A 144,179-nucleotide genomic window follows, 5' to 3' on the forward strand; every position below is an offset into this window, starting at 1 on the left:
TCCGTTCGTCCAAACATCTCCTAAGTAAGTTGTCATGGGTTTCTCTGTTGATGATTTCCAATGACTTTTCAGAATTGATAAATCATTTTGTTGAACTTTAAATTGTGTTCAAAACTTAAAATTTCTTAAGAAAAAAGTTAAATTCAGATTCTTTAACTTATAAAGATTCTTCACAGGTATGGTTTTATTAAAATCTATATGACTTTGTTAAATTTGTCCAACAATCCTAATTGTAAAAATTAATTATAACTTGATTTCTCAAATATATGTTCTTAGGCTAGCTCTTTTTTTCTAAATTTTCTAAGCCCAACATGTAATAATTACATGAACAAATAAATTACAGATATTTTAAAATTCAGAACATGCATGTTTCTCAATAGTGTGTTAAGTGTTTGTTAAATACATGCTCTCAATTTAAAGCTACATCACTTAATGAACATGTTTATTCAAAGTGAAACTATGCAATTCCTATTGATCATAACATTACACAGATTTTAATAGAAATTTATATAATAAATCCTTGGATCTCATACCATATAATCATGTTTTATATAAATAAGTACTTTTATTTCATTCTGTCCTATATGTAAGGTTTCTATTTCTTTTACTAGCCATTTGCAATGTTTACAACCTATACATTCTCGCTGTGTCCTGACTCTTAGGGTGGACTGTGTTTCTCTATCTCTCTCTACTAACTATAATTGCATTAGTTCTCTACTTTTGTGCAACAAATTACTAAAAAGTCATCAGGCTAAGTGAATATACTTCTATTACCTCATAGTTTCTGTTGATCAGATAAATCTGGGCATGGGTAAATCAGTGTTCTGTACAGGGTCAGCCTGAACTCAAGTTGCCAGGACCACTGTATTCCCATCTGGAGGCACCACTGAGGAAGACTCTACTTCCAAGTTAATTCAAGTAGTTGACAGAATTCATTTCCTTGTGAATACGTGAATGAGAGCTCCAGAGTCATGTTGGCTGTTGGCTGGAGGTCATCTTCACGTCCTAGAAGCAACTGTAGTTTCAAGCCAAGTAGATTTCTTTATTATCTTCGTATCACTTCAAACATGCAAGGACATTCTTTGACTCCTAAATTATAAGATAGGGTACATTATTTAACCTACTAAGAGTGACATTACATCACCTTTGCCTTATTTTATTGGTTATAAGAAAGACTCATGTCCAACTCACACTCTGTGGGAGAGGATTGTACGTCATACACATCAGCAAGTAAGGAGCAATGGGGATCATTGTATGGTTTGTCTGCCACAATATTGCTAGCATTAGGGGTGTTTTTGTAAATTCATTTTATCTGTTTGAGAAAGTTTCTTTCTATTCCTAGTCTATAGAAAGTTTTTAATCATGAATGGATGTTGAATATATTGAGTTTTTCTACATCTTATTAATAAGCATATAAGCTTTAGCCTTTAATGAATAAAGGAAGTGGACTGCATTAATTTATTTTTGGATATTAAACCCAAGTTGCATTTTGGGGATACATTTAATATTATAATTCTATATGGTACCAGATTTTACTTGCTAATATTTTTGTTGAAGATTTTGAGGTGAGTGTTTATGATTTGTATGAGTCCTTAATTTTATTTCTTGTAATATCATGATAATCTCATATAATTACAATGTTATTCTCATAAAACAATTTTAAAGGTATTCTCTCATGTTAACAGAATGTTGTGGAAATACTAATATTGTTTACTTCTTAAACGTTGGATAGGATTTATTGGTAAATGCTCATTTTTTCATGGTAATGTTAATTTTTGCTAAGTATACTTATGTAATATAAATATAATCTTTCCAATTTTATTCTGATGAGCATTTTTATGGTATGCAATTTTTTATTCATTCATTTTTAGCTACCCTTTTTCTTTTTATTTAAAATGGGTTTCTGTTGGACAGTGTAGGGTATGGTCTTGTTTGTTTTTTTAATTTTATTATGATAATCTCCTTTTTTATGGGAGTCATGAGACCACTTACTTTTAATACAATTTGTTGCTTTGTTTGGACTTAAGCCTATCTTATTTTTGTTATTTTGTTATCTTATATATTCATGAGTCTTTCTCCTTAACGTTTTGCCTGCCTTCATTTAGAATAGTTTTTTTTTTATGATTCCATTTTATCTTCAACCTTGTCTTAGTAGTTTACCTACATTATATATATTTTTGGTACTTGTATTAGGATTTAAAATATACATGTTTAATTATAACAATTTGCAGTCTAATAATATTATAGCATTTAATTGCAACTCTATGCTCCCATTTTCTCTTCCCAATTCTGTGCAATGATAGTTACACAATTTTCATTCTGCATATGTTATAAACCCCAACATATATTTTTTAACTTTATATAGACTCATATTTTAAAATAATAAAAAGTGGGGAAAACGCTTGTATATACATCCAATATTCTCCGTGTCCTTGGGTAAACCCAAATATCTGTCTACCAATATGTTTCATAAACTGGAAAACTGTTATTTTAAAGTATTTTTCATAGGGCAAGTCAACTGACAATGAATTCTCTCATCATTTCTCTGTATTTGAAAAGTTATTTTACCTAGATTTTTAAAAATAATTTTCTAGGCTCTAAGATTTTGTGATGACAGGTTTTTGATTTTTTATACCAAATAAATAATTTTTTTATAATTTTTTCTCTACAATATTCTATTATTGTTATTACAACAATTTTAGTATGATTATTTTTTCTTAATTTCAAGGTATTTTTCTCTTTTCTTCTAGGTTTTTAGCAGTAGGAATTTGATGGGCCTAGATATATTTTTTCTTTGTGTTCATTGTTTTCTGTTTTCTGAGTTTTACACATCTGTGATTTGGAATCATTCAGTAATTTGGGAAAATAATGAGCCATTCTTTTTTCAAATACTCCTTCTACTCCATCCTTCCCCCTTTGCCTTCTGAGATTCTAATTACATGTATAGCAATTATTACTTCTCAAGACCTTTGGGTCCTTTATTATGTATCTTTAACTTATTTTCTCTTTTTCATTTTCATTTTGACCATTTCTAGTAACTTATAATTAAGTTTGCTAATTTTTTCATCTTCTGTGTCTGCTCTTGTCATAAACCCATTGAAGAAATTCTTCACTTCTGATATAACGTGTTATTTTAACATTTGCCTTTCACTGTGTTCTGGTTTCCAGCTCTCTTTTCAGGGTCCTGTGACTATTTGGAATTTAGTTTACCTAGTTACCTTGCAACCTCAGCACTATGAAGAGGTCAAAAATAGTTTTCATTTCATAGATTAACAATTTATTTTCCCATTAGAGATTGAATGATGTTTTCTTGCAACTTTCTACATTTTAATGAGAAACAACATCTTCAAGGTTTGGCTTTAATCTTTGCAAAACCAGATCCAGAATATCAGTAAAGGGTTGGAGTTCACCTTTATAAGGTTTCAGCTGAATATCAGAAAGGTCATTAATTTCACTCCACGCTGGCTCTTGGGAAACCAAAGAACTCCCAGCATTTCGCAATTTCTATAATGTCTGTTCACCTCAAAGCTCCCTGATACCATTTGTCACTCAAAACTTGAAGAATCTTTTCCTGTGTATGCATAGACTATTATTGGGATAAACAATGAAAGAATTGCTTATTTCAATTTCCGGACCTCTTCTTCTCTAGTACTCTGCATACGAAGTCTAGCAACTTTAGCCTCCTCAACTCTGACCTCGGTTTCTTCATCTCAGTGGGACCATCATGATATTCTTGGACTTTCAATTTCCTGCTTTGCAGCATTGTAAGTGTGTATAGGCAGAAAGCTGAGGAATTTTTGTGTGTTTCATTTTATGTTTTTCCTTCCACAGGATTCATAGTTCTATGCTATCAATTGTCTAATATTGACAAAGTTGTTTTTTATATACTTTTATCAGTTTTCTAATTGTTTATGAGTGGAAGGATAGTCCAAAATGGTTAGTCCATTAGGACCTCAAGCTGACTCTAACTTTTATTTATCTTCATCATATTATAAACAACTTTAATAGTGAAACAGAATCTGGCACAGATATATGAAAACATTGCATATATATTTTTTCATTTTTTTATTTTGCATTACTTGCCTCTAGAAACCCTATTTTAAATAAAGCAAATGTGTTTCAGTTTGAAATGAGAACAAACACCCTCTGTATCTATCAAATGTTTTCTTCCATTCATTAATTCTGGGCAACTTATTAAAACAAAATTAAAAATGAACACAAATGCAAAACCATGGAAGCCAATTATCCACTGCAGAATCCAAATAGAGCTCAGAACTTAGTGATAATGTTGCAAAAACTCTTATTTTACAGATATTTAAACCTGATAAAATATTCAGGTCCTTAAAATAAAAATATTAATGATTTTTGCTGTCAGATATGGGATTTAACTTAATAGAATTTAGTTGTGGATCCTGTTGAGTTTTTTCCCATTCCTTTCCTTTTTTTTTTTTTTTTTTGAGACGGAGTCTCGCTCTGTGGCCCACCCATTCCTTTTCTGAAACAAAAATGTCATTAAACATAAGTCAGAAAAAGAAAAAAAAACTAAAGTAACTAAGAAGGAAATATCATAAAAAATTATTTTGAACTAAAAATAGCTTTAACTTGGATTTACAGAATAAACATAAAAAAATTTCATTGAGTAAATACTTCAAAATTATATTTGTATTATTTTCATACTCTGAAAGTAACAAGGTTAGGGTAGATCAAATCAAAATTATATCCATAAATATTCATTTACTATATCATATCACAGATTTCTTAAGCTTGTGTTTTTGTATTTGTGTCAAAATTTCAAGCCATAAACATAATTTACAACCTATTATGTTGCATAAAGTAGGAGGAGAATAGTACATTTAAAAAGTGACAATGTTTGGTTAAAGAAAGTTAGGACTGAGAGCATGCAGATAATTGTTACAGCCTCTTCAACGAAATTTGCAATTACTGGCTACCTCTTCAATCCAAATCACTCTTCCCACAAATATTTATTGAGTCCTCACTGTATGCATGGCTTTGGATCCCCAGAAAGAGAGAAACAGATCCCGTGATGCTTATACTTAATTATAAAACAAACGAAGTGACAATTTCTTACCCCAACTTGTACTGAGTGTTATAAAATACATATTGGTACAAAATTAGCATTGGAGGAATACAGCTATTCATAGGCCAAGAAATAATTTCTTGATAAAATGATGCCTGCAAACTGAAGAGTATGCATGAATGACTTCCAAAAAGAAATTTTATCCTAGAGAGGTAAAAGCATTTTCTACAAAAATGAATAGAATGTGTGAAGACCAAGACTTGAAAAGGTAATTCTTTTTGACAAATGGTTATCAAGAAAATGCCAGGCATTATATCAGGCTGTGGGAGTTGGCTCATTTTAGTTAATATTAATGAAGGCTGAAATCATAAAGAGCTCAACTCCCTCATATGTTCCTTATGTATAGAACAACCATGTGCTTTAAGGGTGGAGCAGGAGGGGGCGGTAAGTCTCTGCATTTAGACAAGTGATTATGGGAAGATCAGGCATCCTTTTAGATCTAATGTTCATCAAAACAGTGAGGCTCTGTTCAATTACATTTCTTTTCAATGAGGTGAATGTAAATCTTTCTCTGGGAGATAACTTTATGTGTGCCAGGAAATCAGTATTTGGATTCTGTCAGAATGAGTTTGGAGTTCATAGACTGTGGCATGTTTACCACGTTGATGGTGTCCTAGGAATCCTCTTGAGAGAACCAGCTGGATTTTGAGAATATCCCGATATTTTGTCGTTTACATGACATTTGCTGCCACAACCTACATAATGTCTTTATTCATGACAAAGCATCCTGTGGAAATATCCAAAGAAAGATTGTATTTGACAATTGGAAGTTAATCAATTAAAGATAAGCAGTGTTATTATACATGCTGACAAGTCATAATACTGCCTTAAGAATTTGTCAAAAAAATTCCAAGTGATATTAAATTTTTACCATTATTATTAATGTTACACATTTTATTGTTAAGTGTGATTTTCATTGAGGGAAATAGGTTATTAATTATTTTTACCACCAATAATGTTTTCCCAGCATTGCATACATTCAATTTAACTACAATAAAATCTAATTCTTACAAGTCTCTTTCATATATTATCCTCTGAATAGCAAAACCATTAATCATGTGTTCTTACTGCCATAATTTCCTAGTGTTCTCCAAATTATACAGAATTCATGATTATAGGTTTTAAAGGAACTACTGTGCAGAGATATGAGGTTATATATACAGAATTCAGAAACTCCCCATTTGACTTTGAAATTTTTGATCCTTTATTTGAGAAATGAAAGCTTGAGAAGCAAAAAGAGGAGAAAGATTTATACTTCTGACTAAGAAAATTCTTTTCTCCATCAGTCTTCAATTTAGAATGACTAACTTTTAAAATGACCACATTCACTAATTGCATATTTTCTCATCAATATGGTGCCTGGTTATAACACTCTATTTCCTACCTCCTACAAAACTTTATACTTCAGCTATTAAAACAGAGAACTGAAAAAAATATTACATAACTCTCCCCATCTTGGACCTTCCATTTGTAAAACTGTAAATGCACTATCATTGATAAACAAAAAATAATCTAACATCAAATAGAATGCTTTATATATTTGACTATTTGGATGACAATGAAATTTACAAGCTCTATAGATTATATCATTTATTATATGTCATGTAAGGAAGGTCAGAAATAATGAGTAAGATATTTTAAAAGAGTCAAAGTCTCCAGAGATTCAATTTACATAAAAGAATCCACAGGGAATAAGTTCAATTTTGTGAGACTTTGGAGTCTATAAAAATCATTAGATTCTGAATTCTTTGTACAACATCATCTAAGTCTGCTGGACTAAAAAAGTATAAAGCTTATAAAAGCTCATAAAACTAATTAAACAGTCTAAAATTAGCAAGTAAAACTACCTGTTCAGCATTAAACAGTTGTAATATAATTTAAAATGAATAAAGGAATTGCATTGATCTATTCGGGCAAAAAAAAAAATATTGCGGCACTATTCACAATAGCAAGGACTTGGAATCAACCCAAATGTCCATCTGTGACAGACTGGATTAAGAAAATGTGGCACATATACACCATGGAATACTATGCAGCCATAAAAAAAGATGAGTTTGCGTCCTTTGTAGGGACATGGATGCAGCTGGAAACCATCATTCTTAGCAAACTATCACAAGAACAGAAAACCAAACACCGCATGTTCTCACTCCTAGGTGGGAACTGAACAATGAGATCACTTGGACTCGGGAAGGGGAACATCACACATCGGGGTCTATCATGGGAAGGGGGGAGGGATTGCATTGGGAGTTATATCTGATATAAATGACGAATTGATGGGTGCTGACTAGTTGATGGGTGCAGCACACCAACATGGCACAAGTATACATGTGTAACAAACCTGCATGTTATGCACATGTACCCTAGAACTTAAAGTATACTAAAAAAATAAATAAAAAAAAAAACAAATATAGTGTGCTCTAATCAAATACTTTTCAAAATTCTTCTTTGGATTCACTGTTCAAAATTATATTTGCTTAAGCAAGGATTTGTCTATTTCATTCATGTCTGTACTCCTAGTATGTACAACAATGACTGGAAAAGAAGGTGCTAAGTATACATTCATTGAGTCAATTAATAATTAAATGTATGAATATTATCTTTCCAATTTCTAAGTTACTATGCTATTAGAGGGGAAAATGTACAAAACTAGCTTTTCATCGTTAAAAACAAGCACATTGTAATTAATCAGTTGTCCCTTTTTAAGAGACCCCTTCCAGCATTATACTCAGTGGGAAAGGGTAAGACAGCATTGTCTCATCAGTTTTTGAGACCACTGTCAAGCTAGCATTTGCTCCTCTGAATAGTGATTGTACTTGATTCTGTCAGTTCATGTTTAATTATTTGGTCATTTCATCAATCTCTGGTTGGGTTCCATTAGTGTTATAACATTTTTTAGCATCTACCCCCATACTATCCTCAAGAGAGGAGAAGAGTTAATTGATTACTGTTTCATTAATTATACAAAGTACAACAAATATAAAATTATTAATATAGCCTTTTTATTTTATGAGAAATATGTGTAGATTTGGCATAACTTCTATGCTATCTGATAGCATTCATCAGTGGTAGAAAAAATTCTCTGTCTAAAAGTTTAGTTGATTATTAAATTTATTTCTTTAATAGGTATAGTATAATTTTTATTTTCATTCATTTAAATACTTTAAATTTTTTTTCTTTTGAATTTATGTGCTTTAGGGGTTATTTAAAAGTATTCTTTCCAGTGGTAGTGGTATTAGCAAGACAACAGAACAGGAAGTCTTGAACCCTCCTTTACTCTGACTAACTCATTGTTTCAGCAGTAATTGGTGGCCATTTTCTCTGTGAGAAATTCAGAAACTAATTAAGAAGCTACTGCACTACTGCTGAAGATGAAATAAGTCACACTGAAGCTAGTAAGACAATGTGAAATACCTTTTCCCAGCTTTTCCCTGGGAATAAGAAGAATACACCATGTATCCTACATCCCAGCATTTTCAGAGGTTAACAGAGGACTGGATTTTTTCCATCCTATTTTGAAGAGAATACAGAATATGGAACATGGCATACTCTAGCCACCTGGAGCTAGTAAAAACAGAAGCAGTGGTTCAGGTTGAGGGTCAACATAGCCACACGCCCTGGCTCAGCACAGAAATAGCAGTGGTAAAACCCTAACTCCCAGATTTTTCCTGAGAAGGAAAACTGGTGCACTAAATGTCCAATGTCCCAACTTTTCAGAGAGCCACCCAAAAGACTAGCTTCTGTCTACTCTGTCTCAGAACTCTGATCAAACTGGGACACAGCATTTTATGCCACCTAAAGCCTCCCTTGAGATCAGAGATAGACACTTGGCCTGGTGGTCCCCATAGCCACTCCCTGGCTCAACAACATGCAAGTGGACAAAAAGCCTCAGCTCCTAGGTTCACTTTGAGGCGAGGAAGGGAAAAGAGATGCACTGAGTGTTCAATATCCTAACTTTTCCAAGGGTTACTCAGAAGACTGGTTTCAGTCTAGCCTGTCACCATAGTCAGTGACACTAGCTCAGGATAGCACAGGCAGAGCTATTCTGATCCCAACTTTTATCTAGAAAATGAATGAAGTACATTTTGCACCCAACAACCAAACTTGAAGGAGGGGTTGCCTGATAAAGTGGCTCTCTGAGTACTGATAGGTTTCATCACACTCCAGATACCATGGACTACTAAAAATAAAAAAAGTGAATTGGACCAGCATGAATATTTGAGAGGCCTCCAGAATCTCTGGCCCAGGCTGATTTGTGAGGGTCTTGTTCAGTACAGGGCTAGTCTGCAAAGACTAGGAGAAGTGGCTGTTGTCTGTAATATGCAGATATGAACACAAAGAATCAGGAAAAATAGAGAAGGAGAGAATAGAGAAGGAGAAAAATACTTTTGAAACAAAGCAACAAGATAAATCTCCATAAACTGACTAATAAAATGGAGGTGTGTTATTCGCCTGACAGAAAATTCAAATAACCATCATAAAGATGCTCACCAAGGTCAAAAGAACAATATGTGAACAAAATGAGAATTTCAACAAGAAGAAGTTTTGTAAAGTACCAGAGAGAATTAATGGAGCTGAAGAATACAATAACTGAGCTAAAAAATTTACTAGAGGCATTAAACAGTTGACTAGATCAAACAGTGGAAAGGATCAAGAAACTCAAAGACAAATCATTGCAAATTATTCAGCCAGAGGAACAGAAAGAAACAAAAGAATGTAAAAGAGTAAAGAAAACTTAAGGAACTAATGGAACACCATCAAGCTTTTAAATATAAACATTACGGAAGTCCCAGAGTAAAAACAGAGAAAAGACTAAAAGACTTATTTAAAGAAATAATAATAGCTAAGAATTTCCCAAATGTGGGAAAGAAAATAGATATCCCAATTCAAGAATCCCAAAGTTCCTCAAAAATGTTTCCTATAATGGAGAGATACAAATTTTCTGAGACAAATAAAAGCTGAGGGAGTACATCACCACTCGCACACATTGTTAAAACGCTAAAGAGAGTTGTTAAAGGTAAAAAAAAGGAAGCTAAGCAGCAATACAATAGCTTAGGAAAGACTAAAATAACTTATAGACAAATACAGAAATCTGCATCACTGTAAAAGTGGTGAATAAATCATTTGAATTCTTATATAAAATTTAAAAAACAAATGTATTAAAAACCTATAATAACAATGTTAATGAGTACACAATACAAATAGACATAAATTGTGACATCAGTAACATAATATTTGTATGTAGCGGGGAAGAAGTAAAAGCATCCTTTTTTAGTATGTTACTGAACGTAAGTTATCAGTTTAAAAGAGATTGTTATATTTTACATAGGGCCCATGTTGAACATGAATAAAATACTACAGATGTTACATACACACACAAACACAAACAGAAAAGTATCAAAGCATAGCAATATAAAGTATCTATGATACCCAAAGGAAAACAAGAGGAAAAAAATGACAAAAGCCTCTAAGACAAAGAGAAAACAACACAATAGCAATAGAAAATCATTCCCTATCAATATTTACTTCAAATGTAAACACATTAAAATTCCTAATCAAAGGATGTGGAGTGGTTAAACAAAAGCAAGATTCAGCTGTTTGCTGATTAAGATATTCACTTTAGATTTAAAGACACATACAATCTGTAAGTGAAGGGAGGAAAAAGTTATTCTATGAGCAACAGTAGCTATATTTATATTAGACAAAATAAACTTTTAGCAAAAACCTGTTACAAAAGACAAAGAAGGACATTAAAATAATCAACAAATAATCAATGGGAACATACAAAAATTATAATATATGCATCCAACGTCAGAAAATTTAAGCATATAAAGCAAACACTGACAAAATTTAAGGGAGAGTAAGCAAAACAATAGTAGGGTATTCAACTCTCCACTTTAAAAAATGGCAGGTCGACCAAAATGCGGGGGGGCGGAGCTAGATGGCCGAATATGAACAGCTCCAGTCTCCAACTCCCAGCACGAGCGACACAGAAGATCGGTGATTTCTGCATTTTCAACTGAGGTACTGGGGTCATCTTACTAGGGAGTGCCGGACAATCGGTACTGGTCAGCTGCTGCAGCCCGACCAGCGAGAGCTGAGCAGGGCAAGGCAAAGCCTCACCTGGGAAGTGCAAGGGGGAAGGGAATCCCTTTTCCTAGCCAGGGGACCTGAGACACACAACACCTGGAAAATCGGGTAACTCCCACCCCAATATTGCGCTTTAAGCAAATGGGCACACCAGGAGATTATATCCCACACCTGGCGGGAGGGTCCCATGCCCACGGAGCCTCCCTCATTGCTAACACAGCAGTCTGCAATCTAACCGCAAGGCAGCAGCGAGGCTAGGGGAAGGGCGCCCACCATTGCTGAGGCTTAAGTAGGTAAACAAAGCCACTGGGAAGCTCAAACTGGGTGGAGCTCACAGCAGCTCAAGGAAACCTGCCTGTCTCTGTAGACTCCACCTCTAGGGACAGGGCACAGTTAACAACAACAACAACAAAAGCAGCAGAAATCTGTTCAGATGCAAACAACTCTGTCTGACAGCTTTGAAGAGAGCAGTGGATCTCCCAACATGGAGGTTGAGATCTGAGAAGGGACAGACTGCCTGTTCAAGTGGGTCCCTGACCCCTGAGTAGCCTAACTGGGAGACATCCCCCACTAGGGGCAGTCTGACACCCCACACCTCACAGGGTGGAGTACACCCCTGAGAGGAAGTTTCCAAAGGAAGAATCAGACAGGTACACTCGCTGTTCAACAATATTCTATCTTCTGCAACCTCTGCTGCTGATACCCAGGCAAACAGGGTCTGGAGTGGACCTCAAGCAATCTCCAACAGACCTACAGCTGAGGGTCCTGACTGCTAGAAGGAAAACTATCAAACAGGAAGGACACCTACACCAAAACCCCATCAGTACGTCACCATCATCAAAGACCAGAGGCAGCTGAAACCACAAAGATGGGAAAAAAGCAGGGCAGAAAAGCTGGAAATTCAAAAAATAAGAGCGCATCTCCTCCTGCAAAGGAGAGCAGCCCATTGCCAGCAACGGATCAAAGCTGGTCAGACAATGACTTTGACGAGATGAGAGAAGAAGGCTTCAATCCATGAAACTTCTCAGAGCTAAAGGAGGAATTACGAACCCAGCACAAAGAAACTAAAAATCTTGAAAAAAGAGTGGAAGAATTGACAGCTAGACTAATTAATGCAGAGAAGGTCATAAACGAAATGACAGAGATGAAAACCATGACACAAGAAATACGTGACAAATGCACAAGCTTCAGTAACCGACTCGATCAACTGCAAGAAAGAGTAACAGCGATTGAGAATCAAATGAATGAAATGAAGCAAGAAGAGAAACCAAAAGGAAAAAGAAGAAAAAGAAATGAACAAAGCCTGCAAGAAGTATGGGATTATGTAAAAAGACCAAATCTATGTATGATCGGGGTGCCTGAAAGTAAGGGGGAAAATGGAACCAAGTTGGAAAACACTCTTCAGGATATCATCCAGGAGAACTTCCCCAACCTTATAGGGCAGGCCAACATTCAAATTCAGGAAATACAGAGAACGCCACAAAGATACTCCTCGAGAAGAGCAACTCCAAGACACATAATTGCCAGATTCACCAAAGTTACCCACAAAGGGAAGCCCATCAGACTAACAGGAGATCTCTTGGCAGAAACTCTACAAGATAGAAGAGAGTGGGGGCATGTATTCAACATTCTTAAAGAAAAGACTTTTAAACTCAGAATTTCATATCCAGCCAAACTAAGTTTCATCAGTGAAGGAGAAATAAAATCCTTTACAGATAAGCAAATGCTTAGAGATTTTGTCACCACCAGGCCTGCCTTACAAGAGACCCTGAAGGAAGCCCTAAACATGGAAAGGAACAACCGGTACCAGCCATTGCAAAAACATGCCAAAATGTAAAGACCATCGAGGCTAGGAAGAAACTGCATCAACTAATGAGCAAAATAACCAGTTAATATCATAATGGCAGGATCAAGTTCACACATAACAATATTAACCTTAAATGTAAATGGACTAAATGCTCCAATTAAAAGACACAGACTGGCAAACTGGATCAAGAGTCAAGACCCATCAGTCTGCTGTATTCAGGAGACCCATGTCACATGGAGAGACATACATAGGCTCAAAATAAAGGGATGGAGGAAGATCTACCAAGCAAATGGAGAACAAAAAAAAGCAGGGGTTGCAATCCTAGTCTCTGATAAAACAGACTTTAAACCATCAAAGATCAAAAGAGACAAAGAAGGCCATTACATAATGGTAAAGGGATCAATTCAACAGGAAGAGTTAACTATCCTAAATATATATGCACCCAATACAGGAGCACCCAGATTCATAAATCAAGTCCTTATAGACTTAAAAGAGACTTAGACTCCCATACAATAATAATGGGAGACTTCAACACTCCACTGTCAACATTAGACAGATCAACGAGACAGAAAGTTAACAAGGATATCCAGGAATTGAACTCATCTCTGCACCAAGCGGACCTAATAGACATCTATAGAACTCTCCACCCCAAATCAACAGAATATACATTCTTCTCAGCACCACATCGCACTTATTCCAAAATTGATCACATAATTGGAAGTAAAACACTCCTTAGCAAATGTAAAAGAACAGAAATTATAACAAACTGTCTCTCAGACCACAGTGCAATCAAACTAGACCTCAGGACTAAGAAACTCAATCAAAACTGCTCAACTACATGGAAACTGAACAACCTGCTCCTAGGTACATAACGAAATGAAGGCAGAAATAAAGATGTTCTTTGAAAGCAATGAGAACAAAGATACAACATACCAGAATCTCTGGGACACATTTAAAGCAGTGTGTAGAGGGAAATTTATAGCACTAAATGCCCACAAGAGAAAGCTGGAAAGATCTAAAATGGACACTCTAACATCACAATTAAAAGAACTAGAGAGGCAAGAGCAAACACATTCAAAAGCTAGCAGAAGGCAAGAAATAACTAAGATCAGAGCAGAACTGAAGGAGCTAGAGACACAAAAAAAAAAACCCTCCAAAAAATCAATGAATCCAGGAGTTGGTTTTTTGAAAAGTTCAACAAAATTGACAGAGCGCTAGCAAGACTAATAAAGAAGAAAAGAGAGAAGAATCAAAGAGATGCAATAAAAAATGATAAAGGGGATATCACCACCAACCCCACAGAAATACAAACTACCATCAGAGAATACTATAAACTACTCTACGCAAATCAACTAGAAAATCTAGAAGAAATGGATAATTTCCTGGACACTTACACTCTTCCAAGACTAAACCAGGAAGAAGTTGAATCCCTAAATAGACCAATAGCAGGCTCTGAAATTGAGGCAATAATTAATAGCCTACCAACCAAAAAAAGTCCAGGACCAGATGGATTCACAGCTGAATTCTACCAGAGGTACAAGGAGGAGCTGGTACCATTCCTTCTGAAACTATTCCAATCAATAGAGAAAGAGGGAATCCTCCCTAACTCTTTTTATGAGGCCAACATCATCCTGATACCAAAGCCTGGCAGAGACACAACAGAAAAAGAGAATTTTTGACCAATATCCCTGATGAACATCAATGCAAAAATCCTCAATAAAATACTGGCAAACTGGATTCAGCAGCACATCAAAAACCTTATCCACCATGATCAAGTAGGCTTCATCCCTGGGATGCAAGGCTGGTTCAACATTCTCAAATCAATAAACGTATTCCAGCATATAAACAGTACCAAAGACAAGAACCACATGATTATCTCAATAGATGCAGAAAAGGCTTTTGACAAAATTGAACAGCCCTTCATGCTAAAAAGGCTCAATAAATTCGGTATTGATGGAACGTACCTCAAAATAATAAGAGCTATTTATGACAAACCCACAGCTAATATTATACTGAATGGGCAAAAACTGGAAAAATTCCCTTTGAAAACTGGCACAAGACGGGGACGCCCTCTCTCACCACTCCTATTCAACATAGTGTTGGAAGTTCTGGCTAGGGCAATCAGGCAAGAGAAAGAAATCAAGGGTATTCAGTTAGGAAAAGAAGAAGTCAAATTGTCCCTGTTTGCAGATGACATGATTGTATATTTAGAAAACCCCATTGTCTCAGCCCAAAATCTCCTTAAGCTGATAAGCAACTTCAGCAAAGTCTCAGGATACAAAATTAATGTGCAAAAATCCCAAGCATTCTTATACACCAGTAACAGACAAACAGAGAGCCAAATCAGGAATGAACTTCCATTCACAATTGCTTCAAAGAGAATAAAATACCTAGGAATCCAACTTACAAGGGATGTAAAGGACCTCTTCAAGGAGAACTACAAACCACTGCTCAGTGAAATAAAAGAGGACACTAAAAAATGGAAGAACATACCACGCTCATGGATAGGAAGAATCAATATCATGAAAATGGCCATACTGCTCAAGGTTTTTTATAGATTCAATGCCATCCCCATCAAGCTACCAATGAGTTTCTTCACAGAATTGGAAAAAACTGCTTAAAGTTCATATGGAACCAAAAAAGAGCCCGCATTGCCAAGACAATCCTAAGTCAAAAGGACAAAGCTGGAGGCGTCACACTACCTGACTTCAAACTATACTACAAGGCTACAGTAACCAAAACAGCATGGTACTGGTACCAAAACAGAGATATAGACCAATGGAACAGAACAGAGTCCTCAGAAATAATACCACACATCTACAGCCATCTGATCTTTGACAAACCTGAGAGAAACAAGAAATGGGGAAAGAATTCCCTATTTAAAAAATGGTGCTGGGAAAATTGGCTAGCCATAAGTAGAAAGCTGAAACTGGATCCTTTCCTTACTCCTTATACGAAGATTAATTCAAGATGGATTAGAGACTTAAATGTTAGACCTAATACCATAAAAACCCTAGAAGAAAACCTAGGTAGTACCATTCAGGACATAGGCATGGGCAAGGACTTCATGTCTGAAACACCAAAAGCAATGACAGCAAAAGCCAAAATTGACAAATGGGATCTAATTAAACTAAAGAGCTTCTGCACAGCAAAAGAAACTACCATCACAGTGAACAGGCAACCTACAGAATGGGAGAAAATTTTTGTAATCTACTGCTCTGACAATGGGCTAATATCCAGAATCTACAAAGAACTCAAACAAATATACAAGAAAAAAACAAACAACCCCATCAAAAAGTGGGCAAAGGATATGAACAGACATTTCTCAAAAGAAGACATTCATACAGCCAACAGACACATGAAAAAATGCTCATCATCACTCACCATCAGAGAAATGCAAATCAAAACCATAATGAGATACCATCTCACACCAGTTAGAATGGTAATCATTAAATCAGGAAACAACAGGTGTTGGAGAGGATGTGGAGAAATAGGAACACTTTTATACTGTTGGTGGGATTGTAAACTAGTTCAACCATTATGGAAAACAGTATGGCGATTCCTCAAGGTTCTAGAACTAGATGTACCATATGACCCAGCCATCCCACTACTGGGTATATACCCAAAGGATTATAAATCATGCTGCTATAAAGACACATGCACACGTATGTTTATTGCGGCACTATTCACAATAGCAAAGACTTGGAATCAACCCACATGTCCATCTGTGACAGACTGGATTAAGAAAATGTGGCACATATACACCATGGAATATTATTCAGCCATAAAAAAGGATGAGTTTGCGTCCTTTGTAGGGACATGGATGCAGCTGGAAACCATCATTCTTAGCAAACTATCACAAGAACAGAAAACCAAACACCGCATGTTCTCACTCCTAGGTGGGAACTGAACAATGAGATCACTTGGACTCAGGAAGGGAAACATCACACACCGGGGCCTCTCATGGAGTGGGGGGAGAGGGTGGGATTGCATTGGGACTTATACCTGATGTAAATGACGAGTTGATGTGTGCTGACGAGTTGATTGGTGCAGCACACCAACATGGCACAAGTATACATATGTAACAAACCTGCACGTTAGGTACATGTACCCTAGAACTTAAAGTGTAATAAAAAAAAAAAATGGGCAGGGCAGTCAGACAGAAAATCAATAAACAGTGGATGTGAGCAATGCTAAGACTAAATGGACCAGAGATGTTTAAAGAACAGCAGCAGAATATATATTCTTCTCAAGTAGGCTCAGAACATTCTCTGGGATAGACCAGATGTTAGATTAAAACACAATTTTTTAAAATTTTATAAAGATTGAAATCATGCCGAGTACCTTATTCAACCACAGTATAATGAATCCAGAAACAAGAGAAGAAAAACTTCTGAAAGATACACAAACATGTGAAAATTAAACAAAATAGTTTTGAAAAATTTATGTGTCAAGTGAGTCAAGCAATCAAAAAGAAAATTAGAAAATATATTTAAACAAATGAAAATAAAAATACAACATAGCAAAACTTACAGGATACATCAAAAGTAGTACTACAAGAGAAGCTTGTAATAACAAATGCCTATAATAAAAAAAAGAAAGATCTCTCAAATAAAGAACCTAACATTACACCTCAAGAAACTAGAAAAAGAACAAACCAAAACTAATATTTGCAGAAGAAAGGAAATAACAAATATTAGAAGAGAAATAAATGAAACACAGAGTAGAAAAACAATAGAAAACAAAACTAAGAGTCGGTAATTTGAGATCAACAAAATTGTCAAACCTTTAGCTAGACAAAGAAAAAAGACTAAAATAAATATAATCATAAGTGAAACATGAGACATTACAAAGGTTGTAAGAAAAATCAAAATTATTCATAAGAGATTACTGTAAATAATTCTATACCAACAAACTGGATAACCTACAAAAAGTGAAGTGGCAAGATACAAAATCAACATACAATAATTAGTTGCATTTCTATACACAAACAACACACTATCAAAAAAGAGTGTAAGAAAATACTTCCATTTACAATACTATGAAAAAGGATAAAATACTTAGAAATATCTAAAGTAAGGAAGAAAAAGACTTGTACATGAAAACTACCAAATATTGAAGAAAGAAATTTAACAAGGTACAAAAAATATATAACTGGTATTCATTTATTAGAAGACTTAGCATTGTTGAAATGTTCATACTGTGCAAAGTAATCTACAGATTCAATGTTATCTCTGTCAAAATCCAAATTCCCAGTGGCATTTTTTCCAGAAGTATAAAAAAAGACAATTCTAAAATTTATGTATAACACAAAAGAGTCCCCAAAGTTAATACAATTATAATAAACAAAAACAGTAATGGAAGTATTACATTTCCTGATTTTAAATTATTTTACAAAGCTATAGTAATCAAAATAGTTGATCATTGGCATAGATACAGACATACGAACCAATGGAACAGAATAGAGACCCCAGAAGTAAATTCACACGCACAGGGCTCATTGATCTTCAGTAAGGTTCTGCAAACACACAATCAGGAAATGGTTGTCTTTTCAACAAATGGTGTTAAGAACACTAGATATTTACATGCACAATAATGAATTTGGACTCATATCCTCTACCATATTAAAAAAACCTCAAAATGGATGAAAAACTTAAACGGTAAAACCTCAAACTGTCAAATTTATAGAAGAAAATATGGAAAAATATATTTATGACTTTTTCTTGGTATTGAATTCATGAATATGAAATAAAAGCATTGGCAACAAAAATAAAAATAGACAAGTGGGAATAAATTGAACTAAAAAGCTTCTGCACAGCAAAGGAAACAATCAACAAACCAAAAAGGCAACTGTCTACAGAATGGGAGAAAATATTTGCGAACAGTATGTTAGATAAGAGCTTAATTGACAAAGTATTTAAGAAACCCCTATAACTCAACAGCAAGAAAATCCCAAACAAAACACACACACACACACACACACACACACAAACACCTAAAACCCAAGGTTAAAAATGGGTTAAACATTTGAATAAACATTTCTCCAAAGATGGACAAATGGTCAACAAGTATACGAAAACACATGCAACATAGTTAATCATATCCAAATGCAAACCAAAACTATAATGAGACATCACCTCACAGCGGTTAGTATGGGTATTATAAAAACAAAACAAAAACAAAGAAGAATACAAAAAAAAAAAAAACAAGAAAAAACAAAACATAACTTAGTAAGGACAAAAAAAAAAAGGATATCTTGTACGCGGCTGATAGGAATGCAAAATTGTTCAGTCACTATAATAAACAGTATGGAGGTATCGGGGGAACCAGTCCCTGATATTTCAACATAGGTTCTTTTCTATTTTCCCTAAGTGTCAGCAGGTCTGAGAAATAAAGGGAAAGAGTATAAAAGAGAAAAATTTTAAAGCTGGGTGTCCGGGGGAGACATCACATGTCTGCAGGTTCTGTGATGACCCCAAGTTGCAAATCCAGCACATTTTTATTATGGATTTCAAATGGGAGGGAGTGTATGAATAGGGTGCTGGTCACAGAGATCACATGTTTCCCAAGGCAATAAAATATCACAAGGCAAATGGGGGCAGAGTGAGATCACCGGACCAGGGAGAAATTAAAATTGCTAATGAAGTTTCATGTCCCACTGGGTGCGTATTGTCATTGATAACATCTGGAGACAGGTTTTGAGAGCAGACAACCCATCTGACTAAAATTTACTAAGCAGGAATTTCCTCATCCTGTTGGAAATCACAAGAGTATTGATTGGGGAAGTGATAAATGTCCATAAAATTTTCACAGTTTATGTTCAGAGATTGTAGTAAAGACAGGCATAAGATATTATAAAAGTATGAATTTGGGGAACAAATAAATGCCCATGAAATCTTCACAATTTATGTTCTTCTGTCACGTCTTCAACAGGTCCCTCCTTTCGGGGTCCCTGACTTCCTGCAACATGGAGGTTCTTCAAAAAATTAAAAATAGAATGACCATATGATCCAGCAAGCTCACAATTGCCAAAACGGAGAATAAACCATGTGTCCATTAACTGATGAACAGACAAGAGAAATGGTGTATTCATACAATGGGATATTATTTCACCTTTTAAAAAAGGAAATTTTGTCATTTACTACGACATTGATGAATCTTAAAGATCATTCTAAGCCAAACAAGCCAGTCACTCAGAAGAACAAATACTGCATGATTCCAATGAGATGAAGTATCTATAATAAAGTCATAGAATCAGTAAAATTGTTATTAGGAGCTGTGAGAGAAGAGCATAGCAATGGAAAATTGCTAATCAAAGGCATAAAGTTTTTTTTTTTTTTTGAGACGGAGTCTTTCTCTGTTGCCCAGGCTGGAGTGCTGTGGCCGGATCTCCCCTCACTGCAAGCTCCACCTCCCGGGTTCACGCCATTCTCCCGCCTCAGCCTTCCAAGTAGCTGGGACTACAGGTACCCACCACCACGCCCGGCTAATTTTTTGTATTTTTAGTGGAGACGGGGGGCATAAAGTTTTAATTAGGGAAGATTAGTAAGTTCTAGATTTCTCCTGTGCAATACTTTTCTAAGGTGAATAGTATTTTATTGCACATTTAAAAATTTGCTAATAGGGCTGGCGCAGGGGCTCACACCTGTAATCCAGACACTTTGGGAGGCTGAAGTGGGCAGATCACCTGACGTCAGGAGTTTCAGAACAGCCTGGTGAAACCCTGTCTCTACTAAAAATACAAAAATTAGCTGGGCTTGGTGGCACACAATTGTAGTCCCAGCTAGTTAAGAGACTGAGGCAGGAGAATTGTTTGAACCTGGGAGGCAGAGGTTGTAATGAGCGGACATGGTGCCACTGGACTCCAGCCTGGGCAACAGAGGGAGACTCCATCTCAAAAAAGAAAAGAAAAATGTGCTAATAGGGTAGATTTCATGTTAAGCCTTAGTACAGCAAATAAAATAAAATAAGGTATACTTTCCAAAGGTCTAAGGAATTTTGTAGAAAACTTGCTGTTTATGGTTAATTTAATCAATTTTGAGCAGATAATAAACTGTAAGTTGACAATTTCTAAAGTTGATTGAAACATTTTCAGGAATTCATGAAAAGGATGTGCATTATTTATTTTTCTCTAAATGTCAACTAGGTCAAGTTGATTAATAATACCTAATTCTTCTATATTCTGAAAGTATTTTTGTCTACTTCTATAATTTGCTGAGGGAGAGATTTTTTTTTATTTCTACCATTAATCTATCAGATTTTGATGCTCTGATTTTAAGTGCATACATATTTGTGACTCTTATGTCTTCTTGATTAGTTAGTACTATTATTGTCACGTTATATTGGTGGCAGCAGAGGGCTACCTGGTGCAGCTGCTGTGATCACGCCAGCTGCTGTAGGAAGGGCGCCAGGAGGCGGCGGACAGCCCATCCCCCACATCCTGCTACCCTGACGCCCGGGCTGTGGTCCCTGGCAGAATCGCCCACCAGTGGGGGAGTGACACAGAGGGGCAGCAGCCAAGTCGAGCAGGGAATGTCTTCAGTACAGAGTTTGGGCCGCACTTTGGGGGCCTGGGGTGAGAAGTGGGAGTGGTGCCTGCTTCAGGGACCCGGCCGCTGTCCCGCTGCCCTGACCAAGGGTGCCAGGTTCCTGGGCATCAGGAGGAGTGTCTGTGCAGGGCCACTTGGGGCCGTGTCCCCAGGGTCTGCCTGGAGTCAGGGTGACTGCTAAGCCTTCTACTCCCGATGGCTGGGCCCGGGGAGTGATACACTCTGCCCCGGGTCACCGCTGAGTGCCAGCGAAATGGGGGCTCTCATGGCCATATTGCCACTGCCCTGGATGCCGGCCAGGGCCCAGCAAGGATCAGGAGCCCCGGCCCCAGGCTGTGAGGGGTAGCAGCTGAGGCTGCGTTCTCCAGGGAGCACAGAGGCAGGAGTGCTGCCCTTCTGGGTGCCACTGCAGCCACCCAAACCACGACTGCAAAACTGTGCCTCCTTCTCTACAGGGCAGTCAGGAACTCCCCCACCCCACCATATAGTTGCAGCTGCCCAAACCAGCTGCTGCAGCCTCAGGCATTCCTGCACTCCTGGGGGCCGGGGAAGGCCTTCCCTGCCCTTGCAGACTAAGAATTGCCTGACCCCATTGACTGGCTTCTCCCTGCTGTTGGCTCCTGCTCTGATATAAGAGCAAAGTTGGGAGCAAGCCTAGGTGCCATGAATGGCAGCAGGAGGCAGAGTTTCCTGTGTGGAAGAGAGCAGGTCCCCAGTAAGGCCCCATCCTCAGGCCAAGGAGGACCTGTAGGCTCGGGGCCAGGCTGCCACGCCCGTGGACCAGAGCAGGGACTTGTGGTGCCGTTTTCCGGCCTGTCCACAGCTGCCCATAGACCAACTGGCACGCACTTCCTTCCCTCTGATGTTCATAAAAATCCCCAGGTTCAGCCAGAGCAGGTCAGAGAACAGAGAGACGATGGAATGACCACCTGCAGAAAAGAGCCTCTCTGCCGAGACTTGAGAAGACAACCGAACGACCAGCTGCAGAAAAGAGCCACCCACCCCAGGGCCTCTCTGTTGAGAGCTGAACCCTCCAGGAGGCAACCTGACTACAGAGGAGGAGCTACCAATTGCAGGTCTCCTCTGAGCTATTGTAACGCTTAATAAAGCTCCCCTTAGTCTTGCTCACCCTCCCTGTCTCTGTATACGTCATTCTTCCTGGACACAGGACAAGAACTTGGGCAAAAGAGCCACCAGCCACAAAGGTTTCCCACCAGAAAAAGCAACAACCCCCAAATCCAGTAACATATATACCTCTTGTAAAACTATAAATCTTTAAGTCTAATTGTCTACTAAGATTATAGCTATTCTAGCTTTCTTATGCTTATTTTCTGCATGGGTCTGATATATTTTATTACTTCACTTTCTATGCTTACTTTTATCAAATTCATGGAGGCATAATTTACTGAATCAATTCGTAGTATAAAATTCCAACAGTTTTGACATATGTACTCAGCCACAAAACCACTACTACAATCAAGATATAAAACATTTCCATCATTCCAAAAAGGTTTTTCTGGCCACTTTACAATCCATCCATCTCTTTCTGTGTTCCCAGCTTCAGGCAACCTCTGATTTGCTAAGGGTCATTATAAGTTTGTTTGTAGTTTCTAGACTTGTATATAAATATAAACATATGGCATTTGTTTCTGGCTTCCTTTACTTAGAGTATGGTTTCAAAATGTACCCATATGTCAATAATGATTTATTTCCATTAATGAGCATGCTCAGAGAATACATGTTGTCTGTTCACTTTGTGATGGACACTTGTATTACAGCCAGTTTTTGATGGATGTGAATAAAGCTTCTGTTGAGATTTGTGCATAAATCATAATATTAAATATGTTTTTTATATCCCTTCAGTAAATACAAGTAAGTCAAATGTCTTGTTTATAGGAGCAATGTTGTTTACATATGTTTGAAACTACTAAACAGTTTTCCAAAGTAGTTTTATGATTCTACATGCTCAGCAGTAGCATATGTAAATTTATTTTCCTCTACACCTTCATAAATTTTAGAACTAAGTTTTTCTGTAATTTTATATTACTGTGATTTTACTTCCCATTTACAGAATGACTAATTACATTGAACTTTTTTGTGTATTTATGTGCAAAATGTTGCCTTTTTTGAAGTGTTTTATAAAATTTTGGCAAATGTCTTGCTATTTTTTTTGAGTTGTAATTATTTTGTACAGGTTAGATTTAAACCCTTTGTCAAATATATAAACTGTATTTCACAGCATTCTATGTTTTGCCTTTTAATTACCTTTATGAAGTTTTTTGAAAGCAAAAATATGTTATTTAAAAAAATTTGACTAAAGGTAATTCATCAATATTGCTCTTCATAGTTTTTTCTTGTGTCCTAACTAGAGAAATCTTTATTTTTTTCCCCAAGGCCATGAAGTTTGTTTCTCTATTTTTTTTCCTAGAAATTTATAGTGACATCTCTCTTGTTAGTCTATAATATACCATGTGTTAGTTTTTTTTGTCTGATGTGAGATAAATATTAATACAGAATTTTTTTTCCGTATAAACATATAGTTGTTCTAGAACCACTGGAAGAAAAACATGTCTTTCCCTATTGTGATTTTTCCTATTTTCTTAAAAAACTGACCACATGCATGTTGGTCTATTTTTGTACTCCAATCTATACCATTAATCTGTATACTTGTGTTTTGACCAATCCACTCTATCTTAATTATTGAAGCTTTATAGTACTATTTGTTAAAATATAATGGAAGTTCTTCAACTTTCTGTTTTCATTATTAAAAGGGTTTCCTATTCTAGGATGTTTGCATTCCCATGTAAATTTTAGAATCAAACTGTCAATTTCTAAGTGAGAGCACTGAAAGTATAAGCCAAATTGTGGAAAACATCTTAATATTGAACTTTCTGTCACATAAATGATATTTTTTACTTAGATCTTTAATTGTTCTCAGTGATGCTGTGTGATTTTCATTATAAAGATTGTACACATATTTGTTAAATTTATTTCTAAGTAGTTTAATTTTATAAAATTATAAATGCTATTTTAAAAATGCTATTTTCTAATTGTTACTCATATGGAAAAACATGATTTTTAAATGACCTTTTTTTCTGTCGTATTGCTATTATTTATTATTTTGGCATTTATTTTAGGTTTGGGGGTACACGTGAAAGTTTGTTACATAGGTAAATCTCACGGGAGTTTGTTGTACATATTATTTCATATCTTGGGTATTATTCCCAGTACCCAATAGTTATCTTTTCTGCTCATACTGCCAAGTTTAAGTTGTCATTACTTTGTAGGTTTTATAGAATCTTCCACATAGTCATGTCTACTGTGATATGAGAGTTATCATTTTTTAGTTATATTTTTAATACTTTTATTACCTTTCTCTTCTTAATGCAAAAGCTGTAATCTCCAGTACAATGTTGAATTGAAGTGGTAAAATCAAGCTTTCTCAATAAGGTCCTGACACTAAGCATAATATTAGCTATAGATGCCTTTTAATATATTGTGGGATTTCTCCTGTACTTCTAATTTGGTAGTAGCTTTTATTATGAATGATTGTTAACTATTTCTAGTGCTTTTTTTGTACCACTTGAACATAACATTGTTTTTCTCCCTTTATTCTGTCAATATGGTTAATTACATTAGTAGAGCTGTTTTAAAATTTCACAATTTTTGGGAGGCCAAAGTGAGCAGATCACAAGGTCAGGAGATAGAGACCATCCTGGCTAATACAGTGAAAACCCGACTTTACTAAAAATACAAAAAATTAGCCACAGGTGGTGGCATATACCTGTAGTCCCAGCTACTTGGGAGGCTGAGGTAGAAGAATTGCTTGAACTCAGGAGGTGGAGGTTGCAGTGAGCCGAGATTGTGCCACTGCACTCCAGCCTGGGGAACAAAGTGAGACTCTGATTCAAAAAAAAAAAGGTATCACAATTTTTACTAAATCTTAACCTATTTTAACAATGTCTGAATTTGATAAACATCATTTCACGGAAAATATGTTTAATAAGTGAAAGAAAAGCAGACAATTTAATCATTATTTTCTGGAAACTAAACAATAACAATTTACCAGAACTTTATAAGTAGTGATATACAGTTATTCGGTCTTCATACAAGTGATGTTTCTCATGAAAGTTTATCTCTTTATATTTATTATAGTTGAATTAGTGATTATAGTTAGCATATACTATTTTATTACAAGTGGCTTACTGAGAATAAAATGTTGACAATTTCACTGAAGTTTCCAATGTAGCATATTATAGTCACAGAAAAAGTGAAAAGTGAACATGAAAAGGCAAAATATTAAAAGAAAATGAAAAGAAAACAGTGAAAGGATATTCAAATATCATATGTGTAAAGATCTGAATTCCTCAGAGAAAGCTATCTTGGTTATGATACTCTGTTACATTGGATTGTTATATATATTGATCTCTTAATATTTTAAGGATATTTTGTTTGTGTTTGGGAAAAATATTAATGTAGAATTTTCCTTTTTATGAAATATCATTGTCAAATTTTAGAATTAGTCTCTCAAAATGAGATGGGGAGAGATTTTTCTCTGTTTTCTGAGATAATTACTGTTTTATTGTTTTTTTTTTCTTCCTTGACTATTTTATAAAATTCACGAATAAAAACACCTAGGTCTATTATTTTTCTTTTTATTTTGTTGGTACTGTGTTGCAAAGAGTTTAATTTGCAAATAATCTATAATTAAACAAATAATTTAATTTATAAACTATCTTAGATTTTTGCTTCATCTTGTGTTAGTTTTGACAATTGTATTTTAAAATAAATGTTTCCAATATGTCCAATTTAGTTGCATGAAGCTTTTCATATTTTTAACTTCCCTTTGAATAACTGTAGTATCTCTGGTGTAACACTTTTTTTATTCCTATTATTTGTGATTAATTTACTCTCTCAATTATGCTTTTTAAAATGGAATCTATCTATATGCTTAAATTTTTTTATGAAGAACCTCCTTTCGACTATATTGATTTTCTCTATTGTTTGACTATCTTCTTTTTTTAAAAAAATTTCTGCTTTTATCTGTATTTGTTCGTTCTTTTATTCTACACACTTTGAACTCACTTGCTTTTTTTTTCTAGTTTCTTACATTTTATATTTCATCTTTAATCACTGATTTTAGCCCTGTCTTCCTTTCCATATAAGCACTAACAGTTAAATTTTTCTCAAATCACTGCTTTAGATCAATTTTCCATACTGAGTGTAGTTTTCTCCATAGTCTCTCTTTGAGCACTTGAAAACAGAAGATAATAAGGTTTTCAGGGTGCAGGGCTATAAGACAGAAAAAGCCTATGTTCTTGAATCACTGTATGGAAGAGAGTCACCCATCAACAAAGAGCATATCAGCCTTAGACTGTTGAGTGAACAAGAAGAAAATACCTATTGTCTTTTAGCTTTATTCATTTTTGGCTTGTTTTGGACAGCAGTTTAGTATATGCTAATTAATGTAAAGTATAATCAGACCTTAAAACTAAAAATCTTTATGAAGTATCTCTTATATAAGTCACTTATGTAAGTACTAGGGATGCAGTTAGAATAGACACATACAGAACATAGGTTGTGCACTACTATACAACTCACACGAAGTCTCATTGAGACCATGTGGGACACAGCACAGTTCTCATAGAGTATGTCAATTGTGCCCTTAGAGTTATTAGGACTTGACGACCTACATACAATAGTGAATCAAGCAGACAATCTTATTGCTTTTATAACATTTAAAATCTAGAGAAAAAATAGGCAATAGTTTAAATTACAAATGCATATAAAGTATAAATATTTGATTTTAATAAGTTTTAGGAATAAAAATTAAGCATAGAAATAGAGTAATCATGGTTGGGCACGGTGGCTCACACCTGTATTCCCTGAATTTTGGGAGACTGAGACAGGAGGATTGCTTGAGGCAAGGAGATTAAGACCAGCCTTGGAAACACTGCACAATCTCCCTCCAAAAATACAAATATTAGCCTGGCATGTTGGCACATGCCTATAGTTCTAGCTACTCAGGTGGCTGAGGCAGGTGGATCACTTGAGCCCGAGTCATCAAGGCTACAGTGAGCCAAGATGGAGCCATTCTACTTCAGCCTTGGTGACAGAGTGAGACCGTCTCACAGAAATACTCAGGATGTTAAAATATGGTAATTTCTGTAGGGTTTTCAGGGAAACCCTCATAATGGGAGTAGTATGTGAGTAAAACTTGAACTGATATGAGATACTATATGACTATCTGAGGGAAATTAATTTTAGGTATGGGGAAACACAAATATAAAAGCTTGAATAATGGCATGTGCTTGGTTCATATCCCATAAAGAACAAGAAAAGCAGTATAGACAGGAGATAGTGAGGGAGGTTGGCGATATTAAAAAATGAATTTGAAGTGCTACATATACTAAATAACGGAGGACTCTATAGGTGTCCAACGCCTCAGTATTTAATTTTAATGGAAAATTAACAGTGTGAGAAAGCATTTCATAATCAAATTAACAAAATATTTGAAGAAATAGGAAATAGTATTTTCTGAGGTTGCTGAAAAGTAATGAAAGATAAATACTGTGAGTTGTGATTTGGCTTAGAATTCTAAAAATTATAACTAGCTCACTAGTGTTTCCTTATGAAATAAAATTAGCCTGAGAATTGGAAGGAGTCCATCATTGAGTAACAGTTATTCTGACACCAACTAAACCAGATCATCTTTAAACTATGTCTATGGCATTTTATGTAAGAAACTTTGAATTCTAAAGAAAAAGAATCAAGTTTGTTTTACTAAGAGGAAAATTTTCTTGACTGAGAAGGATTATGTGTGGAAGTCTTGAACCATTCCTCCAGCTAAGAAAATGACTTTTGAAGAAAGGAAATTGAATCTGTCCAATGAGTTGATTTCTGTGTAGCAAGATTGGCAATGCAAACTCAGGCATGAAAATATTCAATAATATTCTGAGCAATTAAAATGACCCAGCCAGCTGTTCTAGCAGATAGGCTAGAAAGATATGCTAAAAAATCATCCCAGTTAGGGGTAAAAATTTTGAAAACTCCATAGACTTTTTAACAGTGAATATAGGTTATTTACATCATTGCATATGGAGGTGCATAATGCTCTTATAAAAAGAAAATTTGCCATTAACTTTAGAAATGGCAAATTGGTCTGTGGCAAATAGTGTTCATGAAGTGAGTCATGGTAATCAATAGGGTTGGGACAATATTTTTATAGGTACCCCTGAGGCTTTATATGTTTTTCAGAATTGTCTATCTTGTCAACAGCACACAGGAGGCTTTCTTTGGCAGATGTAAGTTTGACTAGGATAGTTAATCAGTGTCAGCTCTTTTCCAAGGGCCATGAGCTTTCTTACCAGAAAGCACAATTCCTGACACTCAATACAAGCCTGTGAACTGAATTTCACGTGTAGGCATCAGTCAGAGTGATGACATGCTAAGGGCCTGCATATAGTGGATTACAGCTGACAGCCACTTGTCAGACATGAAAGATCATTTTTGTACTCAAACAAGTGACAGAGACTAGACTCATGTTTCTGTCATGCAAAAGTAAAAGCACAAATGCACAAATTCCTTTTCCTCTCACAATTCATGGGTGTACCACAGTTTAGGAATCCCAATATCTCTAAAAGTGAAGAAACTATAGAAGATAAAGAAGAATACCAATTAACCTAGTGAAATTCCAAACATCAGTGAAATTAAAAACAAACAAAATAAAAAGACAACCAGAATGGGTGGTTGCAAGGGAAAAATTAATCAAGAAAACCTATAACTAATTCATAAATCATTGTATCAATCAGTTAAGAGAGCAAATAAATATTTAAGAGAGCAATATAAGTGTTTACTTCACATTCACTTATTTTTTCAACATTCATTTATTAGTTCAACAGATATTCATGAATACTCCACAAGGGAAGCTTTTAGGGATTCAAAACAAACCACTTTTTCTAAAAAGAATACCCACAATGTTGCTAGATTTCACATATCCAATCAACTTAAATTTTTTAAAATTATAATGTGTGTGTGTGTGTGTGTATTTAATCCAGATATAGAAATGAATCTGTAGATGAATTCGTATTTGGTGAGAGAAAGGAGCTCAACAGCAACTTACCCTTCCTGAAATTCAATGTTGGTTGTGTTGGAGACTGGAACTAATTGTAAGGTAGGTTGCATCTTCATGGCATTTACAGTATATTTGGTACAGTGTCGTTACAAATGCAAACAATTAAGAAATATAAGATTAAGTACTAAAATTAGGTGCAGGACAATTAATGCTAAGTTCAGACCTCATAAAAAATACAGTGCATCCTAGAACAAGCACAAATAAGTTAGGAAAATAAAAACTAAACTAAAATGTAGAGAAAGAAATAAACAGCAAACGTTTTGCCCTGAAAGTGTATTCAACTATTCTCTAATTTTTGTATTGAGAAAATTTAGCACTAATAAAAATGCTAAAGTATCATTAAAAGTTAATTTTAAGAGAATGTGAAATTTATGAAAATACGTATAGACTCCGAAAATACCTAAGAATATAGCTTTGTCACCTGAGGGAGTCTAAGGACTGACTGCAGTAGTAACAAGTACAGTTAACCTTGGTATTAATACTATTCTCCAATAAAATGAACCAGAGCTCTTTGGAGAAATAGCTTATTCTGTGACTGAGTCAGGAAACACGGTAGATGAACTTGTACCATCTTGTAGTGTGAGAAAGTAAATAAATATTTCCCAAAAATAAAAGAATGATGGGGATATGTAAAAGGGACACAGGAAAGAAGCCAAATTGAAAGAATTCCTAATGGTTAAAGTTGGAATAATGTGAACCATAATAAATAAAATAATAGTATTGGATTATACCCCAAAATGTAAAATAAATATCCATGTTCTCATCCTGATATAATACAAGATTGAATAAATAAATAATGGGAGAGAATAGATAAATCTCAAGTACAGAAGATTTCCAAATAAATTATGTGGCTACGCCATCCTTAGGAAGATGAAGCATACCTCCCCACTGCTTACATGTAGAACACATATTGATATTTTGTAGATGATTTTTGTTTTCTGTCAGATTATGAAGATTTTCTTCTACTTTTAGTTTGCTCACTGTTTCTATCATTTATGCATTTTAATTTTGTCAGATTTGTTTTTTGAATCTATTTTTAATTTTATGATATTTATATTTTATTGTACCAAAATGTTAAATTACATAGACTGATTTACAAGGGTTAAAGTAACCTTACATTCCAGGGATAAACCTGAATTAGTAAATGTGTTTTTTAAAAATATTTTTATATTGCCTACTTTAATTAGTTATTATTCTGCTATGTTTTTAGGTATTTTATATAGATATTTATGATGGCTACTGGTGTGTAATTTTCTGTCATTCTTCTTACTCCTTTTAATTTTTTAGTAGAATATCGTTTTCATTTGGAAAGGGTTCTCTCATTTTTTTCTGACAAAGATTGTATATTAAATTCACTATTTATGCCTTAATATTAATAGAATCACCAGTGAAACCATATGTACTTGCAGTTTTCGTTATCATAATGTCTTAAACAGCAAATTACACGTGTGTATGGAGATCATGCTATTGAAGAATTTAGGGTTATAACACTCCAAATTGCCTCAACCTGGCACATCAATTATTTGGACCTCAAAGCACTTGAGAAGATAATTCTTATGACCAGTGTTTGACAATTGACACCGCAATGGACCTGTACAATAAATTTCCTAAAATAACTTTTATGTTCTGTCAACTTCACATGCTTTTGTGTATCTGCTAATGACTCCCCTGGATTTACTGCCCCTAACCCAGACCGCTATGTCTTGCCATTTCTTTTCCTCAAAGAATTTATTATTCTTTGTCTATAAAGTATAAAATTTTTGCTTTGGTCGTTTCTTAGGGTCTTCTCTGTCTTGTGAAGATGTATAGGTAAAATTAAGAAAACTTAGTTGGTTTTCTCGTTACCCTGTTTGGTATCAATTTAGTTCCCAGACCCAGCCAAAGATCCCATTTAAAAACTTATATGGGTACAGGGGTATCTGTCTTCCTAAAAATGTTAGATTATTATCGCTCTTTAGCAAGAAGCATACTATAATTATTTTTTCATATGAATCAACATGATTGGTAGAACTCTCTAGAAGTTGTATGCTAAAACATATTCTTGATATAATACAGTGCGAAAGAAGAAATATACTCTTAGTAATATATTAATTTTATTGTATAGACTTTATAAACAAATTTCTCTGCATGTAAGAACTTATAGTCAAAGAGTTAAAACACTTGCCTTTATTCAAAATAACAAGAGAATTTTAAAAATGTGTGTGTTTCACATGCTACTAAAATAATTATGACAGATAAACTTTAATTGAATAAAGTCTGTATCTGTAGTCAACAGCTAAAATAATTCTAATAAAAAGGAATTTTAAATGCCTTTGCATTATTTGTTCTTCTACACGCAAAATGAAGTTACAAGGATGATGTTTGACAGACCATTATTGGGAGCACCTGTTAAAATGCAAGGCTAATGTATATGTTAAATATAGGACTAAATGAGGAAAGTTCCACTTGTTATTCAGCTACTTCTAGAGGGATCCTGATATTCAGTTCAGTGGTATTAAATGGTTTGGGGACTGATAGCATGTATCCTTGTAGATTTCAATTCACAACTAGGTTTACTTTCCACCCCTTAAGCCAAAAGTTCCATTTTCTGCAGTACATCTAGCTTTCATTAAGACTGGGCTATGAAGATTGTTAATTCTTTTTCTGAGATCAAAATTTTCATTTGCTTTATTCTCTTTTTTTTGTTTTTGATGGAGTCTTGCTCTGTCACCCAGGCTGGAGTGTAGTGGTGTGATCTTGGCTCATTGCAATGTCTGCCTCCTGAGTTCAAATGATTCTTCTGCCTCAGCCTCCCAAATAGAATTATTCTTGGTGTATTCGCTTGTTTTCACGCTGCTATAAAGAACACCTGATGCTGGGAATTTATTATATAAAGCAAAGAGGTTTAATTGACTCACAGTTCCACATGGCTGGGAAGGCCTTGGGAAACTTACAGTCATGACAGAAAGTGAAGGGGAAAGCAAGAACCTTCTTCACATCGTGGCAAGAGAGAAAGAGTGTGTAGGGGAATCTGCCACTTTTAAAGCCATCAGATCTCAGGAGAACTCACTCACTATCAATGGGAACAGCATGGGGGAAACCGCAGTCATGATCCAGTCATTTCCTACTAGGACCCTCCCTTGACATGTGGGGATTACAATTTGAGATGAGATTTGGGTGGGAACAGAGCCAAACCATATCAAATGGAAACAACCAATATTAATATTTCAACTAAATATTGAAAATAACAAAATAAAAATTTATGAAGTTATGTTCATTCAAATGTAGGATTAAAGACTATTAGAGTAAGAGGAACTTTGAAGTCAAATTCAGTCTTTTACTTTTAACCCTTCGTTTGCAGTTAAGTAAACAATGAATGTTACAAGTATGTAATTCTTTTCACTTTTATTATTTCTCTCTTTGCTGACGGAATTCATTTTTAGATTGTTTTGAATCCAATACAGTATTTCAAAGCATAATAACATATTTGGATTTTGATAAATGACACAGTAGGTTATTTTTAATTACTTAACACAATAATGTAGTGTTATTTCTTTAAAAACAAAGTAGCAGTTTATTATAAGGGATTTTCCACTTTGAGCATATACTAGTTGTAATTAGTATGAGTTTGTTTTCATTGCTCTTAGGAAAAAAACTATTTGTCAGATGACTTGTTAAGAAGAGGAACTGGGAGATCACTCCAAATGTTACAAATTAAATGTATTTATTTTGTGCTAACATCAGTCCTGTACTTCACTTGAGATTCTAGCAAAGTTTGAACATCTAATACTGGTAAAGCAGTCACAAATCTTTAAGAATTGTTTTGGATTAATGATGACAATACACCTTCAAAATTTACTTCCTAAACAAACGAAAAACATTTTCTAACTATATACCATATCTCTCAAATTCAGATTCTTTTCACACTATAACAATCCATACTAATGGGTAGAATCTGGACCAGAATATAATTATCCAAAGAAAAGATCTTGCCACTGAGACCCCGTTCTTATTTCAGAGATGTTTTCCAGAAGGGGCTCCTTTTATTTTTTTCTTTCCCAGATCTTGACATTTTGTGGTATGCTTTGAAAAAACACTGTTTTCTTAGAGAATAAATTCTCTTTCCAACACCATCCTAAGGACAAATCTGATATATTAGCAGAGAAGAAAGTTAGAATATTTAAGATTTTTGTGACCAAATGCTTGCAGGTTTTTGCCACCGAAGTAGGGGCCAGAGCACTCCTCAGTTCCAATTTCAGCCACCTTAACAGTTGTAGATGCATCATATCATGGACTAATTAATTCCAAATCACTTCCCCCTTTCGTGGTTCTGCCTATCTGTCTTTCAAAATGTTCCTTATGCAGTCAACCCTTGAACAATGCAGGGGTTAGGAATGCCAACCCACAACACAATAAAAAAATTTGTCTATAACTTTTGACTCCAAAACATAACTGCGAATAGCATACTGTTGACTGAAAGTTTGACTAATAATATGAACATGTTTTTACAATAATGTAAGCTAAACAACAAAAAAAAATGTTTTTAAGAAAATTATGAGGAAGCGAAAATATATTTACTATTCATTAAGTGGAGGTGGATACTTGTAAGTCTTCATCCTTGTCATCCTTAGGAGTCCTCATTGTCTAGACCTTCTTGTTATACAACCGTAAGATTGATAGCTGGTGCTAATCTTTTTCCTTTAAGGCTCAGGGATTGTCAGCTTTATAGAAAAAGGCAGCCCTGATCATAAACCCAACTGCATTTGCAGTATTATGATTTAATATTGTATCTTCACATTTGTTAACATTTCTCTTCATTTTGAATGGTAGCATATGTGGTCTGTAAATGTTCGTGGGCATAAGTTTTAATAAACTTTGACTTTTATAATAGATTCATGTATATTTTATGGTAACAAATGATATACTATATTATTATCATCCACATCTATTGTATGCTTTCATGACATGTCTAACTTTTGCTGCCTCTGTATGCAGCATTCCTTTCTCCCAGGTATGGAGGCAGGACCCATTCTGGAATGGAGGTCTTATAGCCGACAATCAAACAAGGTAGTTCAGAGAATTTCTTTATGGCCAGCTCTTACACAGAAAGGTGGAGTTGGGAGGTGAATTGTTGTAATTTTTTTAGTTTTGTATGGCTGGATTTGAGGTAAAGGGGTTCTGGTTACTATGACCTGCCTAGGGGAAGAGGAATTCTAGTTTCTATAGTTAGCCTCAGGGGACAACAACGGAGGAAAGACAAGGGGACAGTAGGAAGTCAGAGAGAGACTGCTTTTGAGACTGCTTCTGAGGTTGTCACTTAGGGATATCATATTCTGAGCATCAACACAACCATGATGACTAATCTGGGAGGTTATCATTACCAAAAAAAAAAAAAAAAAAAAAGTTCAACTTACTTTAATTTCTTGATTTCTAAAATACAAAATATAAAATAAAATAAAATATGTAAGCATGATATAACAAAAAAAACATGTAAGTCCCATACAATTATACAAACCACCACATGAAAGGCTTATGAAGCCCATTATATAGAAAATATATTTCTCTGTAATGATATTAAGTATCTCTTTAAAAACATTAAAAAAAACTGAGTGGTAATAAGTAATTTAAGAAAAGCTTTTTATGTGTAACATTGTGATGGTTAATGATGACTGTTCACTTGATCGGATTAAAGGATACAAAGTATTGTTCCTGTGTGTCTATGAGGATGTTGCCAAAGGAGATTAACATTTGAGTCAGTGGACTAGGAGAAGCAGACCCATTCTCAGTCTGGGTGGGCACCAGCTAATCAGCTGCCAGCACAGCCAGAATAAAGCAGGCAAAGGAACGTGGAAGGAGGAGACTAGCTAAGTCTTCTCGCTTTCATCTTTATTCCATGCTGCATGCTTCCTGCCCTCTAACGTTGAACACTAAGGTTTTCAGCTTTTGAGCTCTTTGATCTACACCAGTGATTTGCCAAGGCCTCTCAGGCCTTCCGCCACAGACTGAATGCGACACTGTCGGCTTCCCTACTTTTGAGGTTTGGGGACTCGGACCGGCTTCCTTGCTTTTCAGCTTGCAGACGGCTTTTTGTGGGACTTCACCTTGTGATCATGAGTCAATACTCCTTAATAAACTCCCTTTCATATGTACATCTATCTTATTAGTTCTTTCCCACTAGAGAACCCTAATACAAGCATAAACTTAATGGGTTTTGGAAATTGGAGTCCTCATGTTTTTAATTCATATATATATATATATATATATTTTAGATAAACTGGGAAGACATGATTCACTCATCACTTTTTTTGATTTTATAAGCTGTATCTGTAAAAATTATATCTTTTTTTATGACTGCATAGTATTCAATGATATATATGTACCACATTTACTTTATCCAGTCTATCATTGATGGGGATTTAGGCTGATTCCATATCTTTGCTATTGTGAATAGTACTGCAATGAACATACGTGTACATGTGTCTTTATAACAGAACAATTTCTATTCCAGCATGGACCTGGAGGCCTTTATCCTTAGCAAAGTAACACAGAAACAAAAAACAAAATACTGCATATCCTCACTTATAAGTGGAAGCTAAATGATGAGAACACATGGACACATACAGGGGAGCAACACATACTAGGGCCTATTGCAGGGTGGAGAGTGGGAGGAGGGAGAGGATTGGGAAAAATAACTAATGGGCACTAGACCTAATGTCTTGGTGATGAAATAATCTGTACAACAGCCCCCTATGACATATGTTTACCTATGTAACAAACCTGCACAGGTACCCTTGAGCTTAAAAGTATAAGAAAAGGGGAAAAATTAGATCAAATTGTTTTCTCCAAGAAACCTCAGTCTTGCTGACAATTTTCTAGCATGTCTCATGTTTCTAGGAAGAAGGCCATACATATTGACTGCACACACCTATTATTTCTTTCTGTTTTTATGTCTCTGTACATCTCCTACAAACACACACAAACAGGAATTTTAGGATTGATAATTATTGTTTCTGTTTTAACAATGTCCTCATTCCTTAGGTTTAGCTTCATAGGATTTACTAAGTATATAAGAGTGGAATGTAATCTATAAGGTGCTACAGAAATCTGTAGTGGTAGAGAAATACGTTGTTATAGATTTGCCACTAAATTCAAAAGTGTCTATTGTGAACAAAGATGTATTACCAGGTTTTAAAATTGTATTCTCTGTAATATTTTAAGAGGATGAGACAACATATGCTGTATATAAATATATCCCTTGTTATATAATATCAATTTGGAACATTGAGTTTAACATAGCTAAACAGATTTTTCAAATTGGAAAACTTCTCAGAAAAGCCATACAATAAAGCATACTGCTAAGCTTTGTACATTGGTGCAGGTTTTATTTATCTGAAGAAAATCTCTGTAGGCTCGTATTTAATGTGGGAACACAACTTACAAAGAACACAGTTACGCTACATACAAAATGTCTATAGGCTACTTGACTTAGCTTTCTCACCACCACATAAAACTCAGACAAGAATTCAATAGCATAACACAAAGATTTACAAATCCTATTCAACTATTTATCTATTATATTTTAGAGATTCCTTACAATATTTCTAAGTGTTTTTTCTATCTCATTACTATTTAAACTACAGAAATTGCAAAAAAGCATAAGATTAATACAATTTGAAATCCCATTTTAAATAAAATGTAATCAAAATCATAAACATTTTTGAAATGTGTGTACATTTTGTATTTTATGACATTTTATAGTTTACCAACACTGATACAGATATTTTATTTACACCTCAAATGACTTCTGTATCATTATATTTATTTTGGAGACGAAAAAGCTAAGGCTTAGAAAATAAAATCATTTACTTCAAAATTACACAGCCATCGGTTAGCATCCATCAGTTAAGGATTTTTCTTTTTTTATTCACCTTCTTTCAAAATATAGAAAATGTATTGAGATTCCCTCACCTGTATGTCAGAGAATATCGAGCTAAATTATTTTTAACAAAAAGGAGATGAATGGCCTCAAGTAACTGAAAAGATTAGAAGTAGATATAGCTCCAGGCATGGATGAGTTCAAAAACAATGAAAATAACAGGATGATAAATTAGGTTCTCCAGAGAAATAGAATTCATAAATATATATATATATAATTCATATATATGATTCATATATATGGGCTATATATATGCATTCTATATATATGGATTCTATTTTTATATATGGATTCTATATATGGATTCTATTTATATATGTGAATTCTATTTCTAGAATAGAAATATATAGGTCATTTATATGATCTACATCTATATCTAGATATATAGATGATATATAAAGATATAGAAATATAGACATAGATAAAAATATATATAATGATGTGTCTGAATGTAGATATGTAAAACTTCCATAATTATAAGATCACATGAGCTCATTCTTTTAAGGAATTATCTCATGTAATCATGTGATTATGGGGGTGCAAACACATAATCTACAGGGTAGGCCAGCAGACTGAAGAAGACCTAAAGAATAGTTTTAGTTTGCATCTAAGTGCATTCTGCTGGTAGAATTACTTTTTTTCTTGAAGATCAGTCTTTGCTGTTTTAATCCTTCAACTGATGGGATGAAATGAGGTCCACCCACTATGTAGGATATCTGCTTTACTCAAACTTTATCAATTTAATGTTTATCTCATCCAAAAAAAAAAAAAAAAAAACACACACAAACGCAAAAACAAAAACACTTCACAGTGACATCCAGAGAAATGTTTGACCAAATATCAGGGCACCATGGCTCACTCAAGTTGACACAAAGTTAAACAAATCAAGAAATCTTCTCTTGACCTTCCTACTTTACTTGCTCATGCATATGTTCTTTTCCTCTCCCCCTCTGCCTCTCCATGGACACAGGAATTATAGTCACTCTTCATAATTTATAAGAATTACAAGAAAATGAACATTTTTCTGGTTGCTCTAGAAAATGTTTTCAGAGTCTTCAGACTGAATTATTTCAACTTCTGTAATTAATAAATGTGGCTATAAAAATCCAAAGCTGGATGACCCTGGGTCTGGAGCAGATCTCTAAATATAAACGTTGGAAACTTAGGCTGGAACAAAGGAAGAAACACAACAAAAGGCCTAAGGTATGTTTCATCTATTTTATCAATCATGTAACTTTTAATTTAAAATAAGCCCTTTGTGTAAAGTGTTAGGAATAGGTATCTCTCCGTTTTAAGTTCTTTAAGAAATTTCCAAACTGCTTTCTATAGTAGTTAAACTAATTTATATTCCCACCAAGTATAGGTGTTCCCTTTTCTGTGCAGACTTTTCAGCATTTGGTGCTCTTTGACTTCTTAATAATAACTATTCTTACTACTGTGAGATGTTATCTAATTGTGGTTTTTATTTACATTGTTCTGATGATTAGTTATCTGAAACATTTTTATATATTTGTTGGCCTCTTGCATGGCTACCTTTGAGAAGTATCTGTTCATGTCCTTTGGTCACTTTTAATGAAGTTATTTGTTTTTTGCTTGTTGTTTTATTTTAGTTTCTTATAGATTCCGGGTATTAGACCTTTGTCAGATATGTAGTTTGCAAATATTTTCTCCCATTCTGTACGTTGTTTGTTTATTCTGTTGATAGTTTATTTTGCTGTGTGGAAGCTGTTTAGTTTAATTAGGTCCCACTTATCGCAGAGCTACCATTCAACCCAGCAATCCTGTTACTGGGCATATACCCAAAGGAAAATAAATTATTCTACCGAAAACACATATGCACTCATATGCTCATCACAACACTATTCACAATAGCAAAGACTCAGAATAAAAGTAGAAGTCCATCAATGGTGGGTTAGATAAGGAAAATGCAGTACACACAGATCATAGAATACTATGCAGCCATAAAAAATTAAGTAATAAAATCATGTTCTTTGCAGCAATATGAATGCAGCTGGGAGCCATTAATCCTAAGTGAACTAATGCAGGAACAGAAAACCAAATACAACATGTTCTAACTTACAAGTGGAAGCTAAAAATTGAGCACACATGGACGTAAACCTGGGAATAATAGACACTGGAAACTGCTAGAGAGGGGAGAGAGGGAGGCGGCAATGGGTACTATGCTCACTATTCGGGTGATGGGATCCATATCCTAAACCTAAGCATCATGAAATATACCCATGCAGTCAGCCTGCACACTGTACTCCCTGAATCAAAAGCAAAAGTTGAAATTTTTTAAAAGGTATCCATCTTTTAAGTTAAACCAAAGCTATAAGCTTTAAATCATGAAAAGATTAATGGTCTTACTGAGATAATCACATTCATATAGAGTAGATAGAAAAGCGAGTTAAAATAATAGGTTGGAGGCTAAGCTTCCCCAGCTATCCCTTTTTGCCACAATGATAGATACCTTCTTTCAAAACAGGAGCAGAAATATAAAAGTTTTACAATGAATAGAGGAGGCAATATTGTCTGCATAAGGACAAAATGTAAATGGAGAGCATGTATGTTAACTTTTAAAGGATAGTTCACATAAAGCTTGTGAACAGTTTGATATTAACAGATTTTGTTGATTGTCTAGTCTGCTTTAAGCTTTTATTTTTTTGTTTAAAATACTCAATATGATACTATTTTTGACATGGTATGCATGCCCAGAAATTAACTGGAAAAAAAGATACATGGATTTGGAAAAAGAGAAAACTGATTTCTAATTTTTGCAGTTAAGATTAAATGTTTTTAGAAAATGATCCAGTCTGCTTACACTGAACATAGCATTTATTTCCTGATGCATGTAGACATAAACATTCAAAGATATGTGTAGCTCCTAAACTTCTTAGACATTCTTTTTAGTCTTTAACATTAGTTATTAATTCTGCTTGGCACCCTCTCCCCTACATCTTTTAGTCACAAGGTTTCAAAATAGCTTTTAAAAATTAAATGCCAAGCTCTTTTATTTGTCCTTGTTCTTCTTTTCTAATGCCTTTAGTCTACTGCAGAGCATGATCTGAAGGCTTATATACTATTTTGTTGTTTAACTATTCTATATAACAATGTATGTTGCCAAGTAGACAGACAGGCTCATACATCCTATATCAAACACAAGTCTTACTTCATTAGAATTATACGTGATAGTGAATTATCCCTATGCAGGTAAAATTTATGTATTCCTCTTGGTAGATCTTAATGTTTCTATCCAAATTTATAACGTTCTTCAAATTTCAGAGTTAATATGGCAAGACCAGCATCACTAAATCTAAGAAGAGAGAGAAAATGTTGGAGTGCCACATCATAATTCCTGGATAATGATTTGAAAGACCATTAATATAAATAGCACGCATATATCTCTGCATTAGCTTGAGCTGTTCATTTATGCAGTAGTATGTATGGAGTATCATGTAATTTGACCGTGTTGTATGATAAACCTTTAGGATGAATTATAGATTTAAAATGACTATCCATTCTATAATGGGTGAAACAAGTGATGTAAGAATGAATCCATAGTGACCATTTAAATTGGAATTCAAGAAAAAGAACACTTTATTTGCTTCATAAAAACCTGTGAGGCATTGCTATTGAATAACGTAAGCAGAATGCAGCCATATAAATCTTCTTAATTTACATCTAGGGTTTCATTATGCATATTTGATAGCACTCTGCAGAACTTTAATTTACAGACTTTTGGAACTTTACCAATCCCAAAAGAAGTGCTAAACATGCCTGTTGGAACATTTAACTGAAGTAAGTCACTGGAGATTTTCTTAATGAGTGCAGAATTATCAGTTATTTGCATTCCTTGTAGATTTAAAGCAGTAGAGCCTATTAACAAGATAATGGCAAATGCATTTTGAATGCAGGTTTTTCTCAAACCATTCACTATCAAGCACAACTCAGTATATAAATTTCCAGGTATGCACTGAATTTGAGTTACCATTTGATTACCTCATCTAGATTACATGATACAAACGGTCACATATAGAATAGTACACCAATAAATCAACTTAAAGGAACCCCTCAGATTGACAAGTGACTAAATCTTGAGTGTGAGCCGATCTTATCACATAGCACGTTAATAATTGATTAGAGTTTACAAAGTAAAATGGTAAAATGGTAATTATTCCTATAAAAGTGTGTTCAGAAAATCAAATGACTCCAATCTTCAATGACCAGTGATAACCATTTTTCATCTTTTTAGGAAGCTTTCCCTTCAGAAAGTTTGGCATTAAATGTATGCACTGCACTTTCTAAAAACATAAGTGTTGTGGTCTATCCTTTTATCAACGCTAAATTATGATTCATAATTGGGAGAGAAGCTGATTATGTAAAATGATAAAACTGACATTTGGTGAAAGAGAAACATTTATCTGTGATTATTTTGTATTGGCTTTAGCTTCTAACAGCTTAAATAATCTGCCTACCCATGTGTGTAGTGGAATGATGATTTTAATTTTAGACCACACATAATTGGGTAATTGATTTCCATTATGAAGCATATAATACATTTGCCACAGTAAAATAGCGGCAACTAAATAAACCACTAAAATTAGGATGCATTAGATGCAACCAGGCACCATGCCGAATATACAGTAGTTTCAATTTTGTCATGTAGATATGCTTTTATTTAATAACATAGATGACATGTGAGTCTCGAGTCTGAGGCATGGCCATGCCCTTTCTATAGAGTATTATCTTCATAAAAAGAACAGTGGTCAACATTATGTCTGTCCATATCTCTCAGAGGAGGTTATTGTAACACATTACAAGGCTCTCCTTTCACCCGTCTTTTCAGTACGATGAAAAAAATATTCTCTGGAAGGTTTTCTTTCTTTCAGTTTTTGAAAATGCCAACATGAAAACCTGTAGGCAAAGGAGAGAAATAGTTGAGCTATGATTATTGATGCACAGGTCCATTTTAGTTGTGTGGATGTTGATCTGATCTCTAATTCAGGTTTTCCTGAATTCATAAAATGGGGTAAATATATTGCTATATAAATGTAAGCGTTTAAGTGTAAGGAGTGAGCTAACAAGATCAATTGTTCATATTCACTTGTGTCACTATGATATTCTGGAAGAATTAATTACTCCAGTCTCAGGGTGACTCAAGTAAACAGTAAAGGGTTATCTTCTCTGTGTCTGATGTATTGAATGGCTTGCACAGTTCTGAACTAGCAGACTTGGGTTTAGTTTTAGCTAAATAGTATATAACTCAGCAACTTCATTTTCCTAGTATGTAAAAAGACAAGCCTGTTTCCTCCTCTGTTACCATCATGTAAGATTATTTTAAGTATTAAGAAGCTATGTATTATATAAGTGTATCTGAAGTGGAAGCTCTGAGAGCTATGATCATTTTTATTGAATTATGTTTATTATCATTGATACTATTTTCATTTTTGCTTGGGCTCCATTTTTAAATTCCCAAATTCCTGCTTGACTCCCCCAGAGGCATAATCCCTCAGTACTTCAGTATCAACATCTGTGAAGTGGATATTATGAAGCTGGTAAGAGATTTCTTCTACCAGCAAAAGATGCCTTCACCAAGTAAGCATTAGAAATGAGGAAAGTAAGATGAGGGCTTGACTCTACAGTTTAACACATAATGGAAAAAAATGAATAAAGACCCATTTTGAATATGAATAACTGTGTCGGTATACATTGTAGTATATATATGTAATATATGTACTTTATAGAATATGTATGCAATCATACAATGGCACAAATGTTGAGTCACTGTTATTGGTATTACTCAGCAAATGAAGCATGGATGAGTTATCTGTACACATACTGGCATCACTCATTTAAAGACTCTCAATGAGAGAGGCTTCCTGTCAGATTAAATGCAAACATATTAGCTTCCTGGTAGGCAAATCTTTATTGTGGAGAGGGACTTGTTAGGCCAGCAGAGCCTGGTGAATTTTTAGCTCATGTGTCACATTAATCAATTTACACCATTTTCATGCTCATTAAGAAAACTTCCAATTGTAATTTGGCTTCCTGTGAAACCTGTTTGTGTGAGAGAGTGATGCTGAAGCTGATCAGATTCTAATAAATATATTTCTCATTATCAGAAAATAAATTGAAATTGCAGCCGATGTATCCTTTTCTTGTAAGTTTTTTTATTATGAATTATAATTCTTAAATGTGATCACTGTGGGGAGAGAGATAGTATCAAATTTCTGTGCCTTAAAGATTGAGGGTTAAAATTGCAACTGGCCAATTCACAGGGAATAAAGCCCCATAACGAAGGCCTCTTTGGGAGACCTGCTGGTTTCCCTGAGGTAACGTGCCTCTCATAATTATGTTGCAGAATGTTCCATTTTGAATTGTATTCTCTAAGGCATGGTAACATATTCCTTGTACTGTTTTGCAAATATCAGTTGAATGGATTGCGATCTCTCTAATAAACTCATCTAATAAAACATACGGGCTGACTTCAAATCTTGCTCTACCTCTTACTATCTGGAAGACTTAAAGCAAAGTATTTGGCTGTTCTTTGCCTCAGTTTCTTTACAAGTATAATAAATAATAATGGTACATTCCTATTATGGTTTATGACAATTGGCCGAATATTTGTAAGATGAAAGAACAATGCCTGCCATTTAATAAACTTTTACACAAACTTATGTTAGTGAAATAAACTACCCTTTGACTATTTTCTGTACATAAACTATATTACCGAATTCTATTTATCCTGTCATTATAATGTCTCTTAAATTAGTTCCTGTTTCTTGAAATTTATCTCTACTGCTGATGCAATTTTTAAACTCACATGTAAACTATTTTAATACATTCCACAATTGTCAGCCTGCATAAAATATTTTCCTATTCTGATTTCATACTGCCTCAGAGCTATCTGAAGACATGCATCTGATCACTACACTTCCTCTCCTCATATTTAACACTCACTGAGTATTGCTTATAGAATGAATTCTAAACTCTGCAGTAAGACATCCCAGGCCATCCACAATCTGTTCCTAATCTCACTCTTCAGCCTCATTTCACATTATGCCCTTCAAACTCATTGCAAGTTAATTACACTCTTCTGCTGGTCCCCAAACGCATCAACCAAGTTTTCAAGTGGGAATCATTGCCACATTGTTGTTAGGAGCCTGACAGCTGAAATTTCCTCAGATTCCATCCCCCATGTAATAATTATTTGTTGGTGACCTTCGGCAAATCATCTAATCTCTTTATATTTTAATTTGCTAAGTTTTAACTTCCTAGGAAAATAATACCAGCCTGACATAACTAATAGTGAGAATATGTAGCTTTTAGCATTCCATTTGACTCTCATTATGTGATTGGTAAAATGTACTTCTCTTTTTAGGTTGCCTCAGTTGTGCCTTCAGACTGAAAGACCTATTTTCCATAAGAAATTTTCCATTATGGAAGAGCCATATCAAGTGCAAATATGTCAAATATTTCCTGTCCCCCTAAAAGCAGCATAAGGTATTCCTGTTTCAAAACCCCTACATCATATTAATTTTACTTATATTTAGAATTCAGACTTCTTTGTTTTCTTTCTTTTACTAGACAGTGAATTCATTAAAGAAAGAGACTGTGCTTATTAATCTTTCTATTCCCTACAGCCTATTGCCATCAGGAATACTGCCTTAAAACGTAAGGTCCTCTAAGAATAAGTTCTCTTTCCTTAAATCAAATTGAGAGAGAAAGACAAGTTAGGACTTCATGTCTTATATTCTGATGTATTTTTCACTTCCAGTTACCCATTGCTCTTTGTACATGGGTAGTGAGCTATGTGACTTTGGGAAAATAGAGCTCATCTAAGACTCAGTTTCTTCATCTGTATTATGCTCATATGGAATGTATCTATTTTAAAAGGCTGTCATGAGACTTAAGTAAGTTGATTCACATAGTACAGTGATTGTTCCTGTAGTAAATGCTCAGTCATGATTATAAACTATTATCATTATTATTTTTACCTGAATTGTTATTTGGGGTGAGAGTGAAATGAAGGTAGACAACATAACAATTCTGCATTTCCATGTCAAGTTTATAAAAAAAAAATAGTGCTTTACGGTTTTCTCACTAAAATCTCAGAGAGTAGGATAATTGAGAAGTTGTCTGAGATTTGGCAATACACAATATGAGTGCCCAAAATGTCAAATGCAAATGTGTTTGCCCCCAAACAACCAAGGCAACTTAGAAAAAAAATACATTTACTTGTTATTTATGCTTGGTTCTGGAAATGTGTCAGCAAAAAATAAAACTGGTCCAAAATAATTCCTCTAACAATATAACATACATCTGATGTTTCAGTATATATGTAAGATGGTATGTCATTTCCTTTGCTATTGCTATTACATTATCTTATGATATGTATTATTATATAGTGAGATTCAGATTTATAGTTATCTCTTGAATGTTTTTATAATGATTTATGAAGGCAATGGACATAGGACTGAAGGACCAAAATTAAGATCTTCATTAATCTTCTTCATTCCATTTCCATGATGAATTTATTTCACCCTCTAATGTACACCTAATAACAATTCATGCTCATGTATGTAAGGGAAAAACAACTAACTTATTATTTTAAATTTTGCTTTCTTTCTTCCTGACATATTACAATGATTAGTAGAGATTCTGAAAGTCAAATCTAATCTTTACATGGTGTGCTCAGAAACAAATGCAGAAATTTGGTTCCATTGAGGCCCGATAGTCAACATTTCTAGGAGAGAGAGGCTTGAAATCCAAACTGTAGCAGTCTCCCCAATTGGTTTCTATGTACATTAGCAAGTGAGAATCAGTGAATTAAATTAATTGCAATTCAAAAAATATATATTTAGAATACTCTCAAATTTCAAACAGATTTACATGGGAGAAAAATGAATACATTGTGAGAGATATTTCCCTTATGGCTTGCCATGGTCGTCACAGTTCTCAGAAGTTTAGTATTGTTTCCAAGCCAGTTTGCATTAACAATCAATCCGGTACTATTTCATTCCATAAAGTGTTGTTCAGTTTTATACGGAATTTGCAAAGCTGTCTCAGCAGTTTTAACCACTCTACAAAGCAATTATAGATTTCTCTGTTTGCAGAGTGCCCTTTGAAAACTAAAGCATTTCACTATAATCAGAGGTTTCTGTTACAAGTACCTTTCTAAATGCACTCAATTCCTTTGTAAGTCTGGCCTTTAGGTTTTTCTGTTGTCAGCATATGTAACAGGCACTATGTTTTACTCATCCTTAACAAGAGCAAGAAATAGTTCATTCATTTACTTTTCTCTTGCTTTATTCTTTTCTTATATTGTTTTCCTTTTTCTTTCTTTTATTTTTGAAGGCTGAGATTTGACTTTTTGTCTTAAGACATGATTCTATTCCACATTCAAATCTCCAAATAAGCTCATCAGGCCAGAGACTCATCCAATACCTGAAAAAATATCATTTGTTCGTCTAACTATGTTTAATAGGTTGAAAGTTTAATTATTATTTAGTTAATCAGGTCAATGGAAGCAGTCAATTTCTTCCAATTGCTTGTAACACACATACAAAACACCACACCTATAACCAACAGCTCAGCGGTGTTTGTACCTCCAGAAATTTAAATTAAAAATAGCATATTTTAAAATTTAATCTAATTATTGGTTATGTATTCTTAGGAATGCAAATGAACTAAAGAAAAATTTGAATTTAAATAATTTTCATATTCTGTATCCTGTTATTCCAATAAATGTACTGTGATCCATGTATTTTAGGTCTTTTTGTTCAGCCTTATAGTTTCGATTTTTTTCTTTTGTCTATAATTGAATATTTGGCAAGTTAACTTCATGATTAGTTGGCTTTATTAGCTTTGTCTGTTGGTATGATAAAATCTGAAAACACAAGAAGATGGAATAATGCAACCTACATTTGGAAACCTATGGTTGACACTGGCATATAAATTCATGATTTATATCTATGAGAGAAATGAGGAAATTAATATATTGATAATTTGGGCTTGTTCTTTCCACATTTTAAACTCAAGTATCAAGACCAATGACCATTATATGATAAAAATAAGAAAGAGCAACACTCTGCAAGAAAAAAGAAAGATGAAGACGACAAAAATACTCAGTAAACAAATAGGTGTGTGTGGGTAGTTATTTCTTTGGCCACATACTAGCAGTTGATTAGCACATATGCTTTGGGCAGATCCTTCAGAGAATGTGGGGCTCATGGTCTACACTCATCAAGATCCAGAAATAGAATAGAAAATACTGTTAGGGCCAACTTTGGAAATTTTAGTAAGTGTGAAACTCAGTGCAGTGAGGACACCTAATAAAGAGATACTCGTTACTCTACTCTCTCCTCTAAAATTACTCTATAATATTAAGTCAGAAGATTTGATGAGTGCACATCACTAGGGAATCTAACAAAGGTGGAAATCTTGGCCAGCAACACGAGGTAAACCTACTGAGTTGACAGTTACCCAACTTATCCATCTCGCAATCTTTTTGCGAGCCCGTGTTGGCAGGGAGTGGGGGAGGGTAGAAAAGTCAAGGTACAGTGTCTAATTTTCACTAGTGGATGCTTGTCATAGTTTTCTGTTCAGTTCTCTGGCAAGACTTGTGTTACTCATGATTCAGTCTTTGAAAATACCTGTAATCCAACTTCAATTTTGCACTTAGAGAAATCTGAAAAAAATGATATGATTCAGATGAAACTGAAATATTACTATGCACCTATTAGAATAGGCAAAGTCTAGAACAGTGTAACACCAAGTGCTGCTGAGGATGTGGAGCAAAAGAAACTCTCACTCGCTGGTGGAAACGCAAAAAGTTATAGTCACTTTGGAAGACAGTTTGGGGATTTCTTACCACACTAAACATATTCTTACCATAAGATCCAGCAATCATGGTCCTTGGTGTTTATCCAAAGGGGCTGAAAAGGTATGTCTGCACGAAAACCTACATACAGATGTTGATAATTCATATGAATTTATTCATAATCATCAAAATTTGGAAGCAACCAAGATGTCCTTCAGTAGGTGAGTGGATAAACAAACTGTTGTATGGTGGAACCTACATGCAATGGAATATAATTCAGTGCTAAAAAGGCATGAGAAGACACAAAAGAAACTTCAGTGCATATTACTAAAAGAAGGAAGCTAATCTGGAAAGGCTATATACTCTACAATTCCAACTATATAGTATACTGGAAAAGGCAAACCTATAAAGAAAATAAAACAGGTTAGCCAGCAGTTAATGGGAAAGGAGTGACAGGTGGATGGAGTGCAGAAGATTTTTAGGGCATTAAATCTACTCTGTATGATGCTATAATGGTTTATACAAGACATTATACATTTGTCTAATGATGTAGAATATGCAGTTACAACAGTGAACCCTAATGCAGACTGTGGACTTTGGGTATTTATGGTGTGTCAAGTTGGGTTCGATGTGGAGCAACAGGAACTCACACTTGTTGCTAGAAATGCAAAAAGTTATAGTCATTTGTAAGGACTATTTGTAATAAATGTAGCACTCTCGTGGGGATGTTAAAAATGGAGAGGTTATGCATGAGTGGGGCAGTAATTTATATGGAAATCTCTGTACCTTCTACTCAATATTTGCTGTTAATCTAAAACTGTTCTATAACATAGTCTATTAAAGCAAATATAGATTTTCTGCTTTGTTTTGTTTATTTCTGTGGTTTATTCACAAGGTGTTTTAGTAAATAATAATTAACATATTTAGCAATACAGAGGTGAAAATCACTTACTGTATTAAAAGCAATCTTAGAGACTTTCAAACTTTAACAATTTAAAAATATAACCTTTATACAAAGATGTTTTTCACTGTATTCTAAAATATTGATAATACTAATCATTATAGAAAATTGCCATAATTCTATAGATTTTTATCTGATAATCAAGTGTACACAAAAATAAGTTTGTTGTTTAAATTACTTTTATGTATTATTTTGATTTAGAAGTTTCCATCTGGTTTGCAGATATAATACTAAATGATTGAATTTTCCAATGGCTAATAATTTCTTTCTGCTCTTAAACACTCTCCTCAACTTTTACAATTATCTAAAAATTTTCAAAGTAATTTCTCAATCAGTTTTGTAAATATTACTACAAAAAGGCATTAAATTAAGACAACGTTCCAAGCATGTATCCAAGTTTTTGATACACGATGTTTATATTTTCCTTTTTTCCTTAAAGTCTTAGATGGTTTATAAAATCTAAATCTTTTAATAAACACGAAGGTACATAAATAATGCTTGTACACATGCATATGCATGTAGAAATTACCAATAAATTAAGAATATAAATAATTAGGATGAAATTTAGGACAAGGTTAAAATCTCATAAATTGGAATTATATGCTTAGAGGACCAGTAGAATTGTCACCCTGGAATGTGAATGACAATGTTCAGCAATGCAGCACTGCCCAAAAAGAAACGTGAGAAAAAAATAAACCCAGGGCTTGTGTCTACATATCAGCCTCTGTATGAGAAAGAGGTCTCAGAAATCCTTTAGATATCTATGCTCACTGGATAAAAATGTCTATGTGACCCAATGTATTAGGAATTTGTTTGAAAATGATCCACTAAATTCATATATAAATTTGATAAAGACCATTTATATCTGCTTCCATTTTCAAAATTCACTCTTTCGGCACTATGTGAGCACAAAACAGTCTAGAAGACTTGACTAAAAAGCAAGATTTTGTTATAATTTGATAGATACATGAATTGTTTTTTAAAAGAACTTAAATTAGGAAAAAAAAAAAATCTAAGCTTCTTTTACGGGCCAGTTGGGTTAAAGTAGATTTTGGGATAGGAATAAATAGTGCCAACTCTCAATCAGTGGCTTCATTCACATGCACTACCATATACATATATGTGAGTGTCCGCATGTATACACTCAATTAATGGTCACCACTGCAGCAGTTCTAGATACCTTTTAGAGTAATTGTTCTTTCTCATACGGCTCAATAACCCAGGCTGCTTTCCTCTAATGTATTATTCATCTCAGCGTGAGGACTTCTTTGTCAGCACAGCAGAAGAGATAAAAGAGAGTTCTGTCAATCTACCTACCGATCATTTTTATTTCCTTTCTTTCTTTTTCCTTCTCTTCTCTCTCTCTCTCTCTCCCTGTCTCTCTCGCTCTGTCTTCATTGTCATAACTTCCAACATAAAGTAGGGAATACTGGAAATGACAATAATTTCCTATTAAATATTACACTGAGCATAATTTTCTTTACTACCTAGAAAATATTAAAGTGGATCTGTTTCTCATGATTGACTAAGAACACTATAGCTATTTTTTTTTCTATTTTAGTTTATATATAAAAGGCTCACAAAATGATTGGCTCAAATTTTATCATTAATCATTTACCATGGAAAACCTGTACATACTTCGCTAAAAGTGTTAGTTTACTATCTCTCAATTGTGTCTTATGAAATGTCTGAGTTAGTGAAGAACTGAAGGCTTTTTCTTTAGCTCTAGAACACAACATACACGTTGCTCTAAAGACATGATGTTTGGATGAGTATTTCTCTTTTAGGTGCTATTTTTTTTTATTTCAACATTTATTTTAGGTTGAGAAAGTACAAGGGCGGGTTTGTTACATGGTTATACTTTGTGATGTTGAGGTTTGGAGTGTGATTGATCCACTCACCCAGGTAGTGAGGATCGCACTCATGGGTAGTTTTTCAACCCTTGCCCCCTCCCTTTCTTTCCCCTCTAGTAGCCACAAGTATCTATGGTTCCCATTTTTATGTCCATGTGTACTCAATGTTTAGCTCTTATTTATGAGTGAGAACATGAGGTGTTTGTTTTCAACAAATATGTATTGACTGTTGACTATGTGCATGAACTAAAATAAATATTTTCATAGGTTGGTAGAGCAACATTCCATGGCATTAGAATCTGGAGACACATGATGGATCAGTTAATGACACTGGGATTTTAGAAATGATTATATTATATAGAATATATTATTTTTTCTTTTGCTAATTTTCCAGTGACTTATACTGTGCCTAAAAATTCATTAATCACTTGAAGGCTATCAAACACCATTTAAAACATAGATATACTACCAAATAATTAGTAGTATAAAACTTGAAAGTTTTTATATCACTACAAAAATTGAGTGTAATCCATGTTTGAGACAGTTTTACAGTGATTTTAACCCCTTTATCGTGGGTATCTCAACAAAAAAGCACTTAATTTTTGTTCCTGGCAATATACACTATTCCTTTTTTCAACTGCAGTTTTTCCCTTCTGTTTTGTAGAGGATTTAAAAAATATGTGATTTGTTTCACCACTAACAGCACTTCTTATGCACTTACTTAAATTATTTTGTTTTTGTTTTTAGTGAAATATATATAACATAAAATATGTCATTTTAGCTATTTTTACATGTACAATTCAGTGGCACTAATTACATTCAAAGTGTTGTAAAACCATAATCTCTATCTCAAAACTTTCCCAGAACCCAAGCAGAAACTCTGTACCCATTACGCAATAATTCCCCATTTACCCTTTACTTTAGCCCATTGTCACATTTAATCAACTGTATCTATAATTTTGCCTACTCCAGATATTTCATACAAGTATAATTATATAATGCTTATCAATTTGTGTATGGGTTATTTTACTTAAAATAATGTTTTCAAGGATATATTTAATATTCTTTTTTATTTTCTAACAACACTAAAAAAAAGTTAAAACAAAATGAGGAAATATTTCTCTTTCTGTTGGTCAAGCGTTTCAAGGAGTAGGGCATCCAAAAATGTATCTCACCACAATCATAAGAAAAACGAAATAATTAAAATTTTAATGAAGAAGAAGTGTTATTCATGGGCAGATACAATATTAAATGTTATTCTAATGCAACATCATATTTAGTAGCCATTTAATCTGGTAATATATTCTCCTTGAAATAACATATTAAATAAGTGATTATTTGACCACGGCATTGAAATTTCTGAACCGCGAATGTCTTAACAAAGATAAATGCATCTACTGTGATACCTAGGTTTCCCGTAGTGCTTTCTGAGGAGATAGTTTTTCTTTTACTTTTGTAGTGATTAAATTTTTCTGTGAAGCATGAAATATAATTACATGAGATTAGACAACATTACCTTCATGTGTGATAATTACCAACAAAATTAGCAATTTTCTTCCAAAAGTATCTACAATGTTTAATATTAGCTTTCCTTTTTGCAGAACGTAAAAGAGTTAAGGTTTGTCATTCAGATTAAATGATGAAAAACAATTTAAAAATATCATTTTATTGCTCTTTAGTTTTACTTTTTTACTAAAAAAAAATTACCTGTTAGATGCTGTTTGTTTTAACTTGTAATAATTAAAATCCAGTTTAAAATACCTAGCTGAAGCTCTGCTAAAATGTTGTCTGTCCTAATGAATATGTACAAAATAAATTACAGGATTATTATTATTATTTTTTTTTTTTTTGAGGCGGAGTCTCGCTCTGTCGCCCGGACTGGAGTGCAGTGGCCCGATCTCAGCTCACTGCAAGCTCCGCCTCCCGGGTTTACGCCATTCTCCTGCCTCAGCCTCCCGAGTACCTGGTACTACAGGCGTCGCCACCTCGCCCGGCTAGTTTTTGTATTTTTAGTAGAGACGGGGTTTCACCGTGTTAGCCAGGATGGTCTCGATCTCCTGACCTCATGATCCGCCCGTCTCGGCCTCCCAAAGTGCTGGGATTACAGGCTTGAGCCACCGCGCCCGACCGATTATTTTGAAATAGTACTTTTTTTTTTTTTTTTTTGGAGACAGAGCCTCGCTCACCCAGGTTGGAGTGCAGTTGCGTGATCTCGGCTCCCTGTAAGCTCCGACTCCCAGGTTCACGTCATTCTCCTGTCTCAGCCTCCGGAGTAGCTGGGACTACAGCCGCCCGCCACCACGCTTGGATATTTTATATTTTTAGTAGAGACAGGATTTCACCATGTTAATCAGGATGGTCTCGATCTCCTTACCTCGTGATCCGCCCACCTCAGCCTCCCAAAGTGCTGGGATTACAGGCTTGAGCCACCGCGCCCGACCGATTATTTTGAAATAGTACTTTTTTTTTTTTTTTTTTGGAGACAGAGCCTCGCTCACCCAGGTTGGAGTGCAGTTGCGTGATCTCGGCTCCCTGTAAGCTCCGACTCCCAGGTTCACGTCATTCTCCTGTCTCAGCCTCCGGAGTAGCTGGGACTACAGCCGCCCGCCACCACGCTTGGATATTTTATATTTTTAGTAGAGACAGGATTTCACCATGTTAATCAGGATGGTCTCGATCTCCTTACCTCGTGATCCGCCCACCTCAGCCTCCCAAAGTGCTGGGATTACAGGCGTGAGCCTGGGCTTTTTTGAAATTGAATACTCTTTCACAGTTGTCTACATTGTCAAATTCAGTGTGCATAGCGGCAAACTGTATATTTTAATGAGTAAATCCATAGGGTGAATGGCTGTTGTGGACAGCAAATACATTGGAAAGTTTTAGGAAACAAAGAGCATTTTAGTGATTAACTGTCAATTGTCTTTATATTCTTCACAGTAAAATATTTTACTGTACGTATCAGAATTCTAATAACAAACTGCTTCTGTGTGGATCCTTGCTTCACCATCTACGTGAAAAAGAGTGGAAAAAATTATCTTTATTCTCACCTTGACTACAAGCCTTTAACACTTGACAACTGGGTCATGGTAATCATTTGCTAAACACCCTTTTTCTCTATGTTATCTCCAATTTATCCATTCTCTGTTTTTATCTTTGATCATGTGACATTATTGATTAAAATGCATCATTAGAAACGGGTTCCTGAAGTTCTCTTTACCATGCCAGATAATTACAGAGCAGGCACCTTCCACAAGCAAATGAAGATTGCTGACTGGAATCAAATGGCTGAGTAGAGGGCTGGGCTGCTGTAACCAGAATAAAGAATTTAAGTCATACTTATATAGTGAACATTCACCCTTCTTTCCTCATTTAAGTCTGGGGTTGGGTTGATGGTGGTGGCTCATACCTTTAATCTCAGTGTGTCTGGAATTGGTGGGATCTTGGTCTCCCTGACTTGAAGAATGAAGCTGCGGACGCTCGCAGTGAGCGTTACAGTTCTTAAAGAAGGTGTGTCCAGAGTCTGTTCCTTAAAATCTTCAGATGTGTCCGCAGTTTCTTTCTTCTGGTGTGTTCACGATCTGGCTGGCTTCAGGAGTGAAGCTACATACCTTCCAGATGAGTGTTACAGCTCATAAAGGCACTGGCACCCAAAGAATGAGCAGCAACAAGATTTATTGCAAAGGGCAAAAGCACGGAACTTCCACTACGTAGAATGTGACCCCAGCAGGTTGCCACTGATGAGGCTGGCAGCCTGCTTTTATTCACTTATCTGACCCCACCCATATCCTGCTGATTGGTTCATTTTACAGAGAGCTGATTGGTCCATTTTTATAGAGTGCTGATTGGTGCGATTATAATCCTTTAGCTAGACACAGAGTGCTAGATAGAAAAGTTCTCTAAGTCCCCACTAGGTTAGCTAGATACAGAGTATTGATTGGTGTATTTACAAACCTTGAACTAGACACAGAGTACTGATTGGTGCATCCACAATCCTGTAGCCAGATATAAAGGTTCTCCAAGTCCCCACTAGACCCAGGAGCCCAGCTGGCTTCACCCAGTGTATCCTGCACCAGGGCTGCAGGGGGAGCTGCTCGCCAGTCCCTCCTTGGGCCCGCACTCCTCAGCCCTTGGGCGGTCGATGGGACCCGGCGCCGCGGAGCAGGGAGCGGCGCTTGTCAGGTAGACTTGGGCCCTGCAGAAGGCCACCGTGGGGGGCAGGGGGAAGGGAGCAGGGGTCCTGAGCTCTCACCCGCGGAGGCAGCTGAGGCCCTGCGAGAATTCCAACGCAGCGCCGGCGGGCCTGCACTGCTGGGGGACTCAGCGAATCCTCTGCAGCTGCAGGCCCCAGTGCTAAGCCCTTCCCTGCCCCGGCCCGCGGCGCCGGTAGGCGGCTTGGAGTGCAGGGCCCGCCCAGTCCACGCCGAGCCCAGGCCCACCCAGAACTCGCGCTGGCCCGCGAGGGCCGCGCAGCCCCAGTTCCCGCCCGCGCCTCTGCCTCCACACGTCCCCACTAGCAGAGCAAGCCGGCTCAGGCCTGGGCCAAGCAAGAGAGGAGCTCCCACAGTGCAGCGGCGGGCTGAAGGGCTCCTTAAGCTGGCCAGAGAGGAACCCCAGGCCGGAGAGCCAGCGAGGGTCACCAGCACGTTGTCACCTCTCACCAGCACTTTGAGAGGCCAAGGTGAGAGGATTGCTTGAGACCGGGAGTTTGAGACCAGCCTGGGCAACAGGATGAAACCCCATTTCTACCAAAAAAAAAAAAAAAAAAAAAAAAAAAAAAAAGCGTGGTGGTGTCCATCTGTAGACCCAGCTGCTCGAGAGGCTGAGGCAGGAGGATTCCTTGAGCCAGGGAGGTCAAGGCTGGAGTGAGCCATGATTATTCCACTGTACTTCAGCCTGGATGGCAGATCAGGACTCTGTCTCATTTTAAAAAATACAAATACTAAACAAATAAATAAATAAAATCAGAGACCAGGCACAGTGGTTCAGCCTATAATCCCAGCACTTTGAGAGACCAAGGCAGGCGGATCGCTTGAGCTCAGGAGTTAAAGACTAGCCTGGACAACACAGCAAGACCCTATCTAAAATAAAATAAAATAAAAATCTGAGGGTGATGTTTATATCTGCTAGTCTATAAATCACATTATTCCTTTTAGAGAAGTTGAGGAGCACAAAAAGAAGAGCAAAAATCTACTATTTCCGGTAGTTGTAGTTTCCCTCCAAAGCTCACACAGGAAATAATCATACATTGGAATTCACCATTTCAAAAGTTTTTTTCCCCATTAGAGTTATGGATTCTAATTGGCTTTTCTTTGTCCTACACTTAAATATGAGTGAGCAACATAGTTTAGTTTAACTTAATAGCTGAGAACATGAAAAACTGAGACTGAAACAGTAAGAATAAAATGGAAGTTGGAGGATACAATGATAGTCCATGAAAAAAAGATTTTGAAAACATATTATTCACATACTCAGAGTCTTCCCAGTTAAATGAAGCTATTATATTTATGATAATGCATAATGCTAAGAAACAAGACATCTTGAGAACAACATTACACTCTTTAGTAGAAACTGTTGTTTACACTTTCTCCTGGGCAACAGAACTCAATTTACACTGCAATTAGAATTAAAAGAACGTTTCCAGTGTTATGTAGACAAGTGTGTCCATGTGAATAAAGAGAAGCCATTCACTAAGACAATTAAATAGAAATACGAAATATGGCACTCAGGTCCTTGATGTCATAATGAAACTTCCATATCCGTCCTGGGCTCCCTAACTTCTTAGCTAAATTTTGTTAGAATTACATAAATTCTGTTTTGCTTAAGCCACATGTATTCTGGAACATTAGATTACATATAGCAACATCTATATTTACCAATATATAGAATAAATAGAAGATAAAGTTTGAGAAACTTCATGAATAGAAAAGTGAAAAAAATAACAGTTGAAAAATACAAGAGAAAAAAATATAGAGCTAAGATCAGAAAAAAATATATATGATTAAATAATTACACAAAAGTAAAGAAACAAAAAGGGAATATTATCAAATATTAATATTTTTAAATTCCCAGAAATAAAAGAGAGATGGTTAGATTGCAATGCACTACTAAATGCCAAGTGAATGCATAATATATGACCACAGCAAAGAGGATAATCATGAAATTTCAGAATATGGAAATAACAAAAAAGATTCTAAAAGTTTTCTGAAAATGGGAGTTGGAGGAGTAGAGACAGTATGAGAAAGACACATGTGTAAAGAAATTCACCCTGAAATAATTGAAAATCACTATAGCATCTACTGATTCAGCATCCAGAAACTAGGAGACAGTCTGATCGTATCTGCAAAAAAAAAATGATTTCCAACAAAATGTTCATATACAAAATATAAATGCCCATATGCCGTGCATGACCTCTGTTCTTCTGACTCTCATTCTATGTTTCTTATAATTTTCGTAGAGGATTTACTTCCCTAAACAAGAGAATAAAACAAAAATGGTAAAACATGAGATGTGTAACTGGGCGAGCAGTATGTGTGAGCCTATGCCATGGGAGAAAGAAGCTTTAGAATAAATTGTCTCTTCAAAGGAAACACATACGGATAAATAATGAATAACTGATATTTTAAAATTTATTGAGGAGAGACATGACCTTGTGACAGTGACTTAGGAATGAATTTGTAAGACAGAAAATTTAGGATTTCACAACAACAAAGACAATACATTTTTCAAAGAAAAACAAAGTATTAAATATAAGAAAATATAAAGATAGTATGTCTTCTAGGGTATCTGTGAAGAGTGGTGATGTATGTACAGTATTTGACCAATAAATGGTGTTCCAATAAAAACAATAAAATAAAGCTGACCTGGGAATACCGCTGGAAGCCAGGAGTTGAGACCAGCTGGGTCAATACAATAAGACCCTGTATCTATAGAAAAATATAGTGTTGATGGTCCCAGTGACTTGGGAGGCTGAGGTGAGAGGATCACTTGAATCTAGAAGTTAGAGGCTACAGTGAGCTATGGTCAAACCACTGCACTCCAGCCTGGGTGACAGTGTGAGACTCTAAATGTGTATGTGTATATATACAAACACACACATGTGTGACTAACGGACATTCTTGAGTTTGCAAGATAACAGATAAATATATGAACAACTGGATGAAACACTGATTTTTTCTCCTTTGGTGAGATTAAGAAAACTGGCTGAAATGGGTTGGAACTAATTGGGCCAAGCAGAGTTTGCACAGAACAAGCTTGCTGACACCACAACTCAAATTTCCCCTACGTTTCATCTTAATTATCCCTGAACTTTCACATGTGACGGTGACGGTGGCCTGTCTGGTTCAGTCACTGTGAGGATGCCAGCTGCAGCTGGGAGGCACAGCTGGGACTGCATGCTTCCTGGAACCAAAGGAACCAGGAACAGGTAATCCCAGCGGGAGGCCCGTGTCCTACTGAGTTGATGGGATTGGAGCCTGTGCTCCTAGGCACAGCTGCAGTCATCCAGCCACAGCTCCAGAACTGGGCATCCCTGTGCTATTAGGGAATGTGCTCCCAGGAGCCCCCCTAGCCCTGCAGCTAAGAAATGCCTGCCCCCTGGCTTCTCCTCACTCCCAGTGTCTGCTCCAGTGCAGAGCAAAGTTGTGGCTGAATCCGGGAGCTGTTGCAAACTGGCTGGGTGTGCTTGCACTTGGGGCAATGCTGACATGCCAGCCCCCTGCTGCCTTGGTCCCCTCCAGACTTTGGGCAGTGACAAGCATGGGAAGGAGGCCAGGGGGCTGAGGGTGACTTGATGCAAGACTGCAGGCGCCGTTTGATGTGGATAGCCTGGCTGCCATAGAAGGGATGTTGATAATAGCAGGAGGCAGATAGGTTCCTGAGTGGGAAGGAGTGGGTCCCCAGTGAAATGCCACCTTCAAGTCAGGGAGAGCCTAAGCCTGGGGGCTGGGCTCCCATTTGTGGGTAGAGTTGGCAACCCAGAGTCAGAACTTTCTTAATGCCTTTTGGCCAACTGGATGGTGATTTTTCCAGGCCCTTCCATAGCCTCCCATGAACCAATCAACATGTGCTTTCTCCCTTCTGAGCCCATACAAACCCCAGAGTCAGCCAGACTCAGAGACTCCTTGGGATGACCTGCCTGCAGATAGGAGGTACCCACTTTGAGTCTCCTTTCCACTGAAAACTGTTGTGTCACACTATAAAGCTCCTCTCCACCTTGCTTACCCTTCAGTTGTCTACATAACCTCATTCTTCCTGGACATAGAACAAGAACTTGGGACCCACCTAATGGCAGAAGCAAAAGGAGCTGTAACATTCCCGACTGGCTCACAGAGCTGCAGGTGGTGACAGCTCCTGTACTGTGGGAGTGAAGAATGGTGACCCTTCTGGGGACCCAGACCTTGGGATTCCCGAGCCAGAGCTGCTATAATGCTATAGCCCTCCTGCCCTCTGCTGGCACCAGGCAACTACCACACAGGATGGGAAGCAGTAGTGGGGCTGGGTCAACCCAGGAGTTGTGGGCTGGAGCAGGGCAGTGGGACTGAAAGAACTGTTAACACAAACGGGCTGAAACACGCCTTCTGAAACAAGTGGGTAACAAGAAGGAGAAAAGAACTGTGGCCCTTCTGGAAGCCCAGACATGGGGGATCCCCAAGCCAGGGCTGTGACACCCTCACTGGGGCTCTGGGTTCCTGGCATCTCCAAGCCTTCTAGCTCCACCGCACTTCCCTCGTCCAGAAGCTGATGCCTGCAGCAGATGCCACTTGCGGTATGTTTGGTCCAGCTGTAGCTTTGCATGGAGCCAGCACCTGTGCCGACACCTGGAGCTGCCCACCCCACCACAGCAGCTGGTGTTCTTGGCTGTGCAGTGGCCAGACCCTGAACTTGCTGACTCACATACCCCTCACTGTTCTGTGCCTGACTTATCCTTGGCCGGCATGGGGTCTGAGCTGGTAGTGTGAGCTGAGAGCAGCCTGGTGGGCCAAGTGGGCAGAACAAGCCCAGTGGGCATGAGCAAAACTCAACCAGAGGTGCCGCCGGCCACAGAGGTTTCTGGCTGGCAAAGCGACACCCAAAGGATCCTGACACTTGCAATCCATGAGATAGCACGAAGAGATAACTGCACACGCTGATGACTTTGCAGACCACCCATCTTGGTGGTCTTTATTCCACCAATCACCTAGCAATCCCAGAAGTCATCCTCTAAATATATTCTGATAAAATTACTGCCTTAACACCAGCCCAGAGAGACAGATTTAAGCTGTACCCCTGTCACCCCAAGTCTTGCAATAAAAATCTCTTCTTCTCCTGGCGTTATAGTATTTGCCTCTAGTACATCAGTAGGCGAGCCCCTGTTGCTTGGTAACAATAGTATATCTTCTGGTTTCTCTGTGGAAAATGATCATATAAGTAGAGGACTTGAGCACTAACTGGTGTTCCAACCAAAACAACAACATATATAATTTGATTGAAGGTTATGGAGTTAAAGGAAGCATGTGTATTTATTTTGCATGGAGATGTAAAAGTGAATGGTAAAAATAAATGACATTATTTTTTTTTTTTTTTTTTTTTTGAGACGGAGTCTCGCTCTGTCGCCCAGGCTGGAGTGCAGTGGCCGGATCTCAGCTCACTGCAAGCTCCGCCTCCCAGGTTTACGCCATTCTCTCGCCTCAGCCTCCCGAGTAGCTGGGACTACAGGCGCCCGCCATCTCGCCCGGCTAATATTTTGTATTTTTTTAGTAGAGACGGGGTTTCACCGTGTTAGCCAGGATGGTCTGGATCTCCTGACCTCGTGATCCGCCCGTCTCGGCCTCCCAAAGTGCTGGGATTACAGGCTTGAGCCACCGCGCCCGGCCGACATTATTTTTTAAAGATTTTATTGAATGCATACATATACTTGTTTTCTAATACATGAAATTTAAAAAAAAATAAAAAATATAAATATTCGAAAAGAATAAATCCTAAGTGTTAGGGGATAATATAATAGGCTCCATTATTATCTGAAGGTTTCCGGAAAAATTTTCCCTAAGCAAAACATATTCATGTGAATATTGAATAATAAATGGGTATTAGCCATGAAAAGAGAAAATGTCTAACGATAGAGATTTTTGTGAAAAGGCCAAGGGATGAGACTGAAAAGAATATGGCAGAGCATAAAGTTAGGAGAAATTTCACAAGAAAGCGAGAGAAAAATGGAGGGGTGGAGTCGGGGAGGGTGGGTGGAAAGAAAAGATATTTGCTAAACTGTAATAAGAAAGCCAAAGAGGAATCAACTATAAGAATCAGAAACTATATGTAAATATATACTTATATCAGTGTAGCGGGCTTATTCTTTTTTATTTCCAAGTTGAGACAAATATTTCCCAGAATTGGCCTTTTAACTGAGTTAGGTAATGTGGCCCAGTTTGCCTGGGAAAGTTTCAGTTTATGTATGGTATCCCAGCATAATGGTTATTAATGCGCATTGTCAGTTTCAGAATGTCACAATTTGGATAAGTTAGATTCCACCTACTTTGAGTCCTCAGACACTGGGAAGCCTTAAAAGGAGACATAGATCTCATTTTATTCTACTATATAGTCAGAAAGCTCAGTCTTCAGATTTCCCAGGTAGATCTCATTGCCTCCCCAAATATGCTTTTAATACATTTGAACACACGTAAAAAGAATGTGCTGTGTGGATATATATGGTATAAGTTTTAAGTTACAACAACAACTACAGTTAGAAGAGTATACTCAGAAAAAGTAAGTCATTGAGCATAGGAGGGATCAATTGAATACAGAGTCCACCTTCTGTGGACTCTGAGAAGTTTTATATTCTTTAGAGCGCTATTGAGCTGTTTTTGATTATGCAAATACAAAGGTATGTGTTAAATACAAATGAACTGGTATTGCTTTCCTATATTTTGATCTTTTCTTTGACAACCCAAGGGAAGTCAAGGAAGTCCCAACTTCCTGACGTGGCATTATGAATAGTGAAACATTCTGTATGAAACAGCTAAATACACTCTAATTTTGTTCTAGATGACAGCAACTTCAGAAAGGTAAAGAATGAAACTGGTTATTACAGATATTACACCAGAATGCTAACAATATTTATAAAAATATCCTATTATCTTCCTTTGTACTATGTAGTTTAATAGAACAAATAAATGCAGTAATGTATTAGTTATTTTGACATACTGATTTCAAGTAACTCTACCAATAGATTTTTCACTCTACAATAAATAAGTATTTTGACATATTTTAACACAAGTCTATGAGCTGTTTAAAATTTTCTATTACCTCTGTTCAGAATAGGAATACTAAAGAAATAACAGTGAAATAACTAGTTTTGGAGCCCTTAAGTAGACTTACTAAATATTTAACAAACACAGTAGTTTGCAAAGCAAAGCACTTCTCAGGCCCAGGCACTTGAGTGAATGAAAGTCTTATATTTGGAATTTTTTAAATGTGGCTTTGCATGTAAAAGATCAAAACTAGAGCATTTATAGCATATACACCTTATCCTATATCATAGATGGCAGATCAATTTGCAAGAATTTAAGAAATCAAGAATCTGTAGTTTTGCTCTATAAGGGAAGAATACAAAATTAGACCAGCTTGGATAAATGAAATTTCGAACAGGTATGTCAAAGTTTTGATACAGGTAAAATTCTGAGAAGGGGCCCAACACAGCATATTTGTTCCAAATCTGGGTGAGAGTGGGTTTCCTAATTGCTTTGTCTGAAGTGAATCTTGGACAGCTATGATCTTTGTAGGGAATCTCTGTATTCCTCCCGGTATCCACGTAGCTGGTGCTAAAGGAGGTATCTATGGTATTATACCAAAAGGAACCTTCACAGAGGTCTGTTCCCTAATCTGCCACAAGGAAAGTAACCAGGGTTATTGAAGCCTGCTTGAGAGGGTTTCAGAAGTGGCTGAGAGAAGAAAAGCTGGAAGAGAACTAGCTTGAGCTTGGAGCAGACTGACCACAGGGTATACAGACTGACACCTGAGAGAGGAACAGGGCCACCAGTATAACAGATAAGTAAGCATCAGAGACCATTGTTCAGCTCTGTGTAGGAGAAGCAGCACCTCAACAGAGGCCAGCAAAAATAGATAGCAGCATGTGTAGGAAAGCAAAGGAGAAGGCAAACCTGCCAGGAAAATAGATTATTCTACAGGAAATTTCTTATCTATACCACCCACAAAGAGTGAGTTTTAACTTGAAGTGATTGAATTGCTTCTAAATAGTGACATTGACTTTTCTGCCATCAATGGTGTGTTTGGTTATATCAGGAGTGAGGATTGTTAAATGTATGCAAGTTTGTTAAAACCATATTTTCTCTAGATGCTAAATTATTTATGTATCATAATGGAGGAAAAAAAGATTTTTTTTTTGCAATTTTTTCAGATCTCTTGAAGTTGTCAGCAAATGCAATATATTCATGCCACTGGTACTTACTAACTTATTATATATATTTTTCATCATCTTTTCTGATGTCTAATTCTAATACATACAGAGTATTTTTTTTTGCTAGATGTCTTTCTGATGTTTATTTCAATCAAGATGACGAATGAATTCCAAGGTTTTCCTTTGTCTTGTAGAAAAAAAAAATCCCCCTGAAAAATACAAGTTATTTTGTCCTGCTGGGAGACCACAATCAATGCCATTTAAAAAATATTAAAATACAATTGTCTCAAAAATATAAAAGCATATATTTAAAAACTTTTTTGAGACAATTGTAAAATAATAAAATGGTCAAAAGCATTACTAGGAGCCATTTCTATGAAATGCTGTACATCATCAAGTAAGTCCTTAGGGTATGTCTGATGCTGTAGGAGCTTGTGTGTTTTATATTGGTTTGCTCTACTTTGGAACTCTGTAGAGATAAAACTTAACTTGCAGGGAAAAAAATTGGTGAGGCATTTTTTATTGTTGTTGAAGTAATACAAATGGTTTCTGCCATACTGAATTATCTTTAAACTGGTTTTAACATCTTACTGGCATCATCAGTTAATTAGCTAAATAGTGTCTTCAACATATGCTCATTTTATATTGTCTGAAAATAATGTTTTAACTTGTTTTAAAATTATACTTTAATGCATTGGAATACTATCAGGTAAAAAAAAGACACTGCTTTTCTTGGGAGCAAATATGACCCAAAATAAAATTAATTGGCACTATTAGCTATCTATTTACCATGGGGAAAGCCTAGGTTTGCAATCTTCCTAACTTTTAAATCGAAGACATGAGCCTAGTTAAAGTTCAGTCCACACAATTTTTTTTTTTTTTTTTTTTTTTTTAGATAGGAACAAAAGTTAATAAGCAAAAAAATAAAACTCTTCACAGTAAGAGGGGTTCTGTGAGGGTTTCTGACTGTAAGGTTGGATCTGTTTTTTTTTTCTTTTTTTAAAATGATACTTTACGTTCTGGGGTTCATGTGCAGAATGTGCAGATTTGTTACATAGGTATACACATGCCATGGTGGTTTGCTGCACCCATCAACCCGTCATCTACATTAGGTGTTTCTCCTAATGCTATCCCTCCCCTGGCCCCTACCATCCCCAACAAGCCCCAGTGTGTGATGTTCTCCTCCTTGCATCCATGTGTTCTCATTGTTCAACTTCCACTTATGAGTGAGAACATGCGGTGTTTGGTTTTTTGTTCTTGTATTAGTTTGCTGACAATGATAGTTTCTAGCTTCATCCGTTTTGGTCTAAATGTTGTATCGCTAAGAACTTGTTTTTAGTTCTAGGGTGTTCTTTTTTGGCCTGAATATCACCATTAAAATAAATGGTTTGACAGTTTACATATTATGCTTGTAACAGTATGAATAGATAAATCCTGCCCTTACTTCCAAAAGAATGAGTTGGAATATGTACAAAAACATAAAACTGAATTGAACAGGTTTATTTTTCTATTGTTAGAAATATTAAAGATTTCATTAATAGTCCAAAAAACTTTAAAATTGCTTTAATTCAAAATTTAAAACTGTAATTACTATCACTATAAAATATATACGTATACATGCATATATAGTGTACATATATTTACATTATGTATATATACATATGTATGTTTATATATATATGGCTTTTAACAAAAGGAGAGAAATTTAGTTTATAAAATACTCACCAATTCATCAATTGTTACAATTGTATTCATAGGCAGTAGGGAGAAGGAAATAACTTTAAAAATTTATTTAACTTTGGTCTTAATAAAATATATAATGGCAAAAAATAAGCTAATTCTTCAGCTTTATATCTGAACTATTCGTAATTTTTGAAATCATGTTCTTTCCTCTGATTTTATGTATGCTGTAATATATTTCCTCATTCCCATTTTTCCAATTAAAATGTACATTCGTATTTGAATTAGAAATCACTTTTCATTTGATTCTCCCAAATAACTCTAACGAAGTTAGTCACTTCCTTGTTAATGATAATTCAGTCTTATATACATGTTTAATGCTTTGTCTTTTCATACAATACTGCATTCTTGCTTTTACCAACTGAAGTATGAATTCCTTGAGGGTAGGAATTATCTTACTTATATTTATTGCTTACACATTGCCAGGTAAATAGTCGAGAGTAATTAATGTTTACCATAAACTTCTCCTGAAGATTAATACTAATACTCTTGAGGGATTTGTTTTTTCCTTGCTTTTTTTTTTTTCATTTTTACTTTCTTCTGTTTTTACTTTCATGCTTTTTTTAATACCATCTTTTTTACCTAGTAAGTAAATAAGTAATTTTTAAATGATAATATTTAGATTTCCATAGAGAAAGAATGAGTATTTGGAAATACTCTGCTCCAGAAATCAAAAAGCAAGCTGGAAAATCAGAGTTCAGTTAGCCTTAGTTTGGTGCATTTATTATTAATGTGGATGATCAGGCAAGATTTGAGGCATCTGAGGGTATTGACATTGAATGGTGGTGTCTGAAAAGAATTAGGCGATGAGAAGAGAGCTTTAAACAGTAAGATTTCTGGCAAGGCTAAAGCTAAGACATTATTTTAAAAAGCAGCAGGAATTTGAGAAATATCAGCAGACAAGACAGGCTTTCGTATAGATTCAAGAAAGAGGAAACTCACCTCATCAGATAACTTTAGTCAAGGTCTGAATATTCATCTAAGACTGAGGGAAGAGAAAGTCTGGAGTCAATAATTTAAGAGCAGTAAGAAAATTCCTAAGTTTATAAATTTTTCAGCAATTATTTAATTGATAATTGTTGCTTTAATTTAGTTCCTTATCTGCCCTATTGTTTTAATATGGTTTATTCCATCAAAATTTAAGTGAAGAGTTGGTTCTCATTTTGGCGATGTTGGGAGTTTGTGTTTCTGAGGTGATTAGGTTGGTAAGAGAGATTAATGCCTGCTTTTCTTGTGGGAGTAAATTCTCACTCTCGAGGGATTGATTTAGTTACTAGGAGAGACATTATTTTTAATAAATTGAGGCTGCCTCTCTCATTTATTTATTTATTTATTTATTTTTTGTTTTCCTACATTCCCAGGTTCCCTTCTGTTTCTGTACCTTGTTTTAAGGCAGCATGAGGCCTTCACCAGCAGTTCTCAGATTCGGACACTCCATCTTGAACTTCCCAGCCTGCAGAATGGTAAGCTCAATAAACTTGTTTTCTTTATCAATTACCCAGTCTCAAGTATTCTGGTACAGCAACAAAATATGGACCAAGATACTTAAGTCAGCTTGTCCCTGAGGCAGCTTTGAGAGCTTAAGTCCGTTCTTAAGTCGTTGAAAACCATACAGCAGCTAAGCACTGTTTGTTGTAGGCATGTGGTTTGCGGGATGGTCTCTCTATAGTGTCAATGAATATTGAATATTCTGTGTAATTGAAAGGATCTTATTAATATGGTAAGCATGCTATAAAAGATAAACAAAACAACTTTAGATACAGTGCATAGTCTGTCAAGATCCTGGCTCTGCAACTCATCCTCTCGGTAGTAATGTGAAAGGGAACCTCAACTTTAGTTTCTTCACTGGTTTAGCGAGCAACACAATATATTCTACCTCACAGGAGTTTTATAATATTAAATAAGCTGATGTATGAAAATTCCATAGACATAGCAGTTATTTCAAAACTGGTAATTATTCTCTAAATTTACATGGTGTACATACGTGCTTGACTTTTTGCTGCCCCTTATTATATTAATTATATTTTATAACAGCAGAGATAACTAGCAATATAAGCTGTTGCGGAAGATTTTGAAGCAATGATTTTTAATTAGAAATTTATCATGTAATTTGCTTTGGCCAATGGGCAACAGCAAACATGGAACAAGAATAGACTTGTTAAAGTGCTTGCACATTGGAACTTGGCTTCTCTTATTGCTCTGTGAACTCTGAAAGTGCCCTGGGAACTAGCCTAGGCTAGCATGATGAATGAAAACAAAGAAGTGGACCAGTAATTTTCATCTTCCAGGATGACTGGTGTCCAGCAAACAGGCATATGAGGTGAGGTCACCTGGGACCAGCAAACCTCCAGCCAACCTGGCAACTGACTGCATAAACATAAATAATCCCAGCTGAGCCTAACCCAGATGAAAAGAATCAGTAATATGAGTCCAGACCAGTGCTGACCTGCAAAATTATGAGGCAGATGGATTATTGTTCCTTTGAGCCACTAAGTTTGGTTGACTTGTTACACAGGAACAGATAACTGATGTATCTCTCAACATTTTTTAAAAAATTACGTTTGTTCATGTCCTTTGTAGGGATAGGGATGAAGCTGGAAACCATAACTCTGAGCAAACTATCTCAAGGACAGAAAATCAAACACCGCATGTTCTCACTCATAGGTGGGAATTGAACAATGAGAACACTTGGACACAGGGTGGGGAACATTACACACTGGGGCCTGTCGTGGGGTTGGGGGGAGGAGAGGAGGGATAGCATTAGGATATATACCTAATGTAAATGACGAGTTAATGGGTGCAGCACACCAGCATGACACATGTAAATATATGTAACAAACCTGCATGTTGTGCACATGTACCCTAGATCTTAAAGTATAATGATAATAAAGAAATTCGTTTATTGACTGGCTGAAGACAAAAATGTATAGAAAATAAAGAAAAAATGAGAATAGGGGTTAAGGAAAGACTGTGAGGGAGGGAGAAAAGATGAATGAGAAGAAAGATTTATCTCCTGATTTCTCAATATTTTCTTAAGAATAATTAGAAGAACACATATTTGCTATCACTTTCAACTTGCTCACTGGATAAATTAGCATTCCAGTACAGAAATGCCAAATGCATTAATTTAGGGCAATAGAGATGATAGCTAGGGGAGAGAAAACTCTCAAAGAACACCTTAGAAAGGACTTGTGTTAAATACATCAGGAATGTGATTTAACATTTAAGAGCATTTTACTATCATTCATTAGCGTAGATAACCTACCTCATTCATCTAGGAACTCATTGGCAAAATTGAATGTCATGGTAATAATAGAAAGAGCAGTATGCCAATTGGTGCAACATTAATCTGGAAGAGAGCAGGGAAATTTAAATAGGAAAGATGATCTGTACTGCCACACTAGCATATACATATTTCTGGATTAATATTAGATATATTTCAACCTTCCCTAGGGTAACTTGGCATTATAGAAGGACAAAAAAGGAAACTCACATGGCTTCACTGTATGTTTTGTAAGCAATTGATTATCCAGTCTCCACACTGAAAAAAATACGCTTTCTGGCTTTAAAATATAATCTTGTACTTGATGCAATGTGCCTTGGCAGACTAAAAGAGAGACTGAGAATGACATTTAGTTTGCAGGAAAATGAAATATTTTAAACACAGAAATTGTACATTTCAATGGTGGCTTTTCTCTTGGAATAATGAGAAATTATGGATGACGATCAGTCACAATTGCTGCACGTGGCTGTTGTCTCTCACTGTCCCAGTCTCGTTTTGAAAAAAATTAAAAAGTTCAAAATTTTAGAAATGTGAGCATATGTTGAACAAATTATGACAAACTAATACATAACTTTTAAACAAATATGAGGGAATTTATATTACTAAAATTGTATCAATTTTTAAAATGATTACTTCAAAAGACTACATATTTTAATCATGTTGCTGTTATTTATAGAATATATGGTCTAGAATTGCTTTTAGAACCCCAAGTTCAAGTTCTGCATTGTTTGCCAGTTATTTATAAAAATAAAGCTTCTATGCTACATACTGTCATACAAATAAACATGTACCATCTTATTGGTTGAACTAATGGTCAAAACAACTTTGCAAGTACCTCCTACCGTGCATTAAAGAAGCTCTTCAGTTAATGACAATACCTCAAAGTTTACTCTTTAGGATTTTTTTTTTTCTGTAGTAAGAAGTAATAGTAACACTGCATATCCATGATCACTATTCATCAATGTCCAATTCCCCCAATAAAAAGCACTGATAGTGGTAACCATTCTCCAGCAACAAGCTATCACCTAGATTCCCCAGTTTCAACTTGGATCCTTTGTCTTTTGACCACAAATTCTCATGATGGCTTTCCTTCTATTTGACAGATTTGCTGCACTTTACCAACTTCACAAAATACACAGGGGAGGAGGTGAAAATAAATTTCCTGCCACCACTTTTGGAGATGAAGTAGAAGGAGCATGATTTTCAAAGTCAAACAAACTTACATTCAAATCCTATGTTAGCCACCTTCTTCACCATCTCATACCTGCTTCAAAATGCTGGTGTGAGGGTTATAAGTAGTGACTTTAATTTGCATGAAAATTTGTGACCAAGTGACTTCATAACTTTCTAATCTCCAACAAAAAGAAACAAAGATGATAAGCAAAATAAGCATTAAAATGCATGATATAGAAAAGAATGATCCACAAATCATAATGGACAAACAAATATTGATATTTTTAACAATTTTACCTTATTTACTGGCTTCAAGCAAGTGGCTAGTACTCTAGAAGAATGAAGAGTAGAAGTCAGGGAAAAAAAAAGTACTACTTCTACTCCATTCTTTCTGCTTTAAGGTGGCATCTCTGGCAATGGCTGCATCTCCTCCAGCGTTCTAGCTACATCCAGGCCAAATAGCCCCTGCCTTGATAGCTACAGGACTCCGAAAACACTACACTTCTGTGTCTCTGTCTAGTCCTAGAGGAGGTAGAACCTTTCTGCTGTTGCTGGTTCTGGGTTGCCTCACCATCCCACTTGCTCTTTCTATTCTGTCTCCTTATAAATATTCCCTACATTGAACTCTGGCGTGGGTTCTGCTTTCTTGATCAAACTCTGGATAGCACAATTACAACGCAGTGTTATTGGCACAGGAATAGACAGTTTGGCAGAAAAAGACCACATATACATAAACATTTGTGACAGAGTCAGCATTGTAAGTCATAAAATTCTCAACTGTATAATAAATTCCTTTGGGAATAATTAATTTATCACATTCAGAAAGTATGAAATTAGTTTTTTATCTCACAGTATGCATTGAGATTTTCTAAAATATAAAAGACAGAAAAGTGAAATACAATGTCAATATATTAAATGAAAAATATAGGAATAGACATGTATACACTATATATAGAAAGGAATTTATTCAGTAAGTGAAAAAATAGAAGATTGATAAAATTCTAATACTAACATTTTATTATGACAAAATACGCAAAAGAAGTTTTAGAATAAAAGAAAATAAATAATAGAAATACTTTAGCATCAATAATATATAAAGAATACCCAAAATTTATTCATATAAAATGAATTTAAAATGTAAAGAAATTATGAACAGTCAATTCACAAAATATTGATTCAAATGCCAGATAAAATGTGAAATGATATTTCACTCTACCCACAATCTAGGGCATATAACTTCAAATAAAAACAGGCTGGGCATGGTGGTTCACGCCTGTAATCCCAGCACTTTGGGAGGCCGAGGCGGGTGGATCACGAGGTCAGGAGATAGAGACCATCCTGGCTAATGCGGTGAAATCCTGTCTCTCTACTAAAAATACAAAAAGTTAGCCGGGTGTGGTGGCGGGTGCCTGTAGACCCAGCTACTCAGGAGACTGTGGCAGAAGAGTGGCGTGAACCTGTGAGGCCGAGCTTGCATGAGGGCAGATCATGCCACCGCACTCCAGCCTGGGCGACTGAGTGAGACTCCGTCTCAAAAAAGAAAAAAAAAAAGAAAAGAAAAAGAAAAAAATATGTTTTTTCAAGTTTTGGAAAATTGTATATTTTAACACTTTTATAGTATATACTGTGAGCAAGAATAGAATATGGGGAATAGGGAACTTGTATTTTTGCTGGTGAAATACAATTTGTTACAATCACTTTAGAAAGATGTTCAGCAATAGTTAACAAAAGTAAAGATATACATATCCTGGGACCTGGTGATTCTACTAGAGGCATACAATTTTTAAAATATTGCGTTTGCATAGGAAAATTCACACAATTTCACTATACTGTGGTTGCAATGGAGAAGAACTGGAAACATCTTACATTTGCACAAAAATAAAAATGGAAATACATTGTGCATGTATGGGTTTTATATAGCAGTAAGAATGAATAATTAAACATTTATAAACCTAGATTAATATTCTAAACATATAAATTTAACACAAAGAGTGAAGTATAAAAATACATATTTAGATGTTAGCATTAGGGTAAATTTTGAGAAGACAGTATATTTTTAAAATATAAATTTGTAAAAAATGTATAATAGTAATGTTAGTAAAGTGTACACATTAAATTAAAAGAACTATTGACTGTTGGATTGCAAGGAGAGGAAATGAGGCCAGATTAAAGGTCTTCAATTGTTTGTTGATCCTCATATATCTGTCTAAAAACACATAAAAATATGGAAATTTTAATATTTTAATAATATCTGTATATTTTACATGCAATAAAATTAACTTAACATTATGAACTATATCTTATATTAATATGATAAACTAATTAATATAAGTAAGTTTATATTAATATATTAATATAACGAATGTTATAGAAACAGAAAAAAATTTAAATGTTTTGAGGGTTTAAAAAAAGTCTCTGAGTAAAAGTATTATGAGTCCATATTAATTTTCTAGTATGCTCTTCTCTATTTTATAATATGTTAAAAATAATATCTTTTTTGCAATAAGTTACAACTCATTTCACAAAAATGTTAATGATCTCGAAGGGCATTAATAGATATTTAATACGATTTTACAGTAAATAATACTAACCATTTATTTTCTATGCATTTTAATGTAGCCTTAAATTATGTCTCTAGCTGAAATTATACATATAATTTACAAGTAGAAAGCTGTGGAAATCAGTTGGTAGAGCACGTCTTTTTTGATTGTTTCCTATAAATGAATAGATTTGTTTATAGACTGTTTTTTTGTAACAATGAAGGATAGCAAAGATGGTCAAATACAATAGCACACTGCAGTTACATCATTAATTTACCCTCTCCAAATACATTATGACTTCTAATTATACATATGTATTTCATAATAACACTGCTATCAGTTTTAATAATGCTTGGTAGATCTTTAGCTAATTCGATTTATTTATTTATTTATTTATTTATTTTTTTTGCTATTTCCTGATTAGAAAAACCCTTTCTAAATAAAAGTTGCATTTGTAGGAATAATAAAAAAAATGTGATTTATTCTGCTGGGGATTATGACAAAAAATCTGTGCTTGTCTAAATTATTTGGTGTCTCTCTTCCCTTAGGTTTTAAGAAATTCTCTTTATTAAAATAGAATTTATTTTCACATCTTATAGCATTTAAAAAATAAATCTATTTGGGAGGTATTTCTAAATTAATTTAAGTAGATTTTGTGCTAAAGAAATTTTTCCACACTGAAATGAGTTGCATCAAATGAAAATATTTTATAATGCTGCCCTCTCTAATTATAGTATTTTCCTCTAGAATTTTAGCTCAACAAGATCTCATGCTGGGCTTATAAGGGATTGCCTAAATTATAGTTATATTATTTTCTCTTAGTAATGTTTAAAAAGTTTCTTTTGTGATTTTCTTTCATTGTTTGGAGCTAAATATTTTTAAAAATCATCAAAATGTATATATGTTTTTGCCTGTTAAAGCTGAAACCTTGATATTCACTTGACCAGTTACACAGTTTTGAGCCACTGGTTTCCAGTTGTTATATTTGATAAACAGACAAGAAACACAAAGCAAAATAAAAATTAGACTATATTTCCTTGACAGTAATGTTAAAATGCTTTATCTTATCATCAGAAATTCATTTGGGACTTAGTAATACATTAGATACTATGCTAAATATTGTGGAGTCAAAGATAAATATTCAGGTATGGTTCCTGGCCTGTTTCTAGCTGACATGGTGGGTTTTGAAATATATTATAAAAATTATTTTTAAAAAAGTTTTATTCCTGTCATATAAATGGAATTCACAACTTTAGTTATGAGGTGGTCATTTGAAATAATTGATACACTTAATTGAAATCAGAGTTGCTATGTTAAAATCAACTCTTCAATCAGCCGCCTCCCAGGTTCATGCCATTCTTCAAATATTTCTCAAAAATAATTTGCAAATTCGTTTTCCCATATTGACTGTGCCAAAATTAGGTTTTGTGCTTACCCTAGAGTAGGTACTCACCCAATATAATCTTCCTTATAATTCTTAAACTTTTCTAGGTTTATATGATCATCACCATCACCATTGGAATTACAAAGTTGGTGATCATGGCTCTTGCCCTTATAAGATTTTATGTATTTTTAATTTTAAATGGATTGTGGGTTATACTTGAGATGAGGCTTCATGTAAATACATAATTTTAATTGATAGTGTGAAGTATAGGTCGAGTGACAATATGAATGAATGCGAGCATAAAACAAATTATGCATGAAAATATTAGAAAATTAGTTTTCTTGCCTTAGGCAATAGCTAGGATAAAATGAAAACTGTGTAAAATAAATCTGCACAAAGTGTTTTCTAGTGGCAAATTGAGGAGTATGGCATTGGCTTCACATAATCAGTAATGATTCTTGAGCTAGGTAGCAATGTGATAAAGATGTCCGTATAACAAGAACAATCTGGAACAAAAGTACTTAAAATTGGTGCAGCCTTTCAAGCAATTGATATGTGAAAATTTTGGTATTCGGCATGACTTTTGCTTCAGTAATTCCACTTCAAACAACTTATTTTTCAGAAACAATCAGCTCAAATTTTAAGCTATTAGATAACAGTCAAAGCATTGCTTCTATTGCTGAATTATTTAAATCACTGAATAACGGCAGATTTACTAAATGCATTATAGTAAGTCATCTAAGTAGTCTGACTTGTAGCCATTAAATAGCTGAGGGAGGGTGCTTAATGTTATTGGAAAAAAATTGTGAATGAAAGGAGGGAATTACGAAGTATTGACTGTAGGGTTTACAGTTTCTATAAAATGTACATATCCTAATCTGTTCATAGCACAGATGTTCATAGGAGAGTTTGGAAAGTTTCATACACACGTGTTGAAAAAGTAGTTATTTGTGTTTATCTATATTTTATAGAGTTTTGGTTGGAATGTGCTTTATTTTAATAATAATTTAAAAAGCAGTCATCTTTAAAGGAAATATCAGGCAGGAGTATGTGGAATGCAGTCTAGTAAGGTGAAAATTGAGCTACATGCTGGAATAAAGTGAAGAACAGTACACTAAAAATTGTGGCTATGATAGAAAGTTGTGAGTCCTAGTGATCCACTAGTGTGTTACTAAGTTGAGGCACATGATGAATTTATGGAATACAGGGAATAGCTTTGTTGTTGTTCTTATTGTTGTTCTTGTTGTTTGTGTTGTTTTAGTTAAATTTTCTTGATGTATACAGTTTAAAGAAAAAATATGTATTTCAACTAACAGGTAAATATTGACTTAAGCCCTATACATGGGACAAAAATATTTCTTATCTGTATAAATTAACACATGGTTACTTGGGTTTTTAGAACATAATCCAAACAACCTACTTTCTTTTTTATCTTACTTGTGTACATTGGTGGTTCGGGAATACTTAAGGATGAGTAGAGACATATGACATATAACATAATAATATAAATTGAAATTAGAAAAGACTAAGAAAAGTAAGGTAGGGCCTTATAATAGCACTAAAAGTGAGGGTACTGCAAGAAAACAAAAACTCATACAGTTTACCCTTGAATAACGTGGTTGTGAGAGGCACCAAGCTCCTTACACACTCAAAAATTCTCATATAACTTTTGACTTCCCAAAGCCTTAACTAATAATAACCTCACTGCTCCCTGGAAGCCTTATCTATAACGAAAACAGTCAACTAACAATTATTTTATATGTCATACATATTATATACTGTATTATTGCAATGAAGAAAGCAAGAAAAGACATACATACAGCCCACAATCATGTGAAAAAAAGCTCAATATCACTGATCATTAGAGAAATGCAAATCAAAACCAAAATAAGATAATATATCACACCAGTCAGAATGACGATTACTTAAAAGTCAAAAAATAACAGATGCTGGTGAGAATGTGGAGTAAAAGGAATGTTTGTACACTGTTGGTCAGAGTGTAAATTAGTTCAACCATTGTGGGAGACAGTGTGGCGATTCCTCAAAGACCTGAAGACAGAAATGCGATTCAACCCAGTAATTCCATTACTGAGTATATACCCAAAGGAATATAAATCACTCTGTTATATAGACATATGCACATGTACGCTCATTGCTGCACTATTCACAATAGCAAAGACATGAAATCCACCTAAATGCCCATCAATGATAGACTGCATAAAGAAAATGTAGCACATACATACATCACTCTGGAATACTATTCAGCTATAAAGAAGAATAAGATTATGTTCTCTCTAGGGACGTGAGTGGTGCTGGAGGCCTTTATCCATAGCAAACTAACGCAGGAACAGAAAACCAAATATGGCATGTTCTCACTTATAAGTGGAAACTAAATGATGAAAAACAGATGGATTCATAGAGGTGAGAAATGCATACTAGGGCCTCTTACAGGGTAGAAAGTGGGAAGAGAGAGAGGACCAGGAAAAAATAACTAATGGATACTAGGCTTAATATTTGAATTATGAAATAATCTGTATAACAAACCCCCATGACACAAGTTTACCTACAAAACAAACTTGCCCACCCTGCACATGTACCCTTGAAATTAAAATAAAAATTAAAAGAAGAATATCATAAGGAAGAGAGAATATTTACTTACCAGTATCATAATTTTATGTCATCTCTTTACAAGATAAACCATCTGCCTAAAATGGGAGCCACCACAGCTGCAGACCTGAATCTATGGTACATATCAAGCAATTCAGTTTTTTCTTTGAATGTCAACACTTTTCTCCGATTTTTAGGAACATTACCAGCATCATTACCTGCATGTTACAGGGCTCTTGTGTGTTATTTAAGCTTTACGGTATTGTGCTAACAATGGAAAATACTTGAGAACTGCAAGAGAGGACATGTTACTGCAATAGCAATTTACTAGAATAGCTGACCGCTCACGTGGATATGATTAGCATAACACAGCATATTAGTGGATACTCCCAATGCCTGACTGAGCTCACTTCAATAGCAACAGAAGATGGCTATGAAATTAGTACAGTAAACAGTGTGTATTACTGTTCATTTTATTGTTTACATTCTCTCTATTGCAAAGGGCACCATGTATGCTCTGTGTTTGTGTAAGTTTTGATAAATGGTAATTTTTTTTTTTTTTTTTTTTTTTTTTTTTGAGACGGAGTCTTGCTCAGTCACCCAGGCTGGAGTGCGGTGGCGCGATCTTGGCTCACTGCAAGCTCCGCCTCCCGGGTTCACGCCATTCTCCTGCCTCAGCCTCCCCAGTAGCTGGGACTACAGGCGCCCGCCACTACGTCTGGCTAATTTTTTTGTATTTTTAGTAGAGACGGGATTTCACCATATTAGCCAGGATGATCTCGATCTCCTGACCTCGTGATCCACCCGTCTCGGCCTCCCAAAGTGCTGGGATAAATGGTAATTTTTTATAATAAATTTGTGTATATTTTATGGTAGTAAATGATAAAATATACTAGTATCCATGTATGTTTTATACATTCATGATATACCTAACATTGTCTTAATTTTTTAACTATTTCTAGGCCTTAGAGTTTGTCTTAGTTTTGTGAAATTATTGAAAATCTCCAAAAGATTTTCTAACATATTTATTGAAAAATATCCACATATAAGTCGACTCACACAGTTCAAACCTGTGCTGGTCAAGTCAACTGTATACGTGTGATGATTAGAATACAAATTTTGTCTTTACAATCCCATGAGTTCTATTAGTAAAGAGGAAATCGATGATGATCACAAAGTATCTAATACCTATAATATCAAAAGGTTTGCTATTCTAGAGAGACAATATTAGGCTTTATTTTACTTATGAGTAATCATATAAATCAAATTATATAATATAATTAGCATTATCCTCAACAATATTTCATATAATATCACAAGGATTTGCAAGTCTGTTTTTGACAGCACCACTTGAGAGGAACATATGCCTGCAGACTGGTTCAATTCAGTAGCTGGAGGTCCTTGTATGTACATTGAAGGAGTTGTGGTGACAGAAAAAATAAAAGAAAGATTATTAAAAGATCTAGATATAAATTTCCTGCTTTAAAGGATTAAATTGTTAATTTTAGAGAATGGAGTGGAATAACTTTCCCCATATATTATTTCTTAAATTATAACTATTTTGCATTGCTCATTAAAAAATGAAGCAAAATACTTTTTTGCTACTGAATAAAACATAAAAAATTTAGCATGCTGCCTATAATAGAGTGAGAGGAATCTATTACAAAATAACTAATTTATTTCTCACCTCCCCCTGTTAATGATAACTTGACCATTTCAATTCCCTGCTTCATGATTTTTGTCATTCATTATTGAGTTAGAGATTTCGTGTTTGGGCAATTAATCCTTAATATGGAAGAAAAATTTTCTAAATATTTCAAAAAAATCTATTTTAGAGATGATAAGATGGAAATAATAAATATAAGAGCTTAAATAATTATTGATATAAAATTCAGTCCTACATTTAAAAATTTTATGAGTATATGTATTTAAATAATTAGATGTGTATGTATTATTAAGTGTTTATTTTAGTTTATACTCTTGCCCAGATATGAACATTAATATTTGAATGACTGTCCTCTAGATTACGTAGATGACAATCTGAAGCCGATTATTTTAGTTTCAAGAAGCAACATGTTTAACAGGAAAGGATTTTGAGTTTGATTCTCATATGCTTTAGTTTCATTACACATTCACCATTTGCCATGGCCATATGCCTTATGAATGAACTCCTTATTTCTGAGAGACATCAATAGAGAGAGGAGATAAATTAATGTAGACAAATAGCCCAATTATTCAAAGATGATGCCATTTTCTAAAAGTTATTAGTAAGTAAATGAGGAAAAAATATCCAAGGATGTCTAAAATAAAGTGTTGCAGAATATGAAAAATGCAAATACAGAGGGAAGTTGGAATAGCATAACATTAAAATGTTTACATACTTTCTGGATACTGCATTAGCCTTCCAAAGTGGTTTCTGTCCTTGCTAGCTAAGGAAGTGATAGCCCACAGTTTATGGAAAATTTATCCTCCTTTTCTCTGGTATGGATTTGTTCTTAGGAACAAGTTATTCAATTTTGTATTATGTTTCCCAGCACTCTTGTTTCTTTCTAGGTTCTCTGGTGGAAAATGAGCTCTGAGTTGAGCCACAAATGGAAAAAGCTGTGATTCTAAATCACTATACCAAGAAAAAACATCTTTTTTTAATTGTTATCCAAACCATTTATTACTTTTATTACTTGTTTATTGCCTTTATGCTTTTCAGATGGGATAAACTTTCCCCCCATGAGACGTTAATAATGTTTTTGGTTTTCACTTTTTGTTTTCTCCCTTTCATAGGGAAGGGAATTCTAGTATCTACTGGGTTGATCCAGGGTTTCTGTTAACATGCTGTAGTACTCAGGACATGTTCCCATCACATCAAATAATTATTTGGCTCTAAATATCAGTAATGCTGACACTGAGAGACTCTGCTTTATAATTTAATTTTTAATTTGCATATATTCTATCTTTTCATAAGTGTCTAGGATGTATGAAAACAGGTTTTTCTTGTATCCTCAGTTCCTAGAACAGTGCCTGGCCTACAACAGAGGGTCATAAGCTAGTATCTATGAGTTTGTAGATAAATGAAAAAATGAGAAACTGTAAAAATCACATATAAATATTCCTAGATAATTTCACTTTTGCTCACAGACTGATAGTTTCAGTGGTATTGCAAATAAATCTAGACAAAATATTACATGTAGAAAATCCCTCAAGAATATTTAAATACTATTACTTTTATATTTTTTCAAAGGAAATAGCTTTAAAAATGATGATATTTATGAAAAAATGCAAATGAGCAAAAAAGCTATATTCATGACAAGACACCACAGCGTAAGTTTTGTTTCGGATATTCCTGTGCTTCACTGAAGTTTTACCCCTTCTCTGAAGGCTTGTCCAAATGACTTTTTCTCTTTCTTCTGTGACCTCTTCTAATACTTGACAACTGTGTCCTATGTTATTTGTTAGTAATATTGAGATATTTCCATTTATAAAGAACAGCAGCAGTTTTTGTTGTTGTTGTTGTTGTTGTATTTTAGCACAGATACACATTGTCAGATTAGTGACAGAAATTTTCAATTGAATACACTGAAGACAAAACATTATATCAACAACTTAGTAATATCAGGTCTCAGTTTAATTTTTCATAAAGTCCATATACTTTAAATTTAGTCATCCCTTAGAATTATACTTTGGTTTGCAAACTTTATGTGAACATTCTATTTCAACTGCATTCAATATTTTTAATTCACAAGTAATTGATTTTCCTATTCATCTGAAATAAAGCATCAGAGAAAATAGATGTATTGTCACGAAACCAAATAAGTTTATGAAAACATATTGAAAAGCTTGATTAAAATTAAAATAAAGGCTGGGCGCAGTGGCTCACACTTGTAATCCCAGCATTTTGGGATGCCAAGGCGGGCGGATCAGGAGGTCAGGAGATTGAGGCCATCCTGGCTAACACGGTGAAATCCCGTCTCTACTAAAAATACAAGAAGAAAATTAGCCAGGCGTGGTGGCGGGCGCCTGTAGTCCCAGCTACTCGGGAGGCTGAGGCAGGAGAATGGCGTGAACTCCGGAGGCCGTGCTTGCAGTGAACTGAGATTGCGCCACTGCAATCTAGTCTGGGCCACAGAGTGAGAATCCATATCCAAAAAGTTAAAATAAAAACTTTGAAACATTAGTAACTGCTTTCACTGTGAAACATACAATTTAAATTCTATTGTTTGACTTTTATCTACGGGTACATTTCTAAACTTTGTTTTGTTTTTCTCATGGTATTTTATGTATTACACTGTAGGTATTATTTTATATATTTGTTTACTTAACAATGAGTTATTATTTATTTTTATTTTATTTTATTTTATTTTATTTTTCAGAGACAGAGTCCCGCTCTTTTGCCCAGGCTGGAGTGCAGTGGCACAATCTCAGCTCACTGCAACCTCTGCCTCTAGGGTTCAAGCATTTCTCCTGCCTCAGCCTCTCAAGTAGCCAGGACAACAGGCACACACCACCACATGTGCTGATTTTTGTATTTTTAGTAGAGTGGGGTTTCACCATGTTGCACAGGCTGGTCTTGAACTCCTGGGCTCCAGCGTCTGACCACCTTGGCCTCCCAAAGTGCTGAGATTACAGGCATGAGCCACCACACCCAGCTGAGTTATTTTAAAATTGTTTTATCACATCCCTGTGATAAACTATTGGCAGAGGTGACAGGATTCAACAAAAGAAATGACATGAGCTCTCTGTGAACAGGAGCTTTGTTGAAAATAGAAAAGCAAACACATATGATAATATAGGACAGAATGTGAAATTTTGGGTAAGTACATATTCACTATGAAGCCTGATCTTAAAAATAAATTCTTATCATTAATTAGCATTTTCTATTAACAGAAAGTTAACTGAATTAACTAGTGGTCTTTCTGAATGGTTTCATCCTAATTCCTATGGTTTATGTCTCTTAGAATTGCTCAACAAATACAGTTTAACTTTAATTTCTGGTCCTGGCTTAAGATCTGAATTGAAGGACACCTCTTTTAGACTTATACCTGTTGTCAATCCCAATTTTCATTAACTGATTCCTGTATCTGCTTTTGCATTGGAACTTTCAGGCCTTTTTTAGATTATATAATCTTAATAAAAAAATTTTAAAACAGAAAAAAAGTAATATTCTTGAGTCAAGCGAGAAAAGAATAGTTAAATATGTAAGAATGAATGTATAACTACTTGGAAATATTGTTATCAAACAAGTTTTTGAGAAATGTAATTACTACTGTAATTAAAATTTATATGAGAAAAACCAATATACAGCAGCTTAGCTCAATGAGAAGGAAATGTAAAAGAAAATGTGTGAAAGACAATTTATAGTCTTCAAATTAAAAGTCATTTAATATTTTAAAATACCCCTTTAAAATTGTATGAAAAGCCTAGATGCACTATATATATATGTTTATATATAATATATAAACATATATAAATATTTTTATATGTGTTTATATATAATATATAAACATATAAATATTTTTATATGTGTTTATATATGTTTATATAGTATATCTAAAATATACAGTTATATATGTATGTATACACAATTGATGAAATTTAGAGTAATAGATAAAATAATGTAAATAGACATATCAATAAAATTCAAAATTAGGTTATGTCTCATAGTCAGATAACTGCTTAATTGCGTATCAGGAGAGAAGCTGTAAGATGTCGAAGAGATAGAAAAAATTCTAAAAAATCATTTTTTCATTTATGTAACACCAAAAGGTCATAGAGGGAAATTTTGTTATCCCAATATTATGAAAGAATATACAGATACCAGAAAACTTCAATATGTTTTATTATTTTCTAGCTTTGCAATTATTTCTATTTCTATTAGATATCCTCAGTGAATACTAACCAGAGAATTAGAAAGAAGAATGCATTAAATTTACTACTAATCGATACCTCAGTTCTGACCTGTTTTATTTAATTCAGTATTCTTCGTTCTTAAAATTTTGCAAATTACCTTAGGCATCATTATCCAACTTTGACTTTTTTTTTTTTTTCATAATTTCAACTTTTATTTTACATTCAACATGTACACGAGGCCGGTTTGTTACATGGGTGTATTACGTGATACCGAGGTTCGGGGTATGACTGATCCCATCACCCAGGTAGTGAGCATAGTACCCAACAGTTTTTCAACCCTTGTCCTTCTCCCTTCCCTTCTAGTACTCCCCAGCATCCACTGTTGATATTTTCATGTCTGTGAATACCCAATACTTATCTCCTACGTGTAACAGTGAGAACATGTAGTATTTGGTTTTCTATTCCTGCATTGCTTTGCTTAAGATAATGGCCTCCAGCTGCATCCATGTTGCTGCAAAGGACATGATCTCATTGTTTTTTTAGGACTGTGCATCTCTGACCTTTCTAATACCACGTTTATTGGACTATTTTAATATCAATTAGGTTATTGAAATCTATGTTCCCAGAATCCCATTCTAGAAGAGAGTTGGTCAAAAGTGAAAGTATGCAAAATTTTGGAGGCAGCAGTAAAGAAGCAATCATTTTTCTCTAAAAGTTTTGTTGGTTAGAGAAAATGAAAGGCTGATAAAGATGGCCTAGTTGAAACTACTTTGCCTCTGCTCTTTCCTGCATTTCTACTTGCTCTTTTCTAAGTGCTCGTCCTGCTGATACAGCATTCACCATTAGCTCAAAGACCCATCTATTTGCAAATTCAGGAAAGCAGTAGTCACAAAGAATGAACATTCTACCACATACTTTAATACCATGCTACTGTCAGAATTCTTTTCCAGCAGGTAGAGAATACAGCTTCTAGTGTCCCTGAAAACCCCAATTTTATCACCTATACCAGGGCTAGTTACTGACCTCTGTCTAATCTTTCTAACCCCCTTTCCAGACCTTTACCTTTCTAGCTCTTCCATAATTTTGTAATGTATAAATCTGTATTCCATAATATCTGTGTGTGATCCATGCTTTGCTAATTGAACTCTGACTGACCCAGTAATTAAATATAAAATTCTGTTAAGTTCTATTGTTTACAGCTTCTTATATTATCAGAATTACTTTTTGCCTTCTTTATTGTCTTAATTTAGTTGTACTACTAAAATAACTTTCTCTATTTGGCCTAAACCGAGTTGGGAAAAGTAAAACCATCAAGCATGTCTCGGATTTCCCAATCAGGCTACTTATTAGGACATCTGGGGAACTTCCTAAAAAGTATAGATACTTGGACTCCATTCCAGACCCTTAAAATTGGAATCATTTCATGTAGATTACAGTATATATTTTGAAAATTTAGCAGTAAATCTAAAAGATCAGCCATGTTTACAAACCAGGATGGTATGGATTGATGAACTGATGTTCCATGATAGTAATATGGATTTGAATCCTAGTTTGTCTAATATGCAACTTGAGATTGTTTCCTAATCTTTCTAAATTTTAGTTTTCTCATGCTAAAATAGAAAGAATAACAATATCTATTACAGTAGTAATGGAGCAGATTACAAAGTAACAGTTGCTTTGCCTACCAGAGTAGTGTTACAGTTAACTAAAGACTATTAAAAACCCAATAACAATTATCAGCCATACTGCTATAATAGTGTCAGTCTGAAACAACGTGTGAGCAGTTAGCTCTACAACTTGAATACCTCCAATTTATCCCACTGTTGCCACTGACTAAAAAAAAAAAAAAGAAAAAAAAAACACAGAAAACAAAAAACAAATAAATGTTATATTTTTCATGTATCTTCCCACAAAAGTATTAGTTATTCTAGTAATCCTATGATACCCATGCTAGAAAATTTGAAACTGTCTTTAAATTCTTTCTCACTATTCTAATTATTTGTTTTCAGTGCCAGGATATATCAGTGACAAAATGACAAACATACATGCTCATATGGAACTTACATTTTAGGAGGGAAAGAAGAAAAATAAAATACTTGAGAAAAATACAATATATTAGAAAGCGATCATTGCAAAGGGGTAAAATAAAACAAGAAGTATAGAAGAAATGCTGGCTTTGCGGAAACACAGATAAAAGAAAAAAATGGCTTCATATTGTATCTAGGCAACAGGATCATGAAAAATATTAGAAGTTTTTATAATTGTCATATGCAATGGAGTTCATATTACCAGTTTATTACATTATACTGCTGTTTTTAAGAAAAATGTTATTAAAATACTAAAATTGAACTAAGCATAAATTTTTTAATATAAAATATTATTTTGCAAGAAATTCTGTATATAGTTATACAAATAAAACAATAACAAACACTAACGATGACAACTAAACTCATTGCTTCCTCCTTAAATTGTAAAATCAACAACACTATAATAATGTTCATACATATTACTTATTATATTGTTGCCAATCTGGTAAATAAAATGAAATGTGGTAATTTATGGAAGGAAAGAAGATAAAAAAATGACGATTACATTCATGCAGTCTGAAAATTCTGCTCCAGATTATGGATGTGATTATTTTTCAGCAATGAATTAGGATTCAAAAAGTGTATTGTTAAAACAACTACATTTTAACACTCTATATCTGACTAACCACTTTCTATAAATGAAAAAGACAGAGACAGTAAAACGAGTACTATTAAGCAAGAATAAAACTTAACCACTGTTCCTAACATTATAAAAAGACTTATCAAACTAGGAATAGAAAGGGCTTTGTCTGATTTGATAATGGATGTCAACAACAACAACAAAAAATACAGAAAATGACATACTTAATGGTGATGTGCCAGACAGAACTTACATTTTATGATGGGAAATTAGATAAGAAGGCTTATTTATCACCTCTTCTATTCAGTGATGTACTTGAAGTTCCATTCATGTGAAGGAAAAAGATATTTTAGGAAATGAAAAGAATAAATAAAACAATACTCTCCAATGGCATAACATCGAAAGCAGAACATCTAGAAATACAAATAAATTATTGGTATCGTTATGTTAGTAAATTTAGTAGGATTGCCAGGTATAAGGTCAACATATAAAAATGTGCATATTATGCACTCTAAAAATAAATAGAAATAAATTAGGAAAATACAACCATTTAAAATAACATCTAAAAGCATCATTTACATAGGAAAAACTGTATTCAGAAAAACATAAAGTAAAACTAAGCAATGTTAATGGCCTTAATAAATGTAAAGATGCACCAAATTTATGGGTTGATCAGCTCAATATTATAAAGACGTCATTATTTCAAAAAAAAAAAATTAAAAGAGTGTAATCCCAAACAAAACCTCATTGTTTGTGCATGGGTTTTTTATTTGCTTGTTTTTTTGTCTATTACCAAGCTCTTTTAATTTATTTGGGGATTTAAAGAATAGCTAAAACAATCTTGAAAATAAATAATGGGGCAAGGGGAGTTTACTTTCTTAATTGTAAAGACTTATTATTGAACCATATTAAGTTACTGTGTTATGGGTACCAGAACTGAAGAGTAGATCAGTGGCAAAGAATAAAGAGCTTAAAAACAGACACCCATATATAAGACAATGGATTTTTGACAAAAGTAGCATAGTATTGAAGAAAGGTTAGTCATCTAATAAATTTCAGTAAATGTTATATGAAAAACAAATGGCATTTGACACTTACTCCACACCACACACAAATCAATTCCCAGTCCAATATATATGTAAATTTGGAAACTAAACCAATAAAGCTTATAGAAGGTGTTAGAGGAAATACAGTCATTTCTTGGGATAAGCAAACATTTCTTGAACAATACACAAACACATGCATATGTAAACACCTGTAAATCATGCATATGTAAACACCTGATAAATTAGACTACATTAAAATGAACTTCTTTTTATCAGAGCAGTGAAAAAAAAGTAATAGAAGGAAGGGAGAATAACTACAACTCACAGATAAAAGGTCCCATATCCATAAAATAAGGTCTTTTATTAATATATAGTTTTAAATACGGAAGAATTATCCATAAAAATATATAAGGGACATGTATTGATGTATTGTCATTTTACAAAAGACAATATCCAAATAACCCATACGTATGAAACGGTTCTAACTTTTTTTTTTTTTTTTTTTTGTGAGACGGAGTCTCGCTGTCTCCCAGGCTGGAGGGCAGTGGCGCGATCTCGGCTCACTGCAAGCTCCGCCTCCCGGGTTCACGCCATTCTTCCACCTCAGCCTCCCGAGTAGCTGGGACTACAGGTAGCGCCCACCACCATGCCCGGCTAAATTTTTGTGGTTTTTTTTTTTTTTTAGCAGAGACGGGCTTCCCCGTGTTAACTAGGATGGTCTACATCTCCTGACGTCGTGATCTACCTGTCTTGGCTTCCTAAAGTGCTGGGATTACAGGCGTGAGCCACCGCGCCAGACCAGTTCTAAGCCTTTTTATCATTAATATTAAAGCTATATTTCATATTAAGAACCTAAAATAGCAATGCAATTCTCTCATCAGAATGGTAGCCATTAAAATGATAGGTAATACCTAGTCTTGATGAGTCTGTGAAGTTACTGAAACTTTCTAGTGTATGGGGGAACAAGTACTTCGGAATATAGATTGTCATTCTCCTAAATTTGAATACAGTCTGGAAGACAGTAGGTGTTGAATGGATGGATGAAAGTCACATCACATTTCACAATTTAAGTGCCTAATGCAGTGGTTCCCAACCAACCTTATTGGCACCACCAGGTACCGGTTTCATGGTAGAACATTTTTCCATCGATGGGGCGATGAGGCAATCTTTTTTTTTTTTTTTTGCACTCCCAGACTGGAGTGCAGTGGTGTGATCTCCACTCACTACAAGCTCCACCTCCTGGGTTCACGCCATTCTCCTGCCTCAGCCTCCCGAGTAGCCGGGACTACAGGCTCCCGCCACCACCCTTGGCTAATTTTTTGTATTTTTAGTAGAGACGGTTTTTCACTGTGTTAGCCAGGATGGTCTCGATCTCCTGACATCGTGATCCGCCAGTCTCGGCCTCCCAAAGTGCTGGGATTACAGGCGTGAGACATGGCGCCCGGCCAAGGCAATCGTTTTGAGATGAAACTATTTCACTTCAGATCATCAGCCATTAGATTCTCATAAGGAGCACACAACCTAGATTTCTGGCCTGTGCAGTTCACAATAGGGTTTGCACTCCCCTGAGAATCTAAAGAGGCTGCTGATCTTACAGGAGGTGGAGCTCAGGCAGTAATGTTGGTTTTGCTGACCACTCAGCACTCATCTCCTGCTGTGTGTTCCATTTCCAAGGAGGGTTGGGGACAGCTGCTCTACATCATTAGTCATCAGGAAAATCCGAGCAAATACCAATATAGAAATCACTAAGAAAGTGTTTTTTGTTGTTGTTGTCATTGTTTTGATACAGAGTCTTGCTTTGCCATGCAAGCCGGAGTGCAGTGGTATGATCTCTGCTCACTGCAACCTCCACCTCTCCAGTTCAAGTGATTCTCATATCTCAGCCTCCTGAGTAGCTGGAATCACAAGCATGTGCCACCATGCACCAATTTTATTTTTTAAATAAAACAATTATATAAAAATATAAATTTTTGTATTTTCAGTAGAGATGAGATTTCACCATGTTGGCCAGGCTGGTCTCGAACTTCTGACGTCAAGTGATCCACCTGCCTCAGCCTCCCAAAGTGCTGGGATTACAGGCATGAGCCACCAAGCCTGACCAGCAAGTGCTTTTATTTCCTGTAGACATAGAATCTAAACAGCAACCACAAAACAGAAGCAAAACAAAAGAACCCCTAATGAAAAGGGTGGGAGGAGAAGAGGAGTAATATAGATAACTTGTTTTACTTAAGAAATGTTATCTTGTTGGCCACAATAAATATTGCTTTTTTCCCACCATTTTTTAGTAGTATTAGTTTTGCTAATTTCAAAAAAGAAATTAGCAGAACTGTATATGATGTTGACAGTGGAAAATGAAATAAACTGCTTAGATTTCATGTTTTTAAATAATATAGAGGGAAGGAATGATAATTGTGGTAAGAAGCATTATATAGAAAGTGATTTGGAAAATTCTTCCAGATTTATGTTAATAATGCTGTCTATGTACTCTCCTAGAGGAAAATGAAAATTAACTAAATGCTTTCATGCAGAGAGCAGTAAAAATGTTATTGGCTATTCTATCTTTTAACAATATTCATGGCTTTCTATCCAGACTTCACGAAGCAAGAGCTTCCTCAGTGTTTCTGTAAAGTCATTGGCAAATCACTCCCGGGAAGAGACAGGGAACATTGTTTATTAAAAACCAATTGCTTTTTGCAAAGTCTTGCATCTTTATCTTTGTTAATCTTCTCACCAATCTTGCAAGATAGATTTGTTACCTCCATTTTGTAAATAGACAGAGTATATTCTTTGCCAGAGTTGAAATGGAAAATGAATGGCAGAGCCTGTAGGTTAACCCAAGCTTATATGATTCTATTTCAGAAGTTCTTTCTGCTCTGCCACACAGTCAGATAAATAACATGTAGAAATAAATGGTGTCAAGTATAGGAGAGGGAGAGCAGGAGGAACTTATAGATAATGTAACCTCCGAGGAATAATGGGATGGCCTTGAAGGAAAGGTTAATTTTAAACTTGATTTGGAAGGAAAAGATTATTAAAAATGGAGCATTAAAATATTCTCTAGGGCATTCACCCTTCTAGATTATGCACTCAACTTGTGATGTAATTTTTATAGCATAATTGATAGGTATGTTCAAGTTAGGGAAAGTTACTCTTACAGAAAAATACATTGCTTAGCTCCTAATTGGACTTTGAGAACCTCGTTTATGGTTAAGATTTTTGTTAAAATTTAACCCCAGAAAAGTGGTTTAAAGGGAAATTTGAGGGAAAGTCACGGCAACTACATCAATTTGTGTTTACACAGCCATATTCATTGTTAGACACCACATAATTACATTTCTTATGTTTATAGATGTAGAGAGACATATTATCTCTCAAGCAAAATGTTTAATGTAATTCAATAATAAAAACTTTCAAATAAAATCAAATCTGGAATTAGAGAGAATTTATGAGAAAGGATTATTGTGATATTGAGAAAAGGACTCTTCTAATAGGGGAAAGGAGACTATTATAACAGGGAGGTGGACAAGAATCTCAAAGGCCAGGAACAAAAGGGATTTTCTATTATAGGAAGGGACAAACCAAGCTAGAAAGAATGGGATTTAGGAAGAGGACGGCATGACTCAGGGACAGTTCATCAGTGAATGTCATAGTTTTTCTCTGTTTCTTTTGTTTCATAAAAAGTTAACAGATGGAACAGATAGGTATACAATTTAAGGCTGATGCTCTTTATAGCTCACTTAAAAAAGAGGTAGTCACTGTTGAAGTTTTTCAAATGTTAAACTACACACTTAAATATATTACCTCAAACATATGTTCACATTCCAAAGAAACCTATTGCATCCTATAGCTCATAAAATTAATTTAGCCAAAGCCAACTCTTTTGAATCATTTTGTGACGCTTATGCTGAGAAGAAATGCTTTTCTTTAGTTTTTCTTTTTAAATAGTTGTATTACAATATTTACTGGGAATTGTAGATTCCACATGTAATACAAAACAATGTCTAATGAGCTCCTGAAATAATACCTTTTTCATTCAGATCTCTGAAGCAAGTTGCTATTTAAATATCATGTGACGTGTAATTCTGTAATTCTGAGACTGTGAAAAGGAAGCAACTACAGAAAAATTTTGAATTTATAAGAGAAATTAAGCTGTACGTGTTATTACAAATTGAAAAAGAAACTCACATCTTGAAATGTTAAAGTTCCAGGATCCAGTTCATCTAATTCCTATTTTAATATTCTTGCCAACACATTCTATTCCTGTGTGGAATCAAACTTAAAGCAAACTGCAACACGAAAGTGTGGTAAATGTCAATAGGTGATAGCTATCAAATAATTATATTTATAATAACATTCTAACAATTTAATATAAGGTAGATTGTTATTGCTTCTTGCCCTCCAAAGCAGTTATAACTTACTCTAAAAAGATCTGGAGAAATATGCAAAGAAAATGGAATAAAGAGAAGATACAATGGAAATGCATCTAAGAATATATATTTCTTCTCTCTATATTTATCTTATCTCTATATATTTGTGTGTATATACATATGTGTGTACATATTTGTAAAGATATATATGAAATATATATATAAATATATATATGAAATATATATATAAATATATATATGTATGTATATAATCACTCCTTATTTCACATTTGAATAAGTTTTGGTCCAAGTGTTGAGTTATATAAAATAAATGTCGTAACATTTATGGAAGAAAAAGTAATGCAGCTGACCTTAGGGATTTGATTGTTGCATTAACAGAGACTCCAGAATAACATAAATTTTCTACAGTGTGTCAAAGTGTAAGTAATCTTCTTGTAAAAATAAGCTTAATTTTCTTGTTGATTACTTTTATACAGAGGACTAATCAAGTAATAACACATGATGATTTTGTATGAAATCAAAAGAGGTGTCAAGAAATACTCTTTTCTCCCAGAAGCAAATAATTAAAATGAGGCTGGATTGTTGGGGAGAATGGCTGAGGCAAAAACGCAAAGGCTATGTGACTAAAATAAGAAACCATCCATAGGAATTGGAGGACTAAGAATAAATGAATAGACTGGTCCAGTTATTGAACAGACTGGTCCAGTTCATTACCTAAATATGTCTTACCTTCTGGTTTTTACTTTCTGCCAATAATTTAATGAACTACTCGTTTCAATATTGCAACAATATTTGTTACAAGTACTCTCTTAATTTTTCTCTTTAAACAACAAATTATACAAAAATGTTATTTGCAATTTATATCTATCATGCAATTCATTATTATATAACTTTAGTATGAATGTTGACTTTTGATTTGCTATCTTAATGTATATACACTAGGGATCATTATATTACTTTGCTCTAAGACTGAAACGTAAAGTGTGGGAAAATTTATATGAAGAGTAAAATGATAATATTTTGGCATTGAGTTTGTGAAAATCTAAAAATTTTTAAATTTAAAATGTATTTGTACTTAAACCAACTATATTTTACAACAATAACTTATAATCTCACACCAGATTTTAAAATCTAGGGAACTAATAAAAATTGGTAATTACACTGTTGACATTATACCATTTCAGGGGCAGTTACCATTGCTTTTTCTCACTTTTAAGTTTATAATAATTTTATTTAACAGATTTTAAAAAATGAAGTCCTAGAGAGGTCATGAAGCCAATAAAAATCATATAGCAAAAGAAGAAGTTAAGATTTAAATCAAAAATTTAAATAAAAATTAGGCTTTTATTAATTATTTAATAAAAAATTTTAAAAAATAAAAATTAGGCTTTTATTAATTAAACTTAAATTCTACATTTGTTAACACTAATTTTCTCCTATTCTAGAAGATCAACAAAAATAATTTTCTCCTATTCTAGAAGATCAACAAAAGTAGATTTTTAGTAATAAAATTCTATCAAAACAAGTTTTTTTCCAGTTTTTAATTAAAATTCATTGGGTAAACGTGCATGTTTGTAACCTCGGTATATTGCCTGATGCTGATGTATGGGATATGAATGATCCCATCACCTGGGTACTAAGCATAGTACCCAACAGTTAGCTTCTCAGCCCTTGCACCATTCCCTCTCTCCCACTTCTAGGAGCACCTAGTGCAGCAACATGGATGCAGCTGGAGACCATTATCCTAGGTAAATTAATGCAAGAACAGAAAACTAAATACATCATGTTCTTATTTATAAGTGGGAGCTAAATATTGAGTACTCATGGACATAAAAATGGCAACAAAGTAGGTTTTAATTTATCCTCATAATCACCAAAATATTACTTTCTCATTGTATGAATACGTTTACAAGATTGAAATAACAGGGACTTATTCAACTTTCCAATTTGTAAAGCATTTGTAAAGTGACAACCCTAGATAGAAGCTTATGACACCTAATTAAGCACTAATACCACAGTGTTAATTTAAAATTGGGCTTGCCTTAGACATGGCTCACCTGGATTCTCAAAGATTATTTTACAAAAAGAATATTTTGTAGATACATTATTTCTCATTCTTCAGCAAGCATTTAATATATGGAGATTTTAAAAAATTGATTAACTTAACAAATAATAATCAATAACCAATTATGTGTAAAATACTTCATATTATTTTTAACATGTAACCAAAATTAGTTCTAAAAGCAAGTAATAGTGTATCCAATATATCACAGAGCACTGAGGATCAGAGACAGTAAGCCAAATATCCATTACCCTGAATTAAAAGTTATTAGATTTATTATTATTATTATTATTATTATTATTATTGGTAAAGGTATGGGATATGATGACCCGGCTGGTCTTGAACTCCTGGGCTCAAGTAATTCTCCCATTTTGGCCTTCCAAAGTGCTGGAATTACAGATGTGAGTCGCCACACTTGGCATATTGAGTACATGTTTAACCCATTTCTTCTACGTGTTAAAGCAAAATCTCTTATATCAGACTGTATTCTAGAAAAGTTTGCAGGCAGGAATACCAGTCAGGAAGTTGTGTGGTAGTCCAAGTGAGAGGGAATAGTATTCTGATCATGCACCTTCGTCATGGCTAATAAAGAGAATGAGTAATATTTAGGACGTAAAAGCACAAAAACTTGTAAAACAGATGTGATGATTAAGAGGCAGACAGCAGTAAATGATTTGCTAGAAGTGAAATTGAGTGGATAGTGGTGCTGACAAATTAGAAAAATCATGAAACAAAATGTATAAGGAAAACATCAAACATCAGTTCAGGTTTTTTATTTTATTTTATTTATTTATTTATTTAATTTAATTTATTTAGAGACAGATTCTTGCTTGTCGCCCAGGCTGGAGTGCAGTGGAGCAATCTCGGCTCACTGCTAGCTCCGCTCCCTGGGTTCACGCCATTCTCCGGCCTCAGCCTCCGGAGTAGCTGGGACTACAAGTGCCCACCACCATGCCTGGCTATTTTTTTTCTGTTTTTAGTAGAGACTGGGTTCCACCGTATTAGCCAGAATGGTCTTTATCTTCTGACCTTGTGATCCACCCACCTCGGCTTCCCAAAGTGCTGGGATTACAGGCGTGAGCTGCCGCGCCTGGCCTTTTCTTAGTTTTTTTGAGACGGAGTCTCAAGTCTGTCGCCCAGGTTGGGGTGCAGTGGCGTGATCTCGGCCCACTGCAACCTTTGCCTCCCGGGTTCAAGCAGTTCTGCCTCAGCCTCCAGAGTAGCAGGGGTTATGGGCGCCTGCCACTGCGCCCGGCTAATTTTTTAGAGGCAGGATTTCACCATCTTGGCCAGGATGGTCTTGAACTCCTGACCTCGTGATCCACCCGCCTTGGCCTACCAAAGTGCTGGGATTGCAGGTGTGAGCCACCATGCCCGACCCATGAGTTCAGGATTTTACATATTACAAGTTTGGGGAGGTTTCCATGCCTCTGATTATCATGGAAGTGAATTGGAGGGATACACATACACACACACACACACACAAACATATAAAATATGTGAATATATAATATCAAAGCCAAATATACTAATATATATTATATACTGTATATATATATATATATTATATATATATAAAACAAATAGATAAATATTTGAGAAATCTTACCATATAGTTAGATTATGGCATGGATTCAATTGATGTCTTCCAGGGAGATGGTAGAATGAAAAATTATTTGACTTTGGATGGAATTCTATACAACAAAAACATAAGCAGTGGGTCAAAATACAGTGCATGTAGTAGACAGAGAAATATTGGTCAGAAAAAAAAAAATGCAATGTATTAACAGCAGGGAGAGTAATGGGTCTGAAAAAGAAGAAGTGGTCCAAAGTCAAATGAAGCCAAAAATAGGCTTAAAATATCTTTGAGATTTCACTTTCACTCTTTTGGTAAATAAGTACTCTTCAGTATATATTCTACTAGTAGTACCCAATAGTAAACATAACAGATATAAATTTTTGATAATGTAGACTCCAATCTAGTGGGGAAGAAAATCATAAAAGAAAAAAATTAAATTATAATGAGTAGTGATTAGAAAAGTAACAGTGGAAACCAAGAGTAACAGATGTTTTCTCATTGATATTTGAAAGTTAAGATAGCAACATCTGAGTAAATGACATTTGAATTAAGATCTAAAAGGTGGCATCTTAAAAGTGACTCTAGGGAGTATATGTTCAAGGAGACATGAGTATCAAATTCAGACTCCAGTGAGTTGAAAAATTAATGTTACATGAAGAATTCAATTCAGTTCAAAGAACATTGAAAACAGAAAAAAGCAAAACTTGATAAAGGTGATCTGGAATATCAGCGGGGATTGATTTGACCTTACCATCACTGAGAAATTGAGATTAGATAAAAAATGTAAACAAAGTAAGGGACTTAGCTTAGGGGAAACATTTAAAGAATCCTCTAAAAAATGGAAATATCATCAGCCTAAGCTCTTAATAAGAAGCATGTGTTGGAAATACAGTACAGAAGGAGAAAAGTGAAAGGAGATAAGGTCAAAGAGCCAATGAGGTAAGAAGGAGTTTAGAAATAAGACGGGGCCTTATAAGTTATTGTTAGGACTTTGATTTTTACTTTGGGGGAATGAGTAACCTTTGCAGATTTTCAACATGAGTGGCACAATCTTATTTACATTTGAAGGATCATCTTGACGGCTATTTTGGGGATATACAGTAGACATGTAAAGGACAAGGGTAGAATAAGGAGACCTCTTAGGAAGTTATTACCTCTGGATAAGCGATGATAAAGCTTATTTTGGAAAAATAGCAGTAGAGACAGTTAAGAAATAATCGGATTCTGTTCATATATTCAAGGCAACACCAACAACATTTTCTGATGTAGACAATATAAAGGATTTAAGAAAGATAATTATTAAAAGTAATTCTAAAATTTTAGACTCACACAATGAGAAGGATATCATTCCCATTAAGTTAAACATAGATAGAGAAATTAGAATTCAGATGTAAACAGGTTGGACTTAAGATATCTGTTAAACAAAAACATTTAATATACAAAATTGGAGTTTTGGAGAGAAGTTTAGGTTGGAAAAATAAAGTTGGATGTGCTAAACAGAGAGTTGTCACTTAAAGGCATAAAACAAGATGAAATCATCTAGGGAGAATAAGTGGCTAAAAAAGAGATGAAAAAAAGAAAGGATGGAAATTTGAAGTATTCCCAAGCCTCAGAGACTGTCAATGTCGACTGAGAATAAGCAACCATTGATGTCACAGGAAAAACAACAGAAACTCAAACGAAAATATACTCCGGGAGAGAAGATTTCACTTTGCCAAATGCTGCTTATGCATCTAGTGACATAATGATCAAAAATTAAACTTTCAATTATGCCCCAAGGAAGTCACTAGTGATCTCTATGGGAGAAATTTTAGTGTAGTGATGGAAGAAAAATCTTGACTGAAGTGGATTTAAAAGAAAATGGAATAAAATTAACTGGAGACAGTGAGTTCAGAAAAAAATGTTTCAAGGTTATCAAATAACAGGACAATAACCATCAGAGGATGTTAAGTCATCAATATTTATGTTTATTTCTAAAGATGGTAGAAATGATAGTGCTATGTTGACACCAATGATCCAACAGGTATTAGAAAACTAAAGTTGTACAAACAGAAAAGGAGAATTATTAGATGCATTTCTATGATAAAGGCAGAGGCAGTAATCTAGTGATTAAGTGGAGGGTCTGGCTTTTAAAAAGACCATAAACACTTTATTTAGTTTACATAATCAAAATAGTTTAAATGGTATGAAAGCTGAGTAAAGTATGATGATGTATATGCCGGTAGGAAATAAAGTCAGTGAGTATATAGAAAAAAGATCAACAACCTACTGTCCATATGCCAAAACCATCCTGCCACCAACTTTTGTAAATAAACTATTATTGGAACAAAGTCAAGACTGTTCATTTCCACATTGTCTATGGCTGCTGCTTTCATATTACAACAGGAGACTTGAGTAGTTGGAATGGATACTGTATGGGCTTCAAAGCCAAAATTAGTTGCATTTTCTGGCGCTTTACTAAAAAAAAGATGACCTCTGAAATAGATGTTTCTTTTCAGAAGGTGGACTTCTAGTGGTTATAGAAATTTGATAATTAGTAGGAATGATACGAGATCAAGAGACTCTTTTACTTTTGTTTGATTGCATTTAGAGAAAAATGTACCAACTTTATGGGTTGAAAAGAAAAGGAAGTGAATAAAGAAATCTAGATGATACCAATAACATATAACAGATGGAAAAGAAAATTCTGTAAGAATCTAGAGATTGGGGTTTTAAGGGGAGATCGCAGAAGCACACAGACTTTATCAAAACGACAAATGAGAGGAAACCTATGCATCCCTCATTTGGGATACAGACATTCCCTCACGTCTCATAGGATCATTTTCATTTTAAATACCCAGCAGATATTTGTTATTGATTTATTTGTTGTTTTAAAGCTGAACATTGTGGTTTATTAGGAAAGTTTTAAGAAGTTGTGTTTATTTTATCCCTTTGTGTACATACTTAAAATGATTTTCAGTTTTCAGCCTCATTTTTAAAGGAAATTATTTTAATATGTTATAATCTTTAAATAGCTTCTTCTAAATTTTTATGTCCATGGGTACATGTGCATGTTTGTCACATAGGTAAACTGTGTGTTATGGGGGCTTGGTGTACAGATTATTTCATCATCCAGATAATAAGCGTAGTACCTGATAGCTAGTTTTTTGACCCTGTCTTACCCCCACTCTTACCCACAGGTAGGCCCTAGTGTCTGCTTTTCCTCTTTCTGTGTTCACGTGTGCTCAATGTTTAGTTCCACTTATAAGTGAAAACATGTGGTATTTGGTTTTCTGTTCCTATGTTAGATGGCTTAGGATAACTCCATCCATGTTGCTGGAAAGGACATGATCTTGTTAATTTTTATGGCTGTGTAGTATTCCAGGATATATGTTTACCACATTTTCTTCGTCCTGTCTACTATTAACGGACATTTAGGTTGATGTGTTTGCTATTATGAATAGTGTTGTGATGAATACACACTTGCACGTGTCTTTATGGTAGAATAATTTACATTCCTTTGGGCATAAACCCAATAATAAGATTGGTGGGTCAAATGGTAATTCTGTTTTAAGTTCTTTAGGGAATCACCACACTGCTTTCCGTGATAGCTGAAATAATTTCCATTCCCACCAGCAGTGTATGAGTGTTCTTGCCAGCATCTGTTATTTTTTGACTTCTTAGGAAGAGTCGATATGACTGGTGGGAAATGGTACCTCATTATGGTTTTTAATTGCATTCTTGTAATGATTAGTGATGTTGAGCATTTTTTTCATATGCTTGTTGGCCATATGTATATCTTCTTTTAAAAAATGTCTGTTTATGTCATATGCCAACTTTTTAATGACATAGTTGTTTTTTGCTTGTGAGTTTGTTTCACTTCCATATATATTCTTGACATTGGACCTTTGTTGGATGCATAGTTTGAAAATACTTTCTCAGTCGGGTCAGTGGCTCATGCCTGTGATCCCAGCACTTTGGGAGGCTGAGGCGGGTGAATCACGAGGTCAGGAGATCGAGATCATCCTGGCTAACACAGTGAAACCCTGTCTCTACTAACAATACAAAAAAATTAACCAGGCGTGTTGGCGGACGCCTATAGTCCCAGCTACTTGGGAGGTTGAGGCATGAGAATGGCATGAACGTGGGAGGCGGAGCTTGCAGTGAGCCGAGATCACGTCACTGCACTCCAGCCTGGGCAACAGAGTGAGACTCTGTCTCAAAAATAAATAAATAAATAAATAAAAAGGAAAAGAAAATACTTTCTCCCATTCTGTATGTTGTTTTGTTGCACAGAAGCCCTTTAGTCACTGGCTTTCCATCAACTATGTGGACTCTCCTCTGACCTCTTATCTATGTAGTGTTAGTAGGACATTACTCTTCACCTTGCAGTTTATCATTTCCTTTATCTTAGACCCTGGCTGACATTACATTTGTACATGTACTAGCAGAGGATAAAGGTCACAGTATATAATCTATCAACTAAGGACATCTGATTAAATAATAATAATAATACCTGTGCAATAATCTGAGCAGAATGGAAAAATATTTAACTGAGGATGTGACACTGTTACACTAAAAAAAACACAGGGTTTGGAGTATCAATAACAGAGCAACAGGCAATGAGAGAAAAAGAACAGAGTGATTTATGCAAATAGAAGTTGCAAAAGCTTATTTGTCATATTCTTTTTTCTTCTTGGCAGTCATTTGCATACATTTAGTAATCCGTTTCTATCAAGTCTTCTTTTGTGACATTTCATTCTAATCCATGCTTTCCCAGTCTCCATCTGCTTTATTATGGAGTTCCCTAAGACTGAATGTTCTAAGCTTGATCTACTTTTTTTCATTCCATTTCTAATCACAGCTAGTATATTAAACTCCAACAAAGGTGCCCAAATTATGTCACTTTACCAAAAGCTGAAAGATACTCAAAGTTCCTTTGAATACTATATGGCAATTGTACTTTATTTTGATTATAGGCTTCATATTCAAGTTTGAACGCTGTTACTAACCACCTTAGAAAAGATTGCTTAATTATTTCATTGTCTAGATTGTATATTTTTAGAGAAAATTTTAGGGTTATCTTACAAGTGTACATTAATTTTGGTATAAGAACATTTTTGCCATATGCATTTTCTTTGACTCCGAGTAGGGTGGGTTTTGGTTTGTGGTTTTTATTATGATTATATTTAAGTATTAGCTTACTTTTCTATCATATTGCTGCAGATCTCTGATTCCTCTTAAAAAAATATTCATTCATTATTATATGGCTTACATTCCTTATGGAAACAATAAGCTAAGGCAAGAGTGACTTCCCACTTTAGATTCCCTGTGTTCTATAGAATTCCCAGCACTATTATTCTTCCAGTCAAAACCTCATTTATATTTTCTCTCTGGACCTCATATACTCTTGACAAAAAAGCATCTTTACTGAAAAGTTCCTAGAGCACAAATGATGTTTGAGTAACAATAGCAATATATATACAGACATTTGAAACTTTTGATTATATTTAATAAATAAATGTTTTACCTGGACCCCTATAAGTTGATTGTTAATTAAATTTCATTTCAAAATGCCACCGTTTTTATTGAGTTGGATGTCTTCTTAATTACATGGTCTCTATTATCTAACACATGAGAATCTAAAGTTATTTTATGTAAATAAGAACCTATCACAACTCATGTAATTATCATTTTAAAAATTATCGTTTTTATGTTACTGCCTCCTGTGTGTATTATTATTATTATTTTGCTTTTTTTTATGGGGGAGAGAGGGTCTTGCTCTGTTACCAGGCTGGAGTGCAGTGGCCTGATCTCGGCTCACTGCAATTTCTGCCTCCCGAGTTCTAGCAATTCTCTTGCCTCAGCCTCCTGAGCAGCTGGGAGTACAGGTGTGCGCCACCACACTCTGCTAATTTTTCTATTTTTAGTAGAGATGGAGTTTCACAATATTGGCCAGGCTGGTCTTGAACTCCTGACCTAAAGTGATTCGCCTGCCTTGGCCTCCCACAGTGCTGGGATTACAAGCGTGAGCCACTGCGCTTGGCTGTGTAGTATTACCATAAAAGATAACAAAGTTTTGGAAGTTCACTGATATTTGAGTGTAAAATTGTGACTGACAGTAGAATGTCTTCATTTTTATTTGTTATATGTTTAAGTGAATGGAAACATCAGTTCTGTATGACTCAATGAAACAAAATTGGTAAAAATATATAAATCAACACATATTCAAATTCAAAATTATTGCATCCCCTAATCCTTTGAATGTGAACTCACAAATATCTTATGAATAGGCTTATAGTAATTTATACTTGGAATTTACAGCTCCTCCACTTCAACATTTTTCTTTATCAAATGAGTACTTAAATTCAGAAATATTACATAATTTTCTAAGGTCACATGGCTGAAAGAGTCAGATTTTCTGATTCTTAGTCCATCAGAAGACATTATTTTTTATCCTTAAAAGTATGAGGGAGACTGGGAGTGGTGATTTATGCCTATAATCCCAGCACATTGGGAATATGAGGTGGTTGGATAGCTTAAGCCCAGGAGTTGGAGACCATCCTGGGCAACATGGCAAAACTCCCATCTCTACAAAAACGAATAAACAAACAAAACAAAAAGAACACAACAAAAATTAGCCAGCCATGGTGGCATGTGGCATGTGCCTGAGGTCCCAGCTACTTGGGAGGCATAGGTTGGAGGATTGCTTGAGCTCAAGAGATTGAGGCTGCAGTGAGTCATGATTGTGCTACTACACCCCAGCCTGGGCAACAGAGCAAGACCCTGTCTCAAAAACACCATGAATGAATTATTGTTTCTTAATTTATTTCAAATATAATAACCAATACATAAATAGACTAATAACCCAAAAACTTTTTTATTTTTCAAAGAGCTTTAAAAGTGTTATAAATAAATTTGGAAAAACAATAAAAATATCCTGATATTGTAGATAGCATCATTTCTTATTAAATTATCCATAGTTGATGTGATATTGACTATGACTCAACAATTATTGTTGTGGGTCATTGAATAATAAGAGCCAGTTGTATTTATTAATTCAGGTTATAATTTTAAGGATAGACAATTTCATAGAAAAAAGTTTTAATTAAGCAGATGTTTTCTAAGGCTTTTTGCTATGCATGAAGAACAAAGTGTTTTGATGATTTGCGAGAATTCTCAGGATAAAGATTCTCAGGAACATATCCATATGGGTGCATAAGTACTGCCATTAGTCAATGCAATTCTTTATTCTGTTTCATAATACAAATTATTTGTTACTTGTAATTTTCATTAGTTAACAAAAAATGTAAATCATCAGAAATTGAATGGGTATGCTGATTGTTGTGTCTTCTTTTATTCTTGCCATATAAGTATGATCCTCCTTTCATCAGTGTTATAAAGCTGTTGTTTATTTTATTTTTATTTTATTATGTTTTCCTTAACACCAACCACACCAATTTAAACCTGTTTCAAACTTGAAAGAAATTTATTTAAAAATTACATCTAGTAAGTTGAGTTATGATTTAACCTCCAGTTTTCTCTACACATATAAGAGTCATTGTGTCTTACTATGTGTACTGCCCAGGAAGATTAATACAGTGACTTGGACACGTTGGGTACTCAATAAATATCCATTGAATTGCTCAGACAGCAACAGGAACATGAGCTGCACTTCAGCAATAACATATTAACTATCCCAGTTGATGGTTCCTGAGGTGTGAATACAGAAGTTGTACTCCTTCATAGAGGCTATAAATTTAATTCTGCAATTAAGGAGAGTTTACTTCAACAGCTTCTTCATTATTTTAAATTATGCTGGCGTAAGTAGCTCAACTTCTCAGGCTTAGCCAAAAGCCCTAAAATATATTATGAAAGTGTTTCTAGAGTAATCTAAGGCTATATCCAATTATAAATATATCTGGAGATTTATGAGGAAGAATTTAAATCTGTACATTAGAACATACTTAAATAAGAGTAAATCATTGAACACTGGTTTAATTTTTCTTCATAAACATTTTAGAATTAAAATGTAATACAGAAAAATTCATAATCATAAATGTATATGTTGATGAATTACTAAAAAAAAGAACACAATAATCATGAATCATCACCCACACCTGGAAATCAGCATTTCCAATATCTTATAAGCCACTCTGTTGCCTTTTCCCAATCACTCTCTTCTCCTCCTCAGAATCTTTATCCTGATTTAAAAATATCTACATTAGTTGTATCTCATTTCGAACCTGTATAAATTCAATCTTTTCTGTCTAGCTTCTTTCTTTCAATGTTATGTTTGAGATTGATTATGCCATTACATTATAGCTGTATTTCATTCATTTTCATTCTGTACATTATTTCATGTGCCAGAAGTTAATTTTAATCATGCTATTGTCAGATATTTGGGTTGTTTATGTGTTTGAGGACATTGGCAATACAAGTGCCCCTCTATGTGTAATGCGGTTATATCTCAATAAACCTATCATAACACATTTTTGACTTCTGATATTTTCACCTAACAATGGGTTTATATAGATGTCTGAGGAGGTATCAAATGCCTATCTCTTTTGCACTATTATGAAGTCAGACAATTATAAGTCAATGACTGTTGTAATGCTGGTATAAGCATTCTTGAAAGTGTTATTTGGCAGATATCTACACATTCTTATTGGGTTTATACCTAGGAGTATAAGTTCTGGAACATATACTATGCATAGGGTCAACTTTAATATCCACTGCCCATGAATTCTCCCAAGCAGTGGTTTCAACTATCACTCCCACTAGAATTGTATAAAACTTCTAATTGCTCCACATCCTCAGCAGCACATGGTATTATCACTTTTTAAACCGGAGTCATTTGTGTGATCTGCATAAGGGTATGTTATTATACAAGCATTGATGTTTTTATCAGAATAGTCAGCACATTTCTACCTCTCTTCAGGTGCAAGAGAAGCTCTGTTCATGTAGTTTAATCCATTCTTGTAGTGTATGGATTAGAGACCATTTCTTATTTTTAAGAGCATACTAAAACACTTGCTAAGAAAATTTGGAGAGTGTGTAGAACAAGGTATCAGAATTAATATTTCAAAAGCATTTCCCACTTAAAAGAAGTAAAGAATACCTATCAGTGTCAGTGAGTTTTTTTGTTTGTTTGTTTTTCTTTTTTCCACGGAGTCTCACTCACTCTGTCACCCAGGCTGGAGTGCTGTGGCATGATCTCAGCTCACTGCAACCTCCACCTCTTGACCTCAAGAGATTCTCCTGCCTCAGGCTGCTGAGTAGCTGGGAATACAAAGCACATGCCGCCACACCAGCCTATGTTTTTGTATTTTTAGTAGAGATGGGATTTCACCATATTGGCCAGGCTGGCCTCAAACTCCTGACCTCAGGTGATCCACCCACCCTGGCCTCCCAAAGTGCTGGGATTACAGGTGTGAGCCACCACACCCGGCCATATCCTTAAGTCTACTTTGAAGACTTGAATGGTAATGGTCCAGTAAGGCAAAACTAACACCAGGAATGGTCCTGTAAGGCAAAACTAACACTGGGAAGAAACAATCAAAGTTACCGAAATTCATGCAAATTAGAGCCAAAAGAAAAAAAAAAAAAAGAGAGAGAGAGAGAATCCATCTAAGGATTAAAGACATGATCAGAAAAAAATATGTGTAAGTAAATAAGGGTTTATTTGAGAAATAAGGCAGAAAGGACTAAGAATACTGAGAAACTAAAGACTTAGAACCCAAGACAGGACTGTGGTATCCAAGAGTCAGAGTAATAAAATATATATATATTTTAATTTGACCCTGAACTAACTACCATTAAAATGGTTTCATCTTTAAGTATGAGGGTGAAAATTTTAACAAGTATCTTCATCTTACTAAAGTTGAGGAAGCTAAGGAATGAGTTTGGCAAACTTTGACAATAGCTATTTTAAGTCACTAATCAAAATGGAAAGAATAGCCATGTCATGGTGACATACTTATTTAGAAATAAGCAGTGATTTCATCATCAAGGCTAGAATTCCACTGCTTTTACAATTTTATAGAATCCTAATTTTCCAGCCAAGCTCATTACTATTCTCTATCAAATGAATGAGATAATTAGAAGGTTTTAACTTTGCAGAAAGCCAAAGTCTCAGCAAAGCTCCATTTTAAGTATATTGACATGCCCTTGGAAGTTTTCTAGTAACATAGAAATGCTGTCTCATTCACAGGAATTATAGCAGTGAATGATTTTTAATAGGCAATAGCAAAGTAAACAGTAGCAGGTAAGAAAGTGCTTTATTCCACATTCACTAACATGTCCACTGGAGTAAATTAGAAATTCTTTTATAGCAAGATTTCTGCTTCAGAATATAGAACAAAACTGAATGCTTATGTTTCAAAAGATTTCTACAGCTTCTCCCCTGTCAGTTCTTAAAAGCCCCTTTCAGAAACTGAAGAATTTTAAAGTCTAGTAGATTTACATCTATATTTTTATTTTAATCTTTTGAATATTATGTCTGCACAAAGAAAATGACAAAACCAGAGCATTTTTATGCTCTGGATATAAAAGCCTATCCTTATGTCTAAAGAAAAAAATTTCATTTATGGCCAGCAATCACATTTATGCAATAGTTTAAAATATTAAAATGATAACATAGATTAAAAATATATTTCCTTAAAGTTTTATTGTATCCTATAGTCATATTATAGCAAAACTTATATTTCATCTTTATATCTTATATTTAGAGCATCAATGATTTGAAAATTTTGCAGTTATCTATATAATTTCTATTTTAAATAATAACATTATATATAAATACACATGTATGTGTTTATGTATATATTTCACATATATCTTTTTAAAAATGATAAAAAGTGATGGCTAATTTAGGTATTGCAAATAGTTGTTTTGTATTTCCCCCATACATAGGTATATTTTGTTTACACCATGACAGAAAAACCAATATAGGTGTTTACTTTTCTTCTATATAAAAGCCTGAGTGAATAGTTCAGAGCCAACGTGTTGCTCTACATTGTCAGGGGCTCAAGTTTTTTTCGGTGTCATACCTCCCTTGTGTGCAGTCTCCATTCCCAGGTGACCTGAAATGGCTTCTCTAGCTCCAGTTACTAAAATTCCTATTGATGTTGACAGGAACACAAAACAGGAGAAAGTATGCTCTTGCCTTTAAAGACACTTCCTAGAGTTTGCACTCACAGCTTCCATGGACATTTCTTTTGTCACAATTTAAACGTATGATCATGTCCTGAAAAACAAGCTAGGAAATAGTCTTTATTTGGAGTGGCTGTATGTTCAGGTAAGTGTGCTACTATTATGAAAGAGACGATTATGAAGATTGTGGTTATTGAGAAATGTTTTGTAGTCTATGTTACAACCTACTTTAAATAGGAGTGAATCTCTCTCTCCCTCTACACACACACACACACACACACACACACACACACATAATATTGTACTAGAAGTATGCATGTATATAAATAAATAAATGAGGCTGGGTTAATCAGCTCACACTTGAAATCCCAACACTTTGGGAGGCTGAGGTGAGAAGACCACTTGAGATCTGAGACTAGCCTGGTCAACATAGCAAAGCCCTGTCTCTACAAAAATTTAGAAATTATCCAGATGTGCTGGAGCATGTGCATAGTTCCAACAAGTCTGGAGACTAAGGCAGGAAGATCCCTTTAGCCCAGGAGTTTGAGGTTGCAGTGAGCTATGATCACGTCACTATATTTCAGCCTGGGTGACTGAGACTCATTCTCAAATAAATAAATAAATAAATAAATAAATAAACAAATAACTTAAAAATATAGTAATTAGATAGAAAGTGTTTTCAATATAAATAATTTACACTCACAATTTTGAAGTACTAAAAAGTATTGTTATTATACACATTAAATATTGTCAAGTTATAATATAGCATAAAATCATAGGATAAAGAGAAAAATAAATATTGTTCTATTGTTAAGTTATTGAAGTTACTAAATTAGAAGAATGATGCTTAAGTTGATTTTGTTACAAAACTTGCTTTTGTACATGCACTTGGGACAAAAGCAACACTAGATTTTTTTTTTAAGCACTATTAATTCTTTCAAGTCAATGTTTAGAAAATACAAGCCTAGTGACATTTAAATGGCACTCTGGAGTCTACAACTGTTTCAATGTCATTTTCAATGTTGAAATCAGCTTCAGATGAAGATGTAACTTTTAAGAGTCATTTGGGTATTATAATGACAAAAAGACAATTAAGTAAAGCTGTATAAAATCCTCTAAACAAAACACGGAAGAGGAATGGAAGAAGAGGAGGGACTATTATTGTTTTTCAACATAAAATATGATATCAAAGCCAAACATAATTTTCTTGCAAAATTTGATCCAGAATTTACAGTTGTGCGAATTTAAGCACAAAGTTACCAGGATGCTCTTTATCGCACTGTTTCAATAGTAAAACATTTACAGCAATACAAATGATTACTAACAAGAAATTGGTTGAATAAATTATAGCACTCTTGAAAATGAATTCTTAATCATAAAAATAAAGCTGTTAATATACATTTGATGGTATACAAATATATTTAGGCTATAATACTATGTGAGTTAAAAAATATAAAATACTATATGCAATACAACCTAAATTTTGCTATACATTTGCAATATGTTTCATATATATCCTATGGATATGTTAATGTTTATACAACAAAGTATTAACATATCCATAAGTATATATATCAAATGTTAACAGTGATTATCTCTTATGGTAAAATTTTGAGAATCAAGATATTCCATTCTTTCAACATTGAATGAGGATTTCCACATGAATGTGTATTATCCAAAAATTGTTACAAAGATCACGTTATAAAGTAATACAAAAAGGTAGCTTGGTGAAGTAGGCACTACTTAATATATGTAATTAAGTAAAAGGGAAGTATATACCAATATACATGTATGAAGTCTTGTAGGTAAAAATAATGAAATATGCATTATAATACAATCTAAAGTATATACATCAAATATTATCAGTGGTTAATTTTGAGAGTAATGACTTTGTATGATGTTTCTAATAAATGAAAAGCTGTATTTTGAAAACTGTAGTCAAATTGTTAAGCATTACTTTCTGAACTTCAAGTTGTATGACCTCTACAGAGTTTCTGCTAAAATAAAAAGTAGACACTTTTCATGCCCTTTCTTGTTCTTAACATTTGCTCTCATATTTGATCACAGGGGCCTAAGAAGCTATTTGTATCCACAAAATTCTCTAACTGATGACAGAAAAAAGTCTATGTAACTTACATTCTATATACTTGAATTTAAGAATTTTATTAGACAATTCTTGCATTACTATAAAAAATACCTGAGACTGGGTAATATATAAGAAAAGAGGTTTAATTGGCTCATAGTTCTGCAGGCTGAAGAGGAAGTCTAGCACCAGCGTCTGTTTCTGGGGAGGTCTCAGGAGGCTTATAATTTCAGCAGAAGTTGAAAGAGGAGCAGGAATTTCCTCACATAACAGGAGTGAGAAAAAGAGAGAGATTGCATTGGTAAGTTCCACACACTTTTAAATGACCAGATCTCATGACAGTGCACTCTACGCTCTCCACCAGGCCCCATCACCAACATTGGGTATTACAATTTAATACGAGATTTGGGCATTTAGGCAGGGACAAATATCCAAACTATATCATTTTGCCCTGGGCCCTCCTAATCTCATGTCCTTTTCACATTGCAAAATACAGTCATGTCTTCCCAATAATTCCCTAAAGTTTTAACTTGTTGGTATTTTTTTTTTTTTTTTTTTGAGACAGAGTCTTGCTCTGTCGCCCAGGCTGGAGTGCAGTGGCCGGATCTCAGCTCACTGCAAGCTCCGACCCCCGGGTTTACGCCATTCTCCTGCCTCAGCCTTCCGAGTAGCTGGGACTACAGGCGCCCGCCACCACGCCCGGCTAGTTTTTTGTATTTTTTTAGTAGAGACGGGGTTTCACCATATTAGCCAGGATGGTCTCGATCTCCTGACCTCGTGATCTGCCCGTCTCAGCCTCCCAAAGTGCTGGGATTATAGGCTTGAGCCACCGCACCCGGCCAGGTTTAACTTGTTGTAGCATTAATTCAAAAGTCAAAAGTCCAAAGTCTTACCTGAGACAAGGCACTCACCTTCCACCTGTGAGCCTGTAAGGTCAAAAATAAGTTATTTACTTACAAGATAAAATGAGGTGTAGGCATTGGGTAAACATTGCCACTCTGAAAGGGAGAAACTGGCTAAAATAAAGGGGCTACAGACTCTGTGCAAATTCAAAACCTAGCAGGGCAGCCATTAAATCTTAAAGCTCCAAAATAATCTCCTTTGACTCTAACCCCTACATCCCAAGACACTGCTGCAAGGGGTGAGTTGTCAAAGTAATAGTAAGCTCCACCTCTGTGGGTTTACAAGGTTCATCCCCCAGGGCTGTTCTCACAGGTTGGAATTGAATGCCTGCAGCTCTTCCAGGCACAGGGTGCAAGCTGCTGGTGGGTCTACCATTCTGGGGTCTAGAGGATGGTGGCACTTTTCTCACAGCTCCACTAGACAGTGTCGCATTGTGGACTCTGTGGAATCTCCAACCCCACATTTTCCCATGGTGCTGCCCTAGTAGAGATTCTTTGTGAGGGCTCTGTCCCTGCAGCACATTTCTACCTTGCTACCCAGGCTTCCTCATACATCCTTTGAAATCTAGGAGGACTCTTTCAAGCATTCCTCATTCTTGCATTCTGCTTACAAGCTTCACACCATATGGCAGCCTCCAAGACATACAGCAGGCTTCCCTCAGGGAGGAAAGTGGCAGCATGAGTTGTACCTGGGCATCTTTGATCCACAGTTGGAGCTGGATTGGCTAGGATGTGGAGACCATTGTCTTGATGCTGCACAGGGCAGCAGGGCCCTGGTCCTGTCCCATGAAACCATTCAGTCCTCCTAAACCTCAAGATCTGTGATGGGAGGGGCTGCCACGAAGGTCTCTAAAATGCCTTTGAGGCCTTTTCCCTATTTTCTTTGCTATTAGCACTTGGTTCCTTTTTAATTATGCAAATATATCCAGCTTTTTTTTTTTTTTTTTTTTTTTTTTTTTTTTTTGCTGCACAGCCTCCTTGAATTCCTGTCCAGAAAAAGCTTTTTCTTTCTCTGCCACAAGACCAGACAGCAAATTTTCCAATTATTTATGCTCTGCTTACTGTTTAAATGTAAATTTCAACTTTTAAGTCATTAATTTGCTTCTGCATCTGAGTTAGGCTATTAGAAGCAGCCAGGCCACATCTTGAACATTTTGCTGCTTAGAAATTTCTTTCACGAGGTATCCTAATTCATCACTATAAAGTTCAAATTTCCAGAGATCCCTGGGTCAGGAATACAATGCAGCCAAGTTCTTTGCTAAGATATAACAAGAGTGACCTTTGCGCCAGTTCCAAATATGTTTCTTATTTTCATCAGAGACCTTATCAGCCTGTCCTTCACTGTCCATATTTCTATCAGCACTTTGGTCACAACCAATTAACAAATCTCCGAGAAGTTTCAAATTTTCTCTCATCTTCCTCTCTTCTGAGCCCTCCAAACTCTTCTGACCTCTGCTCATTATCCACTTCCAAAGTTGTTTCGACATTTTCAGATAGCTTTATAACAATACCAAACTCCTGGTACAAATTTTTTGTATCAGGCCATTCTTGCACTGTTATAAAAGAATACTTGGGACTAAACAATTTATAAGAAAAGAGGTTTAATTGGCTCATGATTATGCAGGCTATACAAGAAGCATAGCTCCAGCATCTGCTTCTGCAAAGACCTCAGGAAGCCTAAAATCGTGGTAGAAGGTGAAAGAGGAGAAGGCATCTCACATGAGAGGAGCAGGAGCAAGAGAGAGAAAAAGTGTATGCCAAGCAGTGCCACACATATTTAAACAACTGGATCTCATAAGAACTTACTCGCTATTGTGAAGACAGCACTAAGTTATGAGAGATCTGCTGCCATGACCCAATTACATCCCACTAGGCCCCACCACCAGCATTAAGGATTGCAAATCAACATAAGAATTAACTCAATGGAAGTTTGGATATTTGTCTATAATAATGAAGACAATAATTGTTTATAATAATGAAGAGAACACCAAAAACACTTGAATTCAAAAACTTGTACTGGAATTGCATCAATTCCTATGAATCAGTGGAAACCAAGAAAAGTGTCTAGTGGCAGGACACAGCAGGGTGGATCTCAAGTACTTCAGTACTTGTGAAGGCAGGTCAACCTCTTCAGAGAGTTAGTATTAACTGCCCATTAATTGCTACATGTGAAACTGCTAAGTGTGTGGGAGGGAGGTGACTGGTGGTTAAATCACCTCTTTATAATCTTAGAGTTTAGCCAGGAAGCTAGGCGTAGATCTTAGTAGACAATAGGAGATGATGCCTATCAGTTTAATATTTACATATGAAATTTGTGTTTCAAGTTTATACTGCATTTGTGTTTGTCAAGAGCTACTCCTGGAAGACTAATTAAAAAATGAAAATAAAGGGAACATTTTGGGCTCATATAACCAAAACATGAAAAGTGCCAAGGTTGAAACTGACTCAGAGACCTCTGAATTCAGGGTTCTAAACAACCTATCTCTGTTGCTTTGTCAAATTCCCCTCCCATTTTCTCCTCTCCTCTTGTCCCCTTGTCTCTTCATTGCTATAAAGTTCTTTCCAACTGCTAGCAATATTTCTCCACGCCCACAGGATTCTTTCAGAACCTTCTCAGTTTTGACGCATACCCTATAACATTTCTGGAGATAATGTAATAAAACATTCAGCACCCACATGCCCTGTGAATTTCATTTTCCAAATACGTCTCAGATACATCCACCTCCAGGTAGTTTCAACATTTCCATTCAGGTCAATTTCTGCCATCTCTTGCCTGCATTTTTACAGTAGTTCCTAAATGTTCAATGTGAAGCAGTCCTCCACTCACACACATATCTAAATCATTCTCCAGACTTTAAGTAATTCCGTAAATCTCCCCACGCCCAGCAGACACGCTAATCATTCTCTAGAGTGAAGTTAGATAAATAGTTTCAAAAGTTCATGTCTGTCATGTCCCACTCACACAATCTCCTAATAAAAATGTATCAATGGCTTCCTAGAATCCTGAATATGGCTTGCAGAGCCCTTTGCTTCATGCCCACTCTCTCCCTTTCTGTCATCTTACAGAATGTTTCTCTTCTCTTCCCCTGTCCACAAAAGACCTGTGTTTCTTTTTTCTCCCATTTTTTCTCAAATAGGCACTGCCTCTTACCAAAAGATTTTTTTTCCCTCTGCATAGGATCCTCCTTGCTCTTCTCTTTGCCAAGTGAATTCTGACTCATTTTAAAGATCTCATTAAATGTTGGTGCTGTAATAAAACAACACAGTTTTATTACCTGTTCTACAGAGCAGAAGTCAAAATTAGTTTCAAGATGTTGGCAAGGCTGGTTTCGTCTAGAGGCTCTCAGTAAGCTTTTCTACCTTCTAGAGGCTGCCTGGATTCCTTGGTTGATGGCCCCTTCTCCATCTCCAAAGCTAGCATCTTCAAATCTCTCTCTCACTCTTTGCTTCTATCATCATCTTGCCATTTCTGAATCAGATTTAACTGCCTCCTCTCATGAAGACTCTTGTCATTATATTGGACACACTGGGGTGATACAGGATAATCTCCTCATCTCAAAGTCCTTACCTTAACCACATCTGTAACATCCTTTTTGGCATGTAAGGTACCATATTCACAGGAGATAGGGATTAAGGCATGAGCATTTTGGAGGAACATTATTCCATTTATCTTACTGATGATATTTTTAATGGTGTTAAACTATGTCCTTGGCTGACAGAAAAAATGGACTTCCTTTGACTGAGATTCTCAAAGTTAAAACAGAATCAGATGGCCATGGCTAGGCGAGGGAGCAATCATGTGCTCTGCGTTCTCAGAAATATGTTGTAAAAGTGTCACATTATCTCCCTTCCTGCAATCACGCCAAACCAGTTTTTGTTCTTGATGCTAAAAAAGACTGCAGCTGGAAATATCCCAAACTGACCACCAACAAACAAGCTGGTGCCAACCAACTGACAACCTGGACCTAGATAATTTAGAGAGGCTGGCAATTTGGATATTAAAGGCCATCCAATCAAAACTGCTTCTTATGTGTCCAGAATTGGTGGGTTCTTGGTCTCGCTGACTTCAAGAATGAAGCCACGGACTCCCTCAATGAGTGTTTCAGTTCTTAAAGATGGTGTGTCACGAGTTTTTCCTTCAGATGTTCAGATGTGTCTGGAGTTTCTTCCTCCTGGTAGATTTGTGGTCTCGCTGACTTTAGGAGTGAAGCTGCAGACCTTCGCAGTGAGTGTTACAGTTCATAAAGGTGGCGCATCCAGAGTCATTCGTTCCTCCCATCCAGAGTTGTTCATCTGTCTCAGTGGATTCGTCGTCTCCCTGGTTTCAGGAGTGAAGCTGCAGACCTTCATGGTGAGTGCTACAGCTCATAAAGGCGGCACCAAAGAGTGGGCAGCAGCAACATTTATTGCAAATAGTGAAAGACCACTGACCCAAGCAGATTGCAACTTCCGGCTTGGGTGGCCAACTTTATTCCCTTATCTGGCCCCACCCACATCCTGCTGATTGGTCCGTTCTACAGAGAGCTGATTGGTCCATTTTACAGAGAACTGATTGGTGCATTTACAGACCTGTAGCTAGTAATAGTAAGCTCCACCTCTGTGGGTTTACAAGGTTCATCCCCCAGGGCTGTTCTCACAGGTTGGAATTGAATGCCTGCAGCTCTTCCAGGCACAGGGTGCAAGCTGCTGGTGGGTCTACCATTCTGGGGTCTAGAGGATGGTGGCACTTTTCTCACAGCTCCACTAGACAGTGCCCCATTGTGGACTCTGTGGGATCTCCAACCCCACATTTTCCCATGGTGCTGCCCTAAGAGATCCTCTTGGGTGGCATAAGTCTGGACTATAATTTGTTGGCAGTCATCCTCAATTGGTTCCCCATCCTCTGGGAGAAAAGTGGCAGTGTTGAGGGCCACACACATACGAATTTGAAACACTGCTCCCTCAAAGAATAGCTCATGGTATCTAAGTAGGCAGTTGTCTGATAGCCATAAACTCCTTTGGCACCCAGTATACCATTCACATTATGAGTAGTCCAGACAGTGAGACCCTTTCCTTGTATTATCTTGATAGCCTCTGACACTAAGATAAACAGTGAGGCCAACCTTTTGCTACTACATCAATTTCCTTACTTAGGTATGCCACTGGTTGTGGGGTTGTCCCACGGGTCTGAGTAAGGACTCCAAGAGCTATCCATGCTCTCTCTGTGATGTACAAATAGACGTTTTGTCCTGGGTGAGGGCTTAAAGCTGGAGCTTGTACTAGGGCCTGCTTTAAGGTTTTGAAGGCTGTTTCTGCCTCTGGTTCCCATTCTACTAAATGAGTATTTGCTCTCTGGGTCTCCTTGATTAGTGTATAGAGGGGCCTGGCTATCTCACTGTATCCAGGGACCCATAGTCAGCAAAAGTCGGTGATTCCAAGGAACCCCCACAACTGTTTTAATGTCTTAGGGTGAGGATAAGCCAGTATAGGCTGTATTCGTTCCTTGCTGAGTGCCCTGGTCCCTCTGGCTAAGATTAGGCCTAGATATTTGACCTGCTGTAAGCAAAGCTGGGCCTTCAACCTAGACACCTTGTACCTTTGATTAGCTAGAAAGGTCAGGAGATCTAGAGTAGCCTGTTGGCACGAGGCTTCTGAACTGGTAGCCAAAAGTAAATCATCCATGTACTGAATGACCAGAGTGCCTGGACTTGAGAAGTGGCCTAGATCTTGGGCCAGTGCCTGACCAAACAGGTGAGGGCTGTCCATAAACCCTTGGAACAAGACCGTCCATGTAATTTGGGATGTGTGGTCTGTAGGATCCTCAAAGGCAAAGAGAAACTGGGAATCCGAGTGCAGAGGAATACAGAAGAAGGCATCCTTGAGGTCCAGAACAGTGAACCATTCTGCTTCCTCGGGTATTTGAGAGAGCAGGGCATAGGGGTTGGGTACAACTGGATTTAGAGGAATTACTGCCTCATTGTTGCGTCTAAGATCTTGCACTAGTTTCCTCTGTTTGGTTTTTGACACCCTAGAATTGGGGTGTTACAGGGACTGCTGCATTTCTTTACGTAAAGCCATGAGCTTTTAAATGTTTTAACAATATCCTGTAATCCTTTATGAGCTTCAGGCCTTAAGGGATATTGCCTTTGGTAAGGAAAAGTGGTGAGATCTTTTTGCCTGATTTGGACGGGGTGAGCATTTTTTTGTCTTTCCAAATTGTCCCTCCTATGCCCAGACTTCAGGGTTGATTCCCTCTTCAAGTAGGGGACAATAAATTGGTAACTTGTTCCCCATATTCATGTAGATAATAGCTCCAGCTTTGGCTAAAATATCCCTCCCTAATAAGGGTGTGGGACTTTCAGGCATAACAAGAAAGGCATGTGAAAAGAGCAAAGTCTCCCAATTACAACTGAAGAGGTGGAAGAAATTCCTGGTTACAGGCTGTCCCAGGATTCCTCAGATAGTAATGGACCTTGAGGACAGCCATCTGGGACAGGAGATTAACACTGAGAAGGGTGCACCAGTGTCCAGAAGGAAGTCAATTTCCTGGCCCTCAATGGTTAAGCGTACCTGGGGCTCAGTGAGGATGATGTCATGAGCTGGTGCTTGCCCTGGGCACCCTCAGTCCTGTTGTTGGATCATCTGGTTGGGGGCTTCTGACCCAGAGAACCTTTGTCCTCTGGGGCATTGCATCTTCCAGTGATTGCCTCAGCATAGTGAACATGGACGAAGGGGAGGCTTGTTTCTCATTGGACAATCTTTTTTTAAGTGTCCTTGTAAACTACACTGATAACAAGCCCTACTAGGTGATTGGCCTGCTCTGTTTTCTATCCTCTGAACCACCAAGGTTTGTTTGTCTGGGGGCCATGACTAAGGCTGTGGCCTTTCTCTGATCTCATTTTTCCTTTTGGGCCTGTTCCTCTTGGTCCTTATTATAGAGCACCGAGGTTGCCAGGCTTAATAATGCCTCCAAATTTTTGTTCAGGGCCCAGGGCTTGCTTTTGGAGTTTCTCCTGATATCTGCAGCTGATTGGGTAATAAACTTATCTTTTAGAATCAGTTGACCCTCAAGTGATTTCAGGTGACAGAGGAGTATATTTTCTTAAGGCCTCCCATAGTTGTTTGAGGAAGGCAGAAGGATTTTCTTCCTTTCCCTGAGTTATGGTGGACATCATTGAATAATTCATGGGCTTTTTCCTAATTCGCCTTAGTCCTTCTAGAACACAGGTCAACAGATGTTTACAACTCCAGTCTCCATTATCTGAGTCAAGGTCCCAGTGGGGATCCATACCGGGGACGGCTTACTGACCAGTAGGAAATTTGTGCCTTTCTTTGGCTGTCATTCTGTCATTTACTTGACTAAGATACCAAGTATCTCCAAACTCTTGGGCTGCAGCTAAGGCTGCATTCTTCTCATTAAAGGCCAGGGTTTGATCTAACAATAACATGACATCTCTCCAAGCGAGGTGGAAGGTTTGCCCTAAACCCTGTAGGACATCTGTGTACCTATCAGGATCATCTGAAAACTTCCCCAGGTCTGCCTTGATCTGCTTTAAATCAAAGAGGGAGAAGGAGACATGTACCTGGGTTGGGCCAAATTCCCCTCCCCCTACAGCTTGAAGGGGACATAACCGATAGGGGTTTGTGGTCTGGGAGTTTGTGGTCCTTTGGAGATTTCTTTGCTTATTTCCTTCTGGGCAGGGGAGATTAGAGGAGGATTATCATTAATAGGAAGGGGAGCTATAGGGAAGCTAGCATATAAGGGTAAGCTGAGAGGTCCTCCTGTGGGATGTAAATTGCAAGCTTTGTATAGTTGTGTAGTCTCCTTCAATGAAAAGAAAGCTTGAACATAAGGTATTTCACGTCATTTGCCTTCCCTCTTACAGAAAAAGTCAAGCTGCAGGATAGCATTATAATTTGTACTTCCCTCAGGTGGCCATTTTTCCACATCAGAGAGAGAATATTGGGGCCAATCCATAGTGCAGAACAAAATGAGCTACCTCTTTTTCAGAGTTTGCAGGTCAAATTGGTCCCAATGACTTAGGATGCATTTCAAGGATGAACCTGTTGATTGCTGAGTGTTTCCCATCTGAAAGACAAAACTGCCCACGGTTTTGGTTTTTGTTTCTCTCCCTGCCCAAGAACCTGTAATGGTCCCTGGACCCTACTGATTGGAACAGTTGTGCTCACCGATGCAGCAGCAGAAACAACCCCTTCCCAAGAACCGACGACAGTTCCTGAACCCTGCTGATCGGAATAGTTGCACTTACCGACACAGCAGCAGAAACACTAGTTTTCCTCCAAGACCACAAAGAGGACCAAGAAAGGTCGGATTTAGTGACCCTTACTGATTCATTCTCAAAAAACTTTTGGAGTCCTAATCATTCTCCTGTTAGTATTGGGACCTTACCCATGTCCTATAAAGATGTTATGCACCAAAAATGAAGTAGAGGGTCTTACTCTGAGGGAAGGAAGGGATCTCCAGTGTTGGAAAAGTTACACCTTTTGTCCTCACTTACATGAATAAGAAGAATACAATTTTGGGGCTCCCTGTATCCTAGCTTCAGGAATAGCTTTTGTTAGGCCTGCTAGTCTGAGAAGGGATCCTAAAATTACAGATAGTCCCCCCTACAGTGGGGCTTTGGGCAAAAATTATGTCTTTCTGATTGGTGAGCCCAGGTGCCAAAAGAAGATAACAGAGTCCTGGAGTTTATACCAGAAATAATTCTTCTAGGAGAAACTAGAAAAGCACCAGAGACAGGGAGTGGTTTTTAGAAGTGGGGCTAGCCTTGGAGAAGAGAGGCGAGAAGAAGTTTGTCTGGCAGGCATTAGGACTTAAGGGGCAAGGGTCAGGATGGATAGGATAGATGGGCAAGTCTCGCTTGGGTGACATGCCTTTGAGAGTTCTGCTCATGTCATCAGGGTCAACCAACTCATTGTCAAGACCCCGGAGCTGAAGGGCTTTACTTTCTGTCAACTCTTCCTCAGTTCAGTCAAGAAATGCAGGAAAAGCAGAAGCTGGTTCCAGGCAAACCAGCGCTTCCAAATTCAAAGCATTGGGGGCTGTTAGAGAGCCCTTTCCCAGAAAGCCTGACACCCATGTCTTTAGTCTGGCAGCTGCGCTAGTAGCTTTTCACTGGCTGACAGGTGCCCCATATTTAGTCCCCAAATTCTAAGGAAAAATAGGACAGAATAGCAAGCGAAAGGAGTCCAGTGGTACTCACTGCTTGGCAATAGGCGATAGTCTCACCACTTGGCGATAGGAGATGGTCTCACCACTTGGTGATAGTCTCACCGCTTGGCAATGGGCAATAGTCCCTTTGTGGTCACCAAAATGTTTCCGGAATTGGTGGGTTCTTGGTCTCACTGACTTCAAGAATGAAGCCATGGACCCTCTCAGTGAGTGTTACAGTTCTTAAAGATGGTGTGTCCAGAGTTTGTTCCTTCGGATGTTCAGATGTGTCTGGAGTTTCTTCCCCCTGGTGGGTTCGTGGTCTTGCTGACTTGAGGAGTGAAGCAGACCTCATGGTGAGTGTTACAATTCATAAAGGTGGCAAACCCGGAGTCGTTTGTTCCTCCCGTCCAGAGTTGTTCATCTCTCCCGGTGGGTTCATGGTCTCGCTAGCTTCAGGAGTGAAGCTGCAGACCTTCGCGGTGAGTATTACAGCTCATAAAGGCGTCATGAACCCAAAGAGTGAGCAGCAGCAAGATTTATTGCAAACAGCAAAAGAACAAAGCTTCCACAGCGTGGAAGGGGACCCAATTGGGTTGCTGCTGGTGCCTGGGCTGGACTGCTTTTATTCCCTTATCTGAACCCATCCATATCCTGCTGATTGGTCCATTTTACAGAGAGCTGATTGGTCCATTTTACAGAGAGTTGATTGGTCCATTTTGATATAGTGCTGATTGGTGCATTTACAAACCTTTAGCTAGACACAGAGCATTGATTGGTGCATTTACAATCCTTTAGCTGGACACAAAAGTTGGCCAAGTCCTCACCTGATTGGCTAAACATGGAGCACTGATTGGTGCATTTACAAACCTTTAGCTAGACACAGAGTGGTGATTGGTGCATTTACAATCCTTTAGCTAGACAGAAAAGTTCTCCAAGTCTCCACCCATCCCAGAAGCCCAGCCAGCTTCACCTCTCACTGGCACTCCCTGCAGGACTTTGTGGCACCTAGCCTGGGTGCTCTGGCAACCCAGAGGGATCTCATCCCCTGATAAAGCCCAGCAGGGGCCAGCTGGCTGTGCTGAGTTTGGGCCCACCGAGCCCATGCCCACTTGGAACCAGCACCGGCCTGCGAGCGCTGTGTGCAGCCCCGGATCCTACCCATGCCTTTTCTTCCACACTTCCCCACAAGCAGAGGGAGCCAGCTCGGGCCTTGGGCAGCCCCAGAGAGGGCCTCCACAGCACAGCAGCGGGCTGAAGGGCTCCTCGAGTGTGGCCAGAGCGGATGCCAAGGCTGAGGAGGTGCGAGAGCGAGCGAGGGTTGTTAGCATGTTGTCACCTCTCACTTACTCCCCTGACTACTCTTCTTGCCCTGAGCTTTTTGCCTTTAAAATGTCTAACTCGCCAACTTTCCCTTCAAGGTTCAGTTGCGTTTTGCACTGAAGACTGTCTCTCGCAATCTGCAGATTGCTTATAGAAAATAAAGTTCTCCTTTTGACTCATTGATTAATAAAGGAAATCTTCTCAGACTTCTTTTATTTGATGAAACCTTCCTCATATGTGCTGTCAATCTTCATCTGCTTGTATCTTCCCTGACACTAGACTCTCAGCCCCATGAGAGCAAACCCTATGTCAATTTTTACTATTATAATCAGTCTAGTCTGCTACATCATAATAGAAGCTCAACAAATATTTTTGATGAACAAATGAATTTGTCTAGTTGATATCACTTTCTCAGATTTAATCCTAACACTGTAATTACAGAAAAGTAACATTATGATTAGTTTATCTTAAATCCTATGCCTGCTTATTTGGTCAAGTACATTGGATCTGTTACCAAAAGAAGAGTAAAGGCATTTACCAGTGAAAACTACTATACTTCCATTTTGTATCCTGTCTTCTAACTTGCCAGCATTAAGAGAACTCTCTTAGGGTAATATAAGGCCAACAGAACTAAAAAAGTAAAAGCTAAAGTTGGCTCACCAGTAATTATAGGCTAGAAATTACAGCAGCTTTATTTGAGTTTTGTGGAAAATTATTAGAGATTCTTCTGAGAGGGAGATACAGGTGGGAGGAGTACTTGGTAGTTTTTATATACTATTCATTTGAATATTCAAAACTATACTGTCTGTGGAAACTGAGCTTTGGAGTTTCAGTGTTGACTATCCCAGGCAGAACGTGAAATTATAGGCAGAAAGAAAGATATGTCTTCTAGTCTTAGGAGAGTACAATTCATTTTAAATCCAAGCACTAGTATTCTAAAAACTGTTAATAAGACAAAGAAAGTACCACACTCCTATGAGAGTACCGATAAAACAGAAAAATCATTCAGTAAAGTTCCTAATTAAAAGCTGTAGCATTTCAGGTAGGCTATAAATCACACACACACACACACACACACACACACACACACACCCCTACATACACACATTTTTTTTTTTTCAAATTTCTAAATAAATTTGTAATGGTTACTTTTGTGTGTCATCTTGCCTGGGCCATGGGACATCCCTATGTTGGGTTAGACAATATTCTGGATGTGTCTGTCAAGGAGTTCCTGGAGATTCACATTTGAATTTGGAGACTGAGGGAGCAGGTTGCCTTCCCCAATGTGTGTGGGTCTCATTCAATCTGTTGAAGACTTGAATAAAATAAAAAGGCTTAGCAAGAGAGAATATGCTGTCTCTGCCTGATTCTCTTTAAGCTGGGACATAATCTTCTCCTCCTTTTGGACTCAAACTGGAACTTAAGCTATAAGCACTTTAGGTTCTCAGACTTTCAAAGTGCAGATCTTCGGAGTTTGCATCCATAATTGCATAAGCCAGTTCCTTATAGTAAATCTGTTTGTATTGTTTCTTAGAAAAACTCTGACTAATAAAAAATTAGTTTAAAAAATATATTGAAAGCAAGATCAAAAATATGTTATGCTATATCTGAGAAAAACAGCAAATTATTAGTATACTACAGGCCTTTTTTTACTAAGAGCCAGATAGAGATTCACTATTAAGCTAAAGAAGCTAATTGTCAGTATCAGGGCCCATACATTTTCACATCGTCGTAGAATAACCCTAGCAATGTGCTTAGAGTTATACTTTTGAGTAAAAAGGAAAAATCAAGATTGCTTTTAGGGCAATTAATTAGAACAACAATGTTTATACCACTATTAGATCATACTGCACACACTAACTGACTTTCATAAAATAATAAAACTTTGTGAGACTGAGGTGGGTGGATCATGAGGTCAGGAGTTCAAGAGCTGCCTGGCTCATATAGTGAAACCCTGTGTTTACTAAAAATACAAAAATTAGTCAAGCATGGTGGCATGCTCCTGCAGTCCCAGCTACTCAAGAGGCTGAGGCAGGAGAATTGCTTGAACCTGGGAGGTGGAGGTCATCATAAGCAGAGATCATGCTACTGCACTCTAGCCTGGACAACAGAGTAAGACTCTGTCTCAAAAAGAAAAAAAGAATAAAACTATAATTGTCTATTTAAGTGCAAATTGAATTGGATATCATTGTGAGTGCACATGCATTAAACATATTTGCAACTGAATAATCTTAGACATTAGAGAAGCACTGGTTTAAGGTAAATAATAATTCATTTTTAATAGGAAGGAACATTAGAGAATGTTAAGACAGCCTTGGCCATCAATGTGCCAGAAAAAAAAAAAAGGAACATACTCTATTGGTTGAGTGCATTAAATTTACTCAGCTGTGAGGAGCTAATAGAGGAGAGAGGATAAACAAGGTATGGGATTCCAGAAGGTTGTCAAACTGGTATGAGAATTCAAGTTTCTTAATTTCTGGGCTAATACATACAGATGGGATAGAGATAGGAATAGGAAGGGGTATATGGAGGGAAATAGGAAACTGCGGAGGGGATAGGGAGAGGAGTGCGGAGAGAGACAGAAACGGAGAGACAGACATACAGACTGCTTTTAGAAAATAATGTTCTCCTTTTGACTCATTGATCTTTGGTTAATAATGGAAACTTACACAGACTATATAATGTAGAGAGATCTATATTATATTATATCTCATAACTCTCTACTGAGATATCGCTGAGATTTGCTTCTTGAAAAAGCATAAATGGGGAGGAAAAAACAGCTAAAAATACACTAAAGAAGGTGAATTTGAACTAGGACTTTAGATTTATCTTGTAAAGACTAAATGTAAAATTCCAGGCATATAAAGAACCAAAAGTTCAGAAATATTTTACAGTACAGTGATGTAATTAAATTAAAAGTTTTAGAGAATTTATTTGAAAACAAGTTGCATAGGTAAGTTCAGGTTTTGAAAAGCAGGGCAAAGTGTTAGCATGTCCACTCTTAAAATCCAAAGCTTAGTTTTCACCAAAGCTTGTATTTGTATTTCATAAGTTCTAAGCTTAATTGTGAAAGAAGCTGTTTATAGTCACCTTTTAAATATATGACTTCTAGAGTAGTAGTTTACTTAGTTACTTTCTCATTCTGTGTTTATTTGTGTCAACAGTATTCCAAATAGCATGGCCTATATTTAAAAATGTTCTTAGAAAGATGTTACATCTTGTTATGTAGCTTCTTATGTATAAGTAGAGAGAGGGTCCAAACAGAGAGGTTGGAGTGAAAAGTACAAGTGAGATAAATATTTAAGGGAACTGATGTTTTCTTATTCTGAAGTTCAAGAACATTAAGATCATCTGAAAATGATGCATTTTTATTGAATGCTTAATTTAATTTTATGTCATTTTGTGTTCATCAATATGTGAATGATGATTACAGATGTAGGGTTCTTTTATGCCTACATAGGAATAGCTTGATGTTTCTCAAAGTGTACTTCTTAGATCAATGACACTAAAATATTCACATTCAAACTCCCTGGATTTACTTTAAGAGTATAGATGAGACATTCTTGGGGTGAGACTCAGAAATCAATGCTAACAGTTATAATCCTTCAGAATGAGGTCATAATACTAAACATAAATTGTTACTATCGAGCAACAGCTAAAATTATCAAAGTCATGTTAGTATAATATTACATGTAATGTTAAAAAGACAAAATTCCAAATTGGAATTCAGTTTTTATACATGAGAGCCTTCTTTATATAAATGACTGTTTTGTATGATATTTTTAGTGAAAGTTTTCATTATGTAAAAAATTTAAAAAAGAAGCAATGAAAATAAAATTAAAGATTGGTATACTCCTAATTAAAGAATTTGCTTATATTAATTTAAATTTTGACCAAGTTTTAAAAAATGGGTTTAAAGCAATTATTTTAAATGAGAAATGTTTGGCTAAGTTAAATTTATGAGGGAAAGACAAAGATGCAGCAAAATATGATGGCAAAAACTGACATTAGGCCTCTTATGAATCTATACAGCAAACATGATTGATTGTCTCAGTGAAATATAGATTATAATTCTTAGGGCCATGGGATAAGTTAGTGTATTAGTCTGCACACTGCTGATAATGACATAGCCGAGACTGGGCAATTTACAAAAGAAAGAGGTTTAATTGGACTTACAGTTCCACGTGGCTGGGGAGGTCTCACAATCATGGTGGAAGACAAGGAAGAGCAAGTCACATCTTATGTGGATGGTGGCAGGCAAAGAGAGAGCTTGTGCAGGGAGACTCCCATTTTTCAAAACCATCAGATCTCCTGAAACTTATTTACTATTATGAGAACAGCACAGGAAAGACCTACCCCCATGATTCGATTACCTCCCACTGGGTCCCTCCCGTAACTCATGGGAATTCAAGATGAGATTTGGATGAGGACAAAACCAAATCATATCAGTTAATAATGGCCTACCTTTACATTACATTTGTAATATTTTTTACTTTATGAATTTGTAAATTTGATATTTTGTACAGGTTTAAATAAATATTTCAATGCATCCATCTTAGATTAAATAAACAAACTTAGGCAATCTTATCTGAAACACAGTATCTCTCATATCCCATATAAATTATTGTCACAGTTAGTCATAAACTGCCATACATAGGGTAGATAAATCTGATGAATGGATAGATGGATAAGCAGAAACATCACTGGTTTGGGTGGTTTTAAGAATGAATACAACATCTGGCTTTGCTTCTCAGGCACCTCGAGAAGTTAGTACAATATTCTTGTACAATGTTAGTACAATGTTCTTAATATATTAAATTAAAATGTGATGATTGAACATTATTCCACCACCCTAACTCCGTTATATTTGCTTGAAGAAAACAAAAGGACATGGAGTATAAAGTGAACAAAGCACGGTGAATGATGATATATGTTTTAGTTGAAGTGAAGTTTATGCATTTCAGCCCAAATCCCCTTGGTGAAAGCCATTTTCAGAAGTAAACTTTAGGATATGCTGCTTCAAAACTGCTGTATTTAGCTGATGGTTTATAAATTCTCTGCTGGAGATATTATGGTCTACAGTGGATTCTAGTTAATTGGCACATCTCAGTGGAAATTGAAATATGCTAGTTAGACAATGATTGTATCATTTAAATACATAATTGTTCTTATGAACTATCAGACACCTTTGGAATTAGAAAAGATTTTTGAAATGCAAAACATTGACCAAATTGTATATGTACATAATTAAGACAAATTAGAAATGCAGATGTTAAGCGTGATAAAAAACATTATCGTCAAGGCATATTCCTATTTTTCTGTTCAGCAATTTAATGAGTATTATAACACATCTGGTCAACACAAACCCAAAATATACCTAATAACCAGAGTCAAAAATAAATGTTAAGTCTTTATCATTAATACCACTCTGTACTAATATTATTTTAGAAATCCACCAAGGCCGAAAATGGTACAAATTTGCTGCTTTTTATACTTAAATGTTATAAATGAAGGCATCAATTTAGAGTAAATTAATTTCTCATAGAAAAGACAAAATACTCAAGCCTGTAATCCCAGCACTTTGGGAGGCCGAGATGGGCGGATCACGAGGTCAGGAGACTGAGACCATCCTGGCTAACATGGTGAAACCCCATCTCTACTAAAAAATACAAAAAACTTGCCGGATGAGGTGGCGGGCGCCTGTAGTCCCAGCTACTCCGGAGGCTAAGGCAGGAGAATGGCATAAACCCGGGAGGTGGAGCTTGCAGTGAGCTGAGATCCGGCCATGGCACTCCAGCCCAGGTGACAGAGCGAGACTCCGTCTCAAAAAAAAAAAAAAAAAAAAAGACAAAATAATTTTTTAAATTTCAAAAAATTGTATATTTGAGTACTAATGAATATGGTGTTTCTCCAATATGTACTAAGATGATTATTATGAACAAATATATATCATGTAAAGGTCTATTTGCTATAAGAATTATTTATAATGGAGGACATCAAGGAATTCACAAAAGATGAAATACTAAGAGCTTTCTCTGTTTCTAAGGTATTAATAATGCTTTACCAAGAATTTTGTTCTTAATTCACCCTAAAAGTTAAAATTTATATTTTTGGCAATTTATATAATCATAGAATATCTGAAGGGTTACAAATGTGAAAGGTCAATGTCTTGGTGTTTTCCAATGAAAATAATTTCTAAGTATTAATAAATTATATAGTTTTTGCAGTTATTTAGAAATATAATGAGTGTGTGGATACATATATGAAATGGAAAAATAAATTTTATTTTGTGCAATTACAGCTAAGCTATCTTATTAACATAGCATAAACCAGCAATAATTATAACATTAAAATGTTTTAAGTCTAGAAATAATAAAAAAGATTTAAATAATCATTATTAGAACCAAATAGAAGATCCATTCACTGATATTTTCCTTTGCATAATTAATAGCCACATTGTTTAAACACTTTCTTTTTTAGTTAGCATTATCCAATACTTAAAGTAATTAAAAAATTTCATTTGCTGTATTGTATCAAAAATCTATATAAACAATCACATATCCTTGAACACTTTTAAAAAAATCTTAATTAGCATTTCACAAAGTACTTTATGGAACACCCTATGAGATTAATTCAGAAAAAAGTCTTAAAATATAGAATTAATTTATCAAATTATATTTAAATTTAATAATTTACATATACATTTACAGAAACACTTTAAAATAACGATTTATAATCTCGGAAAACATGAATAAATATTCCTGTTTTTCTACTCCCTGGTAATTGTAGTAGGCAAATTCTAGAGTTACCAGAGTAATCCTGCCCCCTGGCGCATAATTCTTGTTGAGCCCGGGCACCTGAGCACCAATATAACCTATGGACATGATGGGGTAGTGACTCCCTTGATCAGGTTATGCTATGTGACAAATGGTGATGGAATAGTCCCTCCTGTGATTGCATTATGTTATAGAAGTCTCTGTTATAACTCACCTGAGGGAAAGAAGAAATCAGAGGGAAGAGGTCCTGCTGGCACGGAAAAAAGCAAATAGCCATGTTGTGAATTGCCCACAGGGGGCACATGACAAGGAACTGAGGGCAGCCACTGGGAGATGAAGGTGGTCCCCAACTGACAGCTAACTTGAACACAGAAACCTTAGTCCTACAGCTGCAAGAAAATAAACTCTTACAAAAATCGCATGAGGAATACAGGCAGGCCAGCCAGCTCCTTCAGTTCAGTTTTTTTGAGACCCGAAGCAGAAACCTCCAAGTAGAGAACACCGGGCCTGGAGTCCAGACTCATAGAAACTTTGAAATAATAAATTTTGTTGTTTTATGCTGCTATGTTTGTGGAAATGTTTTATGCAACAATAGATAACAAATATAATTGTTATGTATTGCCCTTTTAAAATTACTATCAAATAAATAAAATTATTTTAGTTTAATTTTTAATTCTTTGAATTCTTATGGCTTTAATACTTCATATTTTGGGGAGTAAGAATTTTTTCTTAGCCCACTCTCAGCTTACTTTCATTATTCAGTAACTGTTTTTTTTCTTTTGGAATATATTAAAATCATCTTTATGCTTCTCAAATAAATAGCAAATCTTTTTCCTAAGTCCTTTTAAAAATTTTCCTTTTCAATGTGTTTATGGAGAGTTTGATATAAAGCTTTTATTTTGAACTTTACAGTTCCACATTCTGATTTATTTTCCTTTGCTTTGATGTTATGAAAGCCCTCTCAATTTGAAGCTATATTTGCATTGGTTTGCTAGTAGATCACTGATATTTCATTATTGAAGGTCACATTACTCAGTTGAATCTGAACAACTCAAGAGCATATTTTTCAACCACAACATTTTCAGATTTGAATTAATCGTTTCTCATATTTCTACTTTCTTCTTTTTACTGTCAAAATGAATATTCTTTTATTACATATCCTGAAAGGACCATATTATTATTATTATTATTATTTATTTTATTTTTTTCTCTTCTACTTTCCCTTGTAAACTCAGTCACGGTGTTTTATTAAACCCTTGTTTCATGATATAGAAATTCCCTACATGCTCCACCTTTTGGTCATTTTGCTTTTTTAGAAATCTGTCTGGCTTTTGATGACATAGAATCTAAAACTACCTCCATGAAATAAGCGTTCATTATTTTCTTACTTCCCCAGGAACTCAGGGTTTCTTTCTCTACAAGAAATCTTCCAGAGAAGTACTTGATCACATTCTCAGAAAAACTGCTGCTCCTTTGAGCCTAATGTCAATCTTCCTTATTGTCATCACTATTATTCATCTATCTCCTAGTCTCTTGTGCATAGTTGTTTGAAGTACTTTAATACCAGGCTCTATTTCTTGCTTCTCATAATGCCGTGTTACTCTTGGGTCCTTTGGACATAGATGTGGATGGCTCATCCAATAACCTAGGCCATATGTTTTCAGTGCTGTGTATGTAATGAACTTCTCTTTCAATCTCTTCTAATTACTGGTGCACTTTTACTCAGGCCAACACTGACTGCAGAAATGTATTGCATTAAAATATCACCATTTTTACTACATTGTCCTCATTATGTGTATTCAAGTAACTGTTCTTCAACTTTATTTTGATGAAAAGTACAACAATCCCTGTAACTATATATTGTGAGCAATTTTGCTTTCATTTTTCTTTGTATTCTACTAAAATTACAACTTTAGTCATTTAATAACATTATAAATGTTATTTTTACTTTCTTTGACTATATAACAACCATACACTTATGGCCTGAAAAGAAAACTGTTAAATCCTTATGTAACAAGCCAGGAAACCAGGAATAGTTTACCTAGCTCCTCTGCTTATCTGTCACAAAGAGGCAGTTAAAATATTCATCACTTCTCTGATCTCATTTGAAGTTCAGGGTCCTCTCCCAAGCTCATGCTATTACTTGCAGAATTCACTCCTTGTACCTATGGAATTCATAGTAGTGTGTTTTTCCAAGAAGAACAGGAAAGCATCCTTGAATTTGGAAAGGTCCAAGACCTTTTATAGGGATCAATAGAGTAGACAAGACCTATTCAGGTTAGTCTACCATTAACTCTTTCTAACTGATTAAAGCTTTAATCACAACTGAACATCCCGTTAATTATAGTCATAGGAGGGAACTTAATCATAGATATACCAACAGTGGGAGTCTTAAGGATCATCTTAGAATATTACCCAACATAAATGCCATATATTTCTTTGACCCTCTATCCTTTCAATGTCACCTCCTTAGGAAAACAAAACAAAACAAAACAAAACAATAAAAAACAAGTAAACTGAAACATCTGCCTTCTTCAGCTAGAAGCACAGTACTACGTTAAGTACATGACCAAATAATATTATGCATCTTGAACCCCGACTTCTCTTTTGTGTCTTTTATGCAACTGCCTTTTCATACAATTCTTAAACATGTCAATGACCCTTTATATTCAACATGCATACACCTTATTCCTGTTCACTCCTCTAGAACCTTATCCAACTCACTTCGTAAAGGGCATTGCTAGAAATCCAGGTTGTAAGCCAGAAATATGTTAGTCAATTCTGAAAACTCGTAGTCTCTAAGCCCGGTATTTCAATCATTAATGTCTAATAATATATGTTAAACCCATATGTCCTGCCTTGGCACCCCTATACTGGGCTATTGTGTGAGAAAGAGGTAAACTTTTGATGTGTCAAGCATAGAAATCTGGAGCTGTTTTTACAGCAGTTAGCATACTATGGGGAATGCCAATACATGTCTTTGAAGTAGGATTCTACAATAATAGAAAAATTGAGTTGTATGACATTGGCTTACTGAGCAAGTGGTAGTTTGGCAAAGTTAACGTAGGAAGTAATGAATTGGTTGTCTATAATAACTTCAAAGGCAGAAGGCATGCTTATAGAGCCTGGGGCTCCAGAAGAAGAGATTCAAAAAGAAAATCACAGAAGTGTGTCTTTGGTCATTACTGCATATATTTAATAAGGTATCAGAAAAAAATATGAGTTCAGGAAAGGAGTATATAATTTGGAAACAGAAAGAAAAGAGTGGTAGTATATCAATACAGAAGGTTGGAGATTTGGAAAAAACAAACAAACTGATGCTTCTATGTTTCAAATAATAAAAAAAGAATTAAAAACCTTTTGAGAACAAAGACTCATTTTGCTGGCAGAGATGAACTTAAGCTTGTAGCTTCTCTACCCAAGCAATATCATTAAACTGAGAGAGGGAGATATTGGGCTAGCAAAGAATAATAATCGGTATTGAGAATTATATTTAGCTATGAGTTTGGTATGATAATTCATATATTAGAGTCAAATGGATCAGAAACACTCATGTGTAGATTCCCTGACCTCAAAAAAGTGGAGCATAACTCTCCACTTGTTAAGTGTGAGATGCTCATAGTAATTTTCTTCCAAAGCATACAATATATATGAAAGAGGAGTGAGAGAAAGGCAACTTTACAATGGTGAGACCTGACAAACACTAACTCAGCAGTCATGTGATCAAGGCAAACATCAACGAGGCTAAGTCATGTTGATTGCATGTTTCTGCTCTGGATACATTGTGGTGAAAATGGCATTTAACCTTTGTGGTCTTTCTCCTAAAGATCAATAAACTCAGTTCAATGATGAGAAAACACATCAGTCAAATCAAAACACCTGACCAGAAATCCTCAAAACAGTCGAGATCATCATAAGCAAAGAAAGTCTGAAAGAATGTCACTAAGGGAAGACAAATGCAACATAAAAACTAAATGTAATGTGTTATCCTGGACAGGATCCTGGAACAAAAAAGAAAAGGTTAAAACTAAAGTAATGTGGGTGAAGTATGGGCTTTAATTAATAATAATGTATCAATATGGCTCATTAACTGCAAAAAATATACCATACGGATGTAAGATGTTAATAATTGAGGAAATTGAGTGAGAAGTATGTAGAAACTATCTGTTCTATATTCACAGATTTCCTTTCCATATAAAATTGATGTAAAATAATAACATTTTCTTAAAGGAGTAGCAAAGGAAATCCTTGGGGTTATGAAACTCATCTGTATCTTGTTGTAGTAATGATTATACCAATTTATGTATGTGATAAAATCTCATAGCACTAAACACCAACACCCCCTGCACACACACACACACCCCAAAATGTGTCAACTCATGTAACTAAGTCAAAAATTAGCATAAGATTGGTGATTTTCATCAATGCCAATATATTGTTTGTGAGATTTACTAGAATTATGCAAGATGTTAACACTGGTGGAGGTTTGGTAAAGAGTATATGGGATATATCTATGTTATTTCTTGCAACTTTATGCAAATTTGCAAGTATCTCAAAATGAGATAGCTTAATTAAATAAATTATTTGGAAGCACAGAGCTCACAAGATAGCCAAAACAATTTTGATAAAGAAGGATAAAGTAATATGATGTATCCTCTCTGATATCAATGCTTACTGTAAAACAAGACACTCGAATATTTGCATAAGAAGAAATATATATTAATTAGAATAGAGTGTCCCAAAATAGATCCACACATACATGGTAATTTGATTTCGGCTAAAGTTATTTAGGTAGTTCAGTGGTAGACATAGTCTTTCCAAAAAAAGTTGGAAAAAAATTGATATTCTTATGAAAAAAATAGAAAAAGAGGGAGACAGAGAGAAAGAATGAAGGGCAAGAAAGTGCATCAAACCTTACCTTATATAAAGCTAGACTTGAGATAGATCATAGATGTAAAAGTAAGACCAAAAATCTTAAAACATCTAGATGCTAATATAGTTTAAAATTAAATATAGATTCATTTCATAGGACACATTAAGCACAAAACACCAACAAGTAAGTTAATAAATTAAACTTCATCAAAATTTTAAAAATTATTTTCAAATGTTCCATTCAGAAAATAAAAACACAAGCCACAGACTGCGTTTGCAAGTTTCATTCCTGATAAAGGACTGCTAAATCAGAATTCAGTAATAAAAGACAAATAACCCAATAACAAAATTGACAAAAGTTATAAGCAGACATTTCACTAATTAACATGTCCATAATGAATACATGAAAGATGAAAATCTCTTTCACTAACCTTGAGTCACTAATGAGGAACCCTCATTAGTCATGGGTGAAATGTAAATTAAAATCATAATGTAGTACCACTGCACACATATTAAAATGACTAAAATCATCAACACTGACAATACCAAGTGTAGATGAGCATCTGGACCACTCCTGTCACAGGGAACGCAAAATAGAGCAGCCAGTTTAGAAAACAGTTCTGAAGTTCCTATAAAGTTAAGCAACATTTACATATCCTAACAATACCATTACTTGGTATTTACCTGAAAGAAGTAAAAGCATGTATGCATTTATTACCTTTCATTAAAGGTGTGTTCATAATTACCAGAAACCACAAATATTCCTTGTGTCCATCAACTGGTAAATTGATAAACTGTTACACCAGTACAATAGAATGATACTCAAAAAAAGAAATAAACTACTGATAGATGCAAGACCAGGGTGAATCTCAAAAGTAGTGTAAAAACTGAAAGAAGACAAACACAAAACAATAACTACTCAATTGTTCTATTCATTGGACATTTCGCAAAAAAATATCACACAGGCAGAAAGTATACCAATGGCTGTCATGGTCTGGGGGTGAGGGGAATGGGTTTACTACAAAGGAATACAGGTGAAAAAGACAGGTGTGGTCTATCAATAGGTCACCAAATGATAATGCCTTGAGCCCATTTCTCTAAGTTTCTAATTCCCTATGAAACATAACTTTTTTTTTTCCTTTCAAATACTGATATCTGTGGAGGTGAGATGATTTTTGCAGATATGATAATACTGGGGAAAATTGCCATGTTTTTCCATTATGTAGAGCTTATCACTAACTTTGGTAAGCTGTGGGTTTCTTTTTTATATTTCCTAATATCTGCTGTGTCTTTAATTCAGGTAGCTCAGTTCTTCTATAAAATAAAGTTTCTCACAAATATAAATGGTATGGTATGGTTTTGTGTCCCCATCTAAATCTCATCTTGAATTGTAATCCAAATTGTTATCCCCACATGTTAGAAGGACCTTGTCGGAGGTGATTAAATCATGTGGGTGGTTCGCCTATGTTGTTGTGGTGATAGTGAGTGAGTTCTCATGAGATATGATGGTTTTATAAGGGGCATTTCTCTCCTTTGCTCTGCACTTCTTCCGGCATGTGAAGGTTGTCTTTGCTTCCCTTTCCACCACAGTTGTAAGTTTCCTGAGGCCTCCTCAGCCATGCAGAACTGTGAGTCAATTAAATCTCTTTCCTTTATAAAGTACCCAGTCATGGGTATGTCTTTACTGCAGCGTGAAAACATAATAATACAATAAACATGTTAAAATATTTGTTTTTTTTGTCCCTGAATTTTCTTTACAAATGGAGTTCCAACAAGATGTCTCCGGTAGATTCATTCCCATGATCTGACTAACTTGTATTTTCCAAAAAGTCAGTGACATATCTAATGAATCCAGGCCTTCCATTGTATGAGAGTCAATAATGTCCCACTATTGTATAGACTCAAATGAATTATGTTTTCAGTTACTTCCCACTGAAATAGTCCTAATTGACATACAAATGTATTAGAACAGGTTCTCCACAGAAAGAGAATGAATAGGATGTATATAGATAAATGGAAATATTTATTATGATGAATTGGTTCCAAGTATTATGAATCTGAAAAGTCCCATAATCTGATATCTGAGACCTGAAGGCCCAGGAAAGTCTGTGGTATAGTTCCAGTTCCATATATAATTGGTAGGCTACGTGGTAGGCTGAGGCAGGAGGTTCATTTGAGCCCAGGGGTTGAAATCTAGCTTGGACAACATAGTGAGACCCTGTCTCCAAACAAACAAACACACAAACAAACAAACAAAAACTGTAAGTACTAAAGGTAGACAATGATGTAAGTCCCAGTCTGAGTCCAAAAACCACATAACCAGGAGCTCTGATATCTGAGGGCAGCAAATGAGTGTTCCAGTTCAAGTAGAGAACAAATTTAAGCTTTCTCCACCTTTTCATTTTATTCGGGCCTTGACTATTTGTCTAAGAAAAATATATAAATATAATTATAAGATCGTAAAAATGTGTATGTATGTATATATGGATTATATATAAATTAATCAGAATAAAATGTCTAGAAATAGATCCATATATACATGGTAATTTGATTTTGGCTAAAGTTTGTCTAGGGAGTTCAATGAGAAATTGTCTTTTCCAGTAAAGGTCAGAAAAATTGGATATTATTGTGTAAAGTAATAGAAAAAGAGGGAGACACAAAAAGAACAAATAGGATGGTATTCACCTACATTGATGAGGGTTATCTTTACTTAGTGTACCAATTCAAATGCTCATCTCTTCACCAGTCACTCACAGGAACACCTAGAAATAATATTTGACCAGCTCTCTGGGCATACCTTAGCCCAGGCACGTTGGCATGTAAAATTAAGCATCATATATTTTGCACCTTCAATTAGGTTTTTCTGGGTATGTAAAAAAAATGTTATTAAAGTTATTTGAAATAATAGGTGTAGTTTCCTAAAATTTAAATTTATAAGGTCATTCGTAACTGTAAAATATGTTGGTGCTTTTCACTCCAAGTACTCTTTTAGAATGAGAAATTTAAAAGAAGCTCTCTAGAATAAATTACTATCCTAAAAATGGTAGCTTTTCCCCATTAATCTAATCAGTTGATTGTTAGAATGAAGCAAAGAGAAAAGTGCTTCAGGTCATAGATTTGAAGTTGTATAAATTCAAGTGTTGTCCAATTATAAAACAATACAAAATTTCTTTGTTTTTTTCCCCACTGGAAAATTGTGGATTTGTTTCACTTTTCCCATCTTATAAACTACGTCCAGATCTCTGAGGTTATTTTAAAATTAGCAAAAGTTTATAGAAATAATTTGGTCACATTTACAGAATAGATGAAGCCTTGCCTAAACAATCGTTTACACCCTTAAATTAGATTTTTTAAATGAATCAGGTAGGTGGAAGAATTGGTGCCTTTGTTTTAGCTCCAAAAGCGAAAGCTAATTTGCTGCAATCCAACTAAGTATGTAATAGAAGTAAAAATTTTTAAAAAGCGTATGAGGTCAAAATAGTCTATTAATGAGATCTGTCAAGTTAAGGTTTACCAAAATTACTAAGTCAAGGACTTATTTAAGACAGTCAAGAATAAATATTGGAAGAATTACAGTCTATTCTACTCTTTGACTCTTAGAAAATTTCTAATTTGGCCGGGCGCGGTGGCTCAAGCCTGTAATCCCAGCACTTTGGGAGGCCAAGACGGGCGGATCACGAGGTCAGGAGATCGAGACCATCCTGGCTAACACGGTGAAACCCCGTCTCTACTAAAAAAATACAAAAAAAAAAATTAGCCGGGCGAGATGGCGGGCGCCTGTAGTCCCAGCTACTCGGGAGGCTGAGGCGAGAGAATGGCGTAAACCCGGGAGGCGGAGCTTGCAGTGAGCTGAGATCCGGCCACTGCACTCCAGCCTGGGCGACAGAGCGAGACTCCGTCTCAACAACAACAACAAAAAAATTTCTAATTTGATCATAATATAAGGAATAGCTTATCATTATTTGACTTTGTCACTACCTATTTTATCTATTAGATTTAGCCATAAGTTAAATTTTAAACTATACTTTAAGATAATCAGAACACTTCATTAGTAATTGGCATTTGTATTTTCTAATCTAGTTGTGCAAGATAAAACATCTGGAATCACTTTTGATACCTCTGTTTTTCTCAATCTTCATGTTCAATACCCAGTTCCTACTGACTCTTTTCAAAATTTATTTAGAATACAATTATTTCTCTCTGCTTCTAACACTACCACCATGTCACTATCCACTGGCATATAGACTTCAAGATCATAGTTTGTTTCCAAATTTGTATGTCACAGACTATTCCCCACAGGAGAGGTAGAGTAATCCTTTTAAAATAAAAGGAAGGTCATATGTATTTTCTGCTCAATGGCTTTCTATCTCACAATCAAAACCAAAAGCCCTACAGTGTCTAAAATTTCCTATGTGATTGGCACCCTTATTATATCTTGGTCTTCATCTCCGTTAATCTCACCTTCCATCATTCCTCTCCAGACATTCAATCTTTTTATGTATCTGAAACATTCCAGGTGTTTTTACTATCTCAATTTTTTTTTAATCTAGCCTGATTGTTTTTTTCAAACAGATGAACACACAGTTTGCTCCCTGACAACATCCAGGTCATTGCCTTTATGTCATCTTCTCCACAAAACATAATACTCTAGTTAAGATTCAAGCCCCTCTCTGCTAACAAACCAATAAACCTTATACTTTTGTAACTTATTTGCTTGCCATAGTACTTGTTATCTAAAATACTACATGTTTTACTTATTTACTTATTAACTGTCTTCTCAACTTGTGTCTCTTCTTCACAATGGCAGTATTTCATGTGTGTTTTGTTTACTGTATCCCAGCATGTGGAACAATGCCTGCTACATACTGGATGTCTATTTGATATTTTTGAATTTCTTAATAAGCATAAATATAACAAACTGATTACAGTTTTTAATTATAAGTTAACTATAAGATGAAAACAATTTAACATACAATAAATGGTTCTTGGGCTATACCTTTTGTGTATTACCTATAGTGCCTAACTAACCCCCTCCAAAATAATGTAAACTAGAATTCAGAGAAACTGTGCTTTTTAAAGCCATATAAAATAAGGGAATAAAGTGAAAAGAAAAAATTCAGAGCCAAGTAATTATTCCAGTCAATTAATTGGTGTATATCAAATGCATGAATTATCTGCTAATGAAATTCTCTTCATTATACTCATCATTAAAATTTTCTTTAATCCTAAAGGGCACTTGTCCAATACTCTTTTCTATCTGTATTCTTTTACACAATCTCCCCATGTCATGCCTAGAAGGTCGCTAAGTAAATTGGCTGTTGAGTACTTAAAGTAGTTAATTCCATCTTATAAGTTATCTGATTTTCAATTTAAAAGTTCTTTGGTCAAGGTTACAAGATTAGCATAACCTCAAATCAAGAACATGTTTCTGGGCATGGCACTGCTTCACTAGTCAGTAGCTCAACAAACCTATCAATATTGATGTAATTGCATGAGACTCCAGCTTCATTTACCCAAACTGAAGAGTACATCATATGCTTTTCCTTATGAATTGTATGTGAAATTTGTAACATTTCCCAAGGGACTATGTTAAGGGAGTGAAGAATAAAAAGTGATGAATAAGTATATAATTATAACAAGTGTGATTTGCTTTTTAGTGCTTAATTTACATTAGTAAACATTCATGTTAAGTAAATAATCTCTGCTTTGTTAATGAAGTGAGGATCTCTATTTTTACCTTCTAAATACAATTTGTTAATACGTTTAATTCTCACTCAAATGTGTGAAACCTGTTTTGTTTTACCCTCATTGTACAGATTAGGAGTCCAACATTATTAACTTGCCCAAGATTCTGTGTATTATAACACTTACTATTAGGAAACAGGAATCAAATATTTCTGACTTAGGTTTCCTTAGTCTTTCTTCTACACTGGTTGCAAACTCATACAAGCAGTCAGATAAGAGTAAATCAGTGAGTCACAAAGTGTGTATAAAAATAAAAGACAAAAATTTGGCAAACCAAGAGTGTGTGCCCAGTTCATAAGTACAGATAAACTTAAATTCAGTTAATTGTTGCATTGCAGTGTTGTGGGTTCAGAATTGCAGGATTTTCCATTTTAAGCCAGATTATGGATTTGTAAATACACAAGAACTTTTGTAAATATTGTAGGATATTTCTAAAAATGTGTAGACTGATTATGAACTGCAGTTTTTAATGTTGCACTATACCATGTTCTCCCCATTGATTTAAATGAGTGGCTGATAATATTGTTCTTCAAGCTGCCAGTTTCAAAGGACCATTATCATAATTCATTAAATTGTGTCCTCTAGAGATGTTTCAGATGAGTGGTTTCCAAACTGAGCCCCACTCAGCTCTGGGCTTCATAGAAGTCGCTAATGAGTCTCTGCTGTCGGGAATGAAAGGAATGCTGAGTAGTCAGGGTTGTTGACGTCCCACTTTTAATTCAGCTAGGGTAGCTTTTCTTTGTTTTGGGAAATATTGACTCAAAAATATTCTGCTGATAAAGTATTTAAAATTTACTGCTCAGTTATGTGATTACCAAAACTCTACAATTACCAACGAAGGGTTAACTGAAAGTGAAATAAAAATCAATAAAGGAATTGGTGACTTTCAAAGTATTATTTTCTACTTTAAAAATTGTCATATGGCCCCAAAAAGTTTAATAAGAAGCCCATAGACATATTTTACCTTCTTTTTCTACAACACAATCCAATGGGGTCAGAATGTTTCACATGTCGGGGCTGCTTGATCCTACTTTATTTGGTTGAATTACCCTCCCTGTGAGGCAAGAGTGGAAATTTCCCAGGAAGAAGAATATCCTGTTCATTGGTGTGTGGCTTCTAGTCAGGGTTGCTTCAGAGTAGTATATCTGATCATGTGATAAGGTTTATTATTATCATAATGTTTATATGCTTTCCATAACCAATTTGTGTATTTCTGCTACCCTACCTCATGCCTTACATTTTAGATTCACAGAAAAATTGTTTCCTGCAAAACGATATGAAGATCTCTTCCCTTGTGTATTTTCCATGGCTAAAGAGTGCATTTTTTTCTTTTAGCATGACAGATTGTAGTTTTCCGTTTTGCTTCATTTATACACTTAATAGTTACCAATAATTTATTTATAATTTTCTAATTACACAAGAAAATCATTACTAATTTCAATATTTAAATAAATATTGAAGAGTCACATTTTCCATAATTAAGCTATTCTGTAATTTATGGGTTGATGGTTCAACCAGATGTCACAGTAATGTAATATACAGTCGGGTGAGTAAAACTGAAAGACACATACTAAGGGAAACTTAACACAATATTTTGACCAGAAATGGCAAAATAAAAAGAGATTTAAAATGTGGCATCACAAAAAATATTCAAGAATGTTTTCAAGAATGGAAACAATAATGTAAGAGTCTTTTAGTTTCTATTAAAACCATTAAGTAGAAGTAGCTGATTTTGCCCATGTTTTCTCTATTCTTTAAGACAAACCAATATTCCTACTTCATAGCCCCATTGGCCTTAAAATTAATCTAATGCCATACCTAGGAACTTCCTATCCTACATGTTCTTTACCTATTCTGTATTTAACTCAACTGTTTCTAGCAAGTAGATTTCTTGATCTTTGCATTTCTTGTTTATACTAACCTTCTTAGTTGTTAAACCTCATCTTTTCTTAATGGATGTCTTATCCAAAAAGGAGACTAGTCTATTAATACATTTTTGGTAGCACTGCACTTTTGCACTGTACTCCTTCTATTATTAAGAGAAAACTTCATCCTCATCTGAGCCTTATGGAACTTAAACCTTCACCCTTTACATTTAATCCATATCCCTTTTGAGTCAGCTTCAATTCTTCAGGTGAAGGTTGAATTTGAATAACTTGCTGAAAATCCACTGTTTTTCTGACTGACAATAGAAAAGTCACAACTTTTTATCTCTTGGACCTGGAAATATGACAGATGAAATGAAAACTTGGCTTTCTAAGGGTTGTACACTTTTGAAAGCCAAGGATCTTAGTTGAGGTTTAAGTTAGAATTTTTCTTTGTCATCTCCAGACACAGCCTTTATCTAGTTTCTAAGAAATAATTGAAAATTACATTCTAAAATAGGTGGTTTTTTCCAGCTGCTACAAACTATTCTGTTTGGGCTGGTAGCAAGACTAAAAGCCCTACTCAGAAAATAGCAGGTTTGTTCAGAGAGGTTAAGATAGACTACCTGATACCCTTTTCTCTCTTGCCTGCTTTATTTTTCCCCAATCCACATATGAACATTTGATATTCTAGGTGATATTTATATAAATTTAACTCCTCCCCCCAACATGACCACACTTGAATAAAATTTGATGGGAGTAGGATTTTATTTATTTTGTTTACTGGAGTCTCCTCATCACCTAGAATAATTTAGATGCTAAGAACACTTTTATAAAATGAAGGAACAAATGTCTGGAACCTACAGACATGAAAAAAATCTCTGACTTATATTGATGTAGTAAAATCAACTTTTGGACTTGAGCTGCAATATCACTTTTTTTCTAGTTCTCCAGCCATACAGCTTCCCTGTTTAGAACATTTAGTACATGCCTTTTATGGACTTGCTAGTTTTGACAATCATTTGAGCCAGCTCCATAAAAGCTCAATAGATAGACAGAAAGAGAGAGGGATACCTAGATAGATAAATAGATAGAGATGGAGATACAGATATATAGACGTAGATATACACACACATCCTATTTATTCTGTTTGAAAACCCTGACTAATACAGATTTTGGTATTCAGATGTTCTGACTACATTTTTCTTATTAACCTACATCATAGTGACTAATTGCTCCTTATTGTCTTTGGATAAATGTAATTTCAATTGTGAGAATTCAGTTCGAACACCATCAGAGCCATTACTGAGAACCCCGAAGGCGTCCAATAATGGAGGAACTAATTTGGTCTTATTTTGAACCTAGCTTTGTCCCCTACCTCCACCAAAACACATAAACAAACCACTCACAAAAACCCATCTACAAAAATTAAAAGCAACGAAGGCTACTCTGGAATATACATTGCATTCTCATTGTGATAGAAGTAATCAATGTTTATCTCAATGTTTATGCCATGAATAATTTGTGATTAAATTACTACCTGCATGTATTAACTCGATAAGAGATACAGATATTTAGTGACAAGACAAATATCAGTCGAAACACTTCCCCCTAGTGAAACCATAAATCAAGAATGACTTGAGTCTCTGGTGCTTTCCATCAGCTTCAGGCACAGCATTGAAGTAATTCATGATCTGTTTATTTATGCCTTGATGCTGGTGTACTATAATCCATATACTCCCACCCCCCTGCTGCCACCCTAATACAAAGACCGAAAATGTTCACAGGATGACTCTAGGAGATATGAAAATCAATTATCCTATAACTAACTAAGCTTACTATACACAGTAGAGGTCAGTTACATGGTGGAAACCAGAACCCATGAAGCATTGATCGATAATGTGTTGACTAGACTTTATGAGGCTTAGTGTCTCATTTATTTAACATCTGAAACCAGAAACTGGTAACAGTATAAGCAAAAAAGAAATGCCACATTTATGAAGTGAATATATATTTTCCCCCAGAGTTTTGCTCTGTCTCTAGTGGTACCAAAATTGAACATGTGTCTTTTCATTAAAGTAGAACATCAAAAAACACTGAGTTCATCACACTTACACATTTGTAGTTTTTCAGCCATAGCAGATGATAAGAGATATCATATACCTAAAATAAAACAATGCTCATACCAGCCCCGGTGAAGATCCAGAATGAGTCATTTAAATTATGCAATCATGATTTATTGATTAAATGTAGTCATGTAAATGTATTTCAACAATTTACTTACAAGAGGTATGTATCCTCTGAGCTAAATGTAATATATTGAAAATATTAAGTATGCTTCACTAGATCTTTTGATGGCTCTGCATATGGAATAGTATGTCAATGTCCTGCTATACATGTGTCCCAGACATAGATAGGCTCAAAAGTTACTGTTTCCATTCACATGCTGAGTGACCTATGATGCTGTCACAATGACATTTATAAACAGTATAACACCCCTAATGATTTCTGTTAGGGTGTGGTCTCTTTAGAAATCTACCTATCCTCTCTTTGGTTTACCTCAGCAAATTTATCTGGTTTTATTAAAGAATTTTTCTACCCCCTAGAACTATTTTATTATAACTAGTCATTCTAGGTTGTATCATGATATTGATAAATAGTGTTCAAAACTCTATTAGTAGTTGCCTGTCCATTAGCCATTACTCTAAGTCCATTTGCTATATAGAAATGTCAAGTGGACCTTGGGAAAATGTCTACACCATTACAATTGCATTAACATGAAATTGAAAACTACCAACCATGCATCTTCTCTGGCGGTCATAATGCTTTACCATAGCAAATCACTGCAAATACTTCTATCCTTTAGAAATCATTAAAAGTAATGACAAAAACTGCAATTACTTTTGCACCAACTTAATAAATTTACCTTCCACCCTGCTACTTACCTGGAACAAGATTGCCATAAAATGGCAATGTTCAATCAGTAGCAGGACAGTATTGAGGGAGAGTAGAACACACAAAAAGCTCAATAGGACACTTGATAATATGTCAAGAGAGTCACCTATTATATGCTAATAGAAATTGAGTTCTCAGAGATAAAATGTGGTTTCTAAATGCCACCTGGCTTTCCATCTGACACATTCATGCCGTCTGCTTCTGATGAAAATTAAAAGATTGCTTGCTAGAGTTGGTCAAAAATTATCATGTCAATCAAATCCACTTTCTCCTATCTTCAGTTTCCTTGGAAATACAAATTTTTCCCACTTCCTTGACTCCATGCTACTCCTAACTCCCCTCGGCCCTATGCTGCATTCTATTTTCATGTGTCAAGCTATCATATGGACCCAGCAATTTAACCCAGAACTTTAGTCATAAAAACTTACTGAGGTTGAAACCAATTTTTAAGGATGCCCACACCTGCCCTCATAACAACTTGTTGGCCATTTTCTATGTAGTTGAACTAGTTTTAACATGTTTGGCTCGATGACTCTGTTATTATTTTCACACTTAGTCATTTGAATTTCTTTGCACTAGTCCTCACTGGTGTCCAAGTTTTAATTTGGAATAATTGATTCTGACTTTGCTTATGAGTATCTTCTAGTTTTAAAAGAGTAGGATAGATCCATATATATATATTTCTGAGTCTTATTTTGGGGAAACAAGAGATGGAATATTAAGACCGAGGCATCCATGGACTACAAAGAAATAAATATATGATACCTAACACTAAGGCCCTGGGAAACACCCTAGAAGTGCTGCTGTACCTTAGCCATGTGTATAAGTTATAGACAAAGAGAAGATTCTGTCTTTTGAATCTCCAGGAATGTGATATTTAATGTCCTTATTCTGAATTGTTTTTATTAAGTTGTATTTTTAACTTGCATAACCGTCTTTTTTTTTTTTTTTTTTTTTTTTTTTCCCAGCTGGTTACAGAAGTGCTTGAGGGGGAATGGGGATTTGGAAATATGCTAGCAATGCAATTGTCCATGATTGCTTGGGGACCTTTGAAAAAGAGCTTTGATAAAAGTTTTGATATTGAATGTAATCAATTAGTCTGCTGAGGCAGGTAATTGAAGGGGAATTAGATTCCTATATACAGCCCACTTGTACTCTCACATATGGTGGCTAGACTTGATATTGAAGAGATCAAATTAATTGTAATGTAGTCTTAGTAAAGAGCATTTATATGCTTTGCAGACCTGAGGATTCATGTTTGTACAGAAACTATGTGACAATTACAGTCTATCTATAGAATAACATTTGTCTAATGTTACAAAAATACATTATCAATTTATACTCTCTATATCTATCTGCCCATATTTTTCTAGGAATTCCTGAAACAATTGAATATATATACAAATTTGCAAAATCATATGAAACTATTTTGCTAATTACCCAAACCTCCCAGGAAATGAAAGTAGCCTTATCCTCTCTCATAAGCTTTAGAACTGATTGAATTCAATAGTTCTTAAAGAGTGGCTTTACCTAAATAATTAATGCAATGCTTTCAAAGTGTTTACCTCCAGGTTAGTACCTGCCCTATAAGGGTAGGAATACCTGTGTCTTATTTTGTAGATAAATGTTTAGAGCAGAAATCCATTAAGACTAATGAAACCTGAGGCTTTGTTGCAGCATGTTAATGTACCTGAGCCTATTAATTCTTGTCTGTTTTCAGACCATATTTTACTTAAACAAGGGTCTGGAAATTGAGATAAAACCATTGCAAAATGCATATAAAATGGAAAATATATGTATTTATATATACATATGTATTTAAATATATATCTGAGTTTTAATATGTGTAAAATACAAATCTTTTAAAACCAACTCAAATATGATGTAGATTTACCTGCACACAATTATTCCAAGTTTTTTTTTTTTTTTATGATTTCAGGAATGAATCGTCTTTCTTCCAATCTGTTCAATGTACATTTGCTCTAAATGTAAGATAATGGTTTAGCCAGTTTCTTCATATGGTAGTAATGCCAATGCCATCTAAAGACAATGTGTTCTACATAAGATCTGAAAATTATCTGCAGCATCCATTTGCATAATAAATATTCAATATAGAAGTCAACATTTGTCAGATATATTAAGAGCAAGGATTGGCTTGCACATAATGTTTATGGTCATTTGTTATGCAGCAATACAAAAATACAGTAGATGAAAGTAATTTCCACAAATCATATAACTCCATGTTTTGTAGTAAATGAGACTTTACTAGCATGAGAAGGGAAGGCTTATATCCAGGGTAAAACAAGCGGAAGAAAATAATAACACGATTCTTGTTCCTTAACAATAACCCACCACAGCTTAATGTCTGATTTAATGATTCCTTAAACAATACTTCTAATGTGCATTACATATGGTCCATTAATTGTCTTACACAATTCTGCATGGTTTTCAGATAGTTTTCCCAAATGCATCTGTCCTCTTTTAAATCCTTCTAAGCACCATCTTTTAGTGAAGTCCTTGTAAATTCTACCAGGAAACAAATTGGTAACATTTTATGTTTATATACATTTTGTAAATATATGTTATTTAAATAATGTGGGCATAATTCATCATTTTTTTATTTTATTTTTTTTTTATTTTTTTATTTTTTTATTATACTTTAAGTTCTAGGGTACATGTGCATGACGTTTATATCATGTATAACTCCCCAATGCAATCCCTCCTCCTCCCCCCTCCCCATGATAGGCCCCAGTGTGTGATGTTCCCCTTCCCGAGTCCAAGTGATCTCATTGTTCAGTTCCCACCTATGAGTGAGAACATGCGGTGTTTGGTTTTCTCTTCTTGTGATAGTTTGCTAAGAATGATGGTTTCCAGCTGCATCCATGTCCCTACAAAGGACGCAAACTCATCCTTTTTGATGGCTGCATAGTATTCCATGGTGTATATGTGCCACATTTTCTTAATCCAGTCTGTCACAGATGGACATTTGGGTTGATTCCAAGTCTTTGCTATTGTGAATAGTGCCGCAATAAACAAACGTGTGCATGTGTCTTTGTAGTAGAGTAATTTATAATCCTTTGGGTATATACCCAGTAGTGGGATGGCTGGGTCATATGGTACATCTAGTTCTAGATCCTTGAGGAATCGCCATACTGTTTTCCATAATGGTTGAACTAGTTTACAATCCCACCAACAGTGTAAAAGTGTTCCTATTTCTCCACATCCTCTCCAACACCTGTTGTTTCCTGACTTCTTAATGATTGCCATTCTAACTGGTGTGAGATGGTATCTCATTGTGGTTTTGATTTGCATTTCTCTGATGGCCAGTGATGATGAGCATTTTTTCATGTGTCTGTTGGCTGTATGGATGTCTTCTTTTGAGAAATGTCTGTTCATATCCTTTCCCCACTTTTTGATGGGGTTGTTTGCTTTTTTCTTGTATATTTGTTT

The 144,179-nt window shown here is 35.4% G+C and overlaps 1 protein-coding gene across 1 annotated transcript; it reads left to right on the forward strand.

Annotated features, from left to right (window-relative positions):
• Window positions 1–5,451: 5,451 nt before the first annotated feature.
• LOC117084886 lies at window positions 5,452–69,928 on the forward strand. Its single transcript, XM_033213313.1, has 5 exons — window positions 5,452–5,482; window positions 21,310–21,711; window positions 55,257–55,904; window positions 66,716–66,817; window positions 69,741–69,928. The coding sequence occupies exons 1-5, from the start codon at window positions 5,452–5,454 to the stop codon at window positions 69,824–69,826; spliced, it is 1,269 nt and encodes a 422-aa protein (XP_033069204.1). The 3' UTR covers window positions 69,827–69,928.
• Window positions 69,929–144,179: the final 74,251 nt, after the last annotated feature.

This window comes from Trachypithecus francoisi, unplaced genomic scaffold, assembly GCF_009764315.1.
Source record: "Trachypithecus francoisi isolate TF-2019V2 unplaced genomic scaffold, Tfra_2.0 Lachesis_group1, whole genome shotgun sequence".
In the NCBI taxonomy this organism is placed as follows: domain Eukaryota; kingdom Metazoa; phylum Chordata; class Mammalia; order Primates; family Cercopithecidae; genus Trachypithecus; species Trachypithecus francoisi.

What these genes read in the sequence shown, in the direction of transcription:
- LOC117084886 (XM_033213313.1), top strand. Translation starts at nt 5,452, where the DNA reads ATGTGCTTTAAGGGTGGAGCAGGAGGGGGCG. An exon ending in GGGTGGAGCAGGAGGGGGCG is followed by an intron (nt 5,483 to 21,309) that starts GTAAGTCTCTGC and finishes CTTCTTGATTAG; the next exon opens with TTAGTACTATTATTGTCACG. An exon ending in ACTTCCCAGCCTGCAGAATG is followed by an intron (nt 66,818 to 69,740) that starts GTAAGCTCAATA and finishes TCTATTTGACAG; the next exon opens with ATTTGCTGCACTTTACCAAC.